The sequence below is a fragment of the Chaetodon trifascialis genome, chromosome 5 (genome assembly GCF_039877785.1).
Source record: "Chaetodon trifascialis isolate fChaTrf1 chromosome 5, fChaTrf1.hap1, whole genome shotgun sequence".
Lineage (NCBI taxonomy): Eukaryota > Metazoa > Chordata > Actinopteri > Chaetodontiformes > Chaetodontidae > Chaetodon > Chaetodon trifascialis.
In genome coordinates this window covers 12,122,897-12,263,939 of record NC_092060.1, presented here as the reverse complement: position 1 = coordinate 12,263,939, position 141,043 = coordinate 12,122,897, and the positions used below count along the sequence as shown (strand labels likewise).

The following is a 141,043-nucleotide window of genomic DNA, read 5'->3' as shown; positions in this document are numbered from 1 at the left end:
AGTGAAAAAGGGTAGATATGAATTTATTAAATGTGCAGAGGTAACTTGTGGCAGAGAAGTCCAGGGAACAGCAGGTGAGGCACGAGGTAATGAGATAAGGTGTTGTTCCAAGATATGCTGGAGCGCACAGCGCTCAGGTGGAGTGAGTACTTGCGTGGTGGGCACGTGGTGATGGAGGCACAGGTGAAGCAAGGTGGTGGTGGTGGTAATGGTTAAGGATTGGAGGCTTGAGGCAAGTGGAGGCAAGAGGATGGGCGGCGAGGTGGCAGAGGCGCAGGGGCTGGAGATTGATGCCGGTCAACTCTCTGATCCAGAACCAAGGAAAAAGACACAGATGATGAGACACTGGAGAAAACTAATACTCAGTGATAGCAAACACTAGTAACACTGGTAACTTGGCCAACAATACCACTGAGTAGCGGAAACAATCTGGCAATGAGTCTTCAGCAGTCCACAGTCTTTATACTGTGCTGATTATGATGAGTTCAAGCTGAGTTGGAGCCAGCTCCCAGGCCACCTGGAGAAACACGCCGAGCCTCTGCCAAAAAAGGAAGTACACAAAACACTGCCCCACCCCTCTCCACAGTAAACAAGAACAAGAGTTGTTCCAAACCACCACAACTTAAGGGGTACCCAGTGCCTTAAAAACTAATGCTAGTCACTTAGTCAGGACCCCTTCCTGACTAAGTGTCTGGATATGACGAGCTGGGAGTGAGTACGGGTTGGCTTCCAAGGCATTCTTACTGTAGTTGGAAAATGGCATTGGTTACTTGCTAGGCCTTGCATTTCATGTTGATGTTTTGGTAATTAAGCTGGTGTTTGAGAGGAGCCATGTTTCAAACACCAGACAGTGACATCACTGAGTATCATGAGCTTCTGCACATCGACATACTGGTGGCAGAAATGTGCTGTAAAAGGCAGCAGTGTGCCAGTAAAACAGGGGAAGAAGATCAATGTCAAAACTGGAGCTTTTAAAGCATTTTTAAAAATCTGCATAGAGGGAAATAAATTCAATGCCTGTAGGCCTTAAAGAGGAATGAACTGACTTTATTGGCAACACAAGTGGTAAATGCCACACTGACATTATAACATGTTAGTGAACAGTTTAGACACAGACCAACATTAACATCCATTCGGAATTGTGATTCTTGCTGAGTCTAACATCCACTCTCATATTAGCTCTGTTTTGGTCTCCACCCACACCTAAGGGAAATACCTGACTCTTCAGCTGCTAAATGCTTGTTACTGACTTGGCACAGTGGGTTTATTAGAGCATTTTCACAGAAAAAAAAGCATCTGCCTACTGGAACAGGAAACTTAGGATGATAAGAATGTTGAGACTGAATCACACCAGTAAAGCTGGGGGTCATAACAACAAAATAACAAGCTAAAAGACACTAAAATCTGTTTGTCACTATGAGCGACCACTTTGATCCATTGTCAATGTAAAGCTATTGCTTAGTGTAGCTGTATGTGTGTATTTTGGTTTAAACAAAGTGCAACCATAGTTTCAGGAAAACATGAAAAGCAACTATAATTGCTGAGTAAATTGTGATGATTTACAATGTGCTCATTTGCATACAAAGACGCTTATCATGTTGTTCATACAAATCTTAACAACCTTTGTAAGAGTCCTTTTCAACATTTGCCTGACAACTTTACTTCCCTACAGCCCTCTGTTATCTTTTTAAGGCCTGAATCCCTCCACATTCATGAGATGTTTGGATCCAATGAGCACCGCGGTGTGTGTGCGAGGGCGGCCCGGATATGGATGTCCGTGTTTCATGTTTTTGATCCAGTTGTTGTGGAATCTTATTCATACTGCGACACATGTGCTGTTAAGATGAGAACTAGCGAGCTCATAAAAGTTGTGCGTCACATCCCACGCAATGCAAGCCGTATAGGCACGAGGTCTGGCTGTGCCGTGCGGGGGAGAGCTCGCAGTGCACGGAAAGCTCATGTCTCACACCAAGCTCTGTGCTGCAGGCCCACATACACTAATTAGACCTGATATACAGCCTGATGTGTGCTGATTGAAAGCAGGCTCATCTAACTCAGGACAGGGTCCTGTTGCACTGCTGTGGAACGCCGGAGGGTGTCATTTTGTTTCCAGGCGCTGGTCTAAGGTCAGTTTCATGGTCTCAAGACAAATTTCTTTGGTAGTGATTTAGAGAGGGTAAACTGATGCGAATCTATGAGTATTATGCACCGACTTATTGACTGTGGTGGTTTGAGCTCTCGCGGGGCTCTGCAGCTCACAACCAGCTGTCCATGTGGCGACAGCTTCAGCTTCACACAGAAATGAGTGGCATGCACCAGGCAGCACAGACCACGGCACCATGCCAACCATGCCAGGCACTCCCTCAGTGCCTCATGCAGCATGTGCCTGTGTTGGATGTGCTAGGCTACAGTGCCTTACTTGAGGAATGATAACAGGGAAACACTAAGCCTTCAACCCTTGTTTATCTAACTGTATAGCTCTTTCTTTCTTGAATTTGTCAAACAGTTTTTGTCTAACCTGAGCAAGAAATGCATGCTTTCTTTCACTCTTCACTATCCTCTCTGCCTGTCTCATAAAATGCATCACTGGGGAGGTACTGAGATGGTAGGACAATTACCCAAAGAGCTGTTTTCACTGGAACTGCAATCAAGCATCTGGACAACTCAGCCATCCATAATCAGGCTTTAAGCCAAAGCTTTACTATTTTCTATTGAGACACTTGATGTATGTATTCATTGTTGTTGAGCAGATTCTCTGTTTAGATATGGATTTCATTAGGAATGTTACACAAGGTCGGATGCAAGGCTTTTTATTCACTATAGCAGGGCTATCCAGTGGATCTACATGGAGAACGCTCTTGGTGACTTCCAACAGTTTCACTTCAGTTATATATATAAAGAAAATGCTGGGAAACTTAAGCAACTCAGACCAATAGCATATAGAGAACAGCCACCCTTGTGATTTTACAGCTGGTTTGCAATTGCAGTGTAATTATAGATTAAGAAAACATGACTTGTGTCATTGAAATAATGGCAGCCCATTGACAAAAACGCCTTTAGCAGCCCAACACCTGGTGAAAGGCCAGTTGTTAGGTTTAACAGCATGCCAGCTTGAAAAGAACACAGTGGGTACACTGGGTTCATTTTTCCAACATTTGTCTTTGTAATGAACCAAACCCTCTCTTTGGGATGTGGACCTGCCATTTGTATGAAGCTTAAACAAATTGTGTTCCAATAGCTTTCTCAATGAACCAGAGGTGATTTGACTTTCCTTCAACTCGCACACTATTAGTCAAAATATCACATTTCTATTTCTTCTGTAAGAACTGTATGCACAATCACTGAGTGTCTAGCAGAGTTGTTGACTTGACTGATGGTGGCCACGGCTTAATAGCACAGTCTGTCATGTGTGTTTTTTAATTCCTAATCATGCACAATGCTAACACTTACAGTATGCAATAATACTTCTAAACAGATGGGACGACTCCCGGCCATCGTGACAAATAGTACATGATGAATGAATAATAGAGTGCAAGGTGTGTTCAGTAAACAACTAAAAAATGTCTGTGTGTTTATCCACTTGTGCAAACTGTGACAGTTTGTAACATCAGCATTTTGTAATGGAGCTCTTGCTCTCTGCTGGAGTTGTGTTGCTGGAATAGCTTAGTTCCATTGTTCCAAAACACGTTATTTGTTTTGTTGCCGAGACTTAGATGCGATGATCAGTTCTACTCTCACATGTGTGCAGTAAAATATGTAGCTGGAGCTAGCAGCTGGTTAGCTTAGGTTAGCACAAAGTCTGGAAATGGGGAAACATCTACCCTGGCTCTGGCCAAAAGTAACAAAAGCTGACTTCCAACACCTATAAAGCTCACTAACACATTATATTTAGGTTTTTTAATCTGTACAAAAATCAAAGTGTAAAAGCAAGAAGTTGCAGTTTTATGGGCTGAGTGCAGTGACTCTGCAGCTTTTGCTTTTAAGCCAGTTTTTGTACAGATGTGTAAAAACAAATGAGATATGACATACTTGTGTGTTTATAGAGGTACTGGTAGGCAGATTTTATTACCTTTAGAGTCATGTTAGCTATTTTCCCCTGTTTCCAGTATTTCTGCTCAGCTAAGATAACTGGCTACTGCCTGTAGCTTCATACTTTCTGTACAGACATGGGAGTGCCATCAATCTCAAGTCAGGGCAAAGTGAATAAGTCTACCTCCCAAAATGTCATATCTTTCCTCTAAGAAGTCCAATGCTGTGTGATTCCACACTTTTTAGTAAAACTATCAAGTAATGTCAATGCAGCTGTAGCAACTGCCCTGTTTGGGTAGCTATGTGTGTTGACTTTTGAAAGCAAATGCCACATTTGGAAATCTGTCCTTAGAGCAGTCGTTCAAGTGAATCGTACAACCAACTACGTTTTCTTTGCTGTTTTGTAGCATCTACATTTCAGTTATACCCTGCATTGTGGGACATTGGTGTCCAGTAATGCTGTCTAAGACCACATTCATACATTTTGTGGTTTTAACAGCATTTAATCAGTAACCTCTCAAAAATTCGTAAAGAAAAATAGAACATAGAATGCAACTGGGACACATCCCAGCCCTGTTTCACGTACAACACACACAGGCAGCCATCATTAACGTCTCCACCACAAATTATGTTTTCATCTCATTATCTCTGCACTTCAAAATTCAACGTATTTTCTTCTTTTCAAATACCAGACAACAGACAGAATGACACATGTGAGCCAACTTAGAGACACAAGTCTGGTGTCAGAATATGCTGATTCGACTATTCTTCATTATACTGTGTTTGAAAAAGAGCAGGCTCTGTTACTGACAGAGGATAAATACAGGAGAGATGCCTGATGGGGGACGCTGGTTTGTCCTGTGATTGAGCTACCAGTTGGAACTTCTCACAGCGGCACTGATTCACTTATACAAGTCATTTCAGTAGTGCAAGCTGAAGCCAACAGTAATGATGAGTTGCAGTATGCCAACCACATGGTGGACGCTGCCTCACTAGTGGTCTGCTCAGACCTCAGACTGTCTGTATAGAGATACACCTTACTGTTTGAATGATTGGGAATAGATGAGTATGCCAGAGCGCCAGGGGAAAAAGTCTTCAGTTGTTTTTCATCCTTTAATCAAACTGACCTTCTTTTTTTTCTGCACATGCATGGAGAAATGTACAGCCGTGCACGTACCAAAGATAAATGGAAAGACATATATGGACACGTGGCATGTTATAACTTCACCCCACAGGTGATACAGGTTACAGACTTGGAAGCGGATTCTGTTTGTGTTGTTTTACTTTTCTCCATCCAACTCTCTTCTTCCCGTCTCTCTCCTCCTCCTCCTCTTCCATCCCTTTTCTGTCTCCCACTTAAAGCTGCTTCTCCTCTCTGTTGACAGCTTTGCTCGGCTGAAAAAAAGAAGCAGAATTACTGAGTAAAAGGGAAAAAGAGAGCAAATAACAGCTCTTAGAATGTTTGGATTGTGAAACCAGAACATTAGTACAAACCATAATGGCTGGCCCAGAGAGCCCAGCGCCTCTCCAGAACTTCACTCTCACAGGCAATGATGTAACGCCAGCCATTTCATATGAAGCATTCGCTTGTTGCACTCCTCAAAGTCTATTTATACCTTCTTCGTCTACTCAAAATAAAGCAGCCTATGTTAGGCTGATGCCCTTTAAATAGCCTGTTTGTTTAAGCTGAGGGAATTAGAATACAACTTTATGGTGGAGATAGCTTAGTATAATTCTGGAAAACTTTGAATTGCTTAATGCTTGCAAAGTAGAAAAAGATGTGAGCTATTTATCACAAAAATGATGAAAAGAAGAACTTTTTAATGTCACAGGGCCTTGCCTGTTAGTGATGATGTCCTACACTCAGATATCCATAAATGACTGAATTAATGAACATAAAATACAAGTGACTCACTCAACTGGCAGGTACAACCTGCTGCGCTGTCCAGGATAGATACTTTTACTACTACAAAGCAGTGTGTGTGTGTGTGTGTGTGTGTGTGTGTGTGTGTGTGTGTGTGTGTGTGTGTGTGTGTGTGTGTGTGTGTGTGTGTGTGTGTGTGTGTGTGTGGGGCACGTGTGTTTGTGGTGCCAACCAGGCCTCAGTGTATACTACGCAGCAGAATAAACAAGTCTGTCTGTGTTCACAGTCTGTAATTAAAGCCGTATAAAAGTGCACACGCATGCAGTAACAGCACACGTCATGGTCCTCAGCAGCTCTGTTTCCCTCAGCCCTCAGCATGGGCTTGACAACAGCTGACCTAAACCACCTTTTGCTAACTTCTCTGCACAGACGTATATGAAACATAAAAACATAGCATCAAAAAAGCTGCACAGGCGTGGGCCGCACATCTTGCTTCGATGGAGCTTAATGCGCAGCATACAATAAATGCTGTGTAATAACATACTGCTGCTGCTCACAACCGCCCTTTGCAGTCTTGCTTCGTCAAAGCTGGATTCACAGAGCATCGCCCTGTAACAGCCACTGCAGGGAGATTTGATTGTATTGGCTTATTTTGAAGGGTAATCAGACCTCCCAATGGCTCCACCACCACCACCTCAGCCATAAAAATAACCTAGACATGAGAAAAGACCGCATCATGCTGAATCCTGCCAGAGTTTGGCTTACACGTAGACATACTCCAGTGGGTCGTAATCTACCATGAGGTGAGCTCATCGGGGAGTCAGCCTCAAGACCTCACAGCTCAAAGATGACAGGTACCTGTGCTGTGTTGATCCTTTTGGGCGATCAAATGATTTCTGGGGGCACGACATCACATTTTCCCCCCTAAACATGGCATTTTGTTGGGACTTAAGGGTCAATCATTGCGTTTTAGTTGTTGTAGGTTATTTTGTGCTCAGCAAGCCTACTATAATCCAGATCTATACATTCAACAGACTGTGTAATATAAACGTTTTACTGTATAACTGTATAACCTATATGTTACCGGGGCTGAATGTATGCAAATGGTGACATAGTAAGGCTTGTATGTGTGTCGAGTGTGCATCTCACCACATGAATGTGTTTGTGTATGTCTGTGTGTACATGCACAAAAGCAAGAGAGACTCTCCATTATAGTTTCTGACCAGATTTTGCCCTCTGGTGGTAAGATTTGTGCAGCACTGTTTTTGCATCCCCCCTTGACGAGTGAAAAGCATCACCAACAGCTGCAAACCACAGATGAACGATGAGCTTTTACTGTTTAGATGAACAAATGAGCTCCAAATGGAAACCACATTTATAGCTTACAATTGGAGATTTCTTAGAGATATTTTGAAAAAAAAACCCTCCAGGTAGGCAGCTCAGATGGGCGTCTGTTGTGGCCAAGCGTTAGATGGAAGGTTGATGAGAGGACTAAGCCAAAGTGAATGAACAGCTCTATACTTCGTTGTGTGTATGAGAGTATGTGTGTATATTCATGCATATATGTACATCCAAGTGTGTGCTTCAGTCACCAAACAGATCCCCCTGGAGCCAGTGATGGTCCAGAAGTCCCACGCATTTCCCATGCTCACTCACACCAAGCAGTGAGTTCCACCACACTCTCTCTCACTCTTCTCTCTCTCTCTCTCTCTCTCTCTCTCTCATTTTCACCCTGTCATGTCTTCTTCCCCTCTCCTTTTCATTCTCTCGCTCCCGTCGTCACCGTTGTCATTATCATCCCACTTCGTTTTCAGCTGATTTTCAGCCTGACCTCATCTCTGGAGGAGAATAATTACAAAATGGGGACACAGTGTTTTAACAGTGATTTTGAGTTCAATAATTCGCTCACGTTTGCTGGTCTTTTTTGCTCTCGATGGTAAAACTTACCAATGCTCCTGTCCCCCAACCCCCTCCCCCCACCCCATCTCTGACCCCCATGCATACATCTGTCTATAGTGAGATTGCTTTAGGAGTAATCACTGTAATCTCTCACTGTCGAAGTAGTTGGCGGGGCACCCACCGTGCACTGCGTCTTGGAACACTGTGTCCATGCAGTGCTAGATGTTAAAGAGTGGTGATTGCGGAGAATGTGGCATGGTTTTGCAGAATGCCAGCCTATTAAGTTCAGCCATGCCAAAGCTATATTTGTGTTCCAAATGCTCTGCTGAATTGCAAAGTAGAATGTACTGTACATTTTGCCACATGAAAACACGAGAAATGGCTTCACTTTGCAAAGAAAAAAAATTCACAAACAAAACAAAACAAAAAAACTATGTTGTTCCCCTTCTAATCATTTGAATTTTTTGTGTGTACATTCTAAGTAGCTGCTATGTGGCCACATGCAGATTTCATTAGTGTGACCTGGTTAGGTGACAGTGTTGGAGCAGGTGGTCTGTGGTAGATAGGGCAGAGAGATGGGGACCCTGAGTGAGTAAAGCACAGGGCTAACAGGAGCTGCACTGGTATTCCACTCACCTTGAGCATGTAAAATACTATCCCTGTGGAAGCAGCATGAGGCATGGGGGAAGGGGTCGAACTTTTCTTCCCTGACTGGACATAGATCACATAACTGGGCCAGCGTGGGACCAAGCCTGCCTCAGCTGTGGAGGTAAACCACAAGAAAAACTTCTGTTAAACATTCCGATCAGCTTTGCACAGTGTGTAAATAAACCCAGTTCTGTGGCTTTAATGTTTTCACAGGAAATTAACAAGGAGAAGTGACCAAATCAAGATGACCCTCATAGCTACCATCCCATTTTAGTGCAGTTTTAATTAAATCAGACACATGCATGAATCCACACCCATCACTACCCTATTCATTCCCCAGTAACACCCATCACTGCCCCTATGTGTCAGTTTGAAGGAGCAGCATTCAGGGAATGTAACTAATGTCGTACGTGCCTCGAGGTTGCCACAGAAATTAAGCACATAGGTGTAAAGAAATGCCAGTCAGCCTCTCCATGGCTTCTTCAGTCCACCTTCTGGCAGTACGCTGGCAAGGCCCGGGGCAGAGGAATGCTGTGCCCATCTGTCAACACGGAGCTGCCTTCCCTGGTAGATGCCACAGAGAGGATTTTTGTAACCTGGCCCTGGGTGGATTTCATAACCTGGCCTTGCAGTATAGCAGGGGGCCACAGAGCTGCAGGAAGATTATGTGCTAGCATAAGATGGAGCTACATATGTATCTGCATATCTATGTAGGAGTGTGCGTGTGTATGTGTGCGTGTCCTATGATGCTACAAAGTGGATTGAAGGCTGATAAAGACACATTTTATTTATGCAGAATTTATTGAGCGATCATCGAACAAATAGAAAATCTACCTGTGCTGCACTACTCTTCCACTCGCTTTCTCTGCTCATCGGCCCTCTCCTCCTTCACCTTCTCCTCCCCCTCCATATCTCTTCCCACCACTCCTGCTCTGCTCCTGTAGCTCTGATATTTATAATGAATGGTGTTCTCTATGTGGGGCCTGAATGTGTGTGTGGTGGAGCCAAGGGAGCACCACCTGAGTGATGATTCTGTCTGCCCAAGTCTCTCTCTACCTCGCTCTCTCGCACACACACAAGGTCATGTTTCTGTCACTTTCGGGGACATAACACAGACTTACATGAACTTCTTGGAGATTTACCCTAACCATAACCATAACCACTACTTGCCTAACCCCAACCATAACCCAGGTCTCCACCCCTAAAAAGTAATGATTTATGTTTGGGGAGTTGTGTTTTGTCCCCATAAGGAAGACGAGTCCCCACAATGTGGCTGTGTAAACAGATTTATGTCCCCACAACGTGAGTAATACACGCCCACACACACACACGCCTGACCTGCTGGGAACACAGGGTCTTGCTGTATCAGGCCTCTGTGGCAGGGGCAATTAGAAAGGTCCAGACGGAGCACAAGCTCTCCTCTCATACTGTCCCCATTAAAGAGGGAGAGACAGGCAGTGTGGAAAGACAGGAAGAGGACACACATTAACACACTGTCTCTCTCTCTCTCACACACACACACACACACACACACACACACACACACACACACACACACACACACACACACACACACACACACACACACACACACAGTGGCCGTACAGTAACCTTACGCAGCCCTGTGCTTGCTAAGGTGACTTGGTGGCTCAGCTCAGTGCACAGAGAAGCACTTACAGTGCCATGTGTTATAATTAGACCATTTTTAATACCTCAGCTGTGTTTTAACTCAACAGACGACTTAGTAAGTGCCCAAGACACGGGTCGAGCCATCATGTTGGTGTCCCTGAAGTCCACTGTCAAATACTGAAAATAATGGGCTGGAGTTTTATGAAGCAGTGTCTGATTCGTGCCAAGATGACGACACAGTGATGGATGCTCTAAATGCTGCACAACTTGCCACACAATTAGAAGTGATGAAAATGGATTCAGAGTCACTGAATGAGGTGTTTATGTGAGTGTGTGTGTGCGTGCCACCACAGTTTTTGCATATGATGATGGCAAGGACTTGGCGGCCTCCTCAGCTATACGTCACAGCTGACCTGTGTGTGTGTGAGCGCCTGATGAATTGCAGAGGGCTCATCCTTGACCAGAGACGTGCACAGAGACCAGTGCTCTTTCCATGCCGCCTTTGTCTCCACATGAATTATCCATCGGGCCAAGTGTGGTAATCAAGCTGCTCCGGCAAGCCTTATTACAATGTTGGTCATTTAGGCCTATTGGCAATGCTCTTACCTCATTTCTTGGTCAACTCCAATTGCATGGAAAACAGAGCAGTCAGCATGTTAAATGGGCTCAGGGATAGCTGGGTGAATTAAGGGCCATAAAGCAATGGCAGCTGATACAGCACAAACAGGCTCGCTGAAGGGTGAGCTCATGAAAACTAACATTTAAAGAGGGGACAAAGGAGGACACAGAGTTAAACTGTATACTTACAAATAGGCTGAGCATTAGGGAAATTACATAGCTCCTAACACACCAGTCATGTTTCATTTAGAGTTGAGAGTCCAAAGACGAGATCATATAAACACACTCTCAAGATACACTGACTCAGTTTCGACTGCTGCAAATGCAATCTGAAAACAATTTGATGATATGATAAAATATGCAATGATTTTTCTTTTATGCAAAAGACATGACTTTGAGGTGTTAATGTGGGAGTTAGTAATCTACTGTGTGATGCTGCCCTCCTCTGGCGACTTGATGTACTAACACAACAAAACCATATTTAAGCTGACACAGTAGCGTTATGCTGTATTTGAGTTGTGTTGTTTAGTTTAGTGTATTATATTCATATGTCAAGGACCATGCGCCTTAAAACATTAATCTCAAAGAAGGAGAACAGATGTATTGTACGGGATTTATCTACTTGCCATTTCCATCTACAGTCCCTGCACACCACTAATACAACTACAAACATGCTGAAAAGGGAGGTTCACAGGTGAAGATCCCCAGAAAATACCAGCGGGACCAAAGATGGACTTACGGTTAGCCTGTACAGTGGACCAGTTGTAAACAGTAATGTCTTTTGTGGCTCTACAATAAGAGAAAATTACCTAGGTGATGTCATCAGGGTAATCTTGGGTTGTGTTAGAGAATTCAATGGGTGCTTCTCATTTGCCATATTTCATGTCTTCTGGGGTGACTTGGAAATTGATCTGGTCCATCATGAAGGTTACCTTGGTGTGCTTACTTCTGTTCAGAGGAGCAAGAAAGAATCTAACATTACTTGTCAAATGTTTATCAGTGAATAATGTTGTCAAAGTTTGACTTTATTCATTTTTATTCAGAAACAAAATATGGGTTGGTCCAACCACATTTCCCTCATTATTTTGATGCAAAGCACGAAAATGCCTCAGCGTGGATGAGGTGTTGTTGTTGTACCCCAATTCTTTAGCACACAACAAACACTTCACCTTGGATTAAAAGAAAAGACAGTGAAAAATATAGTGCATCACATAACAAACATAAAACACATGTAATAATGTTACTGAAAGTGTACTTATTTTATTGGGAGAGGTTCCCACACGAGGGAAAACATTCTCTTTCTCACAGGCTCCATCAAAATAAGCAGCAGTATAACAAAATACTCCTCTATGTCACACACAAACCAACAAATTGGCAACACTAACCCACGAAGTGTGAGGGGATCCATTGCGGTGTGTGTATGTATGTATATGTATATATATATATATATATATATGTGTGGTGTGTGTGTGTGTGTGTGTGTGTGTGTGTGTGTGTGTTCATAAATCGAGCCGATACTCAAACTCGAATTAACTTTTTCACGCGTGTAAACCTTTGATTTGAGATTGGGATTGGAGTGTATTTACTTTGTGTTTACAGAGTGAACTGGTATGTGTGTTAATGTAATCCAGCCCCTGCCCTGGTTAGTCTGGCCGGAAGTTAACAGCAAGGAGGCTAAATGTGACAATGGCTAATATAATAAAACTATTGTCAAGCTAAGATTTTTATAATTAAAAAGTATTCCTTTATACCTCACGGCTGTCTTTCCTATTGCTAGTGACCTGTAATGGGTGTTACAAAAAGAACACAAATGCATGGGTCGAGGCAAAGCAAACACTGGATGTGGCTGGGGGTCATTGAAAGAAAAAGAGCACACATGAGTGGCAGTCCAAAACACAAAACCCAACAACAAAGATCTTTAGCACACACGAGGAACAAGTGGCAAAAACGGTCTTGGTGACAGTCACACAGGGAAATACTCAAAACAAAGGACGAACTGGCAATGAGTGGAGCCGAGAGCCGACCTTAAATACTCCAGACCTAATCAGCCTGATGCGCCACAGGTGCGCAGCTGATTAGGCGGAGCCAGCTGAGTGTGGAGACACACCAAGCCTAAGACAGACAGGGAGCGACAAATAACACTAAGAGAAAATGGAAAACACTATGAATTTAATGTCAGCAACACATTTCAAACAAGCTGAGACAGGGGCTCAAACCAGAGTGAAGATAAACAGGTTCATTGGTGACAGGTGAACTGGAACACTTTGTAAAACTGTTGTCTGTAAAACCGTTGTCAATCAACACAGTACGCTTGTGACAAAGATACGTAATTAAAGGAGGATATGTTACTTGGGATATGTTATTTGGGGCATAATTAAGAAAGGCTGCTTCTCTGTGCCTTTTAGTTCTGGCCTCATAAACAATCAGTTTATGTCAGTCAGCAGACACATATGTCTTAACCATGTTAGACAGATAGTACGGGGCAAAGTCATTCAGTGATTTCAAAACCAGTGAAAGAATCTTAAAATGGATTGTGACAGACAGGTACCCGATGGGCTCTATTGTCCTAAAATGACATCAGTGCACTGAAACAGTAAACTTTACAGGGAGTTTAGTGATTACAAATGACCCCAAGCATGTTTTTCTGCATTGTGTTCTGAAAATACAAACAAACAAGAAAAATTCAAATATATGCCAATACCAACATATCCCCAATATATCTGTGACAGACCACTATCAACAGATAAAATCGGTCTACCGATATACCACAGTTATACACAGGCATGTACAGGCAGGGAAGGTCTAATAAAATATGTCATTAAGTAGGAAATGTAGCTTTGTAGCTGATGCTGAAGCTTGACTGAAACTAAGGACCAAAGTTAAGGATAAGGCAGAGGCTGCTGCTTCAATTTTGACTTTGAACTTTATGAATGTAGAATAAATCACTGGGGTACTCCTTTAAAATCCTTGCTTCATATCCAGTTTGATGTCAACAGGCCACAACCTGTCCCTTAAAATTCATTCATCAGCTCATGAGCTACAACACAGTACAATCCGAGCGCTGACCTCAAACATGAGCTGCAGACAAAACTAAAGCAGGCAAAGAGTAAGAAGCATCCTCTTATGTCCCCTGGGGGCCCCAACATCACCTTGAACTCAGCAGATGACTGTGTGAAGCCTTGCCAAGCCTGTGAACATGACCTGGGGAGTATGTGTCGAGGGGTGGGGAGGTGGGTGGGAGGAGGTAGAAGAGGGAGGGTAGATGAAGGGGATGCTGATCCTTCCAACACAGACAAAACAAATGATGCACAGACAGATGGCACTTGACACTGCTGCCATGTTCACTTAGTTTCCAGTTACAACAAACTCTGGGTCAGCGGATGCTTATGTCATGTGATAAATGATAGTATGCTGACCACTAAACAATTTTTGCAACAGTATGACCTCCACCACCATAATTCTGAGAATAAAAATCCAAATTGTAATTATCAAGAAAGCAAATGGACAAATGGGTGCGTTCTTATAATTGGCCACATGATGGTGGTGTAACTCAAAGGGGAGTGGTGGAGAAGGCAGAGGCCACAGGGGGTGTCACCTCCTCAATTCTGGCCTTTAAATTTATATCTTCCCTGGCCTGATTCTTGAGTGTGGGTTCTGCGCTCTCCTCAATCCTGAGCTTTTCATTTATATCCTTCCTGGCTTAGCTAACAGGTTGAAGAACCATGCCCTATCCCACCTTGATGAACTATTGCTTTATACCCAAACTCGTGACTTAAATGATAAGGTTGGCATTATTACATATACGGTTAATAAATCATATTAAATGACCCAAAATCAACAACACATTAGACTGTGTCGAACTATTTTATGAATTCACTGTCATGTCTGTGGCACACCCAAGCCCATTTGTTCCCTCTGAACATCTCATCTTTGAAAAACAGGTTAGAAATAAAAAGTCTGATTTCAACAACAGATGAGTAATTTCCTGCAGTTTAATACATATCTGGTCATTTTAGAGAGCCTTTTTCAGCACCAGCACAGTTTACGTGGGATTGACCCAAAATACATTACAGTGTCCATGTTTTATGGTGTGGCTCATTCCTGGGTTTTATAAGGTGTAACAGTGGAAGTCTATGGCACATAAGTATCAGCTCTATCAGGCTTTGGCTTCTTAGGCAATGCATGTTTAGTGGATAAATTCATAGTTGTTTTGGTCTTTTCATGGGATTTGTTGACAATAAGTAAAAATATAGAATATCACCAGCCTTAACCTTTACAGCCAAATATGTTTGGCTTCAGGTTTCACTAGGCAGCAAAATGCTGGCAGCTCCTGTGACCATCTCCTGCAGTTGTGATGACCAAATAATTTTACTGATTACGTATGCTTCATTTTAAGGTAGTGTCCTCAGTGTGATTGTATATATATATTATAGACACACACACACACACACACACACACACACACACACAAATGTATACACACACACACACACACACACACACATATATATATATATTTACTTATTGTCAACAAATCCCATGAAAAGACCAAAAACAATGAATTAATCGACTAACACGCATTGCCTGAGAAGCAAGAAGAAAAAACAAAATTAAAGGGGAGGATGTCAATTTAAAGGCCAGATATAGTAACAACAGTGCGATGAATGCCTCCAATGAACCTACAATCAAGAATGAGGCCAGGGAGGTTGTCAATTTAAAGGCCAGGTTTAAAAACAAAAAAAATTGTTCATCACAACCCCAGTAGACCCTAGTAGTAGGAACCCCAGTAATAATCTGTGACCATTTGATGGGCAAAATTATTTTACCAACTATGTTTCATTTTACAGTAGTGTCCTCACTGCATTCGAGAATCAGGCCAGGGAGGATGTAAATTTAAAGGCCAGGTATAGTAACAATGCTGCAACGAATGCCCCTGATGAACCTGAATTTATGAATCAGGCCAGGGTATTACACTGCAAAAGCTCAGCTTAAAAAAACAAGCCAGGGATATATTCCTTGAAATAGGCAAAATAATCTGCCAACAAAACAGGAAATTTGACTTTTTGATTTTGATAGAATTTTTAAAACAAATAAATATATCTAGTAGTCAAAAGACCCAGAGATGTATTAAAAGTAGTGTATTTAGAGCAAAAGGAGTAGATATGTATTGATACAAAGAATATACTTAAGATTTATTTTTCTCAATATGTAGGAAGATGTGCTTAAATTTAACATATTGTCGCCTTCCAATGAAAAACACAAATGTCCAAAAACAATTTTTTCAGAATGAAAAAATGTTTTTTCTCAGAAAGTAACTTAAAAAATATACATAGTATTAAATTAGTAGTAGTACTGTAAATTAGTGCCATAAATTAAAAATCTTTCTTTACACAGTCATCACTGAACTGTTTACTACTTTAAGTGGACTTACATGGATTGTAGTGAAGAAAAGTGAACATATGTGTTTTTAATTTAATAAGTTCCCATGACATGCGGTAAGTAAAGAGCCTCGAATCCCCTGTTTGTCCCACTAAACAATCGATAACAAGCTGTCCTACGTGTTCCTTGTATCATGTTAGCCTAATCAAAGATTTATCTCTTATTTTACACATAAATCAGCAGAATCCATACACTAAAAGCAAATTATCCAACACTGATGTGATTCCATTTCCCTGACTCCGTTCAGGGAAATCAGAGCTTATCATCTATACTCAGCTCAAAACTTAATATTATTCCACCAAAACGATCATTTTGGACTCCTTGCATGATTGTTTTTTTGTTTTGTTTGTTTTTTTTTTTCAGAAAACTGCAATGTACTACTGTAATTACTACAAGAACCTAACTTTTGGCAATAATGTGTCCACAGGTTACTGAGTTGAAAGTAACTGCAACGCTTTCCTCCAAAACAGATACATTTGGCTACATTTTATCAAATACAATACACAATACACTAATGCAGGTTTTAAAAACAATTAACAACAGGCTTTCTTTACCATTGTGAACGTAAGCAATTTATGATGACCAAATAACGTAAAAATGGCTTATTCAATGCTCAATATTGACAAAAATTCTATGTTTTCATGCAAAAAACATTAAACTGTTAGGATTTTAACAGCGTCATTTTTTTTATCGCGTGATTAACGCTCTTTGTGACCAAGTGAACTTGTAGTTTTTTATAAGCTGTGGCCACTGCTAGTAACGTTAGAAAAACTACAGGATCTGATTGTAAACCGGAAACAAAACAATTGGCACGCCCCACGCACGTGTTTGGTCTTGTCTGCTTGCTAGCTGTAAAGGCTAAGTAGGCTACCGGTTTGTGTGGATGTCAAGCGCGAAACGCCGAAATGGATGCGAACAAGATTCTGAATGGAAAGCTTAGTTTCAAAAAGTTGCCAGATGGGTCAACTGACAAGACCAAAGTTATCTGTGTGTATTATCGGTGTGAACTGAGTTATCACTGTAGCACTGACATCCCACTTGATGGCCAAACACACGGCGAATGCGAATTCTCCGCCGCCTCCGTGTCAAAACCAGGCGACAATGGATGGCTTTCAACAGAGGCATATGGACACCGCAACTAAGAACAAGCTTACTGCAGCCATAGCCAAGTAATGTTCATTCTTTCTGGAGAGAAATAAGAGGCTGGGTTGATAAGCCTCTGGTGAATAAAGAGAAGAGCATTATAGTCTGACTGCTATTATGTTCAAAGGAAACTTAAGAAAGAAAGTTTAAGCCATGGTTTAACTGCACTATAGGCTGAGTCCTAGTTTACAATGATGTGCACTTTGTAACTTTATTTTGTATCACCCTGTTTTGATCCCTTAGAAAAGGTTGTTGAAGGGGCTTTTTTGTAACCAAGTATTTTTTTTTTGTCATCTGTTTATTGACAGTGTTAAATTGTGTGAGATTTGATTCATTCAAATGTGAACGGCTGCTCAAAGTGAGAATGTCAGAGTAAAATATAACACTACACGTTGTTGTTTTCAATAAAAAACATTTGCACAAAGCAAGTCTATCCACTTTTCCATGTTGATGAGAGTATTAAAATGACAATTAATGGGACATTTAGAATAGATAAAAATGTGCAATTAATTTGCGATTAATCGTGAGTTAACTATGACATTCATGAGATTAATCGCGATTAAATATTTTAATCGATTGACAGCACTATTTATTATGTACCACCAGGAAAGAATATTTGTCAATACATTTTAATAGAGCTTAATAACTGATTTAATTTTAAAAATCACAAAACTATTAATATGTAAAATCAGTAAACCCATCACAAGTTAAAATGCAATTACGCTCCATAATAAACACAACTGTAACCATAATCTCAAAACTGTAACCAATCTGTCTATGTACATTTGTATGTGTGTGTGTGTGTGTGTGTGTCAGTCAGACAGTCAGAGTCTGCGGCATCATTATTGTAATACTGAATAGCGCCGCATGGTGGTGGTGCCTCCTTTTGTTGCACATGTAGAACCGTTTTAGTTGTTCGCCGATGTTTCACGCCCTACGAGCACTCTCAAAAAGGAAACTCCATAATGAGGACTCGGTAATGAGCTGGTGCTGGTTGTATCATCTATGCTTTACAAACATGTATGTTTAGTGAGCAAAGCGCCGTGGAGACCTGGCGCCGTATGGTCGAAATTTTATATTGTGAAAATAAAACGGCTGAGTAAAAATCCCAACTTCACCGCCTGTCAACTCTGAGTTTGCCTAACACCCAGAGCCTACGCTAACTGTTCATCCTGTTAGCCTCTCCGCCTGCACCTATGCTCATTACAGTGTGTGCGCATATTTGTGTGTGATTTCAGTTAGTAATGGGCATCACTCACAGCCAAGCCCATCATAGAATGCATGGAAGTCCTTCAACAGACCTTCTTCAGTTCTTGAAGGTGTCACTCTCAAGAGAATCTTGAAAATGTAAAGAAGAACACATTTAGTTTCCAAATTGCAGCCTTTGCTCTCACTGACTTAATCCTAGTTTACTTTACTTGTGCTGTACTTAAGTATTGCCTTTGTGTTTTCTTAAACTGAGTTTTCAAAGACACCCACAGAATCAAATGGTATAACACTTGAAATACAGCGTTAATAAAAACAGTTAAAATATTTAAAATATTTTTGATTTAAGAAACTAAATTTAGATGTGTGAAGCACGTTCAGTTGTATTTTTGTATCAAAGGTTCTATACAAACATGGTAAACATAATGATATTAATACCTACCTTCATTTTCAGATTCATGTGGGACATAAGTAGGAGAGTTTGCCTGTTCACTTTCAAGTGAATTTTGAAAAGATAAAAAGGAACACGTTAAATACACTGAATCTAATGCTGCTCGGAGTTTGTATTTCAAGTGTCCTACCATATTTCACTTTCACCAAAGCACATAGCTCTTCAACAGAGAAAGACATATCTATCCTGTAGTAAAGAAAACAGTGCAAGCAGTCAGTACAACTTAATTTACTTGATTGGAGAAATAAACTTAGATGCTCTAATAATTTTGAAGGCTGCCAGTTAAAAGTGCGCTAGTAAGGACAGGGAAAATAATCTGATATATTGGTGATGTTAGCTGAAGATGAAGTTAACAACAGCAAACTCAATGTTTAATCGAAGCTAATATTTCAGTGTCAACTTTTTTGGTAAACCATACAGGACAAATGTCAATCAATGTCAACTAGTACAAACTAGTTGTCACAGCTGTCAAACAGTTGTCTCATGGTTATACTTTACCTCAACAAACAGGAAGAGGGAGGGGTGTTGAGTGGGACATACGTGTTTTGTTAACACGTATGACAGCCAATGGAGACACTTGTTAAATTGACGATGTAATAAAAAGTCTTTTCATTGGTAAAATAGATGCCTAGAACTGACAGTACAAGCAATCACCAAGAGTAGAGATTTGTGATTTTTATCAGACAGCGACAATATGCTAGTGCCATCATCTTTAAATAGGGTTATATGTTAGGCAACATATCTTAAAACCAATACATTTGCCTTGATCCAAAGAAAAGATTCAAGAATTATTTTTTAAATGTGTAGGAATTTTGTTTGAATTTAGCATTTGATGTTTTTGCAGTGTTCTTGAATTAATACTAAATACCCTGGAACTTACAGAGAAAAAAGATATGAATCTCAATCAATTTCTTTACACTTCTTTAATGCCTTCAAGCTGTCTAGGGGCAGAAACAGAACATGAGCACCATATATTCAAGATTGAAATGAATAGGTCTACTGTACGCAAAGATAACCATGCAAACGTTGCATTTTTGTATGACAACAAACACCCTTGTCTCTTTTTTTAATACAACTTATCTTAAGAGGATAATATACAACTATGTGTAACAGCTGAAAATAAAACAGTCAACAGATATATATTTGGGTTAAAATAAAGTTAAGTAAAAGTCTCGCAACAGTAAGGGACTTGTTAATCCAATTGTTCTCGGATTAGCCAATACACAGTTCTGTTATTGGGACCGGAAATGAAAAAACGGTATCATGCAACCCTATTCAGTCGTGAATTTTCCTTGTTTAAAGTAGTATTAGATATTGCATTAATCCTGAAACACTATCCACTATTTTGATTTGTGTACTTACCATTCATCTGTTCAACCTCTGGGGTGCTGCATCTAGATGGTGGTGATCTTTCCAAGATCAAAGTTAAGGAGGTGGACTTGTCAGTCTCATCAGTGGATGTCTCCTGGCTGCTCCGAAAGCTAATGCTCCAGGGCCTCTTTTGTGACGGTGTCGCTCCCTTCTTCTTTTTGGGGGTTGTCACATTCTGGACCCTTTTCATAAGCTGCTTCTTCACAGATTCCTGACAAGACAGACAAAACAGACTGTGTAATAAATCACATGAAATAAAGTCGTATCCAGAAATTAAGCCATACAAGTAGACATCTGGATGATCTGGATGAAACACATCCCTCCCTTGAGTGGCAAAGGTTTGCATTTTTGCTGCCAGGCATCCAACAGCGCTGCATCTGAACCATGTGATGAATACCTGAAAAGTGTCTTATCCACTCAGCTCCACTGGTCGCAAATCTGTCCCGAAGCATTGGGTAGTACTCAATGAGATGCTTTGCCCTTATGGTGAGTTATGGCTGCATGGACTCTGAAAGTCACCCCCTACTGCTCTCTTACTGGAAATACTGCTTGTCACTGTATTTCCGATTAATCGACAGCGAAGCTCTTCAAAAAGGATGTAGTCTCCCTCTGCTCCGGCATGCTGTTTTTCAAAAAAGGTGCTACTTGACTGCTCCAATTCTGTGTCTGTGTACACAACATATGTGGGCTGACAAGCTGTATGGGTCTGCTGGCACCATGTTGGGTTCTTGGGCTTGGAGAAGAGAGGTAGGATGGAGAAGAGATGGGGGGTGGAGAAGGGAGGGAAGTGGAGAAGGATGAAGAGTCGAAAAAGGGAAGGGGGGAGTGGGGCTGAAGTCACAGATCACAGGAGAGATGCCTGGGCTACACAGCTAAAGGATATATTTATTTAATGTTAATTGTAAGGCAAAGAAATACACACTGTGACAAAGACCAAACAACACCAAAAAACTCCACATCTTTAGATAAATTTATGATAAAATATAGGCCCTGCTTGTTAAATTAAAAATGTAGACAGAAATATTTTTATACTCTAAATTACTCTAAATTATTTTTACTATTACAGTAAAAATGGGACCTGGGAAACTAATCAGCGATGCTGAAATCAACAATATAAATACCTTGTATCTCTTAAATGTAGGCTAGAAAAAGTGGTACATTTTCAGTATCTTAGGAAAAGTGCAATGAAAGAAATCTTTATCTTTTTAGACCAAGATACCTTAACTTAGTTTAAGAACAGTCATTTAACCCTAACCTTAGCAAAATTCACCCGTGGTTTCATTAGCTTGCACTACCTGTCCAATTTCAATATACAAAGGGCACCAAATAATTCACTGTCAGTACTCAAAGGCTAATTTAAACTTATTTGTATCTTAACCCTGTTTCTGGTATTAACGCAATATCAGTTAAAGTGTTTACTATGACTGATAGTTTGCGCAGTTATTACCAGTTTACAGTCAACATTAACCAACTTAAGTTAAGGCTAGCAAGCTACTTATACTTGCCCTCATGCTAGTTAGCTAGCATGGTAACAGCCAAATTCCCAATTCAGATAACGACATCCGCCACATCCATCTGAGTAAGTCCAATTTATACCGGTTTAAGGGTCGATTTAATGCTTTATTGCGTTTTGAATTAGGCTTTCCATGGCTTCAGTTGTGTAGTAGGAAATTAAGGCTTGGTGACAGTCCTTTGCCAAGCCTGTACTCTTGCTTGCGCATCTGTGGGCACCATTTTAGGCGCTGTTTGTAAATCTGTGGGAAGGGTTTACAAACTCAGGGTACCCTTTACTATGAATTTACTTTTTCTCACCTGACACCAGGGGGGTTCATAAGGTTCAGGTATTCACAAATACACAATACCTTTTAATACTGCAGTTGCTACATGGTCCAGGCCAGCTTTGTCCATGGCGTCCTTAAACCCCTACTCCACTGGCTGAGGCACAGATGACTATGTGGCAAATTACAGCTAGCCACAAATGGGCTAAAAGCTAGGTGCGTCTGACCTTACACGCCCTCTTTGCGCTTCTTCTTGGAAGGTACCATTCCCCAAAGAGGGGATGATACAACACCTTGAAGGCACCCAAGCAGGTGAACAGCGATCAGAGGAAAGCCGAGCACCACCACAAGTAAGTAGCAAAGAAGTGTTATTAAAGTTTTATGACAAATCCATGGGCGCTTGTAGCTTAATATTTGGGGTACAAGAGTACTATGGTGTGATACTAGGTACAATTAAGGTTAGTCAATATTTATCTGCCACCATCAGTAACTTCATTATGAAACCATTAGCTTAGCCAATCAAACTAATAAAAGCAGCCGACATCGTGCAAACTTATCATACTTTAGTGTTACCAGTGATTTAGTTTCTGTAGTAGAGGCTATATATATATATATATATATATATATATATATATATATATATATATATATATATATATAGCAGTTTGAACTTAACAAGAGTTAAAGCTCTCAGCTCCTGGTAAAATATCCCGCCAATGTCCTTCAATGAAATATGACATATTAACAATTCCTTACGCACCCGCATAAAATATCCCTGTAAAAACTCGAAATAAACGGCGTCATGTGTCGACAATTAGCTTGTCAATTCGGCAGTAGGTATGCCATAAAGAAGTTATATTTTGTAGAAACATTTTGAATTGTGTCACTTCAATTCCCTACCAGCTAGCGGCACTACTTCTGTGGGACAATACTGTGTGAATGAGAGACCAACTGTTTCAAATATTACGATATCTCGCGAACACAAGTACTGGTTGGCATGGGCGTCGCTAAATCCAGTTTACTGTGTTAATTTGATGTGCCCCAATAAAATTTCGAGTTATCGTATTCCGACCGACGGATTAAAAACAGACGGATCAACGTTCCACGGTCCTTGAACTAACCACAGAAGACAACGACGAGCGCTAAAAATAGCCAGTGAAGCAGACACAGACGACCGCTGTTGGAAGATAAAGTATGTTGCTTAATAATACCTGTGATGTTACTTTGACTGAGACATTATTGGCTCCTGTAGATGGAAACGAGAAAATACTCTGACTTGTGCATCAGGCCTGAGCAGAAAGGAGAAATGAGTTTTAGGGAGGTCTTGATAAACAAACTATCTTACCGTGTTTATATTAGGACATCCTAAACTGGCAGGGGCAGGTCAGGCATAAGACGAATAAGCATTCAGGAAAAACTTCGTATTATACTTCTTATAAAAGAATTGTTTTAACGTGGATGAACCAGTCTTTCAGATATGAACATAATCATTTAATTCACTAGTGCTGGTTTAGGGCACAACATAGTCAGTTGGCAGTAAATATGTAATAGATAGAGTAATAGAGACTAAAAAGGACTGTAGCTAAATCTGGTCAACTGAAAAATGCAAAATGATCCAGAATCAGAATCCTGACAAATTCTGATTTTTCACCCTGCAAGATTCTGCAAGGTGCATGCAGCAGTCACTGTCAGTGCATGCACATGGTAAAGTCACACTTCAACATATCAGAAGGAAATCTCAAAAAGAAATTAGATCAGTTTTTAAGTTTTCTACTTTATTTGATTACCCACTTCAGTATGAAAATTGAAAAACAGTCATTTTCCCTTTTAATGCCCACAACAAGACAAAGTTCTGGTCCATGGTTCCATGATAATGAGCAGATGACACCCAGACAAAAGTCATACTGTTAGTAATTGTAGCTAAAATAATTCTTGCGCGTAAAGCTCTGTTATAAAATAATCAATTAAAAATATGAATAAAACCCAGAAATAACTCCATTTGTACTAAATACAAATTCAGATGTGTGTGTTTCTTTCACATGTGCTACACAGGACAATATTCAACCTGATCCGCTTCCAGCCAACTCCTGCATCACAAATCAAAACCTCTGTACACCTGACGCACCTGATGGAGAGCAAATGGGTATTGACCTAGAGAATCAGACTCTGGTGGGGTTCCAGACCCTACAACACCCCTTGATGAACCTGCTTTCAAGAATCAGGCCCGGGAGGATAGAAATTTAAAGGCCAGCTTTCAAGAGGAAGCAGAGCCTAGCAGAGAACCAGATTCTGGTGGGGTTCCAGTTCCGACGAAACCCCCTGATGAACCTGCATTCATGAATCAGGCCCGGGAGGATATTGGACACCCCCTGATGAAACTGCATTCGAGGATCAGTCTGGGAGGACATAAATATAACGTCCCGCTATCATGACAATGCAAAACCCACCAGAAAACCAGACTCTGGTGGGGTCCCAGCTCTAACAACACCCTCCTAATGAACCTGCACTCATGAATCAGAATGACAGTGACGGGCATGGGGAATCTTTGTGAGATCTTTGCATTTTTGTGAGAACAGGAAACACTGTTTTAAAGTTGTATTTTTTACACCTTAATTAATGATTACTGTGAAGGAAAAAGAACGACTGACATCCTCAGCATTATCTGTTTTTTTGTTGGTTTTTTTCAGTCATTTACCAGATTCTCTGTAGACATGTATCTACAGAACATCTAATCATTCAAAAAGAAATAAATCTCATTTTTGAATTACTTTAATCTCAAAGTGGAATTATTTTAGGATGGGCTATTCATATTTTCTTGCTTATCTCTGCTGCATTTCAACATAGTTCCCACTCAGACTCTTGGACATAGAACATATCCAGCAGAAGCACTGTCTTGGTCCAGAAGTTTGCATTGACTGCTGTATGTCAAATTGAATAATTCGGTTTGTTGAATTGTTGGATTATCTTTATGGTATTCTTATTTTGTTAGTGTGATAAGTTGGTGTTGTGTGTTTGTAGTACTCCATGATTTTATGTTTCAATAGTATTGATCATCAAGGAAAATGTTCTTTTAAAAGTTTCTCAAGTGGCCTTTATTACTTCTACAGATGGTATTTTCTCTTTATTATCTAATAAGAATGCAGCTGCCAGACTCTTGATATATCCAAAACTACAGAGCACATGACTGCTTTCATTGGCCACCAGTGAGGTTTAGAGTTTTTACAGTTTTTAACATCGCAGATCTTTTAGCTCTTTATGAACCGGGGTGCCTTGTAAGATCCCCAAACAGGCACTTCTGGCTGCCCTGGGTTCCATATTAAAGGCATCAGCATGAGCGTCTTCTTTTTGAGCCAGAGTATTAATTTTTTTTTTTAACTCACTTCTAGATAAAGTTAGTTACTTTGCAATTTAGGATGAAAAAATGAAATGTAGTATACCTGTTAAAATATGAGATGAGGCAGTTTAACAAGCCTGATTAAGGCCAGCCAAGGAATTTAAAATGTTCACATACAGCATAGGTATAGCTGTATATAACCGTATAATCTGTGCATCCACAATTCAACCAAAGGCCATTCTTCAGAATGAGCACTTTTACAGCTTCTGCACGACGGTTTGAATGCAGGAATTGTGATACTGGCACCAAATTTTAGATAAACCTATTCACCAGTACAACGTCCTGACGTGCAGAACAGGTAATAATGCTAACTAGCGTTTGCAGAGAAAGTGTAAAATGTTTGCTATGTCATTCTTAAACGGATTATATCCTAATGAGCTTGTTGCATAATTAGTCAAATCACTGAACAGTTAATGGATCTAAATCACCTAAAGGCCAACAGGCCAGAGGATACTAGCCCGTTTTAAAGCGGCCTCGCCCGCTGCAGGAACATATTGTCAAGAGACAAAGGTTTTAAATTGGGTCACACACACACACGCACCCACCCACGCACACACACACGCACAGCTACACACACACACACACACACACGCACACACACACACACGCACGGTGAGAGGCTCCCAACGCGCAGCACTCAAAATACCCACGCGTTCGTGCAGCGGAAGTTTTTAAGCAACCTTATCTGAGGCTTTATCTGAGCTGAAGATGTGCTGCAGAAAGACGGGTCAAAGGGGACGGCAGGACGAAGCATTAGGGATATGAAACACATGCCAGGCCTGTCATGTTCAATTTACAGTTGACTCACCGGTTTACTATCTGGTCTGAAGACGTATGTAATTTGGTGAATGATTTATTATCATCCAACGGGAGAAATCGTTTGGATTTGAATGTATTTTTGCAAATAATGATAATAAAACAGGGAAACGTTACATCAAGCCGCGCCAGGCCAGTGAGAATGAAAACATTTTCTCATGTCTCCTCGGCCACCCCCACCCCACCCGCGTTTACTTTATTTCGCCAATTATTACAGCAAAAGCTGGGCCAGTGTTGACTCTCTCTGCTCCTGCGAAAGATTTTACGGTCATTCATCAGCTCGCGAGGCGCACAAATAGTCTTAAAAACTATAAACACCATCCCTGGGTCGGAGACAGGGGGACCCATTTACCCCGTGGCTGTGCTAAACGCTGAAGATAAAACAAACGATAATACTGTCTGTCTCCTGTGAGCGTCTCCACAGGCATTAATAACAGGTTTAGTGCCAACCGTGCGGCGTGTGCGTCATTACGCACAGTTGGCTCAGTTTTACTGCTGTCCGGCGAAATGATTTGTAACCGCAGTTGTTGTTAATCTATAAATTACTGATTGCATGCTTAATTGAGGCCATTGCTAAAGAATGCACACCTGGAGGTGACTGCAGGGTCTTACTCGATGGAACTTTAAGATAATTGTTCGGCTTGGAATTAAAAAAACAAACAAACAATAAATGTTCAAAAGTGCTGAAGATTGTATTCAATGAGCAATTAAACGTGACCATTACATTATTTAAAACGTGGGTGTCAGATATGACACATCATTAGGATAGCCTGGCCAGCAGCGTGTGTGTGTGTGTGTGTGTGTGTGTGTGTGTGTGTGTGTGTGTGTGTGTGTGTGTGTGTGTGTGTGTGTGTGTGTGTGTGTGTGTGCAGGTTTGTTGTCATCTGTTATCATGTCCTGATAAAGCAGACAGTGGCTCCAGAATCTATTGAAGGCAGACAGCAGAGTGTGTCGCTCCTGGTTTCAGGTTCCGTGTTCAGGGACCAAACCTGTTTGTCTGCTCCGTTTCCCGTCGGATGAGAGATGGTCTGACACCCCAAACACACGCACGCGCACAGTCAGGTTTATCAGACACATTAACCTCTGTTAATCCCTCTCTAGAACCTAAATAATACACGTCTGGCCTCCTTAGTCGTTATTATACAATTTCGATACACACAAAGTTAGATAAATGATTTCTCTTGGTACTTGAAGTTATGTGTAAACATCCGTCCAAACGCTGGGCTTGTAGAATTAGCTGGAAATCCGTTTGCATTGTTCGTGATGACTAACTGTAGTACTGAGAAATATCAATCGAGCGAGTCATTTATTTAGTTTTGCTTTATTTATGAAATTTATACATCAGTCCTGCCCAACCCATGGCATAATAAAACATGTTTCCACCAGGATCGAGAAAAGATCTGATTTAAGAAATTAGTCTAAGAATAACGTCGATTTAATTTGAAAGAGAATAAACTCTGGGCTAGTGTATTTGCTGTGATTGAGCACACTTTTAGCAACATCATCTCTAGCATGTACCAGACATCGCTTTACGTCATGAAATGGGAGTACCAGTGGCTCCATACAGAGGGTCCCACTGGCTCCCTCCCCCTCCTCCCTGCGTCACCGGGGGGAGAGCGAGGCCAAGGAAAAAAGTTTGGAGACAGGGTTGACATTCAAAATGCAAACTTCACTCAAGATCAGTCCGGTTCACCAAACTAATACTTAAATCCAGTAAATATTACTGGGAATGAGAGCGGGCTTGTTGACGTCTTTTTTGTCGCCTCCATATGACAGATTAATTGGTTGCTTTTGGAGTTCTTGGCAATGTTTCCCAGCCCCTGCACGTCCACTCCCTTCTCTGTAAAGGACATATTAAACCTGGAGCAGAGTCATGACGTTATGGTGTCTTCCCTGGACGTCTCCTCTCGCATGGACTGCAGCACCATGCCGACCTCCTCCTCCTCCTCCTCCTCCTGCATGCTGACCCGCCTGAAGCAGGAGCCTCTTCGGGACATGTCGACCGCCGCCTCGCTGTTTGGAGAAGACCTCCACGAGTCCAGAGCCGGCAGAGGCAATGCGCTCAGCTTCGCTCCTAACTTTTATGGGAAGTCACTCATGGAGATGGATATAGTTAAAGATGGGAAATCAGACGCGTTTGAGGGGAAACGTAGAAAAGGTGAGAACGAAATTTGGCGTTGTGGGCCTGCGCAAAATTAGGCCCACTGCAGGCTCCTGTTTGATTTGTGCAAAATGCAACAGATGCTCCCAAAACAACCACGCTGAAGCAATAAGCACTAATAGAGGCGATACTCGTAGATAAAGGCTTTGACATTGGGTTTTTAGGTTTTAAACAAATCTTAAAGTTGAGTTGGTGGTCAGCGTTTTTTGCAGGCCTGCTAAACCTTTTAAAGACGTATGAAAGGTAAAAGAAAATCAATTTCAAGACTACAAAAGGCATTGGCAAATAAAACACCCATCTCATTAGTGATTCAGTGATTGCGTTAGGCTACGTGTGTGTGAATCATGGAAATTACATTTTTTCCCAAAAATTATATTGAATGCATCATCGGTTGCCAAGGAACTGAATCACAGAATTTGTACGAGGGAATGAATAATATGGATAATGATTAAACCTGATATGTATTATTATTATCGGTGTTGTTGGTAGAAGTAAAAATAACTGATAATGAACTCTGAAAATAAATATCCCTCTTGGCCTCTGTTTAGAAGTCAGATATGCTTTTTTTTTTTTTTTTTTTTTTTTTTTTTTTCATCCTCTTCTTTCTTTTCTGGTGTAATCAGAAGAGTTCAGTCCTCCGGCCGAGCCTGTGGAGGACATAAAACCAGAGGATCCGGATCGACCAAAGCCGCGGAGACGCAGAAAGCCGCGAGTCCTCTTCTCCCAGGCGCAGGTGTACGAGCTGGAGCGCCGCTTCAAGCAGCAGAGGTACCTGTCTGCCCCGGAGAGAGACCACCTGGCCGGAGTGCTCAAACTCACCCCGACCCAGGTGAAGATCTGGTTCCAGAACAGGAGGTACAAGTGCAAGCGACAGAGGCAGGACCAGAGCCTGGAGATGGTGTCCCTGCCGCCGCCCAGGAGGGTGTCGGTGCCGGTGCTGGTGCGGGACGGGAAGCCTTGTCTGGCTGCAGACGCAGCCACCTACAACCCCTCTTACAGTATGGGTCACATCAACCATTTCACCTATAACAACTACCCAGCTTTCAGTAACTACACCAGCCCCGGCTGCAACACGAACTATGCGTGCAATTATCCTGCAGCCACAATGCAAACTATGCAAGGATCCTCCACCAACGGGAATTACATGAACTTTGGGGTAGGGGACCTGAATAATGTCCAAAACACTTTTTCCTCCAGTAATGGGGTGTCCTCGCTACATGGCATTAGGACGTGGTAAACACACACAAACAAAATATCAAATACTCGTGTTATATATTCAGCGTAAGGGGATGCTGCTGACTGCATGTATTTTTGATTGAGTTAAGACTTTGCGGAGTTTCTGTAACTTCTCTTATATTTAATAACTTACTTTTGGTAGTTTTTCGTTTTTGTTTTCTGCACCAGTTTTTGTCTGAATACTCTACACTTGAATTACTTTCGTGATGTTCGCGCAGATGTCATTTAAGCGAAAATTAAAACAAAAACAAACTGCAACTATAGTTCTATGATGTGATTTTAAATTTCAGATTTGCTCCACCATTTTCTGTTTTCCGTATTTTATTTTTTGTTTTTATTTTTGACAAAATAATGCGAAATGAATTGTTAAATATGTTTACCTATAAAAAGAGAGAGAGAGAGACGGTGGGCGACCACGAAAAATACAACCTATTTACCAATTTTACCAATTAAGGCTCATGGAAAATGATTAATTCTATAGAGGCTATTATTATTATTATTATTATTATTGTTATTATTATTATTATTATTATTATTATTATTATTATTATTATTATTATTGTTGTTTCAGAATATTTCTGACGTGCAAAAATTAAATTCAAATTTCTTCAAGTTGTTTAATATAATAATTCTCATTTGGCTCTGGCTAAAAAATACATTCAGAAAAACAACAATATTGTAAAAAAAGGAAAAAAAAGAAAAAAGAACAGTACATCTATGGTGATAATGGTGGTAATATGTAATAGTGAACCATGACAATATATAATTCATGCCTCTGGCTCACATAATGGTCGAGCTGGTTAGACAGTGTATCAACACAAACGACCCTAACGTCTGTAAAACCCTCATATGGTTTGTGTCAGGTTAAAATGTTCAAGTGGCTATTAGGAAGCTTCCTTCAATATGCTTAAACAAGGTTAAAGGGTTGCTAAAGGTTTACACATTTTACAGCCCGCTGTCAGCCACGCGTACACTCCACACATGTTTAAAAGTTGTGCGACAGACATGCCTGGGAGACATGACCTTGACCGGTCTTAAAAATCAGGTTCTGCTGATTTAATCAGGAAATACTTATTTTAATTCTTCAGAACTACAAAGGTTATGGTTTGTATTAATTCTGTCGTGTGTACAAGCATTTTCTATCTGATGTGTCAAAGCCATCCTGAAAGGCAACAGTTTCTCAGTCAGGACAAATTCAGGATGTTACCTGATCCAATCTGTTTTTGGAAAGTATATTTGATACTCTCTTTTCTTGGAAACTTGGCGAAGTCATTACTATGTTTTGTTTGAGATTTGAACTGAAAAAGTTTAACTGGACTCTGTACAAAACAGATAAATAACTGACCAGAGCTTCCTTCAGCAGTGGAAACTATATTAATGAAGGGTTCCTGTGTTTATGCCATCAGTCCCCTGAGACCCCAGTCCACTTGTCTAGATACAAACACTTGATGGACACAATCACGGTGCTAAATGCAAGAATAGTCCAATTTGCTTGACAGAGAGCCAGAGTCCTCGTCAGTTATATGAACAGGCTAGGAAGTGGCTCTGCCCTACTGCCACCACTTTGCATGAGTAAGAGATGCTTATGCATCTCTCAGGTCTCTCCACACATGTTCTGTTGACTTCTATCTCACTTTAAACAATACACCCTCACAAACACACATTTGAGAAACACGTCAACATAAAGTACTCTGCATTTATTGATAATCAATACTGATAAACATTTACATATATTAAACAAAACAGCGAAGGCCAGGCGATTGCAGAAAGGGTAGCAAGGTCATGTAGCTCCTCTGGCCACCCTCTCCTCCAAGGTGTTGAAAAGGCAACGTCAGATAACAGCGCCACACAAACCTAAAAATATCTCCCCTCACCCTCACCCCGCACTGGAAAGGGAGAGGGAAACGGGTAGGAATAATCTGCTTTTCCGGGTCTTATCTGAAGAAAGGCAGGGATGCATGCTGCTCTATCTCTGCCAGTGTGATCACTGCCACCGCTTTTCTGAGCTTTTCTGCTCTGCTGCAGACCAGAGCCAAGCTGACACGGGCAGAGATGGAGGGAAGTCTTTTTTTGGTTTGCACGATAACTGAATAAAACATGGAGACAATTTGAACTGCACAAGCAAAAGTATAAGCACCACTCTCATTATTCAGCAAGTGAAACACAAACTGAGTGACTGCAGCTGGGCCTGACCAGTGTCGAAGCCAATAGGGAATATCTTATTCCCCAAAAAAGCATGAAGTCATTATAATGCTGTCATAAATTATACATTACAGTAATTATACAGTACGACATTATAAATAACAATTACACAAAATGCATGTATATCATTTGCAGTGACTTTATGATATCAGGTCATGGTTAAAACAACAGGAAGTGATGAATATGAAGGAGTCTCCTTTCTGTTACACAAACATGTTTGTTTTTTAACACTAAATATTGTTCCAAAAAATTGCATCCCCAATATTGTGACATTTAATATCAGTACTCTCTAACAGCAATTAATTGTATTGTATACTGATATACTATATTAGAATATTATTTTAATGGAATGTATTTCAATAAAAGTGTGGTGAACTGACATGAGAAGTGCACTTGTTTTTTGATTATCTGATTCCACTGCAATTTTGTTTACATTATTTTCCATGGACTTGCTGTTCATCTGTAAGGAGCCGTTGCGTGTCACACATTAACAATGAATTTTACTGCTGTCAGCACTCACAGTTATGTATCTGACAGTTAGTCAGAGAAACATCTGAAGCAAACGGAAAGACACTACTTCAGCTGTTTAAGAATTGCTTTCTGTATTTTAAGAATCTGTGTGTATAAACAAAAAACATACTGCATAGCCGCCACTGGAATGTATAAAAAAAATTAATAGACGTTGCCCATCTCCTGTCACAGCAAAATTCATTAAAACCAATGCAAAGCATGACTGTCACATTAACTAACTAAAGACTGACGTCTGACACATATTGTGCCACCAACACAAACATCCTCTCCTCCAGAAGAATGAACTATTCTCTCTGTGTGATGAAGCAAAATCTTTTCAATAAATAAATCACTGCATGAAATTATAGGTGTGTAGGTTTATCGTCTTCTTTGTGGACAAAATCACATCCTCACAGTTGAGTGGTGTGAGTGGTCCACATTCCACTGAGCAGGCGGTCATGTGTAATGTGTGTGTAATATGACACGCAGCGTTCGCAGTTGTTTAAATCATCTGCACTGACTATGGAAAATACTGTACGTGGAAATGGGGGAGCTCCTCAAACCTGGTCTACAGGAAGGGGAACAGTCTCTTCTTGAGGATGTAGAGAACCGTGGCGAGGAAGAGAGCGAGTGCCAAGAAGATGAGCAGTTTATCTGTGAGCTCTCTGCGGTTGTACTTGGTAATGAGTTTCCTCCCAAGCTGTATGGTCCCCGTCATGGTCTTAAATTCGTCGTTGGTCTCCTGGATTGTCCTTGAGGAGGTTGCTTCAAGCGGGAGAGAGGACTGTTTTCAACACAAGTTCAACAAAACTAAGTGGACAATTCAAGTATCTGGCATATTCCCATGGTATGAAAAACACAATCGGGGAAATTTGCAAACACACTGTAGCCACACTCTCTCTCATTAGGCTGCGTGTCCTTCACTAACCTAGTGACGTCATGGTCTCCTCGCTCTGCTGAACCTGCTGCGCCATCATCCGGCTGATGCTCATAAGATTCTCTGTAATATCACTGGTGGTCTGAGCCAGGCCCTCTTTGGTCATTTTCCTGAGAAAGAGATACAAATGACATACATGTCCTATTGCCAAATAACGTCCCTTATAAAAGGACTGGAAAGATGTAAAAACATTACATTTTTCTAATGACAGCATGACAAGTTTTAGTATGTTGTTTGAAAATACTCTGCGAAGATATAAAGCTGATCCTGTTTCTCTAACCAGTAGAAGACATTGTCGGCTCACCTCTGCCTCACAGCACTATCTGCTCCATTAAGAAGTGCCTGCTTTTCCATGTTGTCTATAGACAGTTTGCTGGCCAGGTTGGCTTTCCTCCAAACTGTCTGGTTACTGCAAAAACAGCCATGAATAATAAAAAAAGAATATGTATATATTTTTTCCATGAAGTAGACTTTACACAAGTTGAAACAGGTAATTTAGCCATGCTTTCCCCCATCAGTAAGTCAGCACTGCCAACACAAAAATGTCACAAAAGTCACGACAGTTCACATTTATAAAAGTCAGGGAAAGGCTGAGTACTTCAATGTAAAGACATTACCTCAGCATCTGTTTTCTGTGTCCCTCCACCTGACTGATCATAGCTTGCTTGTCTGACTCTTTGTCCTGCTCCATAGCCATCTGCTCTAAATCCTGTCAAAGAAACAAAATGGCACAAATGCTTTTAGGTTTTTTTTAGGTTTTAGCCACCTATCATCATAAAAAACAAATGTTGATGCACAGCTTATAACGGGGTTCTTTCATATTTGCACAGATGTTCTTACCTGAATCCGCAATCTGAGATTGTGGAAACTCTTCTTCACGTTTGCATTCAGCTCTGTCAGCTTGCTTTGAGGGCCTGTGCACTCATTAATATCCTGGTGAGACATGAAAACAAGGATGAGACGGACACAGGCCTCCTTTATCGCTGTGGGTTCTAACAGTTTGAGCTGCTCTTTCAGGATGAACTACCACTGGCACACACTGTAAGCAAGAGGTACATCATTCTGTCAGTGTGTCAACATGGCCCACAAATGCAATGGCTCCTCCTACAGTTGCCCATTTTGGGAGCTTGTGCATCATTAAATGCCACCTGAGGCCCTCTCTTTGTTGCTGTGCTCTAACTGCACCACACGTGGGCTGTATAGAGTAAAGCACAGTAGGCTCTGAAAAGGGCTGCTTTACCATCATGTGTACACATGTTGTGTACATAGTTAGAAGTTGCTGTAAACCAGCGCTATAAGGAGACAGGATAGCTAAGTCATCAGCATGCATCAGGTGGTTAATAAGACTATACCCCACAATCACAGTCTTTTAAACTTTAAGAAAGATCATCCATATACAGACTGAAGAGAACAGGTGACGATAATCCACCTTGTCGGACACATTGGTCAACAGGAAGAGTGCAGATGTGCTCTTACCCCATGAGGCTTGAATGGTTTGATGCAAACACCAAAAATTCAAAATCCTTATAAAGTATGAGGCCCCCTCACTCTTGTAGTTTAGCAAACAATTTTCCATGAATAATTCAGTCAAAAGCTTTGGATGCAAACAGAAAAGACATAAGTACTGTAGTGTTATGCTTTCTCTACTTTCTAACAACTTCCTTCAACGCATATATGTATAAATCTGTGCTGTTTATTTTTAAAGCCCAATTGATTATCAGAGGACGCAGGTCCATCCAAGAGAAGTTGCTCTTATACCTTGGAGAGGATACTAGCCGGGCAATTGGTCTATCACTTTCTAAGCTGAATATTGTACCAGCTTTGTCTTTGACGACTGGCACTAATAAGACAGATAACATTGAGTCCAGTAGCATGCATTCAAAATCCACATGCAGCAAGCAGCACCGAGATGCTGTGGCTCGCATACTTATACATACCTATATACCTTGTTCATGGTTATCACAACTCAGGTATACTGTCAACATTTAATAGCACAGAGACATGTCTGTGATCTGTCGAGGCCAAAGCATACAAGATCTCAATTTTCTCTGCAGAATCATGAGCATCAGCTGATCATATACAGTGATGCAAGCAGGCTGTGGTATGCCATGCTTCACTGGTGTACGTGCAGCTGTCTGCCGGCGACAGCACTTTGCTGGAAACTACCACCTTGATGCCTTCACAAAACCGAGTAAAATGTTGACCAAATAGGGAGTCATTATGTGAAATATCAGCGTCCATGTCTCCCACAATTATAAATAACTGACTGTAGCTGATAACACTAGCTGTAGCATATATACTATCAAACACGATTTCCTTCGCTGACAAGCGCAAAAACCAGCGGGTCGTAACACAGCCATAAGTAATGTTACCAAATAAATATTCGCACCTGAATGAGAGCTTTAATTTCCAGGTCATATTTCAGTATTTCTTGTTCACATATTCGGACGTGGACATCTGAAGACGCCATACTGCCAACGTAGTCTGTTCGAGCTACGGCAAGCGGGAAGCCTGTTTTGAACTCCGACTGTCGGCCTCGGCGAAACAATCAAACAGATACCTTCTACACTATTAAAGGATAAGAAAGACTGAATCAAACTTAAATAAATAATATTTTACTGTATGTAAATTTAAATTAAAAACGGAGACATTTTTCATCAAATTGTGCTAAAATTACACAAATTTATATGCTATCGTGTGTAAAGACATTTAAACGTAATAACAGCCTTTTAATGACATTTTGGTATGAGTAATTCAAATTTTTCATGAAATTGAAATGCATATATTCGCAAATGTCAACATAATGAGACGGAAAAAATATCTACAATAAAATTATTAGTTTGAACATGAAGTCATTACACTTAAGGCAAAACAAAATACAAAGGCTCTGGACCAGAGGAGTTGATTATTAGTTTATTAATTAGCAACTATTGAATAGAATTACATCCATAATTATTATTACCACACCAAAAGACAACTATTTTAAGGCAAAGTCATTCACATTAACAACAGCAATGAACACAATATACATAATATATAACCGAAGCAACACCAAGTGAAGGCTGCTTTGATTTAAGAAAAGCACATTCAGTGAGATCTGTCAGAGGTCCTTTGTGAATCATTTTTGTACAAGGCACCAGTGTGGGCATCGCTCAATAATAACACTGCGGCCTGAGTTTAAGGCAATCCAGAAGGAATGATCTCTGCTCAGTCTGATGGTATGCAGCAGTGTCAGGTCCTCTCCTGCTGAGAGAAATGCAAGAACAAGTTTAAGAGAAAACCAAGCCAAGTGTTACCTGTAGGCTATATCTAAGTACAGAGTTCAAAAGCTCCGTAAAGGAAGGTAGGTACATCAAATATATGTTCAATACTTCCCTCTTTCAGAGGAGAAGACTCTTACCTGCACTGTCAGGAGTCCTGGAAGAATGAATTAAGGCCAGTGGAAGTTCAGGTACCAGATGGTGTCAGTGGACAGAGCAGGCCCAAACAGAGGGTTGAGCTGGGCCAGAATCGCTATCAACCAGCTGATGGACAGAAAGGATATTAAGGTCACACGTGTCAATACAAAACGAGTCACATCCTTCAAAGCTCAGTGATACAGGTCATTTCCTGTTCTCTAACAAATGGTGATTCTGAGTTTAGGCCCACATTTGTAATGACAAAGCATCCAGTCGTTAGGTTTGTTAAGACTGAAGGCATGTGGAATAACTTCACTTAGCTGCAGCACTTACTTAGTTTCTATTGTACTCTTTTTTACCAGGTAACAGGACACCATATGCAGACTTGCTCCTAATTGCAAATATAAATAATTTATCATCAAATACTCTGTACATGACAGTGCTAACTCTGGTGACAGGCTTTGGCCTTTGTTTTATTGTGACAGCAATGCACACAAATTGGAGTAAAAGATGGGAAGCAATTGACCAACCAAATTGATCCATCTCCAGTCTGAGCTGTACAAATTAAAGAAGAATTTGACTTATTCTGTCTGACAAACAGTTCAAAACCCAAAGACATTCAGTTTCCTATCACATCAAGAAGCAGCAAATCATCACTTTTGACATGTTTGAATCAAGGTATGTTTGGTACTTTTGCTGGACAAACTGCTTAAGTGATTCACCAGTTATCAAGATGGATGTCAAACAATTTGGGGTCAATGGATTAATTGACTAATGATCTGAGCTATTTATATTATTGACTTTATTCTAACCGACCCTTTGTTATTTTGATTGTGCGCTGAAGATACACCGACTGCCACAACGTGATGTTAAAGAAATCCTGGTGCATTTCCAGGATGGTAATACTTACAACAGGTAGCAGCAAACCGCAGTTAACACCAGCATGGTGACGATCACTCTGGGGGTAAAGGAGAAAATATTTAAAAGTGCTACACATCAAATCTAATGACTGCATGCACCGTTTTAAAACACATCGGAGGCCATTCACTGACATGGCTTGATCTCGTGATGCGACTGACAGACAAATAAAGGAAGTTGGATTAGACACATTTTCCAAAGATGGAGTAAATCTACTCTTGAGTTTGCTATCTAAATATAAGGAAGTAGACAGTCCAGATGTATTATAGAGAGATGTCAAGAACCAAGGATTTGAAAGGGTAATACGGATTAAGTTTCCTTCGACGAAGGAGAGGAAGGGTTGTCAAATTAGCTTTAGCTAACGAGCTAATCATAACTTTTACTCAACGTTACTATCGAGCAAAGTTTAACGTTTGTTAAAATTGTTCAAGTGACATTAAGAAAGTGATTTAAAAGGCATCGCCGTGTGTGTAGACACTGTACACACACTTGTATGAGTTCTTAGTCACATACAAAAACTTAACTTTTCTTTAGCTTTCTACTGGCTACAAAGAGCCAGCTAACAAACTTACCCTCTGTTTGGTCCTTTAGGGATGAACCAGGGCACGACTCCTCCAACAATGCCCCAAAACAGGGTCATCACAGACATGGCGATCACAAAACGTAGCTCCGCCATGGTGGTGCTTTATTGCACACCAAGAATAAGTTAGAACTACAAACTTTTGACGGGAGAAACTTCGGTACAGTCCGGCTGCTAGACAGACGCCACAGGTCGGCAGTCAGAGAGGATCACATGACCATCAGCCGAGAGGGAGGAACGACAGTGAGGGCGTTCAGTGTTGCGCCAAACATTTACTTGTGAAGCACATATCCGGTTCAAGATGAACCACCTGAAAATATGCATCGTGATCTTCCTGTATTGAAGTTTGACAGAAAGAATTGGTAAATATTGATGTAAAATGTTAAGATTACGACTTTTTACTCTTTTTTCGGACTTCCTACAGTTGGTAGCGTTCAGACTGAGGTAAAAAGTGACACCTAATGCTCATTCAGTAAAATCACACAATTACGAGCACCACAGAGACAAAACCATGCTCCTGCAGTGCAAAACACGATTTGAAACTGGTAATTCTGTTTTTGATTTAACTCCCCCCTCCCCTTTGAGTACGTGGACGATATCAAACAAATCATTAGCAGTTTCTGGCTATGGGTGATGCTCATTGTACTATCATATCATAAAAAAAATGAGAAACTGTCAAGAAAAAACATCTGTGCAATTATCATATGCTGGGTATCTGGGCCTTCTGATGATCTTCCCAGTGGTTTTTGACATCGTTTAGCACCTGAGCCCATACACCTCTATATTCTGCAGCCTGCCCACCTCAAACAGAAGACCAGAACTTTATCAGGATCCAAAATTCATTTCTCTGGAGGCCAAACTAATGTTCAAGTTCTGAATAAAAAACAGCAATTTCATACACCTCAGGCTGCAGCAAGACACACTAAGTACAGGAATAAAAAGTAGTGCACCCCAGTGTTTGTGGGATCTGTACAGACCAATCACAATGACTCAAGTTCCTTCCTTTGACAGCTGATGCCCAGTTCAGTGTCTTTGCGTTAAGACGACTTTAAACAAGATAAGCATGTTTTAAATAGAAATTCCGTGACTGACAAATACATTAAGGATGCAAAGAAAAAATACCTCCACCTCCACAATTAAAACATGACAGACAAAGTACGGTCCATTTACACAGTTTATTGATAGCAAAAGATTATTTTCACTCCTGCATCTTCTCAATGGTCTCCTCCTTGTATTTGCCCTTCTCCTTTCCATCAGCGCGAGACTTGGCCTTGCGCTCCAGGATCTTCTTGCGGTCCTTGTCCAGCTTTAGCCTGGTGATGACCACCTGCAAAAGAAAAAAAAATGAGTTTGTAAACAAGTCATGAAACGTCTCAATGACAGCGGATAAGCCATTCCTCTTCTTTATATCTCAATAAAATAGCATTAAAAGGCACATCCACAACACATCTTTAATGTCTGACTAGCTGACAACCACTAAATACACAATGTAGACTCCATTTAAAAAAGAAAGGAAAAAAAACCTAAGTATTACATAATCTTCAGACCGTGGAATGAGTTACAAAGGCTTTACATGTGATAGTTGTTGAGCTTTGAGTCAATTATTTGCTCATGTTGTGCATGACACACTACAGAGCTCTTAATATGCGTTTCCAAGCATTACACATATTGTCAATGGAAAGTGACCCACTGCTCTCCAACTGTCTGAAACACCAATGAAGCAACCTTTTTCCCTGCAGATATTAAGGTGCAGCAACAAGTGCAAGTGTAATTAATAACAGCTACAATCCATTCAGGTGTGCCGATTCCTGGGCCCCGGGTGTTGCGCATACTGGCTATATGATATGGCTCACTTGAACGTTAAACAATGGAAACCCTCACTATCGCCATTTGATGCAGCCGTGCCTTCTGCTACGGCATGTCAAGTCTGTGAAAATGGACAACTAGCTGAGCCAAATACTCCACTACAATTATCAGAGCTGCAGTTTGCTTTGGCCAGCTCACGTGTATCTGTCAGAGCACAGCAAAATGCTGCTGTGTAGAGTTTGCTTTAATCATGTCTAGGTGACTGTCTGTTGATGGCTTATTCATAGCCTATTTACATCCTACAGCCCGATACTATTGAATTTGATAAATAGTAAATCTGCCAGCAGCACCACATACAGCACTGGGATGTAAGAAAATGTTTAACAAAAAAATGGTGGGGTTACAAAAACAAACAGCAACCTTGTGGAAAAGGGGAACAAACTGGAGGACTGACAGGTATCCTGCAGTGGGTTGAATGCTAAGATTGTCCCATGGCAATAGTTCATCTAACAGACCATTTCACAGCAGAAGGGTAAGGTTTCTGACTTGTTACTGAAGGAAAAGCACAGGTGTTAATAATAACAATGTCGGCTGCAGTCTGCTAAAGTGTACCAGTAAGCCAGGACATTGTGACAAGGAGTCTGAACAATCAATCAGAAATCTGAAGCAGATAAATGGATTTCAGCCACCATTAATTTCACTATTTACACCTGTGCTTTTCCTGCTGTGACATGTCAAAATGAGTTCCATGAAAAAGGCTTCTACAAAAGTAATACCTTAACCTATAAACTGTTTAGAACTTTGAGGAGATTTTAGTTGTTTGTGTAACAGTTCTTTGGTTTTGAGGCTATATTTTCAAATGTTGTAGTGAACTGCAGTAAACCAACCGTTTTAATTTTGTTAACCTTAACTTACATATAAGAATAAGGAAAAACTTAAAAACACCTTACAATAAAATGCAATTCAGGTAACACTAAACTAGAGCCTCAAAAGTAATCAGTATATCTTACAATGCTGTTTAAATCAACTGCATGACAATGTACAGGTGATTCCACGTATCTGTTCACTATGTTCAGCCCATCATTAACATGCATTCACTAGCTGTTCACTTTCCTTACTTTCATACTAATTTACAGAGACACAGAAACTTAAGTGATGGGAACAGTGGAAGACCTGTGCTTTACATTGCTTCCTGTCCATGATATGTTCAACAATAATCTTGTTAACTTGTCAATTCAAATAGGTTGAATTGTAGTTATTAATTAGTAATTACTTATTAGTAATTTGAGAACTACATCAATATTATTCTGCAGTTTCAAAAAACTCTGTTATTTTCAATCAAGTAAAATCGTTTTCGTGTATTTACTTTCAATCAGCCAAAGTTCTCACTGTCAAATCCACATAACACTTTCCTGTTTCTCACTGCCTTCAAAACACAGTCCGAAACTAAAGTGCATATTCACTGTAGCAAACAAATACAGTTCAGCACACCAAAAATACAAGCGCTCACATCTGGTTTATTTAATGGACCTATTGGTTTTCTTACCATCTTACTGTTTAAGAGAACGTCAGAGCCTCCAAAAAGTTCTTACATATAATGTATGTGGATATGGTGGATATATCAGACCTTCCCAAATGAACCCAGGCCAATAAAGCAACACCTCTGTCTACAGTCTCAAAGATCATCACAAAGCTGAATTAAGGAGAACAGGTATTCTATTTTCCTGGAAAATGTATTTATCTCTTAAGTTTGCACTTGACAGTTTGTATGACAACCTCACTTTCACTTCACATCAATGAGATGCCAAAAAGGCATAAAGACACATCTCAAGTGTGAGTCTTGACAGGTACACATGCAGCTTCTTAACATAGGTTTGCATCCACGGACCTCCCCAGTGTAACCTTTTTGAACAATATTATACTCTCATTCAATCCATTTTCCCCACTGAAACAGGCACAGCGATTTGAGGGTCTACACAACCGTCTCACCTTGCTGGGGTGGATGCCGACATGGACTGTGGTTCCGTTGGCCTTCTCTCTCTGCACACGCTCAATGTAGATGACGTACTTCTTCCTGTAGACCTGCACCACTTTGCCAATCTGCTGGCCTTTGTAGTGTCCACGGACAACCTGTTTGGAAGCAGCACAAGCAAATCAAGCAAACGTACAATACACTTGTCACGCTAATAATGACAGACTGTCAGCAATCCAACTACAATACCTGAACTTCGTCATCTTTGCGGATGGGCATGGACCTCACGTTGTACTTCTGGCGGAGCTCCTTGGACAGGGGGGAAGACATGATCTTCCTCCTGATGTGTGAGGGGGCATTGAAATGCCTCTTTCGGTTCTTGCGGCGGGAGGATGTTACAAATGGATTCAGCTTCATGATGCTGTGTGCAAACAAGGCGTACAAGTTATTCACATATCAGCTGCATTCACATGCTAGAAGAGCTGTAGGTATTTGTCAAATATTATTCTCTGAAGTACCGAAAACATGAATCCTGCAGTTTCAAAGAAAGGGCACGCAAGTTACCAAATGAATGCGGATACTCTGGAAGCGTCGGCATCAACTTAAGTTAGAATAGTTTGCATTTCAGTTTCAGTGAACCACCTCCCCTGAAACACGATAAGTAACAATGTGCGACTAACACTGCATCTTTTTTTAAACACCTACGTTTACACCACTAGTGTAGCAACTTGCTAGCGAGGGTATGACAGGTCTTCAAAGCTGTATGCTAAGCTAGCATAATGACGCTACTGCGTTAGCATAATATAACAAACCGACTGCCGCAATTGTATTTCTGTACGAATATTAACTCAATGCTATTGACGAGGGAGCTACAGACTGAAATTAAAACACACTACCTGTAAGCGAAGCCGAAAATTAATCGCTAGCACCAGAAATCAAGCACATTCAGTAGCAGACATGCGGATACCGATCGACTGAACGGGGACCAAACCCTGAGATTGTAATGAATAATCTATCATCAACATGGTTTCAATATTGGCCGTCATTTGATTGTGACAAGGTTTACGATGTGTTTAGACTGTTAAGGGCATACACAGCGACGTCAAAGGGAGGATGGATGGTGATAACTTTTGTGAAATTATCTGCCAAGAATTCTTACCCTGCCGTTTGCTCCTGTATGGCCGGCGGAAAAGAGACTCACATAGTACTTCCGCTGGCATTAGTTCACACTCAAGTCTCGCGAGATGTCCACTGAAATAACCTTAAAAGCGCAAATAAACATTTATCACAGTAAATATATAACAGGAACAGTAACATTTAGTCATATTATCTCTTTTAACACTGCTGTGTGAAGTTATAGTAGTTCAATTCGACGTATGGGCCGATTTCTAAAGCGTTTAGTTCATTTTGACTGTACTTTTTATGGTCTTGTATTATTGCAAGTTAAAGTTCATAAACATGAATTTTACGAATCTCATAACAAATAAATCACAACGTAACTGATTTTGTCACTGGCTTTATTATTAGTATTATTATTTTGCTACGTTTTATTTGCAGTCCATATGAAATATTGCCACAAGATGGCGCCAAACCCAATTATTCAATAACCTGGTCAGCAGTTGGAAACAACTTTTCTCTATGATTCATCAAGTTTTGGCCTATGTTCATCTCACACTATGCGATTGTAATTTTCCTACTGCTTATCAAAACGAATTAACACTGGTCACGTAATAAAACACAAATATAACGGCATAACGTGGTGATAGCCTACCAAAAAATATGCAAATTGCAGCTAGGCTTTTATAAATGCTTCAGACTCATATTAGAATATTGTGGGAACAACATCATCTCCATAATCAGCTATAATGCTCTTCTTACTCCAATAACCTGGCAAACTATCACGAGGGGAGGGGGTGGGGGTGTTTACACCGGCAGACCACACATACATTGACCTCCCATCTGAAAGAACAGAGGCGACCCGCTGTCCTGCTGTCACTCAAACAACTACACACACACGGAGGGAACTACCGACACGGAAGCGGGGGCACGCTGACACCGTGCGCTGTTTGCTCCTCGAGCGGCGCGCAGCTTCACCGGAGCCTGCTGCCTGCTGCCTGCCTGCCTGCCTGCGCTGTCTGCTTGCGAAAAGTGATGCTGTCATAGCCCCCTGCGCCGCGGACAGAGAGCCTCTTCCCCTCCCGCACCCTCACCGCCTCCCCCTTCACCCCCTCAACGGTTCCTCTCTGGCTGGCTGTCGCGGCGGCAGTGCGGATGTGGAGCCCGCAACGCAACGCTCTTCACCCGTCGGCAAGCATAGGAGAAGAAGATGAAATGTTTTTCCCGTTATCTCCCGTACCTTTTCCGCCCTCCGAGCACCATCCTCTCCTCCACTTGCCACACCGAAGGTAGGGTGGGACGCCGAGGGGGGCTGTCAAGGGCTGTGAGTTGCTTACTTTGAGCGTGTGACATGAATGTTTAGGCTGCCGCTCTGTCCCTGACACATACACTGTTCATGTGTGCAGAAGTTAAGGTTGTCCAGTTGTAGGGCTACTAACCCGCTGCAGATTTGACACTGTGCGTGAAGTTGTTGGAGCCATTCTTAAAAATAGAGATGGGGAAGATGTAAAGATCACTGACGCAAATGACTTCGAGGATTTTTTCTTCTTATGTGTGTGATTGTGCGTCTGGTGTAAAGAGTAGCAGCCCCCGTTACACTCATTTTGCTTTCCTCGAAGCTTGAGCTGTCAACACACAGGCATATAGCATGACAAGAGAGACAGTTTGTTGAGTTGCATGACAAGTATCTTTCATTGCCCCTTAGTATTGGTTCTCTCATTCATGTCACCCTGTCACACTTAGCTTAGTTAACCCTTAGACGACATGCATGGCAGGAGGCCTTTCTGAGACACCATCACTATCATTCCTACCGTTCACTCAGTTCAGAGGGTGGCATTTCCTAACATGCCAAAACATTTGCCAAGCAATACAGCCAGTCTGTACAGAGTTAGAGCCCTGGAGTTGTGCGGAGTCAAAATCTTGAACTGAGTGAATTGACCTCAGCCATGATAGCAATAAATGAGTTCATAAAAGCTGGGCGATTCATCCTGCTGATTGTGCTGTCAGATGGGGCAGCCCAAGAGGGTCTGAGTGTTTGTATAACCAGCCATTTACTAGGTCATAATGTGGAGACTGAGCCACTGCATTATTTAGCTTTGCATGGTTGCCCTCTTTCCTGTGCGCGCTCTGCCCTCAGCCCTCAGCCCTCTGGCACAGGATGGAAGATTGTGTGGTACAGGCTACAGTGCAGTATGTGGTGGTCAAAGCCAGGGCCCTTCGCAGCCTGTAGAGCTGACCTATATACTGTATATATTCAGTAAGAAAAGGAGGTAGACCTGAAGGGTATCTATGCATGCTCGCTCACCAGCTCACTCATGTGTTCTTCTGCTCCATCACATCCATTACATTTCCCCTTTTCAAAGTTTAATCCATGTCCTCCCTTTCACTATCCTTCTGAGCAATTTTACATTGATTTGTAGGATGAAATTACTCTAGAGGGTTGAAGAGTGGACTTTTATTTACTGGCAAAATGTTGAATACAGTATACAAAAGATATCAGATAAACAAACAACAGAGAGGATACATTCTAAATGGCTGTGTTCTATGTATCTACACAGTACAATAAAAATAATGATTCCTGTGTCAGACAAAAAGTATGTGTTATCTTCACGACAGCTGAGCGAACTCCACCCAGTGAGGAGGAAAGAGGGATGTGGTTGAAAATCCTTGAAAACATGAGTGGTGAAGCAAAGCTTCATTGTCAAAGCACTGTTTTAAAGGCCAAAATCCTTTATGCCCAAGCAGATTCTTGTTCATGACTGTGCTTTATGTTTTTCCAGTTTAACAGGTGCTTGTGCTGTGTTGAAATGTGATGTTTGAACAATTCATACATACACTGTATACTGCCTGTTTTCTGTACATATACAGCCAACAAGATTTTTTTGCCATATGAAACGTAAAGATATGATCGTCTAAGTCATAAACGTGAGCTCCTAAATTGAAGAGGTGAGGTCAACAAAAAGCATCTTTCACTCCCACTCTCTTACATATCTCCGACTCCCTCTGCCTGAGATAAGGGAGTTGTATAATAGAGGAAATGATAGATCAGTAATCGTGGAGCTGCGCTGCTCAGCCACAGTAATATGATATACGATCCTGCGTTGCTCTCTGTGGGGAGAAATGTGAAACAGTTGTATGCAGAAAGCAAGTGAGAGAGGTTGAATCTCATGTGCTGGAGGCCAGTGGGGTGTGATGACACAGCAGATGACCTTGGAAGTATGATGTGTAAAAATGACATGGGCCGCCTCGTCTGCAGGCTGTCTACTGTGTGCATATGTGTTTAAAAAAGTCAGTGAAAAGTGTTTGTGCACAAAGCAATGTGTGCACGCGTGCGACCGCGTCACACGGAAGCTCGTGCCTCACTGTTTGTTTACGCCTGTGTTTGTTCTTCCTGCTGTGACCTTGTTACCGTGGTTTGCCTTTCCATTAGCCCTGCTGGTCTTGAGGAGGCTGGTGGGTTCACCGCTGTAGTCCTTCCTCTTCCTCTCAGACCTTCCTTCCCTCCCTCCCTCCCTCCTTCCCTCCCTCCCTCCCTCTCTCCCTCCCTCTCCTCAACATCTCCCAGCATTCACGTCCGCTCCAGCTGAGCAGAGTTCACCCCAGGGAAGATGAGTGTGCAGTTACCATGTTAGTGGAAAATATATTATATAAGCCCTGCACTGGACCTTATTGTGTGTGTGTGTGTGTGTGTGTGTGTGTGTGTGTGTGTGTGTGTGTGTGTGTGTTCTATTTGTTTATCTGGGACATTGTGGAGAGCAGTGTGCCAGCATCGCTTGGATTCACCTGGGTCCAGTCTCTGAGGAATACACAGCCAGCTTTTGACTGCCTGTGTCTTTTAAATGTGTGTGTGTGTGTGTGTGTGTGTGTGTGTGTGTGTGTGTGTGTGTGTGTGTGTGTGTGTGCGTGTGTGTTGTCTCAGTGTGGCTTTTATCTTTTCTTTTCTCCTCTTTTTCCCCTGGTGTTCTCCTTTTCCCTTTTCACATCAGTCTGTCAGTTCTGGTGTGATGGATTAAGTCTTAAAGGTTTCTGATGAGTCTATTTGTATGAGTGTCTCCCTTCTGCTGTCCTGTGTTTGAGTCAGGGAAAAAATGCACGTCCCCAAGTGACACCTCGCCACATCTCATGCTGCCATCAATCAACGCAGCCGGTCCTGCCTCGGCTTCCTCCTCTTCCTCCTTCTAGTCGCTGTAGTGTCTGAGAGCAACTCTGTGATACATTATTTGTTAAAGGGTGACAGAAAAAAGCAGAATGGAGTAATGAATATTTAAGATTAGATCTGCAACATGAAAGTCTTTGTGACTAATGACTATAGTTGACATTTGTCATGTCTTGTGGTGTGTGTGTGTGTGTATTTGTATATGTGTGTGTCTGTGCACTTTGCATTTTTGCTCGGCTGTTTTATTTATAAGGAGAGCAGTGAGCTCGTCATGGCAGTGCCAGAGGGGGGCTTCTGTCGGCATTTTGACAAAGCATGACACCGAGTTGGAGTTTTGTTGGTGAGGAGCACAGCGTATGCTGGTGTGTGTGTGTGTGTGTGTGTGTGTGTGTGTGTGTGTGTGTGTGTGTGTGTGTGTGTGTGTGCGTTATCATACGTCCCGTTGTGTTGTTTTTATCCTGACAGACACCCACTTCACAGCTCAGAACACACTCCTCGTAGTCATGCCGTCCTTGCATGCCGCGGGGGACAAACACCCTACATAAATACGCACACATAAGGCAGCCACACACTCGTACACGTGACTGCTCTGTTTCAGTTTGGTCAGCTTTTCTGTTCGGAGGAGAGCAGGCAACAAAGGGCTTCTAAAAAGAGGTACCAGAAAGAAGAAGGAGGAAGATGAGAAGAAGTGATAGTTCCTGTAAACCACATGTCACCTGGTCCAGCCCTCTATGTCCATGAGCAGCTATTGCTTTATACTCACCGCTCTGACAAGCACACTAACATGTTGAGACAGGGGAAAGGCCTTAAAGGGGGAGGCCACTCTCGTGATTGTATTGCACTGTGAAGTTGGTGCACTTGTGAGAAAGAGATTAATAAAGTGACACAGCAGAGATATCCTGACTCCAAAAACACTGGGCCCTACATTTCCCACAATGCACCCAAATCACATCTTTTGTCAGACCCTGCTGAGTAGATGTCCACGTCCTTTGAATTCAACGGCAGAGATTTGTAGCACAGGTTTCCTGTTAAAAGTGCCCAAGATGAGATAACCCTGATGACATCACTGTGACATCATGATCGTCAGACTTAGGAAAGCTCCCCCAGAGGATGGTTTTCACGGGCTCCTCATGACGAGTAAACTGAACTTCATGTGTAAGTTTGGTAGAGCTGAATACACACGCACGAGCTCATGTGACAGCAAACATGTGCTCTGCTGAAGTGCCCCAGAGCAAAACGCTTTCATGCCTACCTGCTTCAGGTTCCCTTCTGCAGCAGGCTTTGTTGTGTACTCGTAAGAAAAGAGAATTTCCCCTCACGAAAAAAATTACAATGACTGCAAAAGAGATTTGTTTCTGTTTTTAGAAAGGATTGATTGAAGCGGATTTATTTTGATGTTTATTTTTGAGTGACATTTCTTTTGGCTTTTTTTCCCCCTAAAATCTATTTCTGTTTGCAGGGATGGAGCCACAGAAACCATTTTGGTTCTTCTGCATACATGTAGCTTTAATATAAACTAAACCACGTTGTTCTTGCAATGCAGTAAAGTTTAAAGCTCTGCTAATCAGTGATTTCATATTCACATCAGGTCAAATAATTACATTGTGTGAAAGGTGTTGCTTGCAGTGATGAACCCACAAATAGTAACCACATAGCTCTACCCCGAGCTCAGTGGAACATCTTTCAGTTAATTGTTTTGTTTTTCAGCCGGCAACTTCACTCTTAAGTTTCCCCTTCGCTGCTCTCATCAGCGCCGTTTCCAGCTGCAGCAGGCAGCTGTCTGATGAACCCGCTGTATGGCACCTGCCCAGCACCAAACAACAGACACACAAAGTCAGCAACAAGCTGGGAGCCATAGCTGAGCATTTATTAGCTGAACAGCCAGATATTTGTCTCATGCTAATGCTGCTCCATGCCTGCTGCTTTTGGAAATAGGCAACTGTTTGTGAACAGCTCTGCCATATCAACTTTATAATGTGGTGTGTTGTGTTTACAGCTTGTTACGATGCAGCAAAGCGGTCAAAACATAATTTATTTTAGGTTTAAATGACCGTATTGGTGTTTTTTTGTGTCTGTGTGTGTGATGCTAAGTGATGCACTAATCCAATGAAGTGGATTGGTATTGGTGCTAATATTGACCTCTTTAATGGATAATTTATCAGTCAGATGTGACCTATCCAGTCCCCATTGAATAGTGTTTTTTACAAACAAAACAATTTTAAAAACCTTACACAACATCCATCCATCCATCCATTTTCTATACTGCCTATCCCTTTCGGGGTTCTGGGGGGCTGGAGCCTATCCCAGCTTCACCTTACACAACAACCTAATTTAAATTTTCATGACCCTGAAAAGAATGTTGGTACATGATGCAGGTGAACCTGTGTGGGCATCATGATCTAGCTGTAGCAGTGACTGCCTCTGTTGATCAGGGTGTGTGTGTGTGTGTGTGTGTGTGTGTGTGTGTGTGTGTGTGTGGTGGGACTTATTATGGCCTGGTGGTGAAGATCCTTACAAGCATGTGAAAAGCAGCAGGTAGAGACTACATGTGCATTGCATCAGACATTTGCAATACATGGTGTGCAATACAGTGTGTACCCTCCTGGGGCTAACAGGGAGAGTTAGCCGTCACGTGGAGTGCAATGGGAAGCGGCCAGTCCAAAATGGAGCAAAAAGGAGAGGGACGCAAGCAGCATCACCATGTGACAGTGACGCAAGAAAAGGTGACAGAATGAAGTGCATACCTATGTACAACAAATATCTTCATATTGTAATGATATGAAGGGAAACAAATGGCTGCCTAAAGGGAAGAGAGTCAACATAAAAAATGATGGTATGCTTTGGAAAATGGTGAACAGCAATGTAAAATACAGACGACATGTAGTTAGAGGGATAAAGCATGTCCTTTGAATCCCACTCGCTGGATCTCAGGAGCGTGTGGGAACTGAACGGTGAGACGAAAACACCGTAACACACCGGGCTCTTTCTCACACAGCACTCATCTGCAGTCTCACTTTACCACAAACACTTCCTGCTAGGTCTCCACAGTAAGTCGACATGAAAACAAGGAAAGAAGCGAGCAATTACAGTATCACTGAAACTCCCTTCACTCCCACAGCCTCACAGGAGGTAGCATATCATTACAGCAAACACAGTGACGTAAGTCTCATTCTCTCCTGTCTTTATCGCCGTTTTACGATGTGGAGAGCAACCGTAAATGTTTCACCTCTGGCCTGTAACCTGATGTGAGCCCCAGTGTTCGGACACCTTGTGTTATGCAGCATCGACTATGCCTCTGTTGGGAGCTGTAGAGCCAGACAAAGAGGCTCCTTATCGAGCTGGACTGCCGGGCCTTTGCTCTGGCTGGCAGGCTGCAGCAGAGACAGAGACTGCTATTGGGTTTGAGGTATATATAGAACATCAGGATGGGCTTCCTCTTTCTCTCCCTCTCCCTCTCCGCCCATCTGTCTCTGTGGTTTTATAAAGGGTCCTGACGAGTTGAGTGAGAGAGGTTTGTGCTGCTGCAAAAAAATCCATTCATTAAATCCTGAAGTCTGGCAAAGTTTGTGTTTCGTGTGTACAGCAACTGACTGAATATTATTTAAAGATATTTTTAGATGTAGTGAACCAACAATGGTTTGATGGCTCTCTTTGTGTATTTAGAAAAATCAGCTTATATTAATCCCTTTTCTTTTTTTGTTTTTCCTATAAAACGATCAAAGTTAGATTTACGAAGACATAAGATTGTTAACACGAAGGCATAACGAGTGCTCAGCATACCCAGGTGACACACGTGGATAAAAAGCTTTTCTTGTGTGCATCGCACCCTTTTTAGGTTGTGCGAATTTGGAAGAATAGACTGGCTTGGATGAAACTTTAATGAGGTTGTGCAGCAGCAGAGAGGAGGATATGCTTTACAGTTGATAAGATGAACAAATGGTGCTGGAGATAATAAAACAAAGCGTTACAGCAACTTTACACATTTTAAATAATGCAGCAGAAGGGAAGGAAATCAGATTTTTAGTTTTAGGCAGGTGGAAGTGTGTGTGTTGCATCTGTATTTAAATTATAATGTATACTGGGAGAACAGAAATACAGAAGGGTCCAGTAGAATAATGATTATGAACCAGATGTACACTTATAGCAAGCAGCTGTTTTCAGTGAAAAAGCTCAAAAACAAAGCTACCTGCTCATCAGGGACGAAGTTATTGACTAGCTGGGGAACATGGTGAAGCATTTAGCAGCTAAAGAGCTAAATATACCCTTCAGGAGTCAGTGAAGACCGAAACGAGCTCTAAGGGGAGTGAATATTTGATTCACCAGCTGGCCAGAAATGCGACCCCGAATGAATGTTGATGTCGCTGCTGAATGTGTAAATAAACAGCTGTTTGCCAACAACTTCATTATTTGTTTGTTCTCAGCTTGTTTCCACTCGCATCCAAGTGGCCAAAAATATCAGTTATCACAGCTGAAATAACATGCAATTTAAAGTCAATGCAAATGAAGACATTTGGAACATGATGCTTGGTGCCGTTTCAGGCGTAGGCGTACCTGAGCTCATCTGACAGGGCTGTGGGGGGAAGTAAAAGCTCAAGAGGGAAGTGGGAGGAAGTTGTCCCACAACACTTTTTGGGTATGAAAATGAATGAGTAGCACTTCCTCCGTAAGTGAAAACTGTGGTTGTACTGGGCAGGTCCCAAATGCAAAACTTGTGTGAATGTTGTGATTATGATTTGGTTATATTTTTTGTACTAATTACACCCATATCCACACATACCCATGTACAAGAGTCCAGGAAGTCAAAGGTTGTGACTGGAAGTGAGACATAACAGTGTCATGTGTCTTCAGGACAGTGGAGAAACAGATTTACAAGGCCAGAGTCGCTACTGGGGGTTTATCTCAGTAGAAACCCAACCATACCCACAGGAACAATGGCTGCCATCCAATTAGATCAGGCTTTAGGTTCCCTTTTATAGTTTCCCAGCATAGTTTTTCAATATCCCTCTGAAAATAGCCGAGTCATCACAGTCCTGTTTGCACAGAATAACCTGCGTAATGGGGTCGATATGGAGAGGAGATCTGACCAAAACATAGTCTGGAGCAGAGCTGGCTATAGATAGAAAGCTGATTGTTGTGTTTTCTGCCAGTCAGCACCATGGACAGAGTACAGTGGTCACGAGATAGACAGAGAGATAGAGAGAGCGGTGCTACATCACTCCTCAAGCCGAACTGTAGTGAAGGCTTTTTCTGTTCTTGTCTGAATGGTGTTCTACACATAAGACATGGCAGTGGATAAATAATGTAGCCTAATGCTACTGTATGAGGCAGCAGACAGCAGCAGTACATGAAGTACCAGTCTGTCTTTCCTTTCTGTCTCTTTTTCTGCCACCCCACAGCCCCCACCCATACACACACACACTTACACCCGCACAAAGCATGAAACACACAACTCTCTGAATGGATGGATGGCACATGATGTCACATGATGAGTCATAAATTAGCAGACCAATTCTCTCTCTGTCTCTGTGTGCCTCAGTCTTTTTATATGTTTGTGTGTCTTTCAGACTTCTGATAGTCACAATTTGTGATGACAGCGTCTACGTGCAGCACATTTATGCTGCTTCACACTGGGAGACACACCTTATTTATAGCTATTATTGTTATGCAGGAAAGGAAGCTGGTTGAGGTCCCCTGTGTCAACCTTATTAGTCATCCACTGGGCCCATTCAAGCCAACATAATACTCTCTAAACTACTTAAACTACCCCCCCCCCCCCCCCATGAATTTGTATATAAATACAAATTCATGCAGTTTTAATCTTGTACATTCTTGCTTGAACTGAAAATATAGGTCTCACGTTGACATACACCATATTCAATCTTATGGCTATTTTTTGATAAAATGATGACTAGTTTCTGTTCTACAGCCTTTCCAGTCACATTAAGTTGCATCTCTGGATTAAGGAAATGGCAGTTATTTAATATCCTCTTAACTTGTGAAATCCATGCTACTGCATATATTTTGTCCAGATATATGGCACACAATCATACATGACTTGGCAGGGGGTATATTCTTTACAGGCAGAGACAGGAAAGAAGTCGGTCCCTTCACCAGTTTGGTCCGAACTGAAATGTCTCAACAGCTATTGGATAGAATGCCATGAGGCTTGGCGCAGACGTTCATGTTCCACTCAGTCCAAATTTTGTCCAGTTCTTTGATTTATGCCCAAATGCCTACAAAGCTAATGACATTCTCGTCATCTTGTGGTGTGCTTTGTATTTAGTGCTAATCACCAAATGATAACATGGTAACACGCTAAACTAAGATGGTGAACACACTAAACATCGTACATACTAAAATAGCATATTAGAGTTGTCATTCTGAACATGCAGACATGCTCAGCTCAGAACTCATGACACCTCAGAGCTGCTAGTAGACCTGTTAGCATTGTTTCATCTGTTTGAAAGATTTTTTTAATGTTTTGTCTGCAACCTTTTATTGTGCCATGTTTATATGACTATATATATATATATATACTTATTTTTATACTACTATATGTACTTTGTTTTTATACTACTATATATACATCACTTTTACAAGAATATACGTTCACATTTTTGTACAACTATATATATGTAATTTTATTAATTATTATTATGTAATTATATGTAACGCTTCAGTTTTATATTATCACATTATCACATTATCACAATGGACATCCATCCATTGTCTATACCCGACTATCCCTTTTCGGGGTTGCGGGGGGGGGGGGGGGGGGGGGTGCTGGAGCCTATCCAAGCTGTCAACGGGCCAGAGGCGGGCTACACCCTGACCCGGTCGCCAGTCGATCACAGGGCAACATATAAAAACAGACAACCATTCACGCTCACACTCACACCTAAGGACAATTTTAGAGTCACCAATCAACCTAATGAGCATGTTTTTGCTCTGTGGGAGGAAGCCAGAGCACCCAGAGAGAACCCACGCATGTACGGGAAGAACATGCAAACTTCACACAGAAAGGCCCTGCCCGACCCGGGGATCGAACCGGCGACCTTCTTGCTGTGCTGCTGTTCATTTTTATACTACTCTATATACTTCATCTACTATTTGTACTACATTTTCTGGCTGTATACCTCATTTTAATATACTACATGTTTATACCACAACCATTTCCCCCATTTGTTAGGGAGCAGGTCTTTTTTCTAACTGTATTGAATACTAAATATACCCAGAAGCTGTTGATGTTAATATTTTCAGAGTATTAAAGGTGTGCTCTGTATGGTTTAGTATTCAGAACCATGCTTCCAAGCTTTATTTAACTAAATTTGCACACAATTCATGCTTTTTTGCATTTTACAGACTGTGAGGATAAAAGCCTCGATATGTGACTTGCAAAAATTCGGTATTAATCACTCGAGTTTAACAACACAATGTAAATTAGAACATAACAGAGGACTTCTACAACAGCGGCTGACAGCTACCCGTAGTGTGATTAAGTATCCCACTGAAGACGACAAAATGCAGTGTTCCCTGGTTAGTTCACAGACGATCAGTGTTTTGATGTTTGCTCTCTTAGACACGGATGTGGAACAGTTTGTTGAAATCCTAAATTTGGGTGAGGAGCCCTGGTGACCATCTTTGTCTTACTGGGACTTAACCAGATTTGAAATCCCACCACTGAAACTGTTAAACATATTCTGGATTGACCTCTCCCTCTCGTCCAGTGGGATTACACAGACGTGACTGAATGAGAATCTGTAGGATCAACGTTGGTTATCTCATTTGTTCGACGTGTTCACATGCAGCCTCCCAGACTGATTTCAGTCAGAGGTCAAGGACTCAGAAAAGCAGCTAATCTGAAATATGTGTCATTATCCATTTTCCATCAACGTTAAACATTTACTACATCCATTAGATACTGAAAGCTGACAAAACATGATTACTCAGTACAATAACAGTTACATTTTCAACTCCACATTAAAGCTGTAGGCAGTTTATTTTTGTCATCATCTGACAAAAGTTCCACAATAACCTTTCAGTATATTGTAATTCAAGTGGTCTGAGAGAAAACTAGACTTCTGCACCTCCACTTGGCTCTGTTTTCAGGCTTTAGAAAAATCTAGCCTGCGACTGGAGATGTTGGCCAATCACAGGTCATTTCAGGCTGCTTTACAAAAGCAGGTGCACATTCACGTCCCTTCAGATAGTGAAAACTAAGTCTTGCATAGGCAGACCCATCTCCACACTCTGTTTTAGGGCTGTGCCAGTGCTCGCAAAAGTAAAAATGAAAGCCTCATTCAAAATCCTGCAGAAAAAACTGCAACTTGTGAAAAATTTCCAATACCTCTTTTTCCCCACAACAGTGTGTAATACAAAACGCACAGCTGCCTCTGAAGCCTGGGGCATCGTTGAGAAGACGAGGGACCGGGGTGTTGGCGAGGCCCCCGCGTGGAGAGCAGGCCCTACGAGGCACGAGGTTTCGCAGAGCAACTGACTGCTTCTGCTACCACTCAAACTTGTGGGTTTTGTGGGAGAGAGTTAGTGGAGTGATAGGAGGCAGCGGAGAGAGAGGTGGAAGGTTTTGCATTTTGTACATTCACTTGTTGCCTACTGCAGCTTTAACCTTTAAACAAGTGACTTTGCCGACCTCTCTAGCAGCAATAGAATCATTTTGAATTATGAGCTGATAAGATAAGTAGAGGTTTGTTCCCACTCTGTTATATCAAATAAGCTTTGTTCATTTTGTTCTCAACCTTGTGATTAGCTCACATTGATCTGACCTAATGGCTCTGTGACCCACACAGCATGAAATGTGTTTGGAGGCCTGGTGCGTGACAAAGTGTAAAAGCCTAAATTGAGTTTCGCACCAGCAGCCAATTTAAGACTTAGCAATGACTTACAGTAAATGTTTTTGAGGGCCATGACCTGACACGGGCAGCTTAATCTATCCTGAGAGGCATGACTTTTTTTTCCTGTTGTGCGTAATGACCTACACACTGCCTCATAGCAGGTATGCCCACAGAGACATTGTTCTGGTTTTGTAGTAGGCACCTCGCTAAAACTGTGCTTGGAAATAAAGTAGCTCTGGAGAGCAGTGGCATTACGGTGATTTAGGAGGCTGCAGACAGTGGGGTGTATTTCACTGAGCCCATCTGGCCTGTTTTTAAGTGTTGCTGAGTCTGAGAGAGGCGGTCAGGCGATGGAACAGAGAGGGTGATGGATGGGGTGATGGATGCAGGGGGAGGGGAGAAGATGAGAGTGCAGATTTGGGGGAGAAAAGAAGCTCTTTTCCGGCAGAGTTGAATCTCAGGCTTGGCTGCGGCACACTGCTCTGCCTGTTTTCATACCAAGCACTCAGCTCTGGCTCGTAACCAGCTTAAAAACGACCAATGCCTCTGAACCCCACAACCCACCCCTTTAACTGTCTTCTCTTTCCCTCCCTGACGTTTTGGCTCACCTCCGTCTCCCCCCCGTTCATCTTTCTGACTCTCATTCACTGCCTCCTTCCTTTGGCTCTCTCTTTCTGATTTTTCTTACCTTCACTCTTTTTCTCCACCCCTGGTGGGCCTTTTCTCTGGCCTTCCGGTAGTACAGAGGGGTGTGGGATAGGGCCAGGGCCTCCAGGTTTCCATAGTGACACTTTGTGTCCTGATGTCATTAGTATTGACGATGTGCAGCTAGGCCAAGCTGTCCTGGCACAGGGGCTGTTTACTGTTTACCCCAAACTTAAACCACTCACTAAAAGATGTGTGTGTGTGTCTTCGCATGTTTGTGTGTGGCATCAGAACTCAGTTTGCCCGATTGTGTCTATTTCACATGCAGATAGGGGTAACAGTGAATGAATAACAGGAAAAAAGTGGCCCGCTTGTGATTGTCTGATGAAGAAGCTCTGAGTGTGAAGCAGCGTTGTGCGGTTCCAGGAGCAGGATTTGCACCACGGGGAGCGCCTTGGCAAGGTGGAAGTAGCTCTATCACGAAGAAACATCCCCTCTGTCTGATTACTGAAGCGTGTCTGCAGAGCACAACTCCCAGCACCCTGATATATCTCACTCCTCGTTCTACTGGCTGCTTCGCTCGCCTGTCTGTCTGAGGACAAGGACGTCCCGTAGCTGCTTCCCTCAGAAACCTATGCATGTGTTTATCCACTCTCTTGTGTGCCCACATGTATGACCTCATGCATCTGTGGTGAATGCACGAATCATTGGGCTGCTCCCAGACTGCTCCCAATCTCTCACACATTGTTCAGCTCAGAGCTCTCCTGCAGGCCCTCAGCTGGCGGGTTGTGGCCTCTGCGTTGCCAGAGTAATTAGTTCTGCTTGGCGTCTTAGGCCAAAATATGGATCCCATATTGATGCTGTCACATCACATGGAGGGAGAGCGCACGCGGTACGATGCTCACTCAGGACACACGCACAAACATGAGCTTGTTTCTTCAAACATGAATGAATTCCTCTTTGAATCATCCCTTTGTAATCCCTCATGTATGATATAATGGCTAAAGGTTGTCTTGGGATGTGGAAAAAAGCACATCCTGTATTGATTGAAATACGAACTGAGTCTTGTCCTTACATACATACACACACACACACACACAGAGTTTATTTTTGGGATATTCGATTAGAGTCCAACCAATACCAGAGAGCAGATGCTGGATTGCAGCTGATATTTGTCCACCACAGATGCAGTAAATCAGTATTGTCTGGCGGATATGTAAAGAAGATTTGCGGCAGTTTAGTGTTTTAAAGGCTGTGTTTTCTATGTGACTATGCTTTTTCTTACTGTAAACTTAACTTTTTTTTCTATTCATATGTGTGAATTTATTTGTTTTGGGGCATTTTACTAGTGAGTCAACGGGAAGTTGAGTTGACAGGAAATGAGTGGGGAGAGAGAACATGCAACAATGGTTCCCAGGAGTTTGCTGTTATTGCTCCCCCCGTCCACCGAGAGGTTCCTTCCTAAGACTGTTTCTATAGAAGTGATGGGGGTCACAATTTGTGTAAAAATGTATTCCAAAGTTCAGCCACAGTTAATGTAAGGTGTCAGCAGTCTGCTTTCATACAAAATGTTTTTAGCACAACATTCCCTCTTTGTGCTCCAACAAACAGTGTTTACTCGCTGAACTATGACAGAGGGGAAGTATCACAAAGAGAGATTTTTCGGCTGAAAGACGACAACTTTGGAACTTAACTCCGACTACTGAAGCCTCATAATAGCTTCAGCTGACCTTTACAAATGAGGACTGTAGATTTTGTCCCCCGTCACTTCCATTATAATTGCATTAGAAAGGCATCTCTTTACAGCCAGTACGAACAGGAGGAACAATTACAGTGGACAAGAACTCTTTCAATGTATGTAATGTATGGGCATGTGAGCATATAAGATAGACTTGAAAAAATATGAATGTTTTCTTTAATTCTCAAGGCCACCGGGTCACCAGGGTCAGTCATATTCAAGTTTATTGATCAAATGTTAAATACTCTGCCTCAAAACATATCTTTGACCAAACTCTACAATAACCATACAGCACAGCATATTTTCAGCTTTTCTACTCTTGCATGTCGATATTAGTGTCTGCCTTAAAGGTCCAGTATCGTTGGAGCTGTATTTGTATTGCCTTTGATTTGATTATTTTTATTATTCCCCGGAGTATTCTCTAACCGATGCATGCATAATGTCATCCCCACAGAGAGGGAAAACATTATATCCTGTGCAAACATTATATCCTACACGTGATCTATGACAGGCCATACATTCACACCACAAACACACACTTGTAATCATGAATGCCATGATTAAACAAGTTAATGCATGTGTACAATGAATCTTATACATCATGTTGAAGATATTACAAAGGTTTAACCATGTAATATTTCCTTTTGCCAGATGGTGGTGCTCTAAGATCAGCTATATTAATGCTGAAGGGAAGTAACTCTTGTCAATGAGCTCAGTTTTGTTTACTATATGCGTGTTTACTGTATAATACCATATAAAGCATAGATAGATAGAGAGACAGACAGAAACAGACAGACATGTATATTACACTTTGTATGTTTCATAATGTATTAGAATGAGAAGACATTAGATCTCGTGCGATATTAAGGCATATTATTTCATCATTTCATATTATCTGTTCATTATTTCACATTAGCAGAAGAAATTGCTTTTGACAGACAGCCAGCACGATGAACAGACAGATGGACAGACCACTTTTGCCAGCCAGTGTCCTCCAACTCTGCTATGTCATAAATGGTGAGTCCCTGAGGCTGCTTTGCAACAGAAATCCTTCATGAAAAGATCAATACATTGAGCAATAAAAATAAAGCCCGGTTTAAATGAGAAACTGGCTTGTTCAGCCAGTCGACATGTTTCTATTAAATCAAGTGGCGTGCATTTATCATCGCAGTGGTAGGGCCTGATCCCACCTTAAGCTCATCTTCAAATGTGTGTTTGTATATGTGTGTGTGTGTGTGTGTGTGTGTGTGTGTGTGTGTGTGTGTGTGTGTGTGTGTGTGTGTGTGTGTGTGTGTGTGTGTGTGTGTGTGTATGTCTTGTTGATAGAATAGTGTGGATGGACAGCTTGCAACCCTGTGGGCACCACGACTACAGTCTCTCTGTGATCCACGCTGGCAGCTGCTCTGCCAAATGGGATTTTCCTGGAGATTACAGCCTCTAAGTGTGACACGCTTGCATGTGTTTGTCTTTGTTGTTGACGGAGTGCGTGTGAGGACTATTTGTAATAAAGCTGTGTGTGTTTTTTTGTGTGTTTAAGTGTGTTTGCGGCGGTCTTGAGCCGCGGTGCATGTTCATTTCAGTCACATGGGGCTGGTTGGAACGCGGCTGAACTCTCCCTGGCAAGGAGAACCAAGAAACAGGGAGGAAACATGTTCAGATGTGGGGTCAGGCTTCTTCCACACTGCTGCTGTTCTCATTAGCAGAATTAACCCTTGATGAAAAGACCTTGTCTATCTCGTCAACATACAGTAGCTAGAGCCAATGGACAGGCTGATTTTACTGTATTGCAACTGTTCAGTACTTAAGCTTTGAATAGTGGTATTGCTGTCTTCTCATGGAAGGTTATCAATTTGCTGATTATATTCCTGATGAACTGATTTAAACTGTAAAATGTTGAAAAGTGGCCATCACAGTTTTCCAGACACCACAGTGACATCTTCAAATGTCCTGCTTTGTCTAATATCAACAGTCTAAATCTCAGATGTCTTCAATTTATTGTCACTGAAGACTAGAAAAACTATAAAATGTTCACATTTAAGAAGTTGGAACCCAAGAAGTTGGCTCAGAATTTCAGAAAAAAAATATTCAAAAGGAAAACGATTGCAATCCTTAAACTTTTTCCTTTGCTATGACAATTATTTTGGACACCAAGCATTCATTTTGACTTGATAATGTCCCAGTTTCAGTTGGTCTATTTACGTTGATAGTGACATTTAATGTGTTTGACTGAGATATGAAAATGTAATTTGTTGTATTTGAATATAGGGCTTATAGCAGTAAACTATACAGTAACGTCATGGTGGGAGCTGTTATAATAGCACAGGAATTTGTTCATTGTTCCATTCAATCGTTCATTCGTCTATGAAGCAGCTCCAGCACTGGTCACTAGATGACACCAGCATAGCAAGTTTTCTCTCTGACTTGTTCAAGTTAAAACTGAGTTGTGCTTCATTATAAAATACATGGTATGAAATGCATTTTTAGGGGGGTTTTCGCTTTAACCCAATTCAGAGACATTTTCTGTTTGCCTCAGCGTCTGCTCTGTGAAGAGCTGTCCACGGTCCTGAACACAAGCTGCGCATGGATCCCCGGTCATGTATGGGGAGGTGGCTTTGTAGTCACTCGCTAACCTGCTTAACCTACTTTCTACTTGCCGCTCTTTCATCCGTCCACAGAGTGGAAAGTGCTGAAGGATAAATATAGCATACTTAACAACACACACAGTGTCCGTTCAGGCTTTCCAAACAGCACAAATAGTACCAAGCTTTGTTGTATTCCTCGTATCCTTCCTCTGAATGCATCACTGATCATTTCACTAATGAAATCCAACCTCACTCCAAACATGAACTCCTCATGTTTGGTCCATTAACCCAACCGGTAGAAAACGTGTTGGGGCGCGCTTGAACCTTTATTGAGATGAATATGACCAAAATAATGACATTTTAAGATCTTAATTGTCCAATTATGTAGACAGCTGTTGTGCTGTATTGCAACGCCAGTTCAATTGCAGTTTCCTAGCAACCAGAGAGGTACAATGCAATGATTTTCTGTTAAGTGGCATCATTTCCTCTCAGCGAGAATAGATTGCATATTCACAAAACAAATCCGCAACGTGTGCATGCTTCTTCACCTTTAGGTTTATGTCGCTGTTCTTCATTGTATCGCAACAGGAACGCATCTGTGTGTGTGTGTGTGTGTGTGTGTGTGTGTGTGTGTGTGTGTGTGTGTGTGTGTGTGTGTGTGTGTGTGTGTGTGTGTGTGTGTGTGTGTGTGTGTGTGTTGTGAGAGGGTACCTGCTGATGCGGACATCCATATGCGGGTTACATGTGTATCTCCATACCCCTGAGGTGTGCCAGAGCTTTTGAAATAGCTGTGTTCCTGCAAATAAATTTCTTTCAGTTGATTAATTTTCACCCAAAATGCACCGTCCTTAGCTAATCATGGTACATGCGTTCTTTTCAATTAATTCATTATCAAGGGAGGTAGAGAGAGGGGGATGGTTGGGGGAGGGGAAGGGAGAGTCACAGGGAAGCAGAAAATCCAATCCTGCTGGTCTGAAGTCTCGGAGCAATGGAGCATTAGTCTCATTCTGATGTAATTGGAATGACACCAAGAGTAAAGCCGGCTGATTTGGGGACAGCCTCTGGGCTTGATTTAATGCCCTCTACCAAAACTATACATCCATCTTTTTATCTTTCTCTCCTTCCCTCTCCCAGGCCCTCCGTTCTCCTCCGTATTCCTCCCCCACCCTGCCTCGCGCTGCATTCACTCACCAGCCACTGTCATGTATCTCCATCTGTACTCTATTAACAGAGCAGTAGCTGCATTTTACAATATTTAAAGCCAGAAGGTTATAAACTTCCAACAGGGTGTTTATTTTTCAGCGTTTCACTTACTCCTCATGGCATTTACACACTCAAATGGCTGTGTTTTACTCTCACAGAGGTTATGTTTTAACACCGAGTAAATATCTCCAGACTAGAGTGCAAAGAAAGGGCCGACTAAGCAGGTGTATCCAGGCCAGGGTGCTGCGTCCCCGTGGTTTGCTGCTGCTCAGTCTCCTGACAGATGGACGGCCAGGGCAATCCTATTACCCCCATGTGTTTAGCTGCTCTTAATGCCAGGGTGGGTTGCATGGCTAATGGAAGACAATGAATGTTTGCAGGGAGAATCTCCTGCTACTGAATGACGATCATCCTGATTTGTTTAATGACATGGAGGAGATCTAAAAGCAGTGAGAATTATAACCATGACGACTTTGTTGCTCAGCTGCTGTACTCATACGGCATGTCTCACTGAGGGATGGCATGTCAAATTAGCTAAAGCCACTAAAAGGGCTTTACTGTATATATTTCATCCATATCCGACAAAGATGATGAAAGTGACTGTCCCATCACCACCTCCAACCCTCTGGACTCCAGTCGTGTTGTCTTTTTTCATTAAAAGTGCCTGCCCTGTCCTGAAAATAGCAGTATAAACGTCTGACTGAGACATTTAGCAACTATACAATAAATCTGGAAATAAAGGAACTGAAAGACAGCCTCAGGTTGAATCTTAAGACAGATTTTCACCCCTCTGTTCCTGCAGTCACTGTGTTCTTAAGTCAAAATGTTGCACAATTTCATCAGTATTTTTGCACCTGTTAGAAAAGGTTGGGCACTATGACTGTATATGAAAGGATCCACATAATAAAGATTTGAGTAAAGTCAGAGGTTTTAACATTTCATTTTTGATTAATGACCAAATATCTTCAAAACTATTGACATTCCCATCATCCTCTTTGTATTGTGTGGTGCTATTTAGTGAATGTTAGCATGCGACCACATGAAGATGGGGGACATAGCAAACATTATAGCCACTCTACATCAGCATATTACCATTGTCATTGTGAGTATGCCGCCATGCTAGCATTAACATTCAGCTCATGGCAGTGCTGAGTCTAAATGCAGCCTCACAGAGCTGCCAGCATGGCTGTAGACAGTTAGTCTTGTTATATGATTTTTGCATCAATATGATGATTCACCTTATTTCTTCATTCACTGGTTTAGCCAAAACGAGCGCAGGTAGTACAGAAAATGTTTCTCTAAAAAATACACTGCTTTATCACAACATCAAAATATTAAGAGTACATGTTGTATTAGAGGAGTTATCCTATCTATCTATCTATCTATCTATCTATCTATCTATCTATCTATCTATCTATCTATCTATCTATCTATCTATCTATCTATCTATCTATCTATCTATCTATCTATCTATCTATCTATCTATCACCTGTTCCCAATCAACCTGTTTACCTGTGGGATGTTCCAAACAGGTGTTTTTGGAGCTTTCCACAACTTTTCCAGTCTTTAGCTGCTCCTGTCCCAACTTGTCTGAAACATGTTGCTTGCATCAAATTCAGAATAAGCAGATATTTACAAAAATCAATGAAGTTAATGGTTTAAAACGTAAAATATATTGTCTTTGTACTGTGTTCAGTTGAATGTCAAAGAGGATTAGCAAACTATCACATTCTGTTTTGTTTACATTGAACACAGTGCCCAGACTTATTTTGGAATCAGGGTTGTATTTAATTTGTCTTCTAGGTATTACAGATGTAATTTTCTTACTATTTTAAGGAAACCGTCTTACAACTGAATCTTCCATCTACCCATTAATTCAACCTATTGCACAATGATTAGTTATCCACTTTTTGGCGTTCCATTATTTATACTTTATCCATCTCAAAATAGATTAACAATATGGGACTTAAATAGATTTTGTATTGATTTAGCTCAATCTCATATTTGTTGGATATACTAGATGAAAGTAATCAATATCTTGGCCTATTTAAACCAGACATTATCCAGTGGTCAATATACCATTGACTGAAATATTTCGATATGAGGGAAATGCAGTGATGGTGGAGTGTAACTGTGCTGTGCAGCTTCTGTGTAGTCAAACGTCTATACTTGTGTACGTGTGTGCATGTATGGTGCTTGGTATGCAGACAGCGTCCCTGCTGCCTGTAGCCCTTCACTGGCCTCCCTAGGTCAGACAATTACCACACATCAAGGAAAGCAATTGGGCATGACTAAAATATCATTGCCATGTGATTGTGTCCCTATGTTTGGGCTGCTGGAGCCTAATTTAACCCACTTTGTCCATACGATCGAGGAGAATTGAGGACACGCTCTCCAATTCTGGTGGGCCCCCCGAGCATTTCCTGCAAGTCTGACACACGGCAGCTGGATTGTAGACGTGCTGTCAGTGGTCTCTTACCCAGCGGAGTGGGAGATGGGGTGTAATGAGTGAGAGAAGTGAGGTAGCAGAGGAGAACATGGAGCTGGTAGAGGAGGAGAGCCTTAAATGAGGCACACGGTGCAGAAACTTGAGGCCTTTTGAGTAAAGGCTTTGAAAACAAGTGCTCATCAACCTGGGATCACTTTAAATCACGTGGTTGCATCAGTTTAAGAGCCAGACTGGTTTCCAGTCAGGGCCATTGTTCTGAGATGCTTTCCACTGGCTCCTGTGTGGTCACATTTTGCAGGATGGGGGGTAGGAGTAGAGGAGATTGGCATATATGCACGGGGATTGAGACAGAGGCAGGGAGGGAGACGGTGGAAGTTATTAGTGAGACAGCATTGATCCCAGGCTCTGGCTCCGAGCAGCATCCTCCACTTATTCCTTCATTATACAGTCAAATATCTCTGTGCCTTAAACCGCCACCCCTGGCCTTCATCTGTCTGTCTCCCTGCCTCATAATTTCCCCTCTCACCTCCCAACAAAATCTGACAAAGCTGAACCTCTCACCCATGCAGCTTCAATCTACTAAATCCATTGTTTCACTGATTCCATTTCAATTTCATTTGGTCTTTGCTGCTCAGCTGTAACTTAGCCGAAGTCTTTGTGGAAGAAGAGCGCTGTGTGTTCCTTTTGTCCTCGTAGACCCTGTTTAAATATTGATAGAGATTGGAAGCACTGCTGACTGCTCAGTCAGATCTGAGAGGGTCAAGGATGGCAGAGTTTCTGTGCAGATTTCATTAGGGGAGCAAAAGACTGTAAATATGGAAGCATGTGAATCACAGGCCGTCGCCGATGCTCCAGCAGCCTTCATTATCCCCCTGCATGGCTCACGCCCCGTAATGTATTCCAATGGAGATGGAGGTTGGAGGGTGATGGGGTGTAAAATAGCATGTGTAGGAAGGCCTTGTTTTTTTTTTTTTTTCTTTTTTTTTGTTGTGAGCAGCCTGCCACTTTCACAGCCAGATCCCCATTAGTAGAGAGCAGAGCATTGGATGTGCAAATGGTCCCATGGATTAGAGAGCTAATGCATTTAGGAGAGGGGGCTCCACAATCTCTTTATTGCTGCTGCCGCCGTGTTGTGTGTGTGTGTGTGTGTGTGTGTGTGTGTGTGTGTGTGTGTGTGTGTGTGTGTGTGTGTGTGTGTGTGTGTGTGTGTTGAGGCTCGTGCAGGGGAGATACCCAGTCCCTTTGTGGAGGCTGAGAGATTTAGGGTAAAGTGAGTAGATAAGGTCAGGGATGCACTGCGCGCATGGCCACACTGATGCAATGCACGCACACACTCATCAAAGCTTATGGTTGGAGCAGAAAAAGGCTTGTTGTGTGTGGTGTTATTAAACGCAACATGGAAATGAGATCTTTCCAGAAAAGAGGCGCAGACGGCGGCCCTACTAATCTAATTAATCAGCGTCTGGGATTTTTCATTTTCTTCTGGCCTCTTTTCTGCCCCTCTTTGTTGCTCTCTTCTCTCTAGCCATCTCCCTCAATCAGCTCATCCTTCCCTCTCTGTCTCTTCTTCCCTCCATCTCTGGCCTTTGTGTCCCTCTCTGCTCTGATTTCACCAAATCTGAGCTCTCGCAAGAGTTTGGAGAGAAGTGTGCCATGTCATGCACTTCCTATAACATAAAGTCTCCTCTTGTCTTCCACTGACATGAATGGCTGCTGTTATGGAACCTAGAAAGCCCACTGCTCAATCTGCTGCGACAATGTATAGATGCCTCTGCTGCAGGATGGAGGGATGGTGATGCAGGATCTGCCAGGCTTAACAGGCTGCCTGCTACCAGGCCATAAGGCAGCTGTCGGCTTTACACGCACGAACCTTTGCTGGTGGTCATCATGCTGTGAGCGGACAGAATTTAAACTCCTTCTCTGTGGCGGTGGTTCGAGTGAGCGTCACATTTGCAGATGGTGGTTTTTAAAGAGCCAGTCGCCAGGCAGCATGGGAGGGGCTCTCCTTTGCTGAAGCGCAGCAGCAGCAGCAGCAGCACAGTGGGTAACTACAGTACAGCTCTGCGCTATCCGGCGCAGTGAGTCAGCTGAGCTGCCGGGATCACAGGCGCCGGTGAATGAATGAGAGAAAGAGCGAGAGAGAGGGTGAGAGAGAGGGGGAGCGGAGAGAGGAGACCCTGCAGGATCTGGATACAGAAAGGCGACGGTGCTCTGGAGATGCGCTGAGCTGAGAGTCTGACACGGAAAAACTGAAGTGATCGGAGCAAGCTTGTTGACGCATAATCCCCCACCCGCCCCGCTGGCACTGGGAGGGGGGCAAATCTAGCCTGCCAAAACTCAAATCCTCCAAAAGAGATTTACGGAGTGCGCTGCTGGCGCTGCTGATGCGGGTTCAGACACCTTCAAGAAGACGTGACATTTCTTTCATTTTTGACCAGTTCTACAGGCGCTCTGCGGGGATCTTGAGTGTATTTTAATATTTTTTGGGGGAGATACATACATGTCGATGAGTTATCTAAAGCAGAAGACCTAATGCGCTCATAATTAGGGTATTAAATCCCCTGTCGGATTCGCCACTGTCACTGCGTCGCGGGCGGGTGGTCGTTTGGTTGGATGCGTCCTGAGGTGTGGACAGGACCTGCCCGTACACCATCATCATCGTCATCATCATCATCGCCACCATCATCATCACAGGTATTTGATCGTGATTGTGTAGAGTACACCGGAGATCTGGAGCCATGACAGGCCCCCCGCTGGTCCCACAGCCCGCCTGCTGACGGCACCGGGCAGGATGGGAGCAAGTCTGCCGCTTTCAGGATCCCGAACCAGCCGATTTATCAATGGAGGAAGAGAGTGACACCCGGAAAATCAACAACAGCTTCCTTCGCGACCACAACTATGCAACCGAAGGTATTTAAACCGATGATGTTGGGGAAAAAGTCATTTAAGCTGTTTTACCGGCACAGCAAAATAACCTGCGGCTGTAGCTCGATGGGTGTTAATATCACAGCAATAATAAGTCACAGTATAGGAATGTGAACGGAAATCACTGCAGGTGTCGCGTCCTAAATGGCCACATAAATACATAGCCTTTGGCTTTAAAGTGCAGCCACTTGGCGACCATAAAGTGCATAAAGGTTATTTTAGTCACCTCAGACGCACAATGATTTGCTACAGGGGTATTAGAGGAATATTCTGGTCATCTGTCATAAACATGGAGCTTGTAGGTCAGGCTGTGGTGTCAGTAGCTGGAGATGAGGTGGCTTCCCATCATACCTGCTATTTTAAGATCCCGACCAAGAGGAATCAGGGCTTTAATCTGTATTGGCAGCAGAGGAATAAAGCCTCTTGTACGACTGCTTCAGCGTCCGCGGAGTCTATAGGGAATGTGATGCAGTAAAAAATTACTAATTCATGATGACAATAATGGATTTTCCTCATTCTGCGTTTACTTGTTGAAATAATTACATTGAGACAGAGGAGGTGCCCTGATTTTCACAGGCAGTACACTGAAGCATGGATCTCTCTCTCTCTCTCTCTCTCTCTCTCTCTCTCTCTCTCTCTCTCTCTCTCTCTCACACACACACACACACACACACACACACACACACACACACATTTTTACTGTACATGCTCATAACTGAACAATAGCTGTTTTTCTGCAGCCCCACAGCTATAAATGCTCCTCCTTGCACTTGTGTGTTTCCTCCTCATTGACCACACAACAGCCTCTTGATTATCAGCCTGTTAACTGTTTGATGCTTAATAGTTCCCTCTGTTCCACCAATCAGCTCCACCTGTCCTCTGCAAGCTGCTTAGATCATTGATCAACATAAAGCATTGATTTACAGGTGGAAAGCTATCATTAATCTCATTTCCACTTCGGTCCCCATTTACTGATGATGCAGATTGCTTATGGACATTAACTGCTGTGCTCATATCAGTAAGATAATAAACCATAGGGGACTGAGAGCTTTTCATTGCAGCAGTTGGATCAGATCATACTTAAAAAAGACTAATGATGTAAAGTAGCAATGCACAATGCCTGTAAATACGTTAAATTACAGTTATTTTATCACATATTAATACACAATTTCAGTCAACTTCTTTGTGCAAAAAGGGGTGTTTGTTGTCCCATCTTAATAATAATAATAATTGCTTATTATGTATTACACAAAGTAGGTACAGTTAGTGTCCTTTATTGTTCAGTTTGAAGCAGTTTTACTTGCAGTGCAGTCCATTTAATAATAGTCTCTGCAGCACTGGAGCAGACTGTAATTCTTTCACACCAGACGGATTTCACTACACAAAAAAAAGAGATATGTTTAACTTTAAAATTATGACAGAGCATCCCATGATTGAAGGACCACCAGTTATGTCCAGAATTTAACATGGATATTGAGGGTACACATCAGTTGTTGGATCCCATATCTAAAAATTTAGATATGGGAACACATTGCGATTTGCTCCGGTCCTGCACTTACAGATGATTCCCTGTCACTGCTAAACACACCGTCACTGGTTCAGCATGAGAGGAAGTGAAGTCGGGGTGGCAGTGATGGATATCTTTGTTTGATGTGTGCGCTGAGATGAAAAACAGTAGGGGAGCTTCCTCTTCCAGCTTCTCTCTGTCTCACTCTTTCTCTCTGTTTCATTCATTTGATCAGGAAAAAATGCATGAGAGTTGCACAGGGCATAAAATGTGACTCCTGAAAGCAAAGGACTGTCTGGTCTGGAGCCCATCTGTGCTTTTCAAACAAGAAGCGCCTACTTTTGTTATTTTTTATTGCTGTAATTTATGACTGATGGTCACAGCTCATATATTGTGAATGAGAGTCTGTGTGTGTGTGTGTGTGTGTGTGTGTGTGTGTGTGTGTGTGTGTGTGTGTGTGTGTGTGTGTGTGTGTGTGTGTGTGTGTGTGCATGCACCCAGTTACTCTCTCTCTCCTTGTCTCCTAAGTGGTACGAAGTCAGACTGCAGCCAAAGATCGTACGGGCCGGTGTCTGGGTCCATCGCCCGTCCTCATAAATTCCCCAAAGTGCACATGTTCCATCAGGCCCAGTCGTTTCAGACCACACACACACACATACACACATATGCACACACACATAGAAGCAGGGCCCTGGTAGGGATTTCCCTCAGGCCATGCTTGCCCACAGCAGCAGGACACTTTAATGATGTCACATTTTAATGATGTCACTGTCGCTGACCTTTGGCTTGCACCAATCCCACGCCTCAGTGGGTCTGTGGGCGGTTGCATTGACTCTGTGTGTGTGTACGCACTGTGAAGAAAACCGTGCTGGTCAGCCATAGCGGAGCATGGAATTTCAAAGTCTTCTCAACCTGAACTCAAAGTTTCCAGACATCATTGTTGTATAGATGAACGAAGATTGTATGACAGACTGATTTGCATTCACCAGCCGCCTGCAGATGACACATTGTTAATGGTAACAGGATGGATGGCTGCTGTCTCACTGCTGCTGTGTATATCAGTGTGTGTTGTGTCAATGGACTGAACTGAAACATGGGTCTCAGTTAATTTTCATAATTTGCAACATGGATGTGTTTATAATGGATGAAACTGTCATCTAGCAGAACGCCACATTGGGTGTAAAAATGTAAATAGCTTCCTTGCTGCGAGGCAGCGACCTTACCTAATGTCTGCTTTGGTATTGATTTCTGGTCCTTTACAATTTAGCCACCGGAACAATGACCCTAAAGATCTATCGGTAAGACATGTAATCCTTTCCTCCTTCTCTCCCCTACCCCCTCTTTCTCTCATTCTCTCTCTCCCTCTTTCTGCTTTGTTGCTTATATGTGCTTATATGTCTGTCTGATGCGAGAACAAGCTTGTGTGTGATGTGACCCCTCTAGTCCCACTGAATACTGATGCAGTCCCGTAACAGAGAGCTCACAGCCTTTATTGCAGCTGCTGATGAGAGCAGAGCAGCGGCTGGTTGCCTGTGCCAAGGCAAACGGCCTGGGGCCACACTTTAGGACCCCGGCATAAAAAGACTTAGCCTACCATACCCCCAGGTCCCATCCATTATTCACTATGAAACACTCAGAAACGCAGAACCCCACCTCAAAACATAGCGCAAGAAAGATAATGTCTACGTGCATGCATGGGGGTGTTGTGGGGGTGGCGGGTGCTTAATGGCAAGCTGTGAAGTTGGGGCGAGTCACACTCCTTATTCAGCAGCTGCTTTCATCCCCTGATTAGCTTCTTATTAAGGCTGCTGCTCCATGAAATTTTAATGAGAATTTATTGAAGAATACCCGTGGTGTTGCTACTGTAGCGTGATTAATAAAAAATACCCTATTTCTCAACTGGCTTCGTGGTCAGTAGATTTAAGGTGCTGCTGTGATAGATGTGCTTTATGTGAGTCATTCGCTGCACTGTTAGCCTGAAGGCTGAGCAGCGTTCGACCTTTCAGGACTTTATAATGGGGTACATTTGTAAGTTTTGATAGCTAATTCCTGTGCCCTGTCGAGGAAGCGGCGTCACTCGGAATCTTTCATGTTTTTGGTGATAAGGTCACTGTAGATACAGGATTTCAGCCTGTACAGAAGCCCGTGAGTCTTTGATTCACTCCAGCCTTGGAAACAGGAAGATGAAAGGGATTGCAGCAAAGCAGCACAGACAGATAGAGAGGGAGAGAGAGCTTTTGTTTTGGTGGTGGATTATAATTCTATGCAGCCCCCAACACTTCCCCACCATCCCCCTCCTTCATCTTCAATTTCTAAGAGAATACCAAATAACAAGCATATGAAATGATCCCTCTCGTGTTCATGTGCACGCAGGAATCGATCGCTGATTTCACTGCTTTTCACCTCTTCTTCTTGTTTCGCCCTGTCCTGTGTTGTGTCTGCAGTCAGATGTGTGCCACGGTGACGTGTTAATGAAGTGTGAGAAGTGAAGCAGTAACACGTCTCGCCCATTTCACCCTCAACTCCCCGGAGTGCGGGGATGCAGGAAAGCAAGCACGCGCACGCATACACACACGCGCAAAAGCGAAAGAGTACACACACATAACACATGCGGACGAAACACTAATACACACATTCTGTCTCACTCTCAAGGGGCTGATCCTGGAGAAACCAGGTTAATTAGCTTGTTCACTCCAGATCTTACAAAGAGTCATGCTCTTCAGATGAAGAGAGGTGCATTGTGCTCAGTTGCTTTGTGTGCTGCTAATAAAGCCTAATAAACCCTTAATCATATGGCTGGCTACCAGACCAGTAGGTAGGAGGGTTTATTTAAAAATGTGATTGATCTCCATTGTTGCTGGTGTGAACTGAAGCTGTTAGCAGCTGCTTATTCAGCATGGAAATGGTGGCACTCAGTCTTCATGTGCAGAATTTGCGATAAAGGCGTGTGTGTTCATGTTTTTTTTTAAAAAAGAAGCGCAGATTGATATGTATTGTTGATTATCGTCAACAGAACGAGAGCGGCAAGCAAGAGAGAGAGAGAGAGGGAGAGAGAGAGAGACAGACCTGAATTATCCCCCAGCCTGATCCTTTGACGCAGGCAGCTCAGCACAAGTGCTGTAATCCTCTCCTCTCCACATCGAACCCTAACAAAGCATTTACACGACACCATGTTGCTCACGTCCCTCCCTCTACCTGGAATTACTGCACAACACTTACGCAACTAGCTTTCCATGCAGGCACACCATTTTGGGCCTGTCTGTCTTACACAACCCTCCAATGGCACAGGATCAAGCCTCAATTTGTTTTTGTTTGTTTTTTTCACCCCTGACAGGATTATATGTTGTCTAGAGGTTAGCCAGGGTGCTCCTATTTTGGTCTTTGCTTGTGTCTGTGCCGACGAAACTCACTGTGCAATCTTTTATTGACCTAGTTTGTGCAAAAAATCCTCCCTGCCCAGACTTCCCCCCCTCACTTCTTTTCATGGCCCTCTCTGTTATGCGTGATAGATGTTGCATGCTCAGGCATCTATAAATACATTCAATATCCCCGCTCCCCACCCATGTATCTGGCTCCTCGGGCCTGGTTTTCATTCCAGAATCAATGCATATCTATGTTTCCATCCAATTGGTTTCAGTCCATATTCTATATCACGTGCTGAAGGGCAGTTATTGAGGTTCTGATTGGTGAATAGATCCAGATAACAGCTGTGCCATGCCTGTTTTTATTTCAGTCCTACATACAGTTACACACATGCCTCACAGCAGCAGGCCAACAAGCTTGTCTGTGTTATTACTGGTGATGGATGTGTGTTATCTTGAGCATCCCTCTGCTGCATCAAGAAGCGCTGACCTGTCTGTGTCAGACCTGACTGGCCACAGGATTTATGAGCTTCATCTGGTTTTGGTCTGCTGATGAAGCCTTGTGTGTGTGGGGGGGGGGGGGGAGAGTAGTGTGTGTGTGTGTGTGTGTGTGTGTGTGTAAGTACACATTTGATCACCTGAATCACCAGTCCGCTGCTAATTCCAGTCCACCATGAATCTGCTGATGTTCACAGAGACCCTGCCCACCTGCGACTCCCCTGCAAATCAATTAGTTCCCTAAAATGAAATTTTAGCAGAAAACACTGCATTCAAACACAAGTCCATCAGTGGCTTGGGTTGCATAGATTGCCTTGTGTGGTTTGAATACATTTGCATGAGGAAGAACTCATTTTTAGCAAAGCATTCCATCATGTTACTCAGAGTTTCGGCTTCACTGGCTCTCCCCGATTCTTCATTTAGTGAGATGATTGAAGGATGTATCCGTGTGTAAACTCGTTAAATGGGAACCATCAATTACGTTTTCTCCACAGTGGCTTAATGTGTTGATGATGAGAGACGGAGAGAGGGAGAGGGGAGAAGACAAAAAGTATGAAGGACAAGAAGAGAGAGAGAGAGAGAGAAAAGCTTTGATTCAAGAAAGCTGACCGCTAAGCCAATTCCATTCGATTTACACCAGTGGCTTTGGCCTGATGGTGGTAGGGAAGGCACCATTGTGTGTGTGTGTGTGTGTGTGTGTGTGTGTGTGTGTGTGTGTGTGTGTGTGTGTGTGTGTGTGTGTGTGTGTGTGTGTGTGTGTGCGCGCACACGCTGGGAGGGCTGCACTATGCAGCTGTGTGCATGCATGAGGTCGATGCATGCAGATACAGAAAGAGAGAAAGGTGCAGAATGAGAGATGTGCACTTGCGATGGCGTATGCAACAACATGTGGTGTGCCAGTGAGGTACTCCCAGGTTATAATTAGGTCAGAGTGTGTCTTGTCTTTGAAACATTATTAGTTACGAGATTGAAATATGATTAGGATCCTCCCATCTCCCTCCACCCTCACATCATTATCAACACATGGCCACAATAATACCTCTGGCCTCATTGGTGAATGTGGCTTTTACAATTAAATGAATCAAGGGGAGTGCGCACACACACACACACACACACATAGATTTCAAGATATGCCGCTTAGTCATTTCCACCATGCACGGCAGTTTGATGTGAAGAGATGAGCCTCTCTACAGGGACCCTATTGTCTGAAGTTGTGTGCTGCATTGAACTGCACACACTCCCCCAGATGCAGTAGCAGGTTTTCACTCTATTGCAGCACTCTCCCTGTCTGCTGAATTACAGCTAGCATCAGCAACTAAGTCTGAGAGCTATTGGCACACACACACACATATACACCCCTCTGACTGCCGCTAGAGATGGAAACGGTCTCCATAGCAACATTCCCCTCTCCTGTTCAGCGCTCCGCCAGTAGCAGGTCCACAGAGGGCGTGGGGGGTACAAAACAACAAGCTCTCTCTTTCTCTCTCGCTTTCTCTGGCTAATATTATTGTCACTGTTAAACAGAGGGTTAGCCTCTGCCGTGGTGTGTGTGTGTGTGTGTGTGTGTGTGTGTGTGTGTGTGTGTGTGTCTGCATGTGAGACATTATGCTATGCCTTTTTAGCCCAGGGCTGTATAATAATTACAGTCACCATTAGCCTCTCCTAAATCCAGGCAGATGTATGTCTTTGAGGAGGAGAGGAAAAGCTACCTTAAGGGTAGGTGTCTGTTATTTACTTTGGTGAAACTGTAGCTTTGCAGAGACACTGAGAAATGTTGCAATGGAGTGTAAATGGAGCAGTTCTATCTGATAGCTGTTGTATTTTTGTTATGCTGTTGATGTACTGCATAGATTGAAAGTTAAAAAGTATGCCACACAGGCACAGACATATATCAGCTGCAGAAAGGGCATGGTTTAAAGGTTCATCATTGGGTTTTTTAATGAAGGAGCAGGAGAGTCACTGAGCAGCATGAGGTCTTGCAGCCAGGAGGAGAGAGGTGAATGGCATTATTAGTGTGGTTGCAGCGTCCTCTAAAAAGCATGAGTGCAATTAAATGACACAGATTGGCTCGATTCAATGAGACGAGGTGCTGATTTGGTTGATATCATGCATTGACTCATCCAGTGGCTTCTTCTAACCCATATTTAACCAAACTAGGGTATCTATGCCAGAGAGCCCTCTGTGGGTTCGTCATGAGAGTCCTCTTCCCTTCCCCTGGCATGTTTTCCACAAGTCACTCTACCAGATCTCACTGAAATCTTCCTTCTTGTCTGCCCGATACGTAGACGGTTTTTGCACATTCACACTGACATTTTGTCCCCCTCTCTGCTCTGCTTCCTGTGTTGCAGCTGACATTATCTCAACGGTCGAGTTTAACTCATCGGGGGAGCTGTTGGCCACCGGGGATAAAGGAGGCAGAGTGGTTGTCTTCCAGAGGGAGCAGGAGGTAGGAAATGCCAACAATGCAACACTAATTATGCTGCCCTTCTGCTGAAAGGATGTGACAGCTTTGAAACTGAAGTTTGATTGTTTGCTCTTAGTTAACTAGTAAAGGATGTATGTTTGAAAAGGACAGCCAGCTGCTGGAAATCCAGCAGTAAATATCTTAAAGCCACAAATATAAAAATCAATTTTAATTATAAACCCATGTTACATGATGAAGCGTTGTTTTAAACCACCAATATTTATTCTGAATTCCAGTTAAAGCATTAAGGTTTACAATGATACCAAATATTTTACTCTGAATTTACAGAGAAATATGTGCACATGGCACACTGCACATTTGGAGCAGCCATAAAAATATATCATCTCAGAATCGAATGTTGATTCAGTGTAAATGTGCCACAAACTGTAGCTGCAATGGAGTGCTAGATCAAGCCAGTCAATATATGATGCTACGATGCTATATAGTAAGTCTGTAGGCATGCTAGCACTGCGGTGCTTTGAGCTAAATGCTAACATCAACATGCTAATACGCTCACAGTGAAAATGCTAACATGATGACATTTAGCTAGGATCATTTTTGCAATGTTAACCATGTTAGCTCTGCACGTTAGCATGCCAACATGTGCTGATTAAACACTGATAACAGGAATGTTATATGATTTGCAGGCGTGTATAAACCAAAGAATTTACCATTGCCATGGGGTCACCAAAGTAGTTAGGATTCATTGTCTAACTTTGAAGCTTCTTAAGGGGAAATTTCTTGTTGGACATCTTGTTCAGGAATTAAACTCATTACAGTATAACACATTTGTATGAACCAATGTTTGATTGTCTAGAGCTCCCAACAAACAGGCCGATCTCTCACGATGTTTCTGGCTCTGTCCTTCTGTTGCAGAGTAAGAGTCAGCCCCAGCGTAGAGGGGAGTACAATGTTTACAGCACATTCCAGAGCCACGAGCCAGAGTTTGACTACCTGAAGAGCTTGGAGATTGAGGAGAAGATCAACAAGATCAAATGGCTTCCTCAGCAGAACGCCGCCTACTTCCTGCTATCCACCAATGGTCAGTTCATTCGCTAAGGTGACTGTAGCACTGTAGGAGTGACTCAAGTGGCAAAGCAGTCAAAGAAACCATTCATCTGTCAAGGGAGTGTGATTGAAAGTGGGAATGGTGTTGTTGTTACTCAGTAACAGTGTCAACAGAAGGCATGATTCATTCTCCACTTTGCAGAATGGGCAGATAAACAGCTGATGTAACAGGAGATATTATTCATATCGCATGAAAATGTCTTTTTGACTGTTAAATGTGTTGGTGTTTCACTTGGCTGAGCAAGCACCACCAGCAGACGCGTTTCAGATTGAGAACTTCATGCATGGCTGCCACGGCAGGAACACACACACACACACACACACACACACACACACACACACACACACACACACACACACACACACATATATATCAAAGCATGTGCCACCACACACCATACATGCAGGCCAGCTCAGACAGACACACACACATCAGCAGAGAGACGTCTTGCAGATTGTGGGCTTCATGCATGGCTGCTACAGAAGTGCTCGCGGTGGCTGGAGCAGATGGCAGAGGGTCCTGTGGCGATGGCCTCGCTGCTCTGACACCAATATTCACAGCGGAAATTAAAAGAAGAAAAAAACCAGCAACCTGACTGCTGCCGCCATCCCCCCTCACCAGACCGAGAAGATGAGATGTAACTGGTGTTTGTGTGATGCCGAATTGAAAAGCACCCAGATGGCTTTTTCAGGGGGAGCGTATACAGCGGCCGGGAAATGTACGCAACTTGTAGATTGATATCAGTGACATCAGAGCGTTCACAGGAGCCGCCATTCATCATTCCCGCTGGCTCCTGCCCAGCTACATGCCAGATTGGCTGCCCAACCCCCCGCATCCATTTTATATGTGAGATTCACTGTAGCGATGATCTGACTGTATTTTGTGTTCATGTGTGTCTGTGTTGTGTGTGTTTGTGTGATGTATCCATCCCAGACAAGACAGTGAAGCTGTGGAAAATCAGTGAGAGAGACAAGCGTCCGGAGGGCTACAACCTGAAGGACGAGGATGGACGAATCAGAAACCCGTCGACCATCACCTCGCTACGGGTAAGAGGTCAAACAGAACTCTCAGGTCTAACTCAGGTTAAGATTTTACTGCTTTGCTTGGAGGTTTCCATTTGGAAAAAAAAAAGTCAGAAAATTCCAGATTAATCTTGAATGGAAACAAAAACAATACACTTCAAACTCATTCAGGCCTCTTTTAAAGACAGAGAAAGAACATGGAAGCTTGTAAGACTGCAATATTAATGTGTTAATTTCTTAGAAATGTGAAATACGTCAACTCGCTATAACTGCTTCCATAAATATTTAATAAAGGTGGAGAATTTTAAGTCCCCAAAGTGCACCGTGAACTACAGCGCTGTCAAAGTCCTTATGGTCCCAGTATTTGACTCACCCATATCAAATTTAAGCGCTCCATTGATATTTTTATTTCATGATGTGTTTTGATGTCTTGATTTTATTTACATGACATACTTCCAGTGAGAATAATAATCTAAATAATTTCACATTTTGTTTTATATTATCATCTATATATTATCTGTCTTTGGTCTTATTATTCATATTGAAAGAGCGTATTGTACTATCCTCCTAACAAAAGCAAACACTTGGAAATCTGCTTATTTGCTTTCTTGCTGAAAGATTAATAGAGCCAACAGTTAATAAAATACTACCAGCACCTTTAAAGCTCACAAATAAAACGTTTCATTGTAAAAACACAACTATGGATTTTTATACTTAAACTAGATATGACTAGATGTTATTTAGTGAGCTTTAGAGGTGCTGTTAGGTGAATTTTGCGACCTTAAGAGAGCAAGGCTGTTTCCCCTTGTTTCCAGTCTTTATGTTAAGCTAAGCTAACTGAGTGCTGGCGGTAGCTTTATAATGAACAAACAAATATGATTGTATTTCCCAACTTCGAGCCCTTAAAAGGCAATTCAGCAGCTCAGGAAAATAACAATGAGAAAATCATGACTTGTAAAGCCAAAGGTGCCAAAGTTTTAAAAGGACCCTAAAACTGAAGCAGCTAAATGGAATTCAGCCATCATTCATTTTTACAATTAACAGTTGTGCTTTTCCCACTGTGACATGTGACAAAATATCTGTGAAAAGGTCTGTCCTCAGTTTGCACGCCGAGTGGTCTGAAGTCTGAATAAGTGCAGCTCAGTCAAGCTGATTAAATTAGAATTTAGCGTTCAGCCATTATGCTACGATACCCTTTAATCTTCCATAAACGTTGTGGCAACGTGTAGTGTGCTGTGTCTGTCAAAGCTGGTGCAGTTTTTCCTTTTAAAATACCTGCTCACTTTCAGTACTGATAAATGACATTGACACACCATCGTTGGACAATTTTGAAGAAGAAAGTGAGAATGAGTGATCGATATGTGAGGTGAAGACCATGAAGGGATCACCCCCCCCACCACCACCACCACCACCACCACCCCACCCGAATTCTTATCACTCCACTACCTCTTTAATTTACACACAAAGCAGGCAGGCACATAGAACAGCGTGAGAGAGTGTGTGTGTGTGTGTGTGTGTGTGTGTGTGTGTGTGTGTGTGTGTGTGTGTGTGTGTGTGTCTGCCATAGTAGATTAGTGCTGTGTTCAGCGTGTCTGTCCCTCTTTGTCTGGCTGGCCAGGGGATCATAGCAACCTGGAGGACAGGCCGGACTGTGGCAATCCTGTTTAGAGGCTGTGAAATCTGCGCAGGTGGAGAAAGCAGAAGAGGAAAGGGAAGAGCTTCGAAAATTACTCCAAAATATGTCTAAAAAAACAGAACAATAAATACTCTATACTTTGCCATGTAAAGTCTGTCATTCAGTTTCCCCTTCAAACACAAATTGTCCATCTTGTGTTTTATCTGATTGGGATGCGCAGCTTTAAAAGATGTATAAAATTCTGTGCTGTGAATATATTTCTTTGAATATTTGTTACTTTTTAAAACAGAAATATTTCAGTTTAAACTGTTCTGTTTTACATACTGTAAGGAAGAAAATCCAGCAGGTCATTTTGAGCAAGCTGAACATTGTAACTGTCAGGGTTGGGGGTTATGGGTTAATACGCTCCATGTCTCTCTGGACAGCCAGTGAAAGACATGGAAATGAAGTGACACCCATGGAGATACAGCAGCCTGCTGGGCTGCCATGTCTCTCTGTCAGTGCCAGCAACGGACGAGAGAAAGAGGAAGAAGCAGTCGATTTGTTCTCCTCTCTCCCTCCCCTCCCTTCTCTCTTTGTCTGGGTTTTATCTGGCCAACGGGGGGCTGCATGCAGACTGGTGCTGGGTGTCTTTGAAGCCCGAGCAGCACTGTGCAACTGTGTATGTGTATGTGTGCGTGAGCTCGTCTTAATTCTGCAGAGTTCAGTTATCATTCCTCAGCAGGGCCTAGCGATGCCCTTGGGCCATCTCCCTTTCCACCTCCTTCGCTTTCTCTCTTTTCTCTTTCTCTGACTTCTTCAGCACTTGCATGAGAGAGAGAGAGAGAGAGAGAGAGAGAGAGAGAGAGAGGGAGGGAGAGAAGGGAGAGAGGGAGGTGTGATCACCGAGTAGTTGTGCAGCAAACAGATATTCATAGTCTGATTGAAACAGCTCATCAAACCGCCCCGGAGCCCCTCAGTCACTGTCGCTGTTTCATTAAGATTTGTGGAGTAAATGTCACATGAATCCCTGGAGTCATCTTGTTGTGGTTCACAGACACACATGCAGCATTTTCACACACACAATTCATGCACACGACATGCATGCAGAGATGAATATCTAAGAAGGCCTCAGGAAAACAGCATCATAATGCACAAAATATTGAATCAGTGTTATGAAACATCAAGTTGAATCTTTTTCTTGCAGATTTCTCTTTGTTTCTCCTTTTCCTCTCTCTGACTGACCTGCTTTCACCATTAGGTGCCAGTTCTTCAGCCTATGGACTTGATGGTCGAGGCTACAGCCAGGCGTGTATTCAGCAATGCCCACACCTACCACATCAACTCCATCTCTGTCAACTCCGACCTTCAGACGTTCATCTCCACTGACGACCTCAGGGTGAACCTGTGGAACCTGGAGATCACTGATCGCAGCTTCAGTATCCTCTTACTTAGGTCTTGTAATCCCTGTTTGTTGAACTTGTCTGTGCAAAAAAATGTGTCACTTTTTTCAGACCTGAAATTCTAAATAGTAGTGATTTGTCAGAGTTCAGGCCTTCACAGCATTAGCTATTCGATGTCCACAGTTGGAGTTGTTCCTTAGTGTCTGTCTCTCAGACATTGTGGACATCAAGCCAGCCAACATGGAGGAGCTGACGGAGGTGATCACCTCAGCAGAGTTTCATCCCCAGCAGTGTCACACCTTTGCCTACAGCAGCAGCAAGGGCTCAATACGTCTGTGTGACATGAGACAGGCCGCGCTCTGCGACAAACACTGCAAATGTGAGTACCAGTAGTACCAGGGTGCATCATGGGAAAAACTATAAAGAAAGAAGCCAGCACTTTCTAGAGTTTCTTTCAGGTGATGCTTTTGATCTATGATGTTAATGATTATTTTTATTCTGTGGTGCCCCAGCAGTACCCCGCCACTCTTTGCAGACCAGTCATTGCTGTAAAACTCGAGAGTTAGCATGATTATTAGATTTTTTTTTTCATTATCTAAATGTCCTAAACCTTCCCTCGAGCAAGCTTCTGCATACAGTTGGCCTTGCCAGAATAAATAGCTGCACTGTATTGAACTGAAGTGAAATACTGAATCACTGAATTATTTTGTTTCCCTTAAAACAGTCAGATTAAGATAGTTAATCTTAAAAACATTAAATCCATTCTTAAGAAACCCACTGTGTTTAATTTGTGTGTAACTGTAGAGTGTAAAGTCCTATTCATGGCCATCAAAACCCCCAAATTCCCTGAAACCACACAGAGAAAATGGCCTCAGTGTGCTCACTGAGTAGTGGTATTATGAGATAGCATGAAATGAATTGGGAGGGTGGAAAGAGGAGAGCTCTGCAGGTCCATCTAAAGTTGTGAATCCATGCCCACAGCAGAACAATGAAAACAGAAAGTAATATTCATACTCACTGTTTCTGCTTCAGCTCCACCTTTGTGTGGCTGTGACAAGCAGCCTCCCCCCTGCTCAATATGCCAGGATTGATAACCCATCAATAATTCTCCCTGTGTGTTTCGAACAATGCATGGCCTTTTCTAAAGCTTAACATCGCACGCATACACTTTGGTCGAATGAATAATGAATACATTGACATTTTGGCTGGGAAATCAATGGCTTAAGAGCAATCGCATTAGTCCCTCATGGACACACCTTGTTGTTCAATAATGTCAGTCATTTCCTCAGACATATTGATGCGTCCACTGGACCATGCGCTAACAAGGCCTGTTGAATTTAACATGTGCATTTGAGGGTTAAATAAGAAGAAATGTTTGGATTTTGGAGGAAAATTAATGATGTGGTATTCACAGCCGCCTTCTGACTGTATGATATTGACATGTACGTGCCGTTAGTTGACAGGTGCTTGCAGGGCACGCACGCACACACACACACACACACACACACTCGCAGAGCAGGCAGGTGCTCTCGTTAGCCTAAGGACAGGTCTGTTTATGCAGACCTACTGTCTCACTGCATGAACGTGCATAGCTCAGAGCGATGTATAATGCCCTCCCTCCCACACATACACACACAGCTCCTCCTTTCCTTGACACACATACACACTTACACACACACAGACAAAACTTCCTGAACCTTCGCAATAAAACAGCACAAACACACAATCCGACTGTATCCCCTCCCACACCTGTATATCTTGGAGGCTGCTGGTATCAGTCAGCGTTAGAATGAGGATGGATGGATGGATGGATGGATGAATGAATGGATGGATGCATGGATGAATGAATGGATAGGAGAGGATTGCCAAAGCACTGAGCTCCAGGACAGAGAGAGAGGGGGACCAAGCAGCCCCCATGCCGACTCCCCAGGGACCCTATTATACACCAGGAGGGAGGGCAGGGACACACACACATGCATATATACATGCACACATTGCGCACACCCACTTATACTGAAACACTCATTCACTGACACACACACAATTCCAGTGGGGCTCAAATGGGCCCAACACTTTGACATTGATTTGTTTTTCTTATCCCTTCCTCATCCCCCCATTTTTTCATCTTTCACGCTGCATCCCTTGTTAGACTCCCCATTGGCACATCACAGAGCTATTCTCCAGGCCTCAGCTGAGGAGGAAGGAGGGGGGTGGAGGGGAGGGAGTCGGGGCATATTTGGAAAGAAGGAGAGGAGAGAGAGGGGAGGAAGGGTGGGAGGAAAAAGAGGAGGAGGAACAATAACTTGACAGCTAACGATGGAATGCCTGGCTCTTATCCCCAGCGTGCTGGCCTGCACACAGATCAGCAGCTGCCAGAATCAATATGAATCATAACCAATATTTACCCAGCATGCTGACCCACGACTGCCTCCCTAAACACACACAGAAATAACACTGTGAAGAGATGCAGCTGCGGCAGCAAACCCCGCATCCAGGCATTGTTGTGGCTGTTATCATTTGCTAATGACGGCCCCCACCACCCCAAACAAAATCTGTTTTGTGTTTCATTGCCATGAATGATTAAAAGACTTGCGGGAGGAGAAACATACACTTAAAAGCAGCAACCTCCTACAGTGTAAAATGTGTACTCTGTCAGAAGCTGACTGCCTCTTGTTTGTTTTTTCTCTCTCGCAGACTTTGAGGAGCCAGAGGATCCCTCCACTCGCTCCTTTTTCTCTGAAATCATCTCATCCATCTCTGACGTGAAGTTCAGCCACAACGGGCGCTACCTGATGACAAGGGACTACCTCACTGTCAAGGTGTGGGACCTTCAGATGGAGAACAAACCACTGGAGACGTACCAGGTGAGCTTTTGTTGTGCTTTAATGTGCCTGTTGGACAGTTTGAAGGCTCCAAAGATAATTCTTAACCTGAGATCAAATCAAAACTTATTGATTTCACCCTAATCACTCAACATAATCCTCTTTCACCCTGCCAATCTGTAACCGTGTCATCTTCAACGATTACCCCAGGAGGGCTTATTGAGCTGACTGTCCCTGAAAAGACAGATAGTGGTGGTCCTGATGCAACCTGAAGGGCAAACCTCCCACTGTGCGGTCACCGAGGTCAGATCCACACTGTCTGATCTGGGGAAGGCAGGTCATGATTGATAAGAGCGTCAGCTGGGCTCAAGGGATTCTCTGTCCAATTCCAGCTACGCCTCCACCTGCTACCTAGCATCTTAGCGTAGGTCCCCAGGTCTGGAGGGATTACTGAAAGTGGAGCATATGGCAGTGCAGCTTATGCTTGTATGGCAATGTGACGAACTTTAGATGCTGGAAAAGTGTTACAGTAATCCACTGACAGTTCAGGCATTTACGTTTGTATTTGTTTTTCAGGTTCACGACTATTTACGAGGCAAACTTTGTTCTCTGTATGAGAATGACTGCATCTTTGACAAGTTTGAGTGTGTCTGGAATGGATCAGACAGGTAACATTTATTTCTTACTCATCCTATTCATCCAAGCATCAATCCATGTCATCTCAGTAACCCTTTGCTGTCCTCTGCTCCTCAGCGTCATAATGACCGGCTCCTATAACAATTTCTTCCGAATGTTTGACCGGAACACTAAACGTGACGTCACACTGGAGGCATCCAGGGAGAACAGCAAACCCAGAGCCATTCTTAAGCCTCGCAAGGTACGCCGCTGCTCATCAATACAAGCTACCTGCTATCTGAAAGTCCTGTTTATACTGACAGCTTATCTTTATGAGTGAGGAGAACTTAAGAGGCCTTCACTTGGCTTCAAATGACTATTTTTAGATATCCTGATGACTGGTAATCTCCATAGATAAGCTACCATTGATCTGATTCAGAAATTGCATGTCAAAATACACCTGCATTGTCAGTCTCAAACCATAAAAGTGTGACATTCATGTAATGTAATGTAATGTAATGTAATAGTAGTGTTAGATATTTTGCCGCTTTTGTTCTTTTTGCATTGTTTCTGTGCCAGTAAACTAATAAACAGTTAACCAATGCCAAATGAAGGTAAAAGCTGCACAAATCAATATTTTAATATAATAACAGCTGATCAAGTGACTACATGTGAAAGGGGTCCCTCAAAGTGAAGCCACAGAGAACTATCACCTGACTTTGACGTTCCTCTGAGCTCTATGGAGCGTTTTAGCACCGTTCAGCTCATTGTTTTGGTTGTACAGCCTGCATACTCTTTTGAGTGACTCTCACCACTCTCATTATCCTCATTTCTTGCCAAAACAGGCAGCTGTTTTCAGCAACACAAATGGCAAACAGACAAATGTATCATTAAATTGATCATAGCGGAGCATTTAGCAGCCAAAGAGCCACAAACCTGTATTTCCCTTAAGGGTTAGTAGAGACCAAAACAGAGTTAAATGAGAGTGAATATCAGACTTAATTGTTGGGTGGCAAGAAATGAATGCTAGTGTTGCTCCTTGTCTCCTGAATGGGTAATAGGCTGTTCGCAAACACATCTACTCCACTATCAGGTTATGATATATATACTACTATATTAGTGCTGTGTTTGACAGCTTGTTCTGGTGTCCCACTGTGGGCAAAAATGAAATTAATACTGCTTTAACATCACTGAAATCATTGTTAATTTATGCTTTACACATTGCGCACACTCATATTTTAACACCTCTTTTTCCCTACTGTTGTCCTCCAGGTGTGTGTAGGTGGGAAGCGTCGTAAGGATGAGATCAGTGTAGACAGCCTTGACTTCAGCAAGAAGATCCTTCACACTACGTGGCACCCACATGAGAACATCATCGCTGTAGCGGCCACCAACAACCTATACATCTTCCAAGACAAGGTCAACTAAAGGGCAGTCTGCCTATGCTGACTCCTGACCCCCACATGTGAAGGGCTGGGTGGGAGAAAGAGAGAGATGGAGCCCTTATCTACATCCTTCTCCTCCTCTCCCTGTGTCTTGTTGCTGCCGCTCTTGAATTTCGTCGCTCTGCTGAGGAAGTGCAGAAATGAGTATCCATTGTGAATTTTGGGAAGCGGGAAATTGATATAACCTGGATACAACTTGAGGAAATGGGTTCCTCGGAAATCATAATCAAGAATGGACTTTCATTCTTCAATGTGACTTCTAATTTAATTTATTTAGCCATGCAGGCACCTGGAGAAGTGAATCCTGTGCATTTATGCAACAAGAGGATTGCTGCATGAATAAAATGTAGCAGCTCTCTGGACCCTGAAGAAAGGGGTTGGATGTTACACTGAACATAAAGTAGAGCACACAGGCAGACACCCAGCTTACATGACCGTGGCTCAGTGTCATTTAGCAACAGTGCCCCCTCTCTTTCAATCTGCTCATGCTACAGTGCATGTGATCGACCCTGCGGCCTCTAACTGGGGCAAAGTTTTGGACAACACGCTCCTATAAAAGAGGACGAGACTGTTGATCCCAGAAACTGAGAGTTTTCTCTGCCTGTGACACAACGTGGTCAGTCTTTCTAGTACCAATTCTGTGTCTCCCTGGTGAGGCTGCTGTAGTCTGTAATGTGAATGAAGCCCTTCTAGGCTGTGTCAATGGTTTTATTTAATGCTGTTGTTTTATTGAGTCCTTCTCTCAGTCAATGAGTCTGTTTAGAAGCTGTGGTGCCTTCTTTTGGTATGTGGGGGTTTGATGTAGTGGGAGAGGGAGGGAGGGGAGGGGACTGAGTACAAGGCAGGAGTGTGAATGTTTCAAGTGACATCTTAACTTAGTTAATTAAATTATTTTTTCTTTTTGTTTTTTCCTCTTTCTCTATGAACAAAAACAAAAAAAGCACCACTGAGGTCCCAAGTGGAAAAAGTGCTTGAGGTAATGTAGTCAAAATTACATTAAAGCACCGGCTACATGCTTGTATGAGTTCAGGGGAGGACGCTGTGATATGTACAAAGTAATTGTTGCTCTTATCACATTGCAGTCAGTCTGATGTCATCAGTTCGCAGGAGACACGACAAAGCCACATAAAATTGTTTTTGCAAAATTCCTGTCCTGAAAAAAAACCCCACTGACCTCCTCATTACATTTTTACCTTATTTGCATAGCGCTGAAAATGATCTGTCGGTGGTAGAAGTGTAAACTTTTCACGTCGAACCATTGAACTCAAACTTGAGATTTCTTGGCGTAACATGATGCTAGCATAGCTGTCTTTGCATGCGTTGGATCTGATTCTGATGAAACTGGCAGCCTGCACATAGATATTCGAACATCTACAGATCATCTGAGGTACTATGCAAGTAAAATATTAGGTTTTCTGCAGAAGTAGCCAGTTTAAAAACGTTTGATGTGAGATTGCTGCGGTGCCTGTCCACGTTCCTCCTCTTGCTGAACGTGGGTAACGTGGAGCAGTCACAGGTTGTCTTTGAGCGCTTTGCTCAGATTAATTTAGAGATCCTCGCTTGTCTCAGATTTTTTTTTTAAGAGCCAACTCCCACAAACGAAAGCAGTCAAAGGTCTAAGTGAACTCTGTGAAATCAGGGAATTATTAAGTGTGATTCCTTTAAACAGTAATGTCTTCTAAACAACCTCCTTTGTGACACTAATTGAAACAAAAGAAAAAAAAAACTTTTATAGCTCAGAATGTATTGAAATGCAATTAATTACCATGCAGTCTTTATGCTTACCGGACTTTCTTTGAATAAAAAAGAATAAAGATGTGCAAGTTGAAAGCCCGCGTTGTTGGACCTCCTCTGTTCACGCTCCTGACTCAGTCTGAATGCAAATTGAATGAATCATCCTGATTACAGCGTGTTCATTACTGCTTGTGGTGCAAGGACGCCCTCTTGTGGATAAAGAGTAATACACGAAAAGGAAGCCTGGCTGTTGCAACAAGAAGGAGGAAACATGAGTGACATCAACTGGACACAGTTGGTGGTTGATTTCAAATTACTGGAAACCATCATAATTCTTAATTTCTTTTTCAATTATTCATGTTTATTCATATTGTACTAATGAACCATTGTCAGAGCAGAAATCCAGCTTCGAAGTGAAGATTGCTGACCCACCGTGACAGCTCATACAACAAACACAAATAACAGAATCCATCTGGATCGCTGGTGGATGCTTCGCATGTCATTTTTCATATTCTGTTAACAATTTCTAAAATGCGTTTGCTGTAATAACACTGATTTTGAAAAAAATTAAATGAAATAAAATAAAATAAAACAAGTTGAACATTAGTTTCCCAAAGTAAACCTCACTGTAATGAGTACTAATTCACAAACATTTACACAAATTAGAAATCCAAAACATTCATCTGTCATACTGTGCACATTATGCACAGTTTTTCTAATTGGCCCCGTGAGACTGAAGTCTACGTGCATTTTGTCAGCTGGGGACAGCAGCTGTCAATCAAAAAACATCTTTATAACCAGCTGCTGAAGCTGCATCACTGTGTGTCAGGATAAACCCGGGGACAGACAGGAGCTCTACTGTGATCATTGATCGTCAATCGATATCTTCTCTGATACGAGTATTCTAACAGGTTTAGACTCAGAGCAGCATTATTACTACAGTAAATCTCTCTTTTGAGCACTTAAATTTTTGGAAATCTTCTACTCGGAACCTTTTTTCTTCTCCTGGCTGCCTTTGACTTTTCCTCTCCTTTCTTTTAGGAAAAGATGGATAAGTTGATTGGGAACAATGCCACAGTGGTAAATAGCTCCATAGACAAGTGGTCATTCAATGAACGCGGCTCGTACCAACACCTGGACCCCAGGGAGCTGAGGGTCCTGGTGCCGGCTATTCTGGGAGTGATCTGTGTCTTGGGTGTGGCTTGTAATCTCACTGCGATGGTCATCTTGTTCTCCAACGCTCACAGGGGTAAACTATCTCTCATCAACTCCCTCATCTTCAACCTGATGTTTGCTGATGGACTAGTGCTGGCATTTACGGTGCCTTTCAGGGCTGCCGCCTACTCCAAAGCCAGCTGGAATCTGGGCTGGGTGGTCTGCAAGACGGCTGACTGGTTCCTCCAGTCCTGCATGGCAGCAAAGAGCTTCACAGTGGCTGTCATGGCCAAAGCGTGCTACCGCTATGTATCCAACCCCACCAAGCAGGTGAGCATCCACCTGGGCTCCATCCTGGTGGTGTTCTTCCTCATCTGGCTGTCCGCCTGCTCTGTCACCATCCCTCACTGGCTGTTTGCTCGGCTGCAGAGAGGGATGCGGGGACTGGCATGTGTGCTGGTAGTTCCTCCCGAAGCCCGGGATTTCATGACTGTGTATGTCAAAGCATACCCCCTGGGTGTCTACTGTGCACCTCTCAGCTTTGCCTTGATGTATTTCTGGAAGGCGTACGGCCAGTGCCAGCGTCGCTCCAGTAAGACTCAGAACCTGCGCACACAGATCAGATCCAGGAAGCTCACCTTGATGCTCTTTAGCCTGACCGTGGCCATGGCTATGCTCTGGCTTCCACAGTGGGTGGTGTGGGTCTGGGAGCATCACATCGCAGAGAAGGAAATTGAAGGAGCTCAGCCCCTCCTCTCCTCTCCCCCCCTTATTCTAACCATCTCTGCTCAGCTGCTCACCTTTTCTCTGTCCTTGGTGAACCCTCTCATCGTCCTCTTCCTCTCCGAGGAGTTCAGAGAGGGCTACCGGGGTCTGTGGAGGCGCCTCACGCTACGCAAACAACCTCCTCCAAAGCCAAAACCCGGACCTCACAACCCTACAGCTCTACAGTCGCCTTGTCCCAGACCAGAGACTTCAGGCCAGCTGCAGGGGGAGAGATGCCTTCGATCAAGCTCCAGCCAGGGTCCCAGCAGAGGTGTTCAGCCTCAGCCAGAGCAAGGAGGAGGAGGGGGAGAAGCAGACACGGTGAGCCTCAAAGATGGGATTGTCTTGCCTGATGTGGAGCAGTTCTGGCATGAGAGGGAGACTGGATCATACACAGACGAAAATGATCCTGTGCCGTGGGAGCACCAGAGCAAAGAGGGGAAAAAATAACAACCACCTTCCAGCTGATCAATGCAGTCCTCACATAGCGGCAGCTTCATCCACAGACCTCAGTTAAATGGACTGCTGCACCATAGATCATTTGTATTCTACTATCTATTCAACTGTGTTTGTAATATTATTTAAAAAGGTAAGAAGTGCAATCAGTGTGGACTATAAATAATGCAGTATCGTCTGTATATATGATAAACATTGCTTAATGTTGTCTTTTTGTTTGTTCAATGAGGAAGAACTGGAGTATAATTTGTGTAAAATGACTTTTGGTGGCTGTAAATTACAGCTTAGTAGATTTATATACATATTAGGAATACTGTGTGGTGAATGAACGTTGTAAGTTACAGTTTTCTTGCAGTATTTGGACATAATACAGCTCAGTCATTTAAAAATGTTGATTGAAGATTTTAACTGATTAGTGTGCTGCAATGGGGAAAACATGACAGTCTTAATTTAGATGTGAACACCGTAAATGTATTTTGTACTCATGATCAATCATGTTGAAATAGGCACTTTTTTTCATGTCTGTGTTTCCTGTTATCTCCCACTGAGACAGATCATTATCATTTAGTTTTAATCATTGTGCATCAGAATGACCACCGTTTACAATAAAGACAACTGTAAAAATGTAGCCTGTGTGTGATGAAACTGTCCTGTGAGATGTAGAAACACAACAGCAGTGTAGTTGTGTCTCTGTGTTCAGTCAGGAATGTTCTTGTTACAGACGCACGCACATACACACACGTACAGTGGAGTCTTAATGAGATGGATCAGACATCAGCGGATGGTCTCCTGCTGACATCAGGTCATTAAATATATTTTCATAAGGGCATCCATTAGAATTGCCATGGGTTCTAATTAGAGGCAAAGAGCTCTCGTGTGAGCTTGTTTTAGTGGACTCACCTCTGTGGGAGTCTCAATGCATTCTGTCTTCATTGATCTGTATATGCAATAGGTCACAACCTCACAGTTAAAGCAATAAACAACATTCAGAAACTGTGCCTGAGCACAGTGATTGATTTGTCTGTGTGATGTAACAGCAAACCAGCTGTGCTCAACAATGAAGCAGCATACAAATCGTACCACTCTTCACTCTAATGAAAGACATACATTTTAAATTCTATAATGCTGTCATGATAAAAAAGCATGGAAAAAGTCAAGAGAGCAGAAGAAAATGTAGGATTCCTCTCCATAGATACCTTCCACCTTTTCTGCCCCCCCACTCTCCCTTATGACATTTTCCTCTCATTAATCATTTATGTTGACCTTTTATTGCCAGAGGCAAGTACCTCAATCAGAGCAACACTTAACTATATAACCCACCATCAGTCCCCGGGGTAGTGACCCGGCCATAAACACCGAAGGCAAAAAGCTGTGCATGCATTGTTGGACTGAAATTTTAACCTTCATTGTAAAAATAGACTGAAGGTTATTGTACGGCAATACTCCACAAACAGCAAAGGAACATTAATGATAGTTGTCACACTATCTTTAAATACACTGTGTGACCATTTCCAGACGTTACAGTCTGACACCTCTGGCTCTGGCTTTTACTCCGTTAACTGAGCCAGTAAATCTGCAGTTTCAGTCAAAAGGCCACTTTGCACAACAATGCAGCATTATGGGATTTCTAGTGAAAAGTGGTTCCCAATTCTATGTCAGTAAGTACACAAGAAAATCTGAGTTTACTATTTTATGATGACAGGACGCATAGTAGCATGTGTGTAAAAGGAAATCAATCAAACTGATATTCTGGAATCACACTGTCAATTAAAACTTGACAAAGACAAGGAACACTGTTTTACCAAACACTTATTTTTTTTCTATTTCACGATCTTTCTGTAGCTGTCTTGCCACCACAATTCATTGAGCCACAACTAATGATTATTTTCACAACTGCTTGATTAATCATTGGATGAATAAAACGTCAAAAAATTGTGAAAAATGCTCACCGCAATTCTCAAAACCCACAGTGGCATCTTCAAATAGCTTCATTTGTCCAGCCAACGGCCCAAAGACTGTGGATTTACTGTCATAATCAGCAAAGAAAAGTGTCAAATCCTTCATTTCAGAGGCTGGAACCAGCAAATGTTTGACATTTTAATTGAAAAATGGCTGAAAACAGGTGGTACTAACTTTTCTTTTGATCAACTCATGGATTCATTGACTAATTGTAGCAGCTCTAATTGAGCTTACTTTGTGCAGCTGTGAGGAGCTCGTCCATTTCCTCTGCACATTTCAATGTGGCGCAACAGCATGCAGCATCGGCCCTGAAAACATAAAACATATCTGCATACTGACTGTTTATTTAATATGTGTCATGTTTCCAGAGTGCAAATTCTTTGTGTGGAGACCTATAACCTTACACATTTTCATGTGAGACTGGGCTGCCTGAGCTTCTGAAAGCTCCCTCACACCCACAGTACACCAGCACAGATGATCTCACTCACTGAGCCTGATTAGAGCTTGGCTGCCTGACTGACATCTCCCTCACAGTCCTGTTCATTTAGCTGCACATGTTCGGGAAGGACAGCTGTCATATTTATCACACTGGCTGTGTCTGAAATCCCTCATTCATTAATTTTGAACCCTCACTGACGCAGGTAGCATCACATAACTGCAATTTACACATCCACCAAAGGCTATGGACACATTTCTGATTGTAAACATGATCTTTCTTTCTACACTTAAAACTAAGACAGTCAAAACAACTGGTGTGTTTGTGGAAAGTAAACTGATTTCAGACACATTCTTTATGGAGTTTTTGAGCTCATGTAATCCTCAGCACATTTGTGCCCAGATAGAGCTTAGGTATAATCAGCAGAACAATTGCAAACATCTGTGCAGGTGTGCAGGGTGACAAGGCATTTTTTCAACTGGACCTCTTTATGTCGAGTGCGACTAATGGCCGTGTGTACTGGAGGAAAGTTGCTGTGTCTCGTTTCACAAGCTCTGCTGCTGCCTACAGAGCTTAAAACAGTTTTCTTCCACGTTTATTCGTGTAGCATCATTATGTAGATTGTTGTTCTTAAACCCCCTGGAGGAGGTAATAGATAAACACAGTGCTGCTAGGATGCATAAACACTGATGTATCAGCTGGTGTTTGGTCTTTGTTGTCAAAGCTGCTATTGGTGAATGAATGCACAATGTTTTACTGTAAAACAGAATAGCCAATAAAAAAAAGAAGATTGGAAAAACGTTAAATGGTAATGAGGAGACTGAGAATGGAGTCCAGGATAAAAAAGCAGGGATTGATTGAGAGAAAAGGGGTGAGTGGAAAAACAACTCTTAATTGGGTCATTATACAAGGCAGGGGAGCTTTCAGCAGGTGAGATCCTCTCTTTATTGCCCTCCTGGCTGCGCCCATCCTCCCCACAGGGAAGGGAGGCGGGGGTGTCACCCCTGCTTTTTATCCCTCAGCCAATCATCATCTCTAATAAATGAAACTCCACAGGAAGTGACATGCCAGCAAACGCTAATTACGCTCAGCAGGAGAGGCTGCAATTAAGCCACATGCTAAAACCTTTGCCTGCCGACGCCACGTCTCCCTCTGAGTCACAGCTACCTTCACCTGCCCTTTGGTCCCGTGGAAGATCACCTGGCTCCTCAGTCCGCAGAGAGTCGACCAGGGAGTGTGTGTGTGTATTTGTGTTGGATGAAGGTTGGTTCAGGGGGTCTGACCTTGGTATTTAGCAGTCTTTTGATTAGAATAAATCAGATAGCTTTCATCTCAGTGAAGGATGTGGAGATCTAAAGGGCAGGCACCTTTCAGCATTTCCAGCAGTGCTAAGAGGGGGTGTCATTTAAACCTGTACGTACACTATCGATCTGTGACTGCCACTTCAAAAAGCATATGGATGCACGTTGACATCAGAGGCCTCCTCCAGTGACAACACAACCAAAACAACAAGTGTCCAACTTTGACGGAATCAAGGAAGTCATGTGAATTTACCATTTTAGATCATCGCCTGATCTTCGATAGCTACACTTTGAGACAAATTGTTCAGTACGGTATGAGTCCCCATTGATCCACTCAGTTCCGCTCATGATATGTCCAGCAGATGCAGTTAAATTAAAGCTGCACTATTAATCAATAGTTTTTTATTAACAATGGATGAAATGTCTAAATGTAGTGTGGATAGTGCTGTTAGTAGTGATGAACCCACAGGGAATTACCACCAAACTCTGCAGTTCCCCTCAGCTGGACAGAAGATTTTGCCGTCTTTTACCACACTGTTTTGGTTTTTAAGCCAACAAACTCACTATATTCGTTCTCATCAGGGTATGAGATGACAGCTGTTTAAAGCTACTATAAACCCTCTGTACACTGCCTGTCCAGCACCAAACAGCAGACAGGACAGAAGTAGCAGCCTGCTGGTGATCAGTGGGACATTTAATAGCCACATATTTCCCTCAGACATCGGTGGAGATCACAACAGAATGAAAAGGAGACTGAATAATGAGCTTACATTCTTCAGGTGGCCTAAAACGAGACTCCAAATGAATGCTAATGTTGCTCTGTTCTTGCTTCATTGGCAAAACACATTTGACATGTCAACTTTATACTGTGATGTGTCAGTGTTTCCTGGTTAAAGCTTTGCCCCCAAGTGGCCAAAATATAAATGATCGTTCCTGCGATAATTTTGGCTGCATAAAATGTGACAGAAGTGAAGCAAACCTCATCTCTGAAGTACCCCAAGTCAATGTACCTGCGTGCAAGAATTGCTGCCTGCAGCTCTGAAGTATATCAACAAATCCACTGTGACTCACTCATTATGATACATTGCTCTTGAATCCTATGAACGCCATCACAAAACACAACCAGTTAAAATGTATAACATCATATTTTTATTTTTCAACGTGTTTGAGTTCCAGTTGAAGACAAAGTGTCAAGGTTTGCATAGGTCTGATAAAACATGGCAGCTGACAGACTGTGTTTCCATATTACAGATAAAACCAGTTTTGTCCCCCCAGCAGTCAAATGGACCAGGATTTTTAACAGTACCTTACAGCACTGCCTGTTATCACTGTTACATAACCTGCAGTCACAAAACATAGTCTTCAAAGAGAGAAGATGATGTTTATAGCATTTTGGTCATGAAGGAACTCCAAGTGAGCAGTTTAAGTAACATCTTTGGACAAAAGTGCAAAATTATTCAAACTTATGGTGCAATTTTGAGATGTTTAAGTGACACATATTTCTTTGTAATTTGAAATGATTTGAAATGTTTCCCTGGACTCCATCACTGATCGTCAGTGAAAGGATGATGAATTAAAATTTAGCGTGGGTTCGAATGGTCACTTTAAAATGATACTTCACCCAAAATCTTATTGGTATCAAATTCTCACCTCCTGTAGACTTGAAAGGTGACTTTTACTAGTTGGTACGTTGCGGAAGGATGTTTTAACAGCCACCTTCAATGCATACAAGGGGTGAGTATTTGATACTAGTGCTCATAGTGCAACACCACAACAGTATAAAATCATTTAAGAAAACTAATAATACAACTGAAAAATCCCTATAATTTCCTGCAACATATCAGACACGTATCTCTCATCATAAACATATACTTACAGCATGCATGAGGGTCTTCACTGGTCCCCATTAGTCCAGTTAAAATCCCAGTCTTACTCACACATAAGAAGCATAAGCACTTCAACATTGGCATCTTTTCTTAATATAAGATATCCCTTTACTGCTGATGCTCTTGAAGAGACACCATTTTTAGTACAGAGGCTACATTGTAAACATTCATTTTTCTTTGTGAATAAATACTCCTGGAACAGTGTTTCAACACTGTCGCACCCACAAAACAATTTCACATTTCCATTAACTTTTGGGACTAAAAAAAGTTCATAAATTCACAGCTGTGGCTGTTTCAAGTTGTTGTAGCAGACACATAGGGCTAATTTACAAAACACAGGTTCAGCCTGAATCTTAAAGGCTTAAAATATACTCATTGTGATATGTACTATGATTTGCTGTAATTCTGCCCTCTTCCCTCTGTACACATCCATGTAAATACAATGCAATCCACATTGTCAAGTATTCAGCATATCCCCACAGTGCCACGTTTTCTTTATCTAGAGCTAATTTTCAAAAAGAAGTTTGAGACAGTCCATTGTTGGATGTAGGTGGTGGTCCGACATCCCCCTGAGCTCTTAGGTTCTAAGAGAAGCAGGAAAAGAGAAGTTAACAATGGATTTTCATAGATTTACATGAGAAAATGCTTCCAGATGAATTACCTGCTTGGCTTTTTCTGTCCAGCAGGTAGAGCCAAAGCAGCTTTTCCTCTCTGCAGGGCATTAGTGGAAACCTGCAGGCCTTTCATTTGTTGCTGTTCCTACATAAAAAATGACAAGTCAAACATTTGACATTCAACTTATTCCAGCAAAGTTTGCCTATGCGCTTAAAAACATCCAAAAATGATTCACCACTGAGAGCTTGTTGACAGGACAAGGCGGTGGAGGTCTGCTTGGGGGGGCTGGTCGGGGTTTGGATACTGCTGAATGTGGCGAGTGGGTTTTGGTGTCCAGCGAAGGTAAACTTGGAGGACCTGAGGATGATGGAGGAGGCTGGTTTTGTCTCTTCCCAGATTTAAGGAGAGTTGGAGTGTAAGCCTGAGGAGAGTGTTGCCTCTGAGGAGCAGCCACAGGCTGCAGCTGCGCCATCTGCTCGTTCTGCCCTGCAGCATACGCAGGTACAGGAGGAGGCTTCACTGCCGGACGCACAATGGCATGTCTGGACCGAGGTGGGCAAGATGGGCTTGAACGAGGAGAGGATTTCCCCTGTGGAAGAAAGCAGCCATGACAAGGTGAAGCGGTTAATTTTAACATTCAAAAACAACAAAAAATTACAGAGCTGTCGGGGTCATCAGTGCTTCTTTACCAGGTGGTCTGAGTCCTGTTTTTTTAATAAGAATGCTGGGTTGGCGTGACCGTTCACATGACCATCTGCATACAGCTGCTTGCCCTCGGCTGGGACTGAACTGAGGGTTAAAACACAAATACAAAAGCATTCCATCATTTGTACATTCATAAAACAAAAGGGCATCACCGGTAAAATGCTATTAACTAAAATGTAGATTATTAGTATTGAACACCATGGAATTACATACTCAGGCACTGGAGGTGGAGCAGAGGTTTTCAGTGATTGGAGTTTATGTTTGTAGCAGCACCACAATCCAACAGCAGCAAGAACCACAAAGAGAACCAGGGGGAGGACCAGCAGGACTGGAAGGAGATTGCCTGTTGGAATATAAAACAGTAAAAAGTCAGAAAATTGTACAATTACAAAAAAATCTTTTGAACGGTCAATATATGAAAAGCCCAGTTGTCTCACTGTGGCTGACGACAGGTCCACTGTCGACGCTGCCCCCCGACCCCCTCTGGTCACACAGAGGTGGAGCCCAGCCGGTGTCACAGTGGCAGTTATGGTTGTTGTTGCACAGCTGGTGAAAAAACATATGATATCACCCATTAAAATGACAACATAAATGTTTATATCCATCACACTGACACGCAGATATAGGAGTGAATGACATGTTAGGACTAAGTATTTCAAGATAATTCTACATAATGAGTTCAAAGTTTGGTGGCCTGTAATGAGTGAGTTAAACTCACTGTGCTTTTGTTCAATTTAGAGGAACTGCTTGATTTTCTGTGACTTCACTGTATTTCAGAGAAAACACTGTTTACTGCACGGCCTTCATCTCACAGCCATAGTTACTTTGCAAATAAAGATTCAGCAGAGACAGAGATCATGCTGCTGCACAATGACTACTGCTACTCTTCATCCTTTATGTACATTTTGCTGATGATGCTTCTGTATTTCTACTTAAGTAAGCTTTTGAATGAATGACTTATACCTGTACTGCAGTATTTTTACATTGCCGTATTGCCACTTTTAATTAAGTAAAAGATCTAAATATATCTTGCGCCACTGCCAAGTTTGCCATCTTTCCATAACAGTGGGCCAGCAGCCAAATCCATCTCCCCAGCATCCTTCCTCACACACATAGAAACTTACCCCATGTCCATGGCACTTGGCATTGCACTCATCAGCTTGGAGGAAAGATGCATTGCGGCATTCTCCATTAAAGCAAATCTGTTGAGAGGAGGAGGGGTGTGAGGAAGAGATGTTAGAGAATCGAGTGGTTCCTTTAAATGGTAGAATTTTATGCGGACATCTCAAAAAGAGATCTTTCTATCTCCAAGTATGTGTGAGTCTCACCGAGTCAGCGCCACACTTGGTCCCCGTCATGACCAGGCCTGGGTCCAGAGTGTCGCCCTGTGCCTCTTCATCCACCTGCCCAGCCTTGTACACATGTGTTCCCATACACTGGATCTTCTTGTTGCCCACACTGACAGTGGTTTCTATGCGAACAGCGTTGTTCTCAATGGGCTTGGAGGCTGAAGTTAAACACTGGATTTTCCCACATTGAGCATCCCTGGTAGAAACAATAAAAAGTATCATCAGTGTGTTGAGATGGATAGAAATAGGCTGCAAAAATGTTTACTTGTCATTCTGAGGGAACGTAGATACCCTCCTTCAACTGAGGGAGACAATGAACCCAAAGGTTTGATCTTCACCTGTCCTTACAGCTCTTGTACTTCCCAAACAGATCTTTGCCACAGTTGCCGTACATGTCCCCAGCTTCATTCACCTTCTTAAAACACAGGTCAGGGGCCGGACGGCTATCTGTGGTGAAAATGTACAGAAACAAATCAAATAGCTGCACACACACACACACACACACACACACACACACACACACACACACACACACACACACACACACACACACACACACACACACACACACACACACAGTGTGTTGTGTGACCACCTGATGAAGACCAGATGGCATCCCTTACTGTTCTGGGTGGCTCCTGCGGTTCTACAAAGTGACTCCAGGGAGGCAACGTCACAACGGGAACATGGACACTGTCCAATAACAGTCCCTAATCCTGTGTCCCACTGAGGGCTCAACTCTGCATCTATCCAGCATCTCTGCTTCAGCATGCGCTGGATGTGAAGCAGCTTTAAAGATACACTATGATGATTGACATTTAATGCTTACATTCGGGATACATAACTCAAAATATATGTCAATCCAGTGCCAGTATTACATTAAAAATCTAACTTAATCTTTGACCACCTACAGTAAATACAAATAAACACTTTTTGTTGGTGTCACATGCTGTCTGGACTGTAGTTGGCATGGTGCATCATTCCATTAAGTAGAAATTTTATCCAATAAACAGGAAACTGAGACTATATGCATGTATAAAATATGCTGCCATGTGATCAGAATGGAGGATATACCCCCTTTGGAACAATTTATAGATTATAAACATCCTGTTTACGCACCTCGTCCCCAGAGAGACCGACACTGCTGCTCCAGGGTCAGACACATGCCGGTGTAACAGTAGGCCTGCCCGCTTGCACACGCTGTTCCATCCACTAGGTAGAAATTAGCTGGACAAGACTCTGCCTTCCCATCGCAGTACTCCGGCAGGTCACATGACCCTGAGGGAGCACGACACAGCACACCTGGGCTCTTCAACTAGACAGAGAGAGATGAAGAGGAGGAAGGGAAGTTTAAGACAGAACCGGGACAAACCCAGATGAAGACATGGCAAGAGACAGGAATAAAGAATTAACTGTAGGGGTATAATCAAAATGCTGATTATTAAAGTGCTCATTTGATAGTAAGAATCAGCCCGGGGACACGTCATTCATGGGAGGATTCATGTGTTTAGATGTTACTACCTTGCAGTTATGGCAGCAGACACCGTGGGCACACTCTGCGCCAGCTTTCAGAGTGCAGTTGTTGGCATTACAGCAAGGACTGGTGCACTCCTGCACAAACAGTGTAGCGGAGAGCAGAGTCGTGAGTCCAGGCAGCAAAAAGACACGGGGAAAATATATACGGCAACATTCCAGAGACACACTGACCTCCTCCTCTCCACAGTCACATTCTTCTCCATCCTCCAGGTAACCATTGCCGCAGCGCTGCCCTCCATACATGGCTCTGGTGTTTGGCATGTTGAAGAGACACTTCCCGCCTCCAGAGCTTAGGTAGCTCTTCAGCTCCTTCTGATTACAATCATTAAACACGCGTGGAAATGGATGCCTGGGCCATGGCGAGGAAGAAGCACAAGTACGGTGAGTAAGAACTGTCATCTTTCAAATCCTGTTTCTCTCTTCCCTGTTTGCTTAACAACTGTACTTTGATTGGTCATTGGTCATTGGTCATTTGTCGTACCCAGTAGCAGCAGCCATGATGCAGCCCCCGTCTTCGGCCCTCGCCTGACAGCATCCTGTGCTGTCATGGCTCATACCGAAGTTGTGACCCATCTCATGTGCCATGGTGGCAGCGACACCCACAGCTGACTCTGAGTGGTCCTGGTCGAAGAAAGAGTCAACGAGAACTTAAAGATCAGCAGATTGGATCATATTTTTTTGGTTGTAAAAGAAAAAAATATATGTGCATTTGAGTTGCGTGCAGAGGACAAATGTTTCTGTAGACTCTTGTCTCTCACCGTGTTCACTCCACCAGACTGGTAGTCAGAGCACATGGCTTTAAGAGGTGCCAGCCCGATGGTGGTGCCCTGGAAAGCCCTCCCCCTAGAGACACAACATGCCACTGGTGATTAGTTCCAGCTGGACAATGGTCCACTGGGATACAACTGGTGACAGCTATCGTCTCACACGATGATGATAAAATCAACTGAGAGATCTACCCCAAGGGACGGGAGGCTTAGAGGAAGTGGGGGGATACTAGCTGGGTGAGAGAGTGAAGAGTGACAAATGGGAGGACTAGTGGAAGATGAGGGAGAGAGTGACTGACGTGATGAGCTGAGCGTTGTCGTTGGGGAGCACGCTGAGCTGTTTGCGTCTCCAGGACAAGAAGGCCGCCAGAGTGGCGTGAGGGTTGTCTGAAACGCTGCTCATATCCTGGCTGGACCACACCTCCAGACCGATTAGGGCCACACGGATGCTCAGAGCCTTGTAGTACTGAGTAGACAGGAAAAGTGCCAGACATTGAATCTGACTTGTCACGACTAATGATAGGTATTATAAAGCTGTGTAAAGAGTGACTGTTTGTGGTTTTCACACTTCGCATCAGATCTTACCTTGTCAACCAGGTTGGCTGCTTCCAGTAACTTCAGTTTGGTCTTCTCGAGACTACTCCCATGTTTGTCAAACTGCAAACAACATAGACCACATTTGTATAGACACACCCAGACACACACAGCCATACTTCTTCTTACATCTTCCCACACATCAAAGGGGGATTAAACACCTCAGATGACAAACAGGATGTGGCTAGCTTTAAATAGAGTGGTGGGTGCAATCTGCTGAGGGTGTTTTCTATATTTTGTGTATTACAATACAGTGTCAAGTAGAAATGCAGTATTTATACTGCATATAAAAATAGTTCTTAACATCCATCCATCCATCCATCCATCCATCCATCCATCCATCCATCCATCCATCCATCCATCCATTAGCCGTACCCTCCTTGAGGGTTGCACAGGGGCTGGAGCTGATCCCAGATGATGGTGGTTCAGAGGAGGGGTACACCCTGGACATGTCTCCAGCCAATCACAGGCACACAGAGACACACATTCACGATCACATTCACACCTACAGGTAATTTAGAATCGCCACTTAACCTAAGCTGCACATCTCTGGACAAGATCATAACAGACTATTAATAAAAGTGATGCTGGGTTCCAATGATCTCATGATACTTAATTCTGCCTAAGTCACTGATTTCACATCGAAAGCCACATCCTGTACTCCCTCGTTTGATGGTTCCTGGTTGAAATGTGACCAAATATGACCACATCTACAGCTGTGTCCTCACCTCAGCCTTGTCTGCCACTATCAGCAGCTCCACATACTTCATATTCTGATTCAGGTCCCTTTTTTCCTGAAAATGGAGACAGAACAGTTTAACACAGAACATGTGGTGACACTGCTGCTTTGTGTTAAACTTGCAAAGGACCTCAGGTGGTTGATCATTGTCCGTCCTGTCAGAACTCACCCTCCTCAAACGCCGTGGTGACATCATTCCATGGATGAAGTCATTAAGCCCCTCCTCATGTTCCCTGTTGCCATGGTGATGCAGGCAGCTACCTCCGGGTAGATGGAGACTCTCGGCTCTGAACACAGCGTGCTGCTGTGCATCCGAGGAAGCAGGAAGAGGCTCTATCAGGTAGCTGACGCTTGCGTTCAGAGAAATCAGTCCCCTGGGGAAACAAGACACTGCTGATGGTTCCATCCAGTCACAGCCTGAGGAAATCAATGTGGATCAGTAATATTGCTGTCTGTCTATCGGCACGCTGTGGCATACTGTGGAAATTATTGTCTTTATTGCAAATATTGTGAATAAAAAAATGGCCCTATTAAACCTTAAAAGATCAGATTAAAAGTAATTTCCTGAATTACACTGTCAAACTGAAACATGCATAAAACCATATGGTTGCACATCAGATCTGGATTTTTTTTTTTTTAATTTGGCTGTGGCGGTTTAACAGTTGGGTGGAGCACAGGAACGTGTCTCAGGTGATTTATTGCTGTTTATAAATGAAGATCAGCTGGGAGAGACAGAGCGATACACAATCCTCCGGCTTCTTCATGAAACCACTCATGAGCGCAGGCGTCTATACTCAAACACAGGAGGATGCACGCAGCGGCAGGTCAAGCAGCTGTAGAAAACATCTGGAGAGGTCAGACGCCCACATGTCAGTGTCCCTCTATGCTGTGTTTGCATTTCCCCAGAGAATCTACATTAGCAGATTCACTCATCCCCCAGATGCAGAGCATTGAACCCACAAAAACACACATATGGCTATGATTTCTGTCAGTGCTTGCCAGCTCCTCCTCTGTTGCCGGTCTCTCCTCCCTCAGTGTTTCTAGCAGGAAGGATCAGCTGCCCTGGCTCCACACCAGGAGAAAACATCTCCATACTGAGCTGTACTCAATGAACCAACTCTGGAGCCAATGACCTACTAACCTACTGGACTGCACAAGACACTACACACAACTGTTTCCTCTCACATCATCTCTTCAGCCATGGTTTGATCACAGGATAAACAGGCTCTCGTTGGAACTTCTTTTCATCTACAGCATCAGGATCTTCTTGGAGAGCTCTCAACTTCGCCTTATTTTAACACTGTCACCAGTTCATTGTGAAATCTCAGGATGCCATGTTAGGATTCAGGACAAATGTTTTAGCATTTTAGCATTTAATGTGTGATTTTCTGATACTGGCACAACACATGCTGCTTGTGCAAACAAGTCTTAATGCATTTGCATTTGAATAACTGGATTACATTCAGACATTATGTATTCATGTCATGTTGGTGGGCATTCTAGAAATGACAGGAAACAACAGAGGAAACAACAGAGGAAACTGCTTTGCATGCATTCACTCTCACTTCTCTTGGCTCTACATGCAAAATGCACGTCAGCTGGAAAACAAACAAACTGATGCCGTAAACTAAACCTTAACGGAGTTAATAATTTAATTCAGTGAGCAAACGATTACGTTAATAAGATCAATCACAAACATCATCCCTACACAATATGCTGTAATCTGCAGCACAGGTCCCTGCTTCTGAGCACTGGGAGAACTTTTCTCTTGCAGCTATTTACACCTTTGCAGAAAACTACAGAAAAGTCCTCCTCCCCCTCTTGTCTCCATGAATTTGTTTTGAGTTTTTGTTTTTAGACGGATTTAGTCTGGTGGGAGACCTCTTAGAATTCTAAGAAATGTCCCACACCACTGGGACCAACTCTAAATATTAGAAAAACTTTATGACTACAGCCTGGGGTGAAGTTTCACATACCTGAGCCCTGAGCATGTGCTTACAGCAACACTTGAGCCCTCCATGCCCAGAACCTCCCCATGGTAGAAACAGTGTCCCTGGAAGACAAAAACAATTAACGCTTAACACACGTCTCTCCATGTAGGGAAGCAGGGTGGTGCAGCAATAAGAGAGACTGTCATTCAAGCAGATAAACCAGAAAGAAATGTAGTCTTTTATGTCCTGGCTGTTATTTCCTGCCTGTTATCCAACAGCACTGATATTTATTTCTCTTCTATGATCATTTATAACTCCCTGCTGCAGTTTGAGAACATCAAACTGTCCCATAGACTTACGGTGCTGGCAGGAGACGACGACTTGCGGGCTCCATCTGGAGTGTACCATATTTCTTGATATCCAGGAGCCAACAGCTGCCTGGTGAAAGACAGCACGAACTCAGAGACAATTTGCAAGAGAATATATGTAGCGCCAGGCGTTCAATCTCCTGAAACAGCAACAATATGGTGGGACAGTGGTGAAAAATATGCAGTCAAAGCTGCATGAAACAGTGGAGACAGAAGATTCCCTCCAGCAGCTCACAGCTCATAAAACATTCACTTTGACAGAGACACTCTACAAAACCAGACTTCTTTAAAGATTTAGACAAAGATCCTCTCAGAGATAAGAGGAAATACTAAGAAGAATGTTGTGGCTGTAATCAAATCCATATGTACCTTTTACTTCAGCTGAAGTGGGAGATGGAAACTTCCCAACGCTGAGAGTTTAAGTTGGTTAGCATGACCAGACCGCTTTTGTTTCACAGGGGTCATTATATACCAGTGTCCTCCTATTCTTTGTCTATAACCTGGAATTTCTGCAGCACTAAACGATACAGACTGCACAGGAGTGGCTGAGAAATCAAGGAAACATGCACATATTGAGAGAAACACAATTTCACTGTGGTAAAACATTACATTCCTCTTACTCTCTATCTGTGTGTGTGATTGAATGAGTGTTTTCAGACTCAGGCTGGTTCTGTCAAACTTCTGTCAACCCACCAGTCCAATATTTACATTTCGTACAGATGCTTATTTTCCCGTCTATCTCCTTGCAACTCTGTCTCGATCCATTCTTCCTGTTTTCATTCATAAACTGTGCCTCACAGCTGGTTTTCTTTTGCTCTGTCTCGCTAAATCTCCTCTCATCTCCGCCTCGCCTCAGTCTAACCTAGATCCATCAAAGGATCAACGATAACTGCAGTGAAATCAAGATGTAGAGAAACCTACATGTATCTACTGATGCTGGCTGAAAGCTTGGACTCAACTGAACTCTCAAATAAACATTAGACAGACCTAAGATGTCCTGCTAAGATTTTATTATTTATCATGAATCTTTTCTCTTCCATCTGAGCCAGCTTGTGGCATTACCTCTGGGTAATGGCTGTGCTAGCTACGTATGATAGCTACCTTATTCCCTTTTCATCTTTGCTGGATAAAATAAGTGCAAATCGGTGCGGTGAAGTTCAATAAATAGCTCAACATTTTGGAAAACACAAATGCATAATGTCAATAATACACACACTGAAATGTAAAACAAAGCAGCTCTGTGTATTTTTTAGTTGGCTGCAGTGATTCCGCAACTTTTTCCGGAAACAAACAGCATGTAACATGTTAATTAATGAGCTTTAGGGGCGATAGCAGGCAGGTGGAGTCATTGCTGCACAGAGCCAGGCTAGCTCTTTCCCCTGTTCTTACATCTTTATACTAAACTAACCAGCTACAGCTTCAGACTGAGCACACAGAGTGGTATCAATCTCCTCATCTAACTCTCAGCAGGAAAGTGATTAAGAGCATTCCCCAAAATGCCAAACTATTCCTTTAAAGGATGATGAAGACAAATGAAGGGAGGATGGGCATTTTTCTCTCCCGTCAGATGCCCTGAAGGAGACAAGCTCTTGAAACAATAGCAGCCTGTTGATGCAATCAGCCACAAAGCCAGTCAAAGACGGCGGTTTCTTCCTTTTACAGATCTTTGCTCTGGGGTTGGGGGAAGATGAGAGGGACTCTTATATGAACACACACAAGCAGTCTAAGACAAAACTTTATAAATGATCACTCAGTGGTAATCTATCCGGCTGATGTCACCCTAAATGGGAAAACCCCCGCTGTGTTGTGCTTTGACCTTCTACCCTCATTTGTATCTGGCCATCCTCTAGTTTTCCTCATTTAAGTTTCCCTAATATTCCCATCATGCTCTCCTCTCATCTGCAGGCCACTCTCTGTCAGTCCAACCGGCAGAATTAATGTTAGTGGCTGATGATTGACTGAGCTTTACCCTGCTGCTGCTCCACAGTCATTACAGGAATCACTTCTTCCATGAGGAGACACATAATGACTCTTTCTCTCCTCCATTCACCCTTACGCTCACATGCCAGTCAGCAGCTGTGCATGCTTGCAGACTGATGACTACACAACCTGCCACTATGTGACATGTAACAGACACAACATGCCATTAACACAGCCATTTCCATGACTGAAAGCACCACTAGCTTGGTTTTGTGTTTTAGTTTTTTGTTGGTTTGTACTAAAAATGCTAAAAAGTCCAAACCTACCAATGTAATTCGTCACATTCACACATGGGTCCGGTCTGTTCTACTTAACGTTAAATACAGTTAATGCCTTATCTGTTTAGGTACTGAAAATAACTTCTATAACCTCAACTGGTGGTTTATTCAAACTGCAAAGAACTGAATTACAGATGAAACTATGCATCAGCTATTTGCAATGAAGAAACAACCACAAGTACCACCCAGAATAACCTGGAGGTGTGATCAAACAGTTTCAGTTTGCATCATCAGTGTCTCCAGAAGTTAAAAAAAAAAGAAAAAGAAAAGGGTAAATGGATCATTAACTGTGTGATGAAACTATGGGGACAACTACAACGCACATGCACAATAAAACACACACACTTTTTACATGTTTATTTAAGCTATAGGAGCCTCTGCTTCTGCAAGATAAAGCCAACCACCAGCACCAATGACAAGCAGTTTAGGATTGTGCCAAATACATCACTGTGTTTGGAACAATGACAGAGCAAAGCAGTACTTCCACTGTTAGACACATGACTTACACAGCCGTCTATGACTTTATACATCATTATACATCAGTTTTAACTGGTCTGGCTACATGTAGCATATATCTAGTTATGCTGATTTTGTTGCTAAACTTGAAAGGAATAGTAATTCTCATATTTCTAGGATAAATATGAAGTTACAGCCAGCAGCCTGTTAGTTTAGCTTTGCATAAAGATTTTAAACATGGGGAAACAGCTAGCCTGGCTCTGGCCAAAGGTAACAAGATCTGTCTAGCAGTGCCTCTAAAGCTCACTAATTAACACCTTATATTTCTTTTGGTAACTGTAATCCATACAAAAACAGAAGTGTGCAAATGACAATTTGCGGTTTTCCAGGGATTACAAAGAGGCCCGTTTCTTGGCCTGGTGCAGTGACTTCTGAGGATGTTGTTGGCACTGTGAGGCTGCCACGAAACCAGCTGAGGATCCAGAAAGTCACTGTGTCTGGTTAAGAAGTAGTCTGGCACATGACTGCCATTAAATCCACAAATGGCTGCTTCTACATTTAGCTTTTTGCAGAAATAGCATTTAATCAGCTTTAGATTCACTGGTGGGAGGTTTTTGCTTTTGTACAGATCTAGCAGATTCCTCTTGTCTCCAGTCATTATGCTAAGCTAAACTGTTTGCTGTAGCGTCATACTCATATTCTTTTAACTCCACCAGTCTACACCACCAACATACTGGGAATATCCCAAACCCTTGAGTTTAATTGCGGTCTGGTAAATACTGTGAGAACTTTCAAATCAAGACTGCAAAAGCCTCTGTGTGATGGCCTGAGCGCTGCGCTGCACAGAGATTGGATGTCGTCCAGTGTCCAGACAGATGCTGTGATTGAGGAGCGCAATACTGGCTGAATCAGGACTGTCCGGTAGTGAGGCTGAGACAAAGGCTTGGTTCAGGCTCCTGAGGGGAGAGGGGGGGTGGGGGAGTAATGCTAATGTACTTGGGAGATAGTGAAGGAGAAGGGAGGAGAAGGGGACGTGGGGAATGCATTAGGGTCAGTGGGTCGCATTCTCTCATAGTGTCGGATGACATCACCGCACACGGGTGGAGGAGAGGGAGAAGGCTGATGCAAAGTCAAACTACCACTCAGCAACGGATGATGAAGAGGCTTTTATAGCAGAGGCAGGCCAATGCTCTGTTGTGTCAAGCCCTGTGTGTGTGTGTGTGTGAGTGTTTCCCCAACACACAAGCCAACACAGAGGCCTAGATAAAGACATCTAAGCAGACAGGGCCGCGCCACGGAGACTAAACAGAAACAAGGGCAAGCGAATGCATCTCTGCCCTCTGCTAGCTACTCCTGTGATCCATCAGGCCTGTGCTCTTGGCCTTGTTTGTGTTCTTTTGGGCTGCTGTGTGCGTCTACAAGTGTGTCTGTGTGTGTCGCCTGTCTGCGTGTGGCCACAGTCTCTCAAACGCTGACCGCAGAGAGCGCGTGGGAGATGTATATTTATACTAGAGCCCTGGGGAACATCAGATGAGGTGAGGGAAAGAAAGAAATGAGAAAGAATGGGGTGCTCGTTTTTAGATAGGAGAGCGGAAGACATATGAGGTGAGGAGCAGGAGAGGAGAGGAGGAACAATGATGTGTACATTTCCCAGGGGAGTGCTTAATTCAGGTTCATACACTTAAGGGGGCGCAGGAAGGGCTTTAAACAGGAGAACAGAGAAAGTCATGCAGAGGAGGAAGAAAGAATATCCACATATCTGAACCAAACGCACATAACTCAAACTAACCGCATCTGCCTCCACTTCCCTCTTTCTGTGACTTTTCTCACCTCAACCCTTCTCCTCCGGTCCATCATTCACTTTCTTACACTGTTTCCTCCCTCTCCCACTCTGTTTTTACATCCCTTTTCCTGCACTCTGAGTCAGCACACTGGCCCCTGTCTGGCACTGAACCAAATCTGCCCTCTATGGGTGCAGCACAGCCTTTCATTAAGATAAAAGCTCAAGTAGACACACATAGCCATCCACACTGATTGCACGTCCAAGCTTAAAAGAAAGACCCATGCACACACACATGTACATTGACAAGCATGTGAGGACATAAATGGATGGAGTCTGTGCTGCAGCCACTGGGAGTACTGATGCCCACAGAAATTCACAACTACGTCATTCTCTGCGCTTTGTTTAAATGATGAATTCAGTGAGGAGCGTCTGAGGTGGACTGGAATTAAAAGGGAAAGAGTAGGAAACAAATGAGATATAAAATACTCCAGAAGGATAAACAGAAAGACAAGATCACGACAATCTCACGGCTACTTTGGGTCCCCCTGATCTGTTGATTGTCAGAGTAACGGTCGCAGGGGCAATGAGTACAAGAGAGAGTAGCCAGGACACGGAGATGGACACTGGCAGCGTTTTCCCTGGCTTCTCTCCAAAATCAGACATTGATCTTCACTGACACAAGCTGCTGTCTTCTTCAGGCCACCCCTATAGTCTCACATAGCCAGATCTGTCTCCACATTAGGCGGATGGACAAAGTCAAAACACAGTAACCCAGTATGGGATTTGTTGTTTAGCCTTGGAGAGTAGGGAAACTCCGGCTGGTGGCGGGGAGAAGTGGGAAATCTCAGACTGAATAACGGCGCTACGAAGACAGCTGGCAAGCTCTTTCTTTGAATCGCGTAAAACTGTTTTTTGCAAGGGACTGTAAGAAAATAATTGGGGTGGTGAGGAGGTCTGAATGTCATGGTTGAATGGTTAAAGAAGCAAGGCTCCCCAAAGCTTTACTACACTTTAATGGATCCTTCCCTCAACCCTTAATATCTCAAAATACAACAGTGTTGAATTGAACTTGCTTCATCATAAAAACTTATGGTGCATAAAAAAATGTAAAATGTTGTACCATTAAAATCTTTGGGTGCTAACGGAACGCTAATCCCCATAACGTCTACCAAACTGCAAATTAGAAATAAAGGTGGCAAGCATAGCGGGTCCTTTTTATGAACATGATCACATTGTCAGTGACTGAAAGAGGGACACACAGGCGACAGATGAAGGGAGGGCTGAAATGAAACGGAAATCCAGTGAGAAGATATGTAGGAAATCTGAAAAAAGCACATAACCCTCGTACTTTTTTGACCAAGCTAATAATTTTCATACACTCCCTATGTGACTTGTAGCATACACGCTGACGAGTATTAAAGGCTGAGGCTGTAGTGAATGAAACAGGAAAAAGTATTTACATGATTTTCTTGCCCAGATCAATAAATCTCAGTACACGGTACATTAAAGGATCAATACCAAAGAAGTGGGATGTGTACCTTTATCTCAATCTTTGTGTGCTTTATCCTTAAATGAAAACTGGGAATAGTTTTCATTACCATATTCGAATTTTTTTTTTTAGATCATATCATTACCTCTCCCTTTTTTCACATCACCTCACAGTTCCTATTGGCAGCAGTGAAGAAATGTTCACAGCTTTCCTGTTGCAGGAAACAGTTGAGAAGTTGCACAAAAATGGTTTCAAAATATATTTTTCTTGCTTGTGAGTAAAAGGAGTTAGAATTTTTGAATTTCCCCTTTTTCTAGACCCATCTGCAATTATCACTGATTATCAGTGATCATCATCGCCATCTCATGCTGAGGAACTTAGGAAACTGTGAAATGTTTCAAACTCTGTCTGTTCTTGCCACTGTTCCACACATATGCAGACAAACGCTGTGTGTGATTGATGAAAATTCCTTTGACCGGGAGGAAATCTAACAGTGTGACCACCTGCTGGGGAGGGGGAACAGGGGGGCAAATCCCTGAGGGGACGGCCAGTCAGACACAGTGGAGTCACGGTTTGCTAATGTGTGTGCGTGTGAGTGAATGAACGACAGACAGGGTCTACATCTGATGGTAAAAATGGACCTCATGAAAGCTTCCCATTCCACTTGTGAGCTGGCTCAAATCCAAAAGTGATAAACCACAGCTCTGTTGTCACCACTGACATCTCCCCACCTCCAGTCCAGTCCTCCCAGCCAGCCATCACACAGTCCATTAGACGAGTCAGATACTCCACTCCCTTCCTATCACCATCCCATTGTTCCTGGACAGGAACCACTCTGTCAGATTACAGGATGTTAGGTGCAGAGGCACAATCTTAACTTCCTGTTTGCCCAAGGCGCACAGATCGGGTGTCAACCCTCTGTCGTCCAAAACCATCACCATGCTGTCCTCCCTTCATCGCCCCCTCTGCACCCACGGGGGCACTGACCTTATAAACGTGTCTATGTGACAGCTAACATCTGGTCAAATAAACGGGAGTCGCCGGGGCGTCTTGAGGATGTGGAAGGACACACAGGACATTGTTGATGCTAACATGCTCTGACTTGATTTGATACAGGTAACTATTTGAAGTCTTTGAGGGATTTTTCCTCTGAGGCATTACTCCAAAAGTGTCATTTATCTTGTCTCATCCTATGTTGGAAACGCTGCAGTGTAGTGCACTTTATTGTACATTAGTCACTCACTCATTTTTCTCCAGGTGTAGTCTGAGCTCCCGGCCCTCGGCTGAGATCAGAACCAGTGCCTCTGCAGGATGCTGCAGGGAGAAAAAAAATACTTTGTTCATCAGGTTGCAGGAGTTCACCAAACAAGAGCAGACTTATATCAAGATTGAATCATTTTCTTCGCCAAATGGACAGAGGGTGAGGCAGACTGACTCACCTCTTTGTTGGCGGACCTCCTGCGTCTGTGAGGATGCAGCCATGTGGGAGAAGTAATCTCATAACTCTGAACGTGCTCAAGGATGCTCCTCAGTGAAGCCTGCTTATTTTCTCCTAATGCATAACAGAAAATGCAAAATACAAAAAAAAAAGAGAGAGAAAGAATCAGAAACAGAAGCAACATTATTGCCAAGTATGTTTTCACACACAAGGAATTTGCCTTGGTATTTTGGTGCAGACCTGTCACAATTATTGTTAAAGGAAAAGAAAAAACGGGAGGAAAGATTGCAAACTATACTTTAAAGACCTACTGAAATATTTATTTGTGCACTGAATGATTCACTTCTCACACAGTGGTAATAATAATAATAATAATAATAATAATAATAATAATAATAATAATAATAATAATAATAATAATGACATTATGCATGCCCAGCAGTGCCGTGGGGTTTGCATTTTAAGACTGAATATACAATGAAGTGCAATGCAACATCTACCTAGTTTATTTCTAACGTGAAAATCAAATTGCAACCATCGCGCGGAGGAACAATCGGACTCACCATTGTAAACACCGCCTTCAGATACAGCAGCCTCAACACAGAGGACGACAACTGTGAGACACAGACACACAGAGGACTGCACGGCGTGGAGAGGAGGAGGACGCGCTCCCGGACGCATTCTAACAGCAAGCGGCTCCAGATGAAGGTGCTAAACTGAGACATAAATGTGCAGTGAAGGAGCTCTGGGTGCTTCACATCGGATGGAGAAGACGCCGCCGGTGTGACATCGCGAGAAGCCGCCGCCGCTCGGCTGAATGAGATGCTTGCAGCGCGCGGAGCGCACCTCTCTTTCATTCTCAAGCCCTCCCCTTCATCACACACACACACACACACACACACACACACGGCAGAGGGAGAGGGACACGGAGCTGTCGAGGTGAGGCAAGATAAACCGGGATATGGTGCAACGTACGAGTGAGCAACAAGACGCTGAAATGTGTACAATTAAAACACGCAAATATGAACGTATTCTTCATGCACATGAATGAAAAAAAGCACATGAACATAATAGTTCAACAGTCTCATTGTGCCACGCAGCAGATTCACCTCGTTGAAGGGGATGTTTAAGGACTCTGCGTTTTTTCAGCACTATTTCTTAAAGAGGCACTCACAAGAGACAGATTAAGAGAAGAACGGTCAAAATCGAAGCAGCAGAGACTGAGATGTCCTCACTTTTAGTCAGTGGAGTATCTAAAAATGCTGGATCCTACATTACCCATCATGCAACTTCTTTTATTTTTCATTGGATCTACCCGTCTGCCTACGCATGAATCTTACAACCTCCACATCTCCAGTTTGTAGCACAAGCTTTTTGTTGTAGACTTGTAGCCTCCAAGTAGAGATGACCCTGATGACATCACTGTGACACCATCAGGGTCAGTTTGTCTGATACAGCTGAACTTAACTGATCTGGAGCAGTTTCTCACCAAGTGAATACAGATAAAAATAATGTACATCTCATTTTGAAACAGCTGAATCGATTTTTATTGTACGATGGATTGTATTTAGCTGTGACGGTGGAGGCCGTGCAGCCATGTTGGCGCCAGTGTGTTGACACGTCTGAGGTTCTTTTGTACAAATGGGATATATTGTCACTGTCAGAGTTCATGCCATCTCCAAGGCTCGCTTCAATGTTTTTATCCCACTCAGCTGCTTTTACTCTGGATGATATGATGTGAATGCGTCTTATGTCTCAGTGGCTATTTAACCAATCATAACTGAGGACAGGAAATACTTTAAAAGAGCGATTCAGTATAATCAAATTATTTTGAGGTTGTGTAGACTATTTCCTCTGTTTATTCCAACCAGAAGCCCACCAGGCTTAAGTTTAGGCCCTGCATGTAAACATATGCTGTCTTTAAATAACTGCAGCACTTGTCTCAACACGCTCTGGTTTTTATACATACTGTGGCCCATATGTCCAAACGCCGTATGTGGTCAGTTTGGCAATGGTCCATGTGAACTGATCTGAGCACAGTCAGTTTATGTCATTACAAAATTCTGCAATCATAATGAGCTTTAGCACATCTTGCTTAACTCGTGTGTGACCATTCATTAACTCTAAAGCTCTTTTCACAACTAACAGGCCTCTGAGAATTTTAGCCTGACTGTGAATGAAAGAGTTGAATCTTACATAAAGCACAGTCCAGCAGCTACATGCTTTTAACAAGGTCACGAAACCAAGAATACACTAATACCCGACAGTAACCGAGCCTACTACAGTAACAGAATACAGTAAGCTTCTACCGCTTCAACCCTCCAGCAGCCATTCATACTGAGCCGGTCATTTATAAGTGTGATGATAAATATGCCACAGAGCACATGTCAGGAGGATAGAGTGTACGCAGGGTGTGTGAGGTATTCTTAGCACTGATGACAGTGCAGGCCGCTGAATCCATTCACATCTCTAAATGGTATCCTGGCTGCAAAACAAGGCCACTCATTACTGCCAAGGTATTGGTTTCTGCTTTACTCGGCTTATTCCTCCCTCCAATACACTCTTTATCGCTACAAACTGGAAGTGATGTTGAACACTTTGCAGATCCTGAACCACAAAAATTCAAACATTCGGAAAAGGCGGGCTGACATTCACAGCTGACACACATAAACAACCATCGGGGCAGTGGGCCAAGAGGAATCATCATGATCATGTTAAACACGCGGAAAGATTAGGTGATGTAGTTTTACAAATGCCATTCATGATATCAAATGAGGGTATGTATTTGGAGAAGCAACCTTAGAATAGGCGAGAGAGGGATGGGCAGATGTCTGAGTCAGTGCGGTACTATCAAACTGCTGTACATGTCCTCAATACCCACTGATTATGAAATCATCTGCTTCCCTTTGAACAAACAGACAGCATCTCGCAGTTTAAGCAGAAACTTCCTACTTTAAGGGAACGTTGCAATAGGAGTTTAACACGTGAAAATAATGATGTTTTCCAGCTGTCAGCGAGTAATCGTTTGCAGCTGCTCCATCATCTGTCCGCTGCTCGCGTGGGTCCATTCAGCCGTTCTGGCTCGACTCAGTTCGGTACATTTCTCCTGCAGCAGCGCAGGAGCTGTTAGCAACTGTCGTCCTCCAGGATGTCGGGGTGTTCCTCCCAGAACGTCTCTCCTATAATGTCACAGTGATAGTCCTGCACCCTCCGCCTGCTGCGAGTAACAGGCACGTCCCTCTCCTCTTCATTCGGCCGCTTCATGCGTTTAGTGACAGTTTCATCTTGCTGCGCACACAGAATGAGGAAAACGATTAATTAAAGGTGACTGAAAGGAAAAGCTGGATATTTTGTGAAATGCCACTCTCATATCTGTCTGCTAGTTGCCTGGCAACCTCCGGGCTCGAAGAAGTCATAGGACTCAGCCAAGCAATAATCGAGCACATAATCCTCTGTAAAACCACAACTTGGTGTTTTGGCACTTTGGTTTGGATGGACTAAATAAACAAGGCACAAAGTATCACTGTATATATAACTTTAGAGAGGCTGGTAGGTGTTTTTTAACCTGTGGACAGAGCCAGGCTAGCTGTCTCCCCTTGTCTTAATGCTAAGCTAAGATGACTAGTACTTAGCTGTAGCTTCAGGTTTAAAGGACGAACATGAGAATGGCATCGATGTTATCGAACTCTCGACAACAACAAAAAAAGAGAAGTGAATTCACAAAAAAAATCCATCTTAAACACTTAAAGGCTTAAAAAAAATATTAGATTTTGAACATTAATATAGCGGCAAACAGCTGTTTGCTATGTAAAGACACAGTGGAGTAATAGTGTCCTGAGCAGAGAATGAAGTCACACTCTGTATGTGTGTTGTAATCTGAGCTTCTCTGTTCTTTGTTTAGGTAGCCGGTCCGGCCGCCTGTGCGTGTTATTCCCTCCCTGTGAAACTGTTGGCGCTCCTGCATTTATAAAAAGCCTAATTACATTATAACAACCCCGTGCTCACTGCTGCAGACTGGTTAAGAAGCAAGAGTGAAGACAAACCCACTTTTTAAGCCTGAGAGTTAAAAAATAAACTGAGCTTTCCTCTGGACGGCAACAGTTCTGGATCAGAGCAGAATCTGGAGTGACTCTGGGTGTTTACTCCTCCAGAAGCTCCTGCTCTGCCCTCGGTCTCTCCTCCAGAGCTCCCCAGCTCTCAGCAGCCGTCTGTCGGTGAGCAGGCGCTCTGTCCCTCTGCTCTGCCCCGTCATCTCCACACAACACTCGCCGAAGCCACAGAGCATCACATCAAACCTATTTTGACTGAACCAGAGCTGGTGATTGTTGGAACTGTCTAAAGACAGTTTCAGTGCGTTTTATGTTATTTCCATCAAGTTTGAATGACTTGTGTTTTACAATGATCTGTGAGGCAAAATTACTCATTTTGACAATGGAGTTTTGTGATTTTGAGAAAAGCGATATCAGGGCTGTTTCTGGTTACGAGGTGAGGCCAACGCATCCATTTGTTTTGCTCTGAGATGCTGATGATGGTGCCACGTTGACATCTAGTGGCAGTAAATGTTACATATAGAAGCTTTCTATCTATCTAGATAGATATAGATATAGACATACACACACACACACACACACACACACACACACACACACACTCCTGTACAATTCAGAATAATAAAACACTTTTCACAGCATCTCATAAACCTGCCAGGCAACAATTTATTTATTTTCCTTTCATTTCACTATGAAGATGAAGCGGTATGAAGATCTACTGGTAAAGCCATGGAAGTAGCTTGAGATATGTAATCCTACATATCTACATTTCCTTCACCTTTATTTTCCACCTAGCTACATTATTGGCATTTGGTGACGCAACACGAGCAGGGATTTATTGAAAAGTCAACCTGTCGATGCATTCAAAACACTCTGATCTGAGACTTCAGCTTCAACACATCAACAGTCAGTGTTAAGTGTTGCTGTCAGCCAAAACCTCAAACTGCAGCCAAGCGCACAAAACTAGACTCCTAGACTCAACATTTGCTGCTGAAATTTGTCGAGCATACAAGAAGAAACCCGTCACAGGGCACAGAAGCTGAGGCAGACGACATGCAGGGAAAATGTGAGCTATCACTGAGCAGAGCAGATGAGACAGGTGAGGTGGGAGTGGGCACAGTGAAGGATTTAAAAGCTAAAGATGGAGAACAGAGGGGGAGTCATCTCATTGAATTTCTCTGTAATAACTGTGCAGAGTCAAACCCTTTGTAGCAACTGACCTTTTCCCAGATGAGAGTGGTGCCTTTCCTGTGGAGGGCAGGCTCATTGTTGTAGTTGATATCAAACTCCGAGAACAGGATCTCATTTTTGTCTGCAGCTAATGTTCCCTGGAAGGAGACACGTGCATGTAAATAAAACCATTAAAACGACACGACTCACTGGCTCTACTGCTGTTTTGTTATTTGAACATGGAAATGTTTAATGCTATGACATATACAGAAGAAGATCTTTGATTTGATTTGGGCAGTTTTTCCAAAGAAATGCTTTTAAAGTGATAAATGAAGTAGGAAGCACAAAGGTTTGATAGGCTGTGAATGACTCATCTTGCCCAAACCTGAAGCCAGAACAAACATTTCCACAACTCATCACATCATCAGTTTCCCTCACAGCCCGCTGGAGAACGAAGGCACTTCCACAGAACGCTGTGTCAGTCAGTGGCAGCTGCCACAAACAGAGTCAGGCCTGATGTTCTATAGATACATGTGACCCCCTTCTGTTCAATTTGACCCATTCGTTCCCTGAACATCTTTGTAGTGACAGATTTTACATTCTGATCATCACAACCACAACTGAGGGGGAGCAATAAATTCATTTGTGGAGTTAGAAAACACGTACAATCTGCGTTCATCTCCAGTGAGAATTAAGCAGAAGTAAATACTGTGGTGACCACAGAAATACACTCATAACCATACAGGCGACTGCATCCAGAACCATGTCTTCTTGCTGACAAATTCTTGTCTCAAAAATAGTTATGCAATCAAAGTTCACAGAAATACTTTTATCACAAATACAAAACAACACAGAGGCAGCTGAAATCTGAAACATGCATTTAAGTCAGAGTATGGATGAGAAAGGTACAATAACAAATAACTCATTATCATTATTAATTCATCTACTGGTTATATTTTCCAAAATGTCAAAAATATTTAGAATTGACCATCAAACCTTGTCAGACCCTAACATCTTCAAACTGATTTGTTTTGCCAACAGTAAAAAAACCCCATAGTATTGTGTTTCTAATGAAAGGGAGAAAAGCTTGCAAACATCTTGGCTGTGGCAGCAAATGTTTGGTCCATTCATTTGATAAATGCTTTAAAAAAAATGGATTGATTGTATTATTTAACCAGCAAATTCCTTCAACAGGAGTGAATACCAAAAATGAATCAGAATCAGCATCCATCAGAAGACAATGGACTGATTGGCTTCAGGTTGTGTTTGGCTCTCACCTTTAAACGATCCTCTGCCTGGACTGTGGTGAGTCCTCCCTTCTGTACTAATGTCCAAAACACTGTGTTGTACAAATTATTAATGTGACCTGAAAGACACAAACCCACATGTGTGCTGTGACATCGGACAGGCCTAAAAGTCAAATGTGTGACTCGTGCTACAGTTACAGCACAGCGTGTACTTACAATCTGCTTGCCTCCAGCTGAGGTAGTCTCTAAGGTTGCGGTTGCTAGGATACAGGACCACACGTCCATCAAAGCCCGGAGGGTACAAGAGGGGCTGTTCCCCAAAAAACTCCTTCCAGTAAAACACATATGAGGAGGAGAACTGGGAGGCCACGTGGGTCATGAGCTTACTGCCAGGAGGGAAAAGAAAGTCAGACAACACACATGAAAGGCCTGTGTGAGAATGATGGAGGTCTGCACAGCGTGTCAAAACCAAAGTACCTGGCTCTCCTCTTAAACAAGGTGGAGGTCCTCTTAAAGACAAAGCTGAACTCATCACTTTGGCCATAAGCGATGATAATATCCTCCAGTTCTCCCATGACAGAGCGTGCACTCCGCGTCATCAGGCCCAAGGCCCTGTTATCATTGGGCTTTGTGAACTTGTGCTGCTCTGCAAACCTGAAACAAAACGCAACAGCAGCATGGTTTCTAAAGATGCATCAACCTACTACTGACGTGCAGCATCCCTGTTGTCTTCACAGAGACGAAAAGGAAACTCACTTGTGGAAGTTGCGCCCGTCCAGTCTCACTACAATATAGCAGTTTCGTAGGCAAGTGTCATCTGTTTCAAAGCTGCGGACATACTCAAACTTGCTCTTCGCCATGTTGCTGGGAGAAGTAAAAAGACAGGCCGAGGGTTTGACAGCACAAGACCTGACACATCCAAATCTGTAGGTCCTTCCAATCAGCATTAGGGTGCGCCTGAAAAGGAGACTCAATTAGCAAACACACAACATGTAAGATAACATGTTCCCAGGACGAATGGAGTGCGAGTATTTTTACTTTACTTTGACATTTATAAAGAAAAAATAGAAAAGAAAAAGAAAACATGAAATGATGATACATTAAGCAATAATTAATGTTAGATGTTCGTCCACGCTACCATAACATCAATTATCACTTACACTTGGATGTCTTGTGTGCTGTTTCTCCTCTTCTCCTACAATAACCAACAAGTTCGCTACTTCTTAGAAACACGTTTACTTCACGCGTTAGTTACACAAACACCAATATTTTTTATTAGAGTTCGTAAGTCAGCAAAGCTAATGTTATCAATTGATATCTGCATTTATTCTAAGTCAATTTCCAGGTAACACGCTTTGGCATATATACAGTCCCTCACTATAATGAGTCGTAGTGCTACCGCAGACAGTACAATCAAAAGTTCCGGAGCACAAACCTGAAATTAATAAATTTGATAAAAACAAATAAATAATTCTTCTCATTGCTTGCGCTTCTCTATAAGAAGCCACCATCATATATCAATTCATTTGTGTGCCACTGCAATGGATAAGTTGTTACGGCGAAGAGATTTGCATGCAATCTACCAAACATCGTCTGTGTTTTAGCGTCATCTTGTGGTCATGGGAGGGAGCAAGTGCAACCAAAGATCGTGTATGAGGAGAAGGATACGGAAACACGTTTTACGGAATTTGTAGTACAGTTGCAGGCTAGACTCTTTCCTGGGGGGCTGTCAGTAAGTTATTTTAAGGTTTATGTGTACCTAAGTAGGCCATTGCGATCCAATTACTACAGCAAAAAATGAAAACCACACAAAATAACGTTTCCGTGGTTGAAATGGACCACATGAGTGACATGGTCTAGTCCACTTTATTTAGGGTCCCTTGAAGTAGGTGCAGAGTGAAAGCTCAGCCTCAACCGACGACACCAACTTTCCCAGAATTCAACGCTTCGTGGTGTGTTCATCTGCGGTTGTTTCAAACATGGAGGAAAAGGAAAGAAGTGTGAAATCACACAGTAAAGAAACGGCAACTGCAACCTGTTCGAGTACGCCCTCAGTGCCGGAGCATGAACCAGAGGCCCACAGTAAAGATGAGGACGATGGCGCAGTTAAAACAGATGTCTGCTCTGATAACTTCGACCCCCTCTTGGCCTTGTACTCACCCACTGTATCGCTTCCTTTTCCAAATATCAAATGCTTTAACAATGTGGCAGAGTACGTGAGCTTCCAGCTGGGCGGCCGGGGCAGAGCCAAACCGGAGAATGTGGAGAAAAAGCGTCAAAAGGCGATGAAGGGGGTGGCCGACCCGGAGCGCATCGAGAGGCTGAAGAAGCTCATGGTGAACAACGCGGTGCCAGAGGCAGAGGCGGCGGGGAGCAGCAGAGCCCCGCGGAGGAGGCAGAAGCCGCGGAAAAATGTCCTGATCAGGATGTCCTGTAGGTTCAGTAACCGCCACTAACACATTAGTACATGTCCATTACATTGGTAGTTTTGTTGTTTTTAGCTGAGGGAGTAATTATGACCATGTCTACAGTTATTACTATGGAGCTGAAGAGGACACAGATATGTGGTGTTGACTTTCTAACTGTATACGTGTCAAATCTCGTGGTAACTCTTGCATAATTTGCCCTTTTTTTTGACAGATACCTTTTTGTGCTTCAGGTGAAATTCTTCTCTAATTTGTTGCCTGTGTGTTCGTCCTGTGTCTTCAGTGTGCAAAGGCAGTCCTTTGGGGGAGCTGTACCGCTGCGTGGAGGAGAGGATAAGGGTCAAAGTTCACATCAGGACCTTCAAGGGACTGAGGGGAGTGTGCTCCGGCTTTGTCGTGGCCTTCGACAAGTTCTGGAACATGGTGAGCTCTCCCGCTCGTGTTTTCTCACACGATAGCTGCCGTATGCTGAATCTGAAATAGCCTATAGTGTACTTGTAACCATGACTCTTTATGTTGGCCTCTGTTTTCATTTCTCGTTCGTCAGGCAATGGTAGACGTAGATGAGACATACAGAGAGCCTCTGCTGGGACAAGCCTTCTACCACCAGAAAGCCCTCACCATGTCACGGGTAGGCATTAGTTTCCATTGTATGTCTGACTGAACGTAGTGATGCCTTAAGTTACAACCTGCAACACTATAGTCCTGGTTGATTTGGCAGCACAGCAAAGTTTGTTACCTCGCTGAGCATTTGGAAATGTGCAGTCTGTTTCATCACTCCCTGAAATATTCAAAACCTCTGATACACCAAAGAAGCCACAAGACAGTTGTCAGTGAGATCAGATCACGCACAGTAACGCTGGATTTGCATGCATGCATCATTTTTGTAAATCCCTCGTGCACAGGGAGGTAATTTGTGGACCCCGCCAGTAACAATACACACTATATAGAGGCAATTACAGGATCTAAATTTGCTGAATGGCTACTGCTGAACTGCAAGATTTAAGTTTAATCCACAAATATCAATGTGACTGAAATCTCCGTACAGCTCTTTGAGAAGCTAAAGCTCCAGGAGAGCTCGGCAGGTGATGAGCCAGCAAAGAAGCACGAAGTCCAGGAGGCAGCCGGCAAGCACCAGCCTGATCAACAAACCGGCAAGAGGAGGCAGAGCAGGACAGAGTGCAAGCTGTCAGACACTGTTAAAACCAAGCCGGACAAACACACAGTCTCGCTGAAGGCCCGGGGTCCAGAGGGCTGTCGGGAGAAAGACTCCCAGGCGTACGGCAGGGTCCACACACGCCACATCAACCAGCTTTTCATCCGGGGTGAGAACGTCATCCTGGTTAACCCACAGCCACTCTGATTTCTGTTTTTTACCCCAGATGGAAGAAATGCGAGTTACGACCACAGTCAGTGAAATTTAAGTTGTATTTGACACTGAACGTCTGTCATGAAGACAAATCAGGCCAGATTATTGTTATATCATATTGATATGGAGGTTTTTCTCTGCCCACCAGAGAAGTGATCTTGACATTGAGAAATAAAAGCTCCTCAGTTCTAATCAGTCATTTTTTTTGTCTTGTTTTCTTTGCTGTGCCACTAAAGGAAATTTATTTTGATAGTGCATTAATAGCTGTGTTTGTGTTGGGGTTATTACCCAGCAGGTGGCAGCATAAACACATTAGTGCCATCTGTGAGGCCATTGTCATCTCAGAGAGCTTGTCCCTTTATGTTGCTTTTCCTGTTAGTTTGAACAGGAATGACAGCGCAGTCTCAGCGGACTTCATAAATGCATTATGAATAATTGAGTTTGTGAAGCTCGAGATTGCAGATGGCACTCAAAAGCTGTCATTTGTCTTGACGTCTCAGATTGCTTTTACTCTTTAATGGGCACATTACCCATAAAAGCACGATTTACTGCATCTCATGGAAGTTGTAACGATGTTGCTTTTTTCTGTTTAAAATGGCAGAGGTTACTTTCAGATGATGAGTAGCACAGAACGAGTGTGTGCTGCTGTAATGTTTCTGAGTCAGAGTTTTACCTCATTTGTTTTTCTTAATTTGCGGGCATTCATTGACACTTTTTCCATTTATTTTTCTGCCATAAATAGGACTAGTTCTAACAGTAGCTAAGCTGTTGTTACTCTATATGCTTTTCATATAATGCATCTGAATATTATTAGTATAGCCCATTTAACAGTCTCCTCTCCAGAGAGTGAAAATGGGGTCAGTTGTTCAATGCAAACTGTGTTTTAGTGGTGTTTGTTTCAGCAGTGTGTTCCAGCAAACCTTCATACAAGTTGAGAAGGACACAGCACTCTTGGTGAAGAGACGGGCCACAATTAGACGACACAATCTTTCTCTTGAGAGTAATATACCAGAGTAATCAGGCCATCCATCTTACTAGCACACATTGTAAATTGAATTAGTTGAATGAAGACTGACGCATGAAGACCAAACATGCTTTAAATACAACACCAATAACTATTTTTACCAAAGCTTAAATCAATGAAGGGTTGAGATTTCTTAACGTGTTGCATTCAGACACTGCAGCTGTCACAATAAGAAGCAGATATCGCCTTTGTTCAGTCGTGCTATTTGCTGTTACTCTGCTCTTATTATCTTTATGTGATCTGGTTTCTTGTATGATATGAGCATGAGATGCACTTTTGTAGATTTGGTGTTCACACTCATTTCTCGGCTGATCTGCATACACTGTCAGAGCCCACATTCCCTGCATGTCTCTTTTCTTTCTGCCTTATTAATGGAATTTGTAAACCACCTCAAAGAATGAAATTAACAAGCTTGCGTCAACTAAATGTAATTTCAAAGTCGAGGAGGGTGGCTTCACTTTTGCTGCTTGAAGCTCTTTTGAATGAGACTAATGACACAGCACACCAAATAACACACACCATTAGCAAATTTCAATCAACTGTTTAATGTTGTAGATAAAGAATCTCGATGTGTAAATCAAATCAAAATGGGAATAATGCAAAAATTTCATTTTCTCAAAGGATTTTTTTTTTTTACATTTGCATATGCTAGTGTTTCAGTAACAATCCCATTTTAGAGAAAATCAAAACAATTTGAAGTAGAAAAAAATGCATAAAACAACCTACCGATATATTTTAGAAAAAACTGCAAACAGATTTTGGTCATTTTAATGTTTCAGACTCTGCAAGGCTACAATGTGTTAGTGTGCTCAGCCTCTTGAGCTCTTGGGAGAGCAGGAAAGCACAACTTCTAATCCTCCCGGGGCTGCAGAATCCACTGCCTTCTCCTCTGTTCAGTGAATTATTTATCTAATCGGTGACAAATCAAAAAATGTCAGGCAGCTGAGATTAACTCATCAATCACTCATAACAAGGGTCAGGAGGCAACTATCGGCAGGCACTTGGACCAGTGAAGAGCAACGTTTTGTACATCTAACAGGTCAGTTTGCTGGCGTGCAGCTGAATGGGACTGTTCATCATCTGGTATCCCACAACACATCCTCATTAAACCACCAACAGCGTACTGGGTGAGTACAAACTCCATCCCAACCGATAAACGTGCTTCCTCTTGCACAATCTTCCCGACAAGTTGCAAAACGTGCAGATTTGGACTGATGTCAGTAATGACAGCAACCCTGTTTCCAAGATCTCTGTTTTGAATGTGTCATATAAACAAAGAGGTTAATGTTCTCATTGCTGTACTGTCCAAAGATCTGGACAAATTGTATCTTGATGCTTTGGCAACATCGTTCTGAAAACTTTCATGCCAATAAAGCCCTTTGAAAAGAACAGGAAGGTGAGAAGGCAACATTTACCCAGATGCACCAGTGGACATTTAACAGACAACCGATGGATGCATGGTGCAATCTTATTAACAGTCTGCAGCAACACTTGAGGTGTTAAACTAAGTGGAGCTCTGGAGTTATCACCGACCTGAACAGAGTGGAGTTAACAGAACAGTGCACGGGACAGACGAGTCACCGTGAAATAATTACACAATTGCATATCTGTATGGACAGCACGCTTGACTTGAGGCATACGCACAAACACACGTTTGCACAAAGTACAGAAGCTCCGTTCTGGTCGCTGTGCTCAACACTGCACAGTCACACTGTCTCCCTCAAAGAGGATAACTGAAGAGAAAAGGCAAAGGTCTTTCAGGCACTCTGTGCTGCAGTACATAACCCACAACCCCTGGATGAGGCTCACTCTAACTACTGATTATCTCATTTGGATGCAAACTGATTATAATCTTCTTCATATGTAAAATATATAGATATGTATCAATAAGAAAAGGCCACATATGATGGTCTGTTGAAGGAGCAACTCCTCAAATTAATCAATTGTCTTCAATCCAAACACTCATTCATTACTTTACCTGTAGCACTAAACAGCCACATTTGGAGTGTGTGGACACTTATGTACAAAGAGAAGGTGTCAATGTGCTTTGTTATAGGTCTTAATTCATATCAGATTTGGTCTGCATGATACAACTCCTCACATTGTCACTTCCTCTCATATCGGAACTTCATAACTTATTTGTAAGGGCTCCAGATCTCTATTTACAGGCCAAAGGAAGAGCAAGGACAAAAAAAGAGGTAACTTGACATTCTTAAATGTACATCAGAAAGTAAAAATGGCTGATCATGTTATTCAAACTCTTCATTCAGTAAAGTTACTGAGAATGCATCTCAAAAAAATTACGCAGCTACTGATATATTTTTGCTATTCTGGTGATTTCACTTGATTGAGGTTATAAAGCAAATCCCCCTGACGTTCTCTTGGTGGCACACTCTTCCCTCCTCTCACTGACTTACAAGTAACCGACAAGGCACACCGTCATCAGTGTGTGTCAGACCACACAGATCATTGGTTCAAACACACATTCATTTAGATCCATATCACTACACAGCATTACTTTTAAAAAAAATTAAGGAGATTGTGGGGTGTTGGTATTGATAGTTGACATTATTCAAGTACTCTTTGTTTGCAGCTCATAACAATCCTTCACCAATGGACGGAGGGAGAGAGCGAGAGAGAGCAAGAGAGAGCGAGACAGAGAGAGAGAGAGAGAGAGACCTACACCACTCCACCAGATGATCTTTGCTCTCCAGCTCCATCACTTCCCAAAGTTACCAAAGTCAGCAAAGGCATCCTGTTTGGGCTGTTGGACCATTGCAGGGTTCATTCCCATCCCCATCCCCATCCCCATCCCCATCCCCATAGCACCGGGCATCCCCATGTTCACGCCCATGCCCATCCCCATCATGGCCTGGTTGGGGGCCATCCCCATCCCCATGCCAGCACCAGGGTGCATCATTGGATTAACAGGCGGTCTGACTGTTGTAGGTCCAAGGCTCATGACAGAAAATCCCTGGGAGAGCATGTTGGCAGGTGACTGGTTGCCTGGAAATGACAGAACAAACTCAATGAATAAAAGTGCCAACTTGTAAATCATATTTGATTGGCGGGGTGCTTTGAAGGAGAGCCTGCCTGGCATTTTGGCTCATGCCAGCTCTACCATTCCTCTCACCTTGTTGGAGGGTGTTGAGGGTGGGCTGGCTAGGCTTGGGTGGCTGCATGCCTGGGCCCAGGAAGTCCAGGCTAATGTTAACTGAGTGGTCTGACCAGGTGGAAGGGAGGGACGCTTTGGCTCCGGCGCCTTGAGAGGCCATTCCCTGTTGCACAGGCTGGAGGGGCATGACTGGCTGCGGTTGTATAGGACCCCCCATGTTCTGGAAGGGCTGGCAAAGACAGATACGATGTTAGGGACAGAGCTAATCCATGCTCAAATCACAGAAATATACAGTGATAAGATACCATCCCCAGCACAAGGTGCTAACCCTTTAGCCTGACCCACTTAACCTCGATACTGTCAGAGGAATCTGCTACTGTCTCTTTCTGAACTCATTAAAACATACCATCTAAAAAAGTAGAGTAAAAGGGAGTGGTGGGTGTCTTCTCAGTGAAAGAAAGACTGAGTTTTTTTTAAGTAGGTCGACAACCTTTTAACATGGAAATACAGTCGACATCCACAAGCTTTTGTTGGCTTTTTAATGTTTCTGTAACTCAAAACTGATTCCTCTCATTCTGCATGTCAGTAACAGGAGGAGTGGGTGGTTAGTAGGCGGTCTCTGGGGGAGATGAGCATCTGGTGGGGGGTGAGCGTGAGGCTGCATGTTAACCCTCTACCACCACATGCTAGTCCTCCATCTTTCAACCACATGAGAAGGTATGTCTTTATCATACAGGCATACTGCCTGATGTGGTCAATGAGCGGTGTGAACTGGGAGGAATCTTTTCACTTTTGTCCTGAAACCTCAGTATATCATTCCTCTCATTTGTCATTTATTGACTTCCTGCTTCATGCATGAAATTGTTAAAAGGTTCTTTGTGTTTACATGCCAGAATATTACTTATAACATTTGATAACCAAGGCCAAATCAACAAACCTGTGATTTGAAGATTGAAACACCAATTCTATTAAAATATCTCACATTGCTAACAAAGCAGAGCATTTCACACACACGTTTCTATTTCCACCTTCTGAAATTAAGCATAAGGGCGAGGGTTATGTCATTTTCCAAGTGTTGCAGTGGCTGATTGAAATTAAAGGCAGGCTTCCACACAGCACCTCCAACATCTTTGCTATAAACTTCTCGCCACATGAGTGAGGACTTCACAGCTTTAATATATCTTTGTACAAATGCACAGGATTTTTAGCAGCGTTTCAAAAATAGTCAGCCTGTAAACATGATATTTTTTATATCATTAAATGTTTCTATCAACATTATATGCTGTAATATGTCAAATACTGTCTAACACATTGGTGATTAAAAAAAAATAACACTAAAATCATCGTTCAAGCTCTGTATCCATGAACTCTGAAATCATAAAGTGTAGCGCTAATTCTCAAAGGATATTTTACTTCCACCTGTATCATCTGAGCCCTCGTTCAGTCTTGTAATGATATGTATATGAATAAATTATTAAAAAAAGAATGCGTGTGTGTATGAGTGCAATCATGCATACCTGTGACCTAGACTGGGGCAGGACTGTTGTGCTCATGCTCTGTGTGCTGCTCATACTGAAGTTGAGGCTCTGGGAGGAGCTGACGGACTGAGTTGGCCCCATCAAGTCAAACAGGTCTGCTGAGGCAGGACCAGAGCCTGGAGCTGAGACTGGGGCGGGGGTGGGGGTTGGGGCTGGGGCAATGGCAGGACCTGCTGTCATGGCTCCAAAAAGGTCATTTCCACTGTTGTCAACAGTCTGGGCAGATGCTGGCATCTGACCTCCAGGGAAGGCATTCCACTCTCCAAAGTCTCCATTGCTGCTAGAGGATGGTGCTGCTGCAACAAGACAAAAAGACAGTGGCATGAATGTTTATATTTGCTCACTGAACACTGATGTCTGTATTGTGAACTGTGTAAATAACTGCGAGGTGTTGCAAACAAAGGACACACAGGCAAATTTGAACCTGTCATAGTAATTAAGAATAAAGAGCTGAGTCTTCAGTGAGGCCAGTCTATCTTTATCCAGGGTATTCTCAGTGACCACTGTTGCCACGCTTTAAATTTTCATTGAACTGGCCCTGCTTGTTGTCTCGATCCATCCTCTCAATCTCTCTCAGTCTCCTCCACCCCCACCAACTTCTTCCCCTGTCCCTGTCTCCTTGTCATCCATAACAGGAGTTGATGTGTGTCTGTTCTTGTTATGCAGAGCAGGTAGCAGGCTCCATATGGCCAGGGCTTCCTCCCAGCATCCCTCTGAATATTCTAGCAGTATGGCTGCAACAGCACAGCACACACATACACGCGCAAACACACACGCGCAAACACACACACACACACACACACACACACACACACACACACACACACACACACACACACACACACACACACACACACACACACACACAAAAAAAAAAGTCTTGAAACCAACCGGATCCTGAGGAGAGGGTGCCGGAGGCAGCAGGCGAGGAGAAGTCAGCAAATCCACTGATCAGATCTGCATTGAGAAATCGACACAAGAACATCAACTTTAAACAAGCAAGCTCCAGGTGCCATTCTACATAGTTAGCATTCCTTCAGTGTCAGAAGTGTAGGAGGGAAGGGAGGGGTGGTGGCAGTAGATAGGTGGAGAAGACCAAACATCTGTTCAGCACTCCCGCCCTCTTCATTCACCAGGGACTGCTCCAAAAACATCTGGTGCACTTAGTTCCTATACATCAACTCCCTCCCCCGCTGTCCCCAAAATCTGAAGCTAGCACCGGCAGCTGGGCACTGTCACTGCAGAGTGTAGTCCTACAGTCACTATGGAGTTCCCTGTTTTGTACAATGTATCACTGAACAAAAAGGTTATTCCTGGATTTACTGGCGTCTAGCTTGTTTGCTAACAATAGACAGCATTTCAATAAAACATATTTAGGGATACTGGAAGACATATTGTTGCTTTTTGGCAGACACCACTTGTTTCCCTACGGAGCAAAGCTATGCTGAACATGTCTTTGATCAGTTTTTATGCTGAAAAGACAGAAATGCAGCTGATACCAATCTTTTCAGATAGCTCCTGGTAAGACTGCAAGTAAGCACATTTTGCAAAGTGTCCAGGTATCACTTGGAGTGGCTGAAATTATACCTGTGGTAGCAGGCTGGCTTGGTGTTGTGTCCACCATTAGTAGGTCAGCTAGGCCGGTGCTGGAGGGCTGGGGGGCTGCTGGGTGGGGCTGGAATAAGGCAGAACAAAAAGATCAGAGTACAGTACATACATAATTACGTACATATCAATAAAGTCCTGTCTTACATGCTCACAAGCTCTTGCTACCTGGTTGATGGTGGTTTCTGGGCTCTTGTCTCCTGTGTAGTGGGCCGCAGCCCCCAAGTCTACTTTCTTGGACGGGACTCCTCTCTTTCGTGTTGCTGTGGTCTCTGTTGCTTGGACTATGTGTACACTCTTTGTGGTAACAGTCTCCTCTTCATCTTTAAATTCTTTTCCTGACTGGCCATTGTGAGACGAGTGACCTCGGTCCTCCTCGTTGTCACTACGGAGACAATAAAGGCTCCCGTAAGACAACCAGTTATGTGAGGTCACACAAGATTTTCCTTCAAACGTACCGTATCCATCAAGGAACAAAAAGAGCAAAGATCCAAACCCTGTTGGGACAATTTCATTTACAGGTATGCTCACAATATAATCTAAATTTTTGGCTTTTAGATTTTAAAAGGATGATTCTTTGTTGTTCTAATGTGATCATGACTGAAAATAGAGGCCCATCTACTGCTGCGTTTACAAGCCGTGCTCATGTAAGATCCTTTAACAGCAGCAGAACATTTTACTTTGGTCTGGCTGCTGTTCGTTCTATATTGAGAAACAGTTTGAGAGCGGAAATAAGTTTCATTTTCCTATCCTATTATAGTTTGTGGGGGCTTCCCTTTTGTTCATATTTGGATATAACATGGTTATGTTGTGGTGCACTGTCTTGGTCTCTTTCAATATATTTCAGCAAATACAATACGATGACGTGTCTGTGTCCAACCTAAATCCATCTGGTGAGTCGTCTCTTTCCTTCCTCCTAAATCTGCTTATGGTATCATCAATGGTGCTGCCGATCTTGTCGCTGATCTCCCCCAGCTTCTCGCTGAACGGGAAAGGCCCTTTATTCTTGTCCCAGTCGTCATCCCACCTTGTCCGGCTATCATTGGAGTCGTACCTGTCCCCCGCTAGAGGGAAGGAATTCAAGTAGGTGGAAAAGGAGATCAGAATAAGAACAAGAGGACACAAACTGAATTAAAACTCAGATGTTTTTGTTAATTAACAGTCTGTTTATATTACTCCCTCAACAGAGGACTTACAGTAACTTCGGTATCCCATACTGTCTGACGATACCCCGATGTATTTGTCTTTGTTCTTCTTTGCCTTTTTCCGCTCCTCCCTAAGCCTGTCATCATCCTGGACAAAGTCCACCAGCTCCTTCACCTTCTGACGCACATTCACACCTTGGTCCTTCCCATTCTCATCTAGAAACAGAGACGGGAGACGCAGAACCACAAACTTTAATAAATTAATATGATTAATGGACTGACAGCGTTTTGTGTTAATTTATTCATTTTGTGTATTGAAACCACACACAGGCAATAAGCATGAATGTGTCTGTACAGACAAGCTGATTGTTGTTGTTGTTTGCAAACTGCACCTTCAACACACACTTGGTTGGGAAGAGTGAAAGCAGCTTTAGGGGTGGGTGGGTGTGTGTGTGTGTGTGTGTGTGTGTGTGTGTGTGTGTGTGTGTGTGTGTGTGTGTGTGTGTGTGTGGTTTAAGGGTTTGTGGACTAAGCGGTGCTTAGGGCCTTCATCCATTCATTACAGCTCACACTGAAGCTATTGTTAATTAAAACAAAACACTACAATGCTGAAGTGTAGAGAGCGCCTCACCTAATCAAAGCTACATTTCAAAAAGGAGAGTGTTTTTTGATTAGCAGGTTTGTTTAGGTATTACTCCTTTCAAGTGTCAACAAAAACATGGTATAAAGGAGAGAAAAGATATGATACCTTACCTACAAAGTGGTAGCTTTCTAATGCTCTCAGGTCGTACAGATGTTCTCTGGCACTGGTAACAACCCTCTCTGATCCATTCCTGATTAGATGGGCCAGCAGGAGCAGGGACTGAGAAGCAGACACATAACAGTTGTTAGTTAGAGCAAAAAGTGCTTAAGGTTTGATTTTTAACTTTAATCTTGTTGGAGTCAATCTGACCTGTTTTTCTCTCCTGTGGCCTTGAATTGGATCAGTTATATTTATGATTTTATTCATCAGAACTTTTTCCCCCTCAGTTCAGAGCATAAAAACAACAAGAGGCATCTAACTGTTTCTATTCAAGGCCAACTGTTTTTGTTTTGTGAATTATTAGGAGAAAAAAAAAAGTAATTTCAATTAAAACACTCTTCTTCACCTAATATCGTTTTTTTAATTAAAGTTTGTTGTTGGTGCCTGATTCCTGCCTGCGAGCAATGAGCAGAAAATTTGAAGTTAATGTTAACAGATGGCTTGTTTTAAAAGAGTATCAGCTCGAGTTGGTTAAAACTGAAGCCATACTGGTTTGAGTTGGGTCAGGTCCAAAATTTTATGTCAAATCAAATCTGTACTTAGGCCTCCAAGCCTCATGTCATAATTAAGCATGTGTGCTTGTGGGATGTTGCAACAGTGCTGTAGTAGACCTTGTAGACTCTCCTCCAGTTCTTCTTGTTATCCCTCAGCATGCGGGCCCACAGCATGTTCATCACCTCTGGGAACTGCTCATACATGAAGGTCGCTCTGATTACAGAAACATTCACAGAAGAAAGAGGGAGAAATCGTCCTTTTAATCACAAAGTTTTTATGTGCAATGCAAGTTAACCAACAATTGGGCTGTTGTGTGAATATCCACTGCATCCTAAGAACTGCAAAACAGACCAATATGAGATCAAAAATTGACATCTGTTAATACGTCATTTTGAACACACAAGTCTGTGAGGGTTAAGGTCATTGTCTTGTGTTTTGTAATTTACTGCTGTGCAACTGTAACATCTGGATAAATCCAGGATAAGACAAGTGCAGTGGTGGAAAGGGAGTCCGAAACACCTTAGGGTTGGGACTATTAGCAGCAGCAAATATCTTCGCAGTGTTTTGTCTCATTCCTCTTCTGCTTCAGTATGTAATCACAAGGACACAAATACATTGTTAAGTTTCAGTCTAATTTGTTTCACTGAGCCACTTCAGCCTCTAGTTGGCTACATACTGTAATTATCATTTAAATGTCTATAACACAATTATTTCAATTCCCATCTCTGCTCTAATACTGTTATTACGACCAGTGACAGCAGCAGGTTGAGTGAATGCTGTACTCATGTCGTAGCAGTTGTTACGCTTGTGGTCAGCACTGTAGTACAGCAGTTTCTGGCTGTTAGGTAAATGCTAACTTAGAAACAGGGACTTTTGTAGGCAGGGCCCAAAACACAGAACTTTAAATAGGTTCCTGGGGTAAAAATGGAGGTGAATTTTCACGCTCAAAAAAAAAAAAAAAAAAAGCTTCAGCTGCTGTTGGAAGGAGTTTTAAGATAATCTTTCCATAGTTTGATTTTATTTACAGAAAAACGCGGTGCTTTTCAGCAGGATACATTGTACAAACACACACAGTGTTGGTCTTACCTTGAGATTTCACTCATCAGCTGTCCTGATGGTCCCCAGGGGTCGTCATTGGTGGCCTCTCTGACTTTAGACTCCACCTCTGAATAGTTCATCACCACGTTGGTTCTTTACAGTGGGATAAAAAAACAAAACAACAAACATTATTTCATCAAGCATTTCTATGTGAAGAATTCTACGAGGCATTTGGCATTTCAGTTCAAAATATAAGGTCAACAACATGGAGGATAACAGATAAAAGGCACACTCATTACAGCCTCATCCATACACTTGTCCTTTTTGAGGCTAAATGGACCATGGGATAATAGGGAGTGCTTATGTGTGTGTGTGTGCGCGCGCGCTCTGAATCTAACCACTAGTCAAAACAAAAAAACAAGGGCCGAAGCAAGCAAATGCAAATCTGCATTCACAAAACACACATAAAAGAGACCCAAAATGGCACAGGGTGAGTGACACAGGGCTGTGCTTAGAGTTTGTGAGCTCTTGCTTGTCGACATTCTGAGAAGCTAAGTGGAAAAGAAAAAGGGAAGAAACTGACATGACGAATACTGGCCCTCAGGTTAACAGAGAGGTTGTTTTCTAATTCACTGTGCTTCCATATTTAATAAGAGTATGAAGGAAAAATAAAAATGTAAAACAGCAGAGTGAACAACTATGCAAGTACCATGTACTAAACATACCAACATTCATCTGCAGGTTTGGTCGCTTTTGAACATGTTCAGATATCATGATGGTTACACAACAAACTAAGGCAAACTAACCATTGGCCCACACTGTATATATTCAATCAGATCACAAAAACTGACTGCAGCTTCTGTAAGTATGTCTACAATATGTCCTCTATATGCAGCGTTACAACAGCACTTACTGACAAACAAATGTCCATCTACCGTCTAGTGTGTGCAAAAGGTCTGTCATGAAAGGTAGACGTCGTTTCCCAAGCAGAGATTATTCAAAGGATGTGGGACCATTTCTGGTGCATTTTTGTCTGGTAACATCAACTATTCTAGCTTTGCTTGGCCTGAACTCGTTCAAAGAGGAGATTTTGAATCTAAAATTGGAATATTCCAGGGAAGAGATTGAATAAATATGTTATCTGATATCGGTTCAACCCTGAATGGATAAACTGGTTATCTGGCCAATTCATGCTATTCTTGCTGCATGGGGAGCAGTGTGTTGACTTCCAATCTATTGAGCTGAGAGTATATGTCACATATAGCCAGGACATTTTCCACAGCCAATGGCCTTGGTTCATTTTAGTTTTCTGTCTTGGCTTGAATAAGAACAGTTTCTTACAGACCACAGGCGTATACTCTATAACCAAACAGGCATTTTATTCCAGATAATTAAGTGAGCCCTGTCACAGCTTAAGCCAAAACATGGTGAGCCAAAACATTTGAACCCTGCACCTCCTCAACCCTCCCTGACTACTGCCACATCAGCAATAAAATGTACAGGCTCTGAAAGAGCAGCATTGATTTGATGGGTGGAGATACACCCTCTCTGTGGTTCTGGAGAAAGGTTGTATTACTACTGCAAGCTGCAGGCTAAGGTTACCACTCTAACAACATACTCTCCTTTGTAAAATTAAGTCTATGCCAAAAAAATATTTGAAAATGACCATGCCAGGTGCTTTTTCACAGTTGATTAAAATGAAAAAGCCTCCAAGTTAAACTATGGGTTACAGTAACTTTATGAGCTGGGAAATCCTAATCAGACATCAAGCCTTTTCCTATATCATGATAATATTCTTCATATTATTCTCGGAGCAGTTCTGGGCAAGACTATATCTGTGTTTAGGAAAGTGGCGGTCATGTTTTAGTTCAGGCATCATTTAGTTTTGAGAAGTTTTTCTGTTTATTTTGTGTGTTACCTTAATAACTGCATGCATACTGGCTTCTCTCTAGATATGTTACTGATACTGCACAAAGCATCGTGGTTGCATGAGTGACAAGCAAAACACAAGAGGAAATGATGTAGTGATGCAACAGCTTATCTCTTCACAGTGGAGGCCCTTGGTCTAGATATCAACAAGATAAACCGGAAGTTGTGATACTTTCTCACAGTGACACGCTATCCCACAGATTTCCGTTAAGACTGCAGTACTGCTGAATCTGTCAAAATAATTGCCCTTGCAGTTAATCATAAACCGAATTGTATTTTATTCTTCATGTAATACATGGGGCTTTCATTCATTGCAAGAACTATTTGAAACAGGATAAAAGATTTGGTTGCATGTCCTGCCTCAGCAGAAACCTCACCTTAATCATACAACAGGAAACGTTGCATTACGCCACACCGGTAGTGTTAATGACTTACAGCTTGGCGACACTTTATAGCAAAGCCAGGACAAAAATAAAACGAACACTCCTTTCCCTTTATTCTTTGGAGCTAGCATCTTTTCTTCTATCTCTCTCTTGGTTTGTCCCCCTCCCCAATTAAAGTAACCCCTGTTCCAGGGGCTCACACTCCAGGGAAACAAGTGCATTCACCAGGAATGTATTCTTGGATCGACTTAAGAACACACTATTGTTTGGGTGTGCAAAATTAGCCACTGAACCTTTGAAGGGCGGAAAAATTGTGCAACAGCCTGCCACAGCCCTACAGTACAGACAGCACAGCACGCTCACGTTTAGTGAGCTGATAACAGTAAACCTGAGTCGACAGCAGAAAACATGTACAATCTCCAAGGTGTTAAGTTCAATGCTGGCTGGTATATCATGACAGGTAAATTACTGCTGTGCGCCATGCGGGCTTGGATGGACACTGCAATCAAACTATGCAAAGAGGCTTTATGAGTGGACAGTGTACATATGTCGTATGCATTTTGTCTCTTTATTTATAACTTGTCTGACAATTACCTGACTATCTCCATCTTAAATCAAATCAAAACCTGGTGTAAAAGTAAACATTGACTGATGTGTCTCATTTAACTTGTATCATCAATCTGTTGAACTTAAGCCTGCAGTTGGATATCCACCAAGTTGCAAAACACTGCTTGATCACTGGTTACTGATTAATAAGTGCCTCGTAGTTTATGTCGTCGTTGTCGTCTGTCGTTCTTCTATGCAAGCTGTATAATCACAATAAAATGACCATGTAGTGCCGTATTTGGTCATTTCAAAACCATATTTGCTCAGACTTCCATATGTTGTGAATTGGATTAATGCGTTTATAGTTATGGCTACACTCGTTTCAAATAATCGCTGCAATACTGATTAAATATCTCACTGCATTATAAAAGGTATTACGTTGGACATTTTGGCATATTCAGATCACAGTTTATGTTGTCTGATTACCTAGATCCGCTTGATGAGCACTTCGGTGTGTGAGATAAACATATTAATTTGCCAAGTAATCCAGCCATGTTTTGTAACTGCAAGTCTAACCACTGACTTAATTTACAGAAACGTTCCAGCCAATGTAACGTTCAGTGTACTTTATCTACAAGTGTCATAACAATCACACCGGAGACAAACGCATTTCTTCACTAAATGAAGTTTTCACAAGTTTCCAGGTAATGGTAGCCGAGCAGCGGTAGGACGATGCGAACGTAAACGTATAATATGTAAACATTCACCGATGATTCTTCAGCCCAGGAGCTGTCAAACTAGCTTAGCTGGCTAGCTTAGTCTGCTAGCCGAGCTACCTAGCCTGCTGGCTAGATAATTAGCTACCTTGTTAGCTAAGTATGTTAGCTTGGACTATCGGAGAACACGCACAAACAACAAGTACCGTGACCTAATAACAGTGAAAATGTTATCTCACACTCACCGAAAGACTAAGCAAAATAACTGTGACAGAATAGGTACTCATATATGAGGCAAACTGTATTTGTCAAAGTCAGCTAACAAACTTGCTAGTAGCATACGGGCTAGCTAACTTGTAAGAGTGACGTGACGTCAAAGTTTTGGGTACGTGTCTCTTTCAAACAGGTGAACTACAGGCACAAATAACACGAAATAGATGTAATATAGCTGGGAAATACTTACGCTTTATCAACCAACTCCCTAACCTTCCACATGTTCAGCATCTTGGCTCCGTGAAAGGGGCTTTCTGCCTCGGCAAACCCTTTACTCCTGACGAACGCCGAAACCAAACCTTGAACTCTGGAAAGTAAACTCTTCTTCACCTCTCTTACAAGACAGGAGGCGCAAACGCACCACCAGGCAGACAGGAAAGGTTACTACGGGAAATGCCGCTGTAACGTCATTTTGCGTAAAGCAGGATTGGAGTTGTAGTCTCAAATTAGTATTCCGACACCATAGCTACTGTAAGTACATTAACCTTTCTAAATACCATAGATAAAGGCACAGCTGTCAACTTGGTCGGCTACACAGGAATAACCAGTTGCGTGGAGATAAAAACAATAGAGAAAACTAGTTGCCCGATGAATAGCGAGATTAAACTAATGGAATCCCATCAAGGAAGTTTTAGTGATTAAAGAGTGAAATATCATACGGGCCCAATACGAAATATCTCATTATATCGATTTTAATCAATGCCATGAGTTCCCTGGTTGCAAAAAGTAGTCCAAGCATCGCCTGTCTCTAGGCCAAGAGGCAGTTAACGTGGTTTTGCATAGATATTGAATAGACAACATAAATATTGTGGTTTATAAGCATGTTTGTGATGCATGAAGTCACCATTTATGCAGGAGAGTTTGGTTGATATTCATTACTGTCTTATTGCAGGTTTTCTGGTATCTATAAGTGTTGGTCTATAAGCAACAAGAAACTGTCATACAGAGCTATTAATGATCTGTTAGATAGTCTGTGAGATATTTTCAAAATATTTTGTCATTAAATACTTTTACATTAGAGAGCACTGACAAGTTTATGTTTGAAAGTGTGACAATTTCTTAAAAAAAATTCATTATCAAAATTCTGTGTGCTTGTGAAGAAAAGTCATATCAATTACGATATATGTTTAAACTTTGAAATATCAATACCTGTATAATGCCAATTTTCTAATGTTTTATACTCAGTCTATTACACTTCCATTTTGAAGCGACGTTCCTTTTTTCACTTCACACTGCTATTTGTCCTCTATTGTAAAACCTGTCCTTTTTGCCTAAATGTGTTTCAGCTTCCCCAAAACTACAGCCTACATCATCATCTGCAGGTCACCACCCTGTGTGTTCTCCATCCCTGCTCATCTGGCATTCAGGCATGCTACAATGACCCAGTGATGCTGTGTGACAGGCCAGGCAGGGCACTGGCTGTTTGTGTCAATCCAGATCAATCACTCCCTCTTCTGGACGGACAACGTCATCAATGCACAGAAAGGTCACAGGGTGTACTCAAGCCAGGCCTGATGTGGTGAGCAGAGAGGTCAGCATAGCAAGTGAACACCCCTGACTGACTGAGTGCCACCTTAATTAGACACAGTTGGCTTATGAGTAAATAAAAATTGGTATTCTGTTGAATGACTGGCGGTGATCATTTCTTCTAACTTGAGTTTTTTTTTTTTATTCTCCTGTGACTGGGCGTATACCAAAAGTATTAAGACTCTTTGTCATATTGATTGATATTCCAGTGGGCAAGATAAGCCCTCAGATGCCCTGCATCTGACAGGGTCTCTATTCTCTTATGATACGTGTAAATATGGCCCATGGCTTACACTTCTATAGGAGAGCAGGAAGAAACAACACAATAGCCAAAATACAACCCATTTGAGAAAAAAACAACAAGAAACAGCACTTAACGGCCCAGAATGCACCGCACCCAAGGGAGCAACCTCAATTACTGTTACACGTCCGAAGAGGAGAACTCTAGGAGAAGTGATTGCTGAGATGGAAATGGCTGTGTGTGTGTTTGTGCATGTGTGAGTGTGTTTTTGTGTGAGTGTGTGGGTTGGAGGAGGATGGATAGAAAGGCACTCAGTAAAAAGATCTTTCAGAAACACTTTGCCTCAGTGACGTTGACGCGAGCTGTTGATTGACGTGCACTTCTCGACAGAAACCAGAGCTATCAACCTATCTGCCACGCATTAAGAATGGCATGGTCCTTGGGGGGGAGGGCCTAAGTGGTAAATGATGTTGCTCAAGACACTCTCTGTCAACAATGTGTGTGTATTTGTGAGTGTGTGAGTGCTGAGGATGGCAAAGTATTCAATCAAAGCTTTGATTGAAAAAGCCCTTGTGTCCGTAAAGATCAGAATTCTGTTCACTCATGCATGTGTGTGGATGCAGGGGCAAGTCTTTTAAATGTAGTATTGTGCCATGCAGCCAAAGGGAAAATTGAGCTTAATTGTAGAAATCTGATGTCAGATAATATTTATGCAGTTAAATTGTGCTGCGTTTGAATTTTAAGAAAGAGAGAGGCAAGAACATTCTCTGTAAGAAATCTTGTAGACCCATATTCTGTCTTTGGATATGGGAAAAGAAAGTCAGCCTTTGCTTGATATTTCATATTTTATAACCACGTTCCATTCATCACTGTGCTCTTTGGTTGATCATCAATTTGGTCTACTGAGACCAAGTTGTCAGTAACAACTTTTGAGTTGAAGCAGATGAAAAAGTAAGCCAGATAAACAAGATGTAATTGTAACACAAGCTGCACTAGGGGGCACTCTGACTTTTCTGGTGCTGGAGGCTGCTGAGTATTGCACAGAGGTGAGTGTGTTCAGTGTCTGTGCACATGTGAGTATGCATGTGTCTGTGTGTGTCAGTCAGTGCAACCACTGGGGGTCAAGGCTGTGTGTTTACATGGCTGAATTTCCCATGACAAATGCGGTCAGAACATCATCTCGACTTGGGAATGTGCACAAAAAAGACGCAGCCTCTACAGCTCCACTATTATTCTTTCTCTGCAAACATGTGCTTCCAATCTCTTGAAACACTTTTTTTCTTTGCAGTTTTACAATGTCATTAGAAAACAATGTTCTTTGTTTTGCACATTAGCTATGAATTAACGCTCCCGCCCATCTTTGTGCCCGCAGAGGAGTTTCTGATCTGTGGAGTCACTCGCTGGGGCCCAGCTTTCCTCCTGTCAGGCTGAGGGTTCTTTCACTGCTGTTATATTTCAGGCTGTTATTGTTGGCCCTCTTGCTGCCTCGGTAAGATCTTTAGTCCTTTTCCCAAGCGATATAACCCCCACACACATCACACAGTATCTGACCCCTGTCTCCATGACACATGACAGGTCCACTGTGGTGCGTGTGTGTGGGCATGTGAGCAAGGACTGATGTGTGAGTGTGTGTATTTATGTGTGTATGCTTTCATGTAAAAGTGTTAGTAAATATGTGCATATGTGTGTAGCATGGATATGTGTGCAAGTGTATCTGGCACATTATGGAGGTATTGAATATGCTAAAACAATGAGGCCACTTGTCACATGTTCAGAGTCACACAGACAACCCGCTGTGATCTCAAACCACACACACAGATGTTCTTAATGGGACTTAACTAGCATTCACATTCTTGTGGATAACCAGTCTGTTTATTTTTCTCTCTAAGCTGGACTGGATTGCCACTTTCCCTGGTGAGAAAAAGGATGGAAGATGATAAAAAAATACGAGCAGGCTGATGAGAGAGGCTCCCACCACAGTTTAGACCTCGAAAGCCAACTGTCAGTCCTGCTAAACTAGCAAACCTCAGCGGCTGTGATTTAATAAGTCATTCGGTGTATAATGGGAGTTGATGCCAATGTGCAGTACATTGCGACTTAAAACTGCTGTTGTCTCATTCCCCTACATGAGGGAATGAGCTTGGTGTAATTGTGAAGGCTTATGTTTATGAGTCAGGATGTTACAGTAAATCCTGTTGCTTTGTACATGGGCGAGAAAGCGTACACGTACACACAGAGAAACCCACACAGGTATGCTCAAGTCCTGAGAGCATCTGCTCCTTTACAACCAGATTGAATTAGCAATTACAGAGAGTAAAAACCAGAACAAAACATCTGGAGCTGTAAGCAGCAGAGGTTATAAATCAGAGAGGGTGGGGGGGTATGAAAATGAGCCAAAGTGAGATTCTCAAGGACAGTGTCTCTGATTGGCCCATTAACATGCCAGGGGTGTCAAAAAAGACCCGAGGCAATGGGAGAAATGGGACAGAGCAGAGGGCTTTAGAGGGCATATGGAACACCAGTGAATGGAGAGGTAAGAGCATACAGGGGAGAGCGCAGGAGAGGACCAGTGAGATCCTGCAGGGCAGTGAAATGCAGTATTAGCAAAGATAATACAAGTGAGGAGATATGTGGATGTTGTTTGTGTCTTGAACCTCCTTACAGGAAATCATCCAGATAAGCAGAGAGAAAGCTGTGGAAAAGCTGAAAGGAAGTTGTGAAAAAAAAAAAAAGGGGGGGGGGGGGTTGGAAAAAGACCTTGAGCTGTGTGGGCGCAAGAATTAAGAAACAGAGGCTGAAGATCACCACTTCGCCAAACCCTAATTATGCATGTTCGGACACAGAAAAATGCTTCAAGTAAACATGAGGCCCGGCTGTTCATAAATGTATTTTAATGATTATATCCAGCTTGGTTTAAGTCCATATAAATGTGAGGTTGGAAAGCCGCAGTACCATTACCACATCTGTTTTTGCTATTATTGGCACAATAAATTACGTAGGCAATTTGTTTGCGCTGTTGTTAGAGTAATAGAATCAAATTATCCCATGTTAGGGAAATGATTATGTACGAAGCGGAACCCATCAGGGATTCACAAGGCAATCAGTGAAGTAAGACAGAGCTGAAACGTTGGCGCTCTGCACGTCAACTGTTCCAGGTCTCCTACGTCATTTGTAAGAACTTCTCAACCTCGG

At 42.7% G+C, this 141,043-nt stretch overlaps 10 protein-coding genes across 14 annotated transcripts; 4 read left to right on the top strand and 6 right to left on the bottom strand.

Moving 5' to 3' along the window:
• The first annotated feature begins 28,091 nt into the window (after positions 1-28,091).
• On the top strand, positions 28,092-29,683 carry nkx2.5 (NK2 homeobox 5). The gene is made up of 2 exons (XM_070963068.1): positions 28,092-28,443; positions 29,070-29,683. The coding sequence occupies exons 1-2, from the start codon at positions 28,092-28,094 to the stop codon at positions 29,681-29,683; spliced, it is 966 nt and encodes a 321-aa protein (XP_070819169.1).
• Positions 29,684-31,359: 1,676 nt separating this feature from the next.
• bnip1a (BCL2 interacting protein 1a) lies at positions 31,360-35,825 on the bottom strand. Its single transcript, XM_070962580.1, has 6 exons — positions 35,721-35,825; positions 34,172-34,264; positions 33,949-34,040; positions 33,636-33,740; positions 33,323-33,441; positions 31,360-33,159 (listed from the first exon to the last, which is right to left on the bottom strand). The coding sequence occupies exons 1-6, from the start codon at positions 35,799-35,801 to the stop codon at positions 32,963-32,965; spliced, it is 687 nt and encodes a 228-aa protein (XP_070818681.1). The 5' UTR covers positions 35,802-35,825; the 3' UTR covers positions 31,360-32,962.
• Positions 35,826-36,229: 404 nt separating this feature from the next.
• Positions 36,230-38,437, bottom strand: atp6v0e1 (ATPase H+ transporting V0 subunit e1). 2 transcript variants are annotated; one of them, XM_070962786.1, is made up of 4 exons: positions 38,220-38,437; positions 37,640-37,687; positions 36,732-36,855; positions 36,230-36,574 (listed from the first exon to the last, which is right to left on the bottom strand). In XM_070962786.1, the coding sequence occupies exons 1-3, from the start codon at positions 38,321-38,323 to the stop codon at positions 36,762-36,764; spliced, it is 246 nt and encodes an 81-aa protein (XP_070818887.1). In that variant the 5' UTR covers positions 38,324-38,437; the 3' UTR covers positions 36,230-36,574; positions 36,732-36,761. The 2 variants fall into 2 exon arrangements, with proteins under 2 accessions (XP_070818887.1, XP_070818889.1); XM_070962788.1 differs by having other exon boundaries at positions 36,239-36,577.
• Positions 38,438-39,383: 946 nt separating this feature from the next.
• rpl26 (ribosomal protein L26) lies at positions 39,384-44,407 on the bottom strand. The gene is made up of 5 exons (XM_070962149.1): positions 44,362-44,407; positions 43,165-43,266; positions 42,255-42,426; positions 42,023-42,163; positions 39,384-39,554 (listed from the first exon to the last, which is right to left on the bottom strand). The coding sequence occupies exons 3-5, from the start codon at positions 42,420-42,422 to the stop codon at positions 39,426-39,428; spliced, it is 438 nt and encodes a 145-aa protein (XP_070818250.1). The 5' UTR covers positions 42,423-42,426; positions 43,165-43,266; positions 44,362-44,407; the 3' UTR covers positions 39,384-39,425.
• On the top strand, positions 44,000-87,309 carry ppp2r2ba (protein phosphatase 2, regulatory subunit B, beta a). 2 transcript variants are annotated; one of them, XM_070962147.1, is made up of 10 exons: positions 44,000-44,410; positions 75,387-75,484; positions 76,379-76,544; positions 77,505-77,617; positions 80,470-80,647; positions 80,826-80,990; positions 83,306-83,475; positions 84,010-84,101; positions 84,187-84,310; positions 85,321-87,309. In XM_070962147.1, the coding sequence occupies exons 1-10, from the start codon at positions 44,332-44,334 to the stop codon at positions 85,474-85,476; spliced, it is 1,341 nt and encodes a 446-aa protein (XP_070818248.1). In that variant the 5' UTR covers positions 44,000-44,331; the 3' UTR covers positions 85,477-87,309. The 2 variants fall into 2 exon arrangements, with proteins under 2 accessions (XP_070818248.1, XP_070818249.1); XM_070962148.1 differs by lacking the exon at positions 44,000-44,410 and adding an exon at positions 66,645-67,656.
• Positions 87,310-88,257: 948 nt separating this feature from the next.
• On the top strand, positions 88,258-90,025 carry gpr151 (G protein-coupled receptor 151). The gene has a single exon (XM_070963280.1). The coding sequence runs from the start codon at positions 88,275-88,277 to the stop codon at positions 89,595-89,597; it is 1,323 nt and encodes a 440-aa protein (XP_070819381.1). The 5' UTR covers positions 88,258-88,274; the 3' UTR covers positions 89,598-90,025.
• Positions 90,026-94,425: 4,400 nt separating this feature from the next.
• On the bottom strand, positions 94,426-112,037 carry adam19b (ADAM metallopeptidase domain 19b). 2 transcript variants are annotated; one of them, XM_070962953.1, is made up of 23 exons: positions 111,777-112,037; positions 111,215-111,327; positions 111,019-111,089; positions 103,781-103,859; positions 103,467-103,543; positions 101,660-101,864; positions 101,480-101,545; positions 100,743-100,814; positions 100,457-100,623; positions 100,149-100,233; positions 99,872-100,011; positions 99,562-99,739; positions 99,376-99,465; positions 98,974-99,169; positions 98,193-98,301; positions 97,834-98,050; positions 97,630-97,707; positions 96,943-97,051; positions 96,719-96,848; positions 96,490-96,589; positions 96,036-96,389; positions 95,847-95,944; positions 94,426-95,769 (listed from the first exon to the last, which is right to left on the bottom strand). In XM_070962953.1, exons 1-23 carry the CDS (start codon positions 111,892-111,894, stop codon positions 95,763-95,765), a joined length of 2,859 nt encoding a protein of 952 aa, XP_070819054.1. In that variant the 5' UTR covers positions 111,895-112,037; the 3' UTR covers positions 94,426-95,762. The 2 variants fall into 2 exon arrangements, with proteins under 2 accessions (XP_070819054.1, XP_070819055.1); XM_070962954.1 differs by having other exon boundaries at positions 96,039-96,389.
• A 703-nt stretch (positions 112,038-112,740) lies between these two features.
• thg1l (tRNA-histidine guanylyltransferase 1-like) lies at positions 112,741-119,073 on the bottom strand. The gene is made up of 7 exons (XM_070963419.1): positions 118,840-119,073; positions 118,436-118,636; positions 118,157-118,333; positions 117,896-118,065; positions 117,710-117,798; positions 116,483-116,590; positions 112,741-114,501 (listed from the first exon to the last, which is right to left on the bottom strand). Exons 2-7 carry the CDS (start codon positions 118,624-118,626, stop codon positions 114,340-114,342), a joined length of 897 nt encoding a protein of 298 aa, XP_070819520.1. The 5' UTR covers positions 118,627-118,636; positions 118,840-119,073; the 3' UTR covers positions 112,741-114,339.
• A 546-nt stretch (positions 119,074-119,619) lies between these two features.
• lsm11 (LSM11, U7 small nuclear RNA associated) lies at positions 119,620-121,672 on the top strand. The gene is made up of 4 exons (XM_070963418.1): positions 119,620-120,112; positions 120,389-120,528; positions 120,653-120,736; positions 121,154-121,672. Exons 1-4 carry the CDS (start codon positions 119,659-119,661, stop codon positions 121,466-121,468), a joined length of 993 nt encoding a protein of 330 aa, XP_070819519.1. The 5' UTR covers positions 119,620-119,658; the 3' UTR covers positions 121,469-121,672.
• A 1,349-nt stretch (positions 121,673-123,021) lies between these two features.
• clint1a (clathrin interactor 1a) lies at positions 123,022-136,578 on the bottom strand. Of its 2 annotated transcripts, none has more exons than XM_070963009.1 (12): positions 136,274-136,578; positions 132,285-132,389; positions 131,315-131,411; positions 130,655-130,763; positions 129,953-130,117; positions 129,637-129,820; positions 128,925-129,141; positions 128,739-128,826; positions 128,043-128,108; positions 127,131-127,447; positions 125,632-125,842; positions 123,022-125,504 (listed from the first exon to the last, which is right to left on the bottom strand). In XM_070963009.1, the coding sequence occupies exons 1-12, from the start codon at positions 136,312-136,314 to the stop codon at positions 125,218-125,220; spliced, it is 1,887 nt and encodes a 628-aa protein (XP_070819110.1). In that variant the 5' UTR covers positions 136,315-136,578; the 3' UTR covers positions 123,022-125,217. The 2 variants fall into 2 exon arrangements, with proteins under 2 accessions (XP_070819110.1, XP_070819111.1); XM_070963010.1 differs by having other exon boundaries at positions 123,023-125,504; positions 127,131-127,444.
• Between the last annotated feature and the right edge of the window lie 4,465 nt (positions 136,579-141,043).

What these genes read in the sequence shown, in the direction of transcription:
- nkx2.5 (XM_070963068.1), top strand. Translation starts at nt 28,092, where the DNA reads ATGTTTCCCAGCCCCTGCACGTCCACTCCCTTCTCTGTAAAGGACATA. An exon ending in TGAGGGGAAACGTAGAAAAG is followed by an intron (nt 28,444 to 29,069) that starts GTGAGAACGAAA and finishes TGGTGTAATCAG; the next exon opens with AAGAGTTCAGTCCTCCGGCC.
- bnip1a (XM_070962580.1), bottom strand. Translation starts at nt 35,801, where the DNA reads ATGGCGTCTTCAGATGTCCACGTCCGAATATGTGAACAAGAAATACTG. An exon ending in ATCTCAGATTGCGGATTCAG is followed by an intron (nt 34,041 to 34,171) that starts GTAAGAACATCT and finishes TTTCTTTGACAG; the next exon opens with GATTTAGAGCAGATGGCTAT. An exon ending in GGAGACCATGACGTCACTAG is followed by an intron (nt 33,160 to 33,322) that starts GTTAGTGAAGGA and finishes TCCCGCTTGAAG; the next exon opens with CAACCTCCTCAAGGACAATC.
- atp6v0e1 (XM_070962786.1), bottom strand. Translation starts at nt 38,323, where the DNA reads ATGGCGGAGCTACGTTTTGTGATCGCCATGTCTGTGATGACCCTGTTT. An exon ending in CCTAAAGGACCAAACAGAGG is followed by an intron (nt 37,688 to 38,219) that starts GTAAGTTTGTTA and finishes CTTTACCCCCAG; the next exon opens with AGTGATCGTCACCATGCTGG. An exon ending in GCGGTTTGCTGCTACCTGTT is followed by an intron (nt 36,856 to 37,639) that starts GTAAGTATTACC and finishes TCTGTCCATCAG; the next exon opens with CTGGTTGATAGCGATTCTGG.
- rpl26 (XM_070962149.1), bottom strand. Translation starts at nt 42,422, where the DNA reads ATGAAGCTGAATCCATTTGTAACATCCTCCCGCCGCAAGAACCGAAAG. An exon ending in GCAAAGATGACGAAGTTCAG is followed by an intron (nt 42,164 to 42,254) that starts GTATTGTAGTTG and finishes GCTTCCAAACAG; the next exon opens with GTTGTCCGTGGACACTACAA. An exon ending in TCGGCATCCACCCCAGCAAG is followed by an intron (nt 39,555 to 42,022) that starts GTGAGACGGTTG and finishes TTTCTTTTGCAG; the next exon opens with GTGGTCATCACCAGGCTAAA.
- ppp2r2ba (XM_070962147.1), top strand. Translation starts at nt 44,332, where the DNA reads ATGAAATGTTTTTCCCGTTATCTCCCGTACCTTTTCCGCCCTCCGAGC. An exon ending in CTTCCTGCTATCCACCAATG is followed by an intron (nt 76,545 to 77,504) that starts GTCAGTTCATTC and finishes TATCCATCCCAG; the next exon opens with ACAAGACAGTGAAGCTGTGG. An exon ending in CTGCGACAAACACTGCAAAT is followed by an intron (nt 80,991 to 83,305) that starts GTGAGTACCAGT and finishes TCTCTCTCGCAG; the next exon opens with ACTTTGAGGAGCCAGAGGAT.
- gpr151 (XM_070963280.1), top strand. Translation starts at nt 88,275, where the DNA reads ATGGATAAGTTGATTGGGAACAATGCCACAGTGGTAAATAGCTCCATA.
- adam19b (XM_070962953.1), bottom strand. Translation starts at nt 111,894, where the DNA reads ATGCGTCCGGGAGCGCGTCCTCCTCCTCTCCACGCCGTGCAGTCCTCT. An exon ending in ATCATGGCTGCTGCTACTGG is followed by an intron (nt 99,740 to 99,871) that starts GTACGACAAATG and finishes GCCATGGCCCAG; the next exon opens with GCATCCATTTCCACGCGTGT. An exon ending in CCAAGTGCCATGGACATGGG is followed by an intron (nt 97,052 to 97,629) that starts GTAAGTTTCTAT and finishes TTTTTTCACCAG; the next exon opens with CTGTGCAACAACAACCATAA.
- thg1l (XM_070963419.1), bottom strand. Translation starts at nt 118,626, where the DNA reads ATGCTGATTGGAAGGACCTACAGATTTGGATGTGTCAGGTCTTGTGCT. An exon ending in AGGCAGAGGATCGTTTAAAG is followed by an intron (nt 116,591 to 117,709) that starts GTGAGAGCCAAA and finishes GTCTCCTTCCAG; the next exon opens with GGAACATTAGCTGCAGACAA. An exon ending in CCACTCTCATCTGGGAAAAG is followed by an intron (nt 114,502 to 116,482) that starts GTCAGTTGCTAC and finishes CTGTGTGCGCAG; the next exon opens with CAAGATGAAACTGTCACTAA.
- lsm11 (XM_070963418.1), top strand. Translation starts at nt 119,659, where the DNA reads ATGGAGGAAAAGGAAAGAAGTGTGAAATCACACAGTAAAGAAACGGCA. An exon ending in TCGACAAGTTCTGGAACATG is followed by an intron (nt 120,529 to 120,652) that starts GTGAGCTCTCCC and finishes CTCGTTCGTCAG; the next exon opens with GCAATGGTAGACGTAGATGA. An exon ending in AAGCCCTCACCATGTCACGG is followed by an intron (nt 120,737 to 121,153) that starts GTAGGCATTAGT and finishes ATCTCCGTACAG; the next exon opens with CTCTTTGAGAAGCTAAAGCT.
- clint1a (XM_070963009.1), bottom strand. Translation starts at nt 136,314, where the DNA reads ATGCTGAACATGTGGAAGGTTAGGGAGTTGGTTGATAAAGC. An exon ending in AGGGAGTTGGTTGATAAAGC is followed by an intron (nt 132,390 to 136,273) that starts GTAAGTATTTCC and finishes CCCACTGTAAAG; the next exon opens with AACCAACGTGGTGATGAACT. An exon ending in CTGATGAGTGAAATCTCAAG is followed by an intron (nt 131,412 to 132,284) that starts GTAAGACCAACA and finishes TTCTGTAATCAG; the next exon opens with AGCGACCTTCATGTATGAGC.